The sequence below is a fragment of the Carex rostrata genome, chromosome 7 (assembly GCF_964058835.1).
Source record: "Carex rostrata chromosome 7, lpCarRost1.2, whole genome shotgun sequence".
NCBI classification, from domain to species: domain Eukaryota; kingdom Viridiplantae; phylum Streptophyta; class Magnoliopsida; order Poales; family Cyperaceae; genus Carex; species Carex rostrata.
The window spans coordinates 11845981-11963115 of NC_135924.1; the positions used below are offsets into that span (position 1 = coordinate 11845981).

At 34.2% G+C, this 117135-nt stretch overlaps 4 protein-coding genes, 2 long non-coding RNA genes and 1 pseudogene across 9 annotated transcripts; 6 read left to right on the plus strand and 1 right to left on the minus strand.

Annotated features, from left to right (window-relative positions):
- Positions 1-15390: 15390 nt before the first annotated feature.
- Positions 15391-19798, plus strand: LOC144557154 (subtilisin-like protease SBT5.4). The gene is made up of 6 exons (XM_078305683.1): positions 15391-15517; positions 15627-15742; positions 15861-15958; positions 16735-16824; positions 19612-19665; positions 19773-19798. The coding sequence occupies exons 1-6, from the start codon at positions 15440-15442 to the stop codon at positions 19796-19798; spliced, it is 462 nt and encodes a 153-aa protein (XP_078161809.1). The 5' UTR covers positions 15391-15439.
- Positions 19799-28409: 8611 nt separating this feature from the next.
- LOC144557155 (subtilisin-like protease SBT5.4) lies at positions 28410-32291 on the plus strand. Its single transcript, XM_078305684.1, has 7 exons — positions 28410-28461; positions 29357-29451; positions 29571-29873; positions 30088-30182; positions 30510-30755; positions 30980-31308; positions 31762-32291. Exons 1-7 carry the CDS (start codon positions 28410-28412, stop codon positions 32289-32291), a joined length of 1650 nt encoding a protein of 549 aa, XP_078161810.1.
- Positions 32292-42545: 10254 nt separating this feature from the next.
- On the minus strand, positions 42546-44271 carry LOC144557603 (uncharacterized). The gene is made up of 3 exons (XR_013512711.1): positions 43952-44271; positions 43755-43867; positions 42546-42887 (listed from the first exon to the last, which is right to left on the minus strand). It is a non-coding gene; the product is annotated as an uncharacterized LOC144557603 (long non-coding RNA).
- Positions 44272-47379: 3108 nt separating this feature from the next.
- On the plus strand, positions 47380-51117 carry LOC144557604 (uncharacterized). 3 transcript variants are annotated; one of them, XR_013512713.1, is made up of 6 exons: positions 47380-47455; positions 49158-49220; positions 49332-49412; positions 49594-49659; positions 50283-50357; positions 50888-51117. It is a non-coding gene; the product is annotated as an uncharacterized LOC144557604 (long non-coding RNA). The 3 variants fall into 3 exon arrangements; XR_013512712.1 differs by lacking the exon at positions 47380-47455 and having other exon boundaries at positions 49019-49220; XR_013512714.1 differs by lacking the exons at positions 47380-47455; positions 50283-50357 and having other exon boundaries at positions 49019-49220.
- Positions 51118-51968: 851 nt separating this feature from the next.
- Positions 51969-61447, plus strand: LOC144557602 (subtilisin-like protease SBT5.4; annotated as a pseudogene). The gene is made up of 11 exons (XR_013512710.1): positions 51969-52105; positions 52215-52330; positions 52449-52546; positions 53238-53402; positions 56166-56274; positions 58091-58304; positions 58427-58733; positions 58950-59044; positions 59366-59608; positions 59820-60148; positions 60606-61447. The product of XR_013512710.1 is annotated as a subtilisin-like protease SBT5.4 (transcript).
- Positions 61448-67535: 6088 nt separating this feature from the next.
- Positions 67536-88802, plus strand: LOC144557596 (subtilisin-like protease SBT5.3). The gene is made up of 12 exons (XM_078306192.1): positions 67536-67673; positions 67783-67898; positions 68021-68118; positions 68467-68631; positions 71606-71714; positions 75143-75356; positions 75477-75779; positions 75994-76088; positions 76432-76674; positions 76918-77246; positions 77691-78208; positions 88674-88802. Exons 1-12 carry the CDS (start codon positions 67596-67598, stop codon positions 88692-88694), a joined length of 2289 nt encoding a protein of 762 aa, XP_078162318.1. The 5' UTR covers positions 67536-67595; the 3' UTR covers positions 88695-88802.
- Positions 88803-100990: 12188 nt separating this feature from the next.
- On the plus strand, positions 100991-113366 carry LOC144557597 (subtilisin-like protease SBT5.3). The gene is made up of 11 exons (XM_078306193.1): positions 100991-101128; positions 101238-101353; positions 101475-101572; positions 101934-102098; positions 106739-106847; positions 110284-110497; positions 110621-110923; positions 111138-111232; positions 111576-111818; positions 112059-112387; positions 112832-113366. Exons 1-11 carry the CDS (start codon positions 101051-101053, stop codon positions 113359-113361), a joined length of 2280 nt encoding a protein of 759 aa, XP_078162319.1. The 5' UTR covers positions 100991-101050; the 3' UTR covers positions 113362-113366.
- Positions 113367-117135: the final 3769 nt, after the last annotated feature.

The following is a 117135-nucleotide window of genomic DNA, read 5'->3' on the forward strand; positions in this document are numbered from 1 at the left end:
CGTACATTCATGCAATTGCTTTTACAAAGGGAGAGAAAATAGAGGAGAGAGAGAGAGACAATGACAACCAATAGGAATTGAATATTTTGTGAGAGCATGAATCTGTGAAAGGATTTCATTTAGTAAAAATCTTTCAAAATTAGCAATTGTACTGCATCAGTGAAAGTGAAATTGAAAGTGCCAACATAGATTTTAAAATTATTATCGCCTTAGTTCAAACACTACACCTAAGGCCCAATCCATTTCTCCTTTCACGGGCCTTCGCTACCGCAAGAAAATATTTTTTGTTATAAGGAGGCATTCAATTACATTTTTTTTTTGGTAACACTGAATTACACTCTATATTTTCAAAGTTCAAATAATCGATCCAAATCGTTCAAAATGATGGATATGTTAAAATATAATTGCATATCAAATTTTATATTTTTTTAAAATTTTTGTACTATTTATTAAGATAGGTACAAAAATTCAATGGTCTAAATATAGCGATTTTGTTAAATACTTAATAAATAGTAAAACAAATTAAAAAAAAAATATAACATTTGATCTGCAAGCACATTTTAATATATCCATTATGTTGAACGGTTTGGATCGACTATTTGAACTTTGAAAATTTTAAAAATCGAGAGTGTAATTCGGTGTCACAAAAAAAAAATATAATTGGCTTCCTCGTCTACATATAATATATATGGTCAGAATATTTTTTGTCTACTAGATATGTCATGTAATTTTTTTTTTCCTTTTTTTTTGCTGGGGGAATAGATTGATGTTTGTTATTAAGTATTATTTTGCATTGCCGTACATGTCTTATAATTCCAGAGTTACCAATTAATCGAGAGAATCCAATTTCAAGTTTTCAACTATGGAACAAGGCACTTGTAGGTGTCTGTTCCGACCACTTTACATAACGATGCTTGACAAAAGGTTCCTCTGTCATTTATTTCATTTGCGATATCAAATCTTTGGTATCCAGAAAAAAAAAAAAAAATTATTTTATTCCTTAGATTATATATTTTGGAGACGGATAAAGCATCCCACTTGCATGCATAGTCACAAGATTCGTAAATTAAATCTGAATAATTTGTTTTTCTGGTGATGCCGAACCGAACGCGAAATTATTTGGATGACCGACCTTTGACCGAATTAAACCCGAATAATTTGTGAATTTTACGATTTTTTTCCGTTTACGAATTTTTTGCAAATTTTTTCCAGAACATTTTGAGTTTTTTTTTTTTTTGCTCTCTTGTAGGACTGAGATCTCTGGTTTGGATAATTCCGAATTATTCCCGAATCATGAATTTTTGACCTCACTGAACTGAATCCAAATAATTCATTTGTTACTATGCTTGCATGTACCGCTTGGGTACATTGGATTCATGAGAATAGTATTAATTTATTTCAAAATAATGTTGTTATTTTCATTTTAGAATGCAATTTGAATGTATATTTTTTAATCTATAAAATAATTTTGGGCTAGTGTTATTCTACTGATTCAACATTTTATGTATGTGTTTGAGTTTTGACAATACATGTAGTTAAGGGCAGATTTAAATGAAGATAATGGATCAATTGATTCCCTATTTGTTTAAGAAAATTAATGATATTTTTTTAATTTTTTTTAATGTAAATTGAAATGTTTTTTTTATATATAATATATAATATAAAATCGTAATACCATTAAATAATCTTAAAATTCTCAACTGAAGTGATTTAGGATGAAGTACAATTGAAGCACCTTATATGCGGTTTAAAGTGAACCCACAAACTAATTATATATAATATCAAGTTGTACATGTAATCGGCAAATTATCGTATCAACAAACTAATTATATATGATCCTGTATTAGGTTTGGATATGAGGCCACATTTAAGTCCGATGTTCATCGAATCTACTATATATGCTTTACACATTTAAATAGGTTTTCCCTGAGCCTTCACTTTTATAGAGTAGAACTAGAGTGTTTTAAGCTCACCAATTTTTTTGTGGGGTTAATTTCAAAGTCCGAGATTTCAAACGATGAATTCACTCGTGAAATCACGTTTGACTCTTGAGATTGCCAGAGAATGATGTGAGCACATATTGAAATTGATAGAGAAAGAATGCTTCTTATGATGACAAATAACTAACTAATTAATTTGATAGAAAACTAAATGTCTTAAGATAAATTTTTGGTCAAGTCATCTAGAATTTGATTGATACACATGCAATTTAAAAAAAACAAAAATGAAGAATACATCCATATATAATTTGTAATTTTCAATACAAAAGGTACTTTCTAAAAGAGAAAAGGTTTTTGTCCACCATGTTTTATCCACTGTCTGTCCACAACACTAATCTAATGAACTACCAACTATATCCAACTTTCCTTTTATAAAAGTTTCTCAATTAGCGCTTTCTGTTTTTGAAAATAATTACTAATCTCTCTTTCCGCTCTCTCTCTCTCTTCACAGAAACAAAACTTCTTTCTCTCTTTCTCTCTTCACAGAAACAAAAGTTCTAGCGGTGAGAAATCTATGATTGTCAGTGAGATGCTTCCCTCTTCTTTGGCGGTTCTCCTCTCCTCAACCCCTTCCCTCCGACAACCTCTCCTTTGGCGGTCTCCTCTTCGACGGGTTCTTGATCGTGCAGATCTGAACGGCCTCCTCTCCTACAGTTCATTTTTCAACAACAACACCACTACTCGCCGCTCGCCGGCGCCACTACTCGTCGGTGCTTTCTTCTCTCCGACGGACTTCTCCGGCATCTCTCTTAGATTCTAATGGAGAGAGACGATCTAAGAGAGGCGATCTGGAGGAGCGATCTGGTGGAGAGAGATGAGAGCGAGGCGATCTTGAGATGAAAGATAAGAGCGAGGCGATCTGGAATATAATCGGGTTATTTTACAGTATTCACTTTGTAGTTTTATAATATGCAACTTGTGATTTTACAGTATTCAAAACAACTTGTTTATTTACTAATCTATTTAAGTTTTGTTCTTTCTATTGATTTGAATTGATAATCATGATTTCATTGCTTCTATTGAAGTTTCATTTGAATTGATGTAGCCTCAGGCGTGTATACATTATATGAACATTGATTTGAATTTTAATTGTATCATTTACTGTTCAATAACGGATCTTGCATTATCTGATGGTCTGATTTGAAATGCATAGTTCATTTTCTTTATGTCGTTGTTTTGAATTGTTTGATGTACAAAATTACATGATTCTATATTTTGTTTTACAGTATTCGATTTCACCTTTGAAAGAAGAACACGACGGGATTTTGTCGTCTCTGAAGTAGTCAATTAACATATACCACTTCAGATCTGGTGAAATATGTAAAGTATTTTGACAGGATATAGTTCATCTTTCTACATGATATATGCACTATTTTATAGTATCTATTATTATTGATGTTTATAGGTTTACAATTTTACATGATATAGTTCATTGTTTTACATGATACATAGAGTGTTTTATAAGATATAGTTCACAGTTTTACAATACCTATGTAATAAATTCAATTTGTTTCATTGTTTATTTTATTTTTTATGCATGATGATATCTCAAAAGAACGTGTTGTTATTGTGATGAGGCTTTTTACTCATCCCAACAATAAATACATGAGGTTTTTAATGTAGAAGTTATTTTTCCATAGTTTTTTTGATGTTATTCTGAATGTTGAATGATATAATTAGGTTTGCTATTTTGTGGTGAATATTATGGTTTGTGTTGAACAGATATTGTGTGTGATGAATATTATGTTTTTGTTGAACATATGATGGATGTATGTATAGATTTAGAAATTTTATAGTATACATGAAATTGATTTATAGTTTAGATTTAGAAATTTTATAGTATTAATTCTTTGTAGGTTGTATGTTTTCTTTTTGTAGTTTAAGCTGAAATTTTGTATTTTTTTACATTTTATTTTATCCTTTTCATATGCTTATTTTATATTATTGAAATTTTATAGTTTTTACGTTTTGTTTTCATAGTTTAAATTAATAATTTTACAGTATTGAAAATTTATATTTTTTAAATTGTATTTAATCATTTTCATCTGCTAATTTTACATTGTTGTAAATTTATAGTTTTTACTTTTTATTTTCACATTTACAATTTTATAGTATTGAAAATTGACATTTTTAAAATTTTATTTAATATCCTAATTTTATAATTTTGTAATTTTATAGTTTTTACCTTTTGATTTCACAGTTTAACTTGATATTTTTACAGTATTGAAAATTGATATTTTTCAACATTTTATTTTATCGTTTTCATTTGTGAATTTTGTATGTCTGTAATTTTATAATTTGTACATTTTATTTTTAGAGTTAAAGTGGTCAATTTTATAGTATTCAATATTTTTAGGATTTATTTGTGTGTTTATTAAATTGAGAAAAAAGAATAAAAAAATTAATCGAAAATTTTAATTTTTCCTTTTTATCACTTTTTTGTCAAAATAACTGCTAATAACTAACACTAACTTCTAATAACTTCCTATAACTGCAATTTTCAAAAGTACAGTTTGAAAGTACATTTTTTTTGTCCTGTTGTGCAAGTTGCAATCTGTTTCTAACTATTATGGGACTACTTCAAATAGTTGCTGGATATTTGTGATTAACTGATATATTTTATGTGATATATTGTATAATTATAAGCATGTAGAAGTAGTTTTACAGTATTCATGCAAGTTAATTCTGTGGACAAATGGTGGACAAAAGTCTGTGGACAATTAGACGCTTCCTTTCTAAAATATCAAATTTATAGATATACATAAAAGTTGATGTGACATTCTCGTAAAATTTTTGGTATAAAATAAAAATATTTCTAAATTTGATATATATATAATTAAACATGTATATGTATATATTGGTTTTGAGTTTGGAAAGGTTTATATGCATTAAAAATATATGTAAGGTTGTATGTGTATAAATTAAGCCCTTATGTAATAATGGAAACTTAAAAGGACTAAATGGTAAAAGAACCCAATTCATGTCATACCTATCTCCCTTGTACCGTTTGGTACACCTTCTATACCGTAAATGAGAGAGGGAAAGTGGTGAGCTGTGCAAGAGAAAGGAAGGGAGAAAGGAAGAAAGTGAAACCCGCGCGATCGATCGAACCGTTCGTAGTCTCAAGATCAGAACGAGGTTCTCCACTTATTCGAACCATCAATTTGGTATATATTTATCTCTCATATTCTTTATTCGAAAACCTAATTTTCGATTCGATTCGTGTTTTCTTTCTTTTCTTTTGGTTGAAGTTCTAATTCGAGTTTCGATTGCTATTATATGCCTTCGATTCGATTTGTCTGAATAATTGAAGTTATTTCATGGAATAGTTTTTTTTGGAAATTGAACTAGGGTTTAGGGTTTTGAAAAATCTGATTAATGGTTTTAGAATTCTGAAGGTGATGGATTTGGTTTAGTTATCTCGATCGAAACCGGAATTGTTGGTTAACTCAAAATACCGAGCTTGAATCGACCAAAGTATCACTAACTTGACCAAATTGTGTGTTATGTAAATTTATATGAAACCATGTGTTTAGATATGGTATTAGATGTCCAAGATGGTATGGTATATGATTGAGTAATGCAGGGTAGTAACTGAATTAAAACGAGAAAGCCGAACGAACCAAAACCAGACTGAATACCAAAAACCTGATGGTGTTGCGGGCCGCAACCCATCCCTTACGGGCCGTAACAAGTTGAAAACAGAGCTGTAGAACAGAGTTGTGAAATCACTGGAAGTGTGTTGCGGGCCGTAGCCCTTTTATTGCGGGCCGTAAGAGCTGAAACAGAGGCGAATTCATAATGCCTTATTTGTTGCGGGCCGCAACAGAACCCCTTACAGGCCGTAACCAGGTAGCTTAAAATGGTAAAGTGAGTCTAAATTATGCCGAATCGAACGAGCATCGAACCGTAATCGTACTAATTTCATTTATATAGCTACTGTAACTAATTAAACCTTAATTGTGGTATATTTTAAATAGAGTCGGTAAGGCAACCGGGTACGGAATATCACGAGACGTAAGGTCGGTTTACGTGCAGCATAAACAGGTGCGGGATTTCTGGACTTGTTTGATAGTTTATATTCAGAATTAAACTGTGTTTCGGTTAACATGTTGATTATTGATTGAATTGCATTATCGGATTGTGTTGCATATGCATTGCATTGCCCAAATAAAGTGGAACTGGAATTGTTTTAACTGATGGACTTGCATGCTGGTATGGTTATAAATTGTGTTGATCGGAATGATCTGATTTTGGAATTAAAGTCACCGTGCTTTATATCACCATCAGTTGGTGGATATGGTATTATTGTCATCCGCCGTGATGATGTCACCCAGGGGGTGAAACCGGATTTGTCAGAGTCTCTGCAGGGACTTTGACGCCCAGTGTTCTAAAGCTTTAGATCGTCTGGCCCTCGGCAGTTCCCAGTACCGGTTGGGACGAGGGGTAAGTGACGTTGTACTATGATTGTGATTGTATGTGACTTGTGTATCGGAGGCATTACCCAGGGGGTAACGCGTTTGGATGGTCAATTCGCTTTATATGTATTTTCTGGATGTGAATTAGAACCAGACTTTTAATTAAACGGTTAGGCTTGTATCTACCAGAGATTCTGAAACCGAGTAAACCAAATATTGTGTGATTGAATTTCATCTTGGCAATTCCTAACTTGTGATTTCATTTGGATATATATATGTTGTTGGATTTCTGCATTCATGTTTACAAACAGTTATGAATTGATCTGGACTTTATTTGTGTTTCATTTTGAATATAATCTGTGATTGCAAGTCCAGGGATTATTTTGTGGCAATTATCGCACTGAGAATTCAATTCTCATCCCCTTTTTGGGTAATATTTTCAGGTTCCAGTTCGGTGGATCCGAGAGAGACACGAGGACGGTAGACCCTGGTTTCACCTCTACATAGCTTGTCTGGTATTGTGACACTAGAGATTATGTGTATAGTTATGTTTTGGTTGTATATATATATTCTCTGTGTCATTTGGTGATGCGTATCCATTGAGATACGGGTTTTGTATACTGAAACCTGACCAGATGGGATTTGAGATCTGTTTATGTTATTTATTTGCTTTGTTTGCGTGTTATGTTTTCTTTCTATCATATCGTAATTGCCTAGTAGGTATACGGGCAACCGTATGCCTACGGCAGGAGCACCTGTCGCGCCTCGTGGGGCACCGGGGTGTGACAGGTCCCCCTTCGGTGGTATCAGAGCATGGTTTAAAACCCGAACCAGACTTGTTTGGATACGAGAGTGGTATACGTATTAATTGGGGCCGGCACGACTATACGAATTTCGTATGATAAGTAAAGAATATAGAATGTTATAAACTAACTTTGTTTAAACAGAAATGGAAACACGCCGAGGTAGAGGCAGACCTCGGAGGAATCCGGAACCAAATCCGGAGTTGGTTATCGAGCCAGTTGTGGATCAGGCTGGGGCTGGTCCAGCTGGTGCTGGTGGCGCTGGAGGAGCTGGTAGAGACCGGGACTTGGATGACCGGTTGATTGCGGCCTATGAGAGAGGTCGCCAAGCACAGATGCGGGATGCAGCACCGGTAGCTCACGGGGGTGCACCCGAAGATTTTAGAAGGTTATATGATGCATTTCTGCGCTTGAATCCGCCGCGTTATGATGGAACCGGCGGGTATGCGGCAGCGGAAGAATGGCTGGTACAAATAAATGTGAAGTTGAAATTATGCCGTGCCCCTGAAGAAGATAAAGTGGAGTTAGTTGAGCAGCAGCTGGAGAGTGATGCTCGATTCTGGTGGGATGGAACCCGAGGAGGTTATGATGGAGAGGAAGCGAGGATTCCGTGGGAATGGTTCGAACAGCATTTCAATAGAAGGTTTCTGAGTAATATACAGCGTGAAGCGCTGCGGAGAAAATTCTTGGAGTTAAAGCAAAATGGTCATCCGGTAGCTGAATACAACGGTGAATTTTTGGCTTTGTCGCGTTATGCTACGGATATAAGAAATGATGTGGAAAGGTACCATAGGCAATACTTGGATGGGTTGGATGGGCATATCTCTATGATCGTGGATACTCCGATGGCAACAGAGTTGCAAGCAATGATGGATCACGCGGAACAGATTGAAATGCATGGAAAGCGAAGGAAAGAGCAAGTGGCCGAAAGAAATGTGAAACAGAAAGAAGCTCAGAGTGGGCAGATGTCAAGGTCGAGGGGAGGACCATCATTTGCTAGATCCGCTCGGCCGAGTATGGCGCCGAGACCCCCGTTCAGACAAACATCCATGCCGGGTTTTAGACCGGTGATGCCTTCGCAGTGGTGCCGATCGTGCAATCAAGCGCACGATGAGGTTGATTGTAGGCGCAAGGCTAATACATGTTTCGTGTGTGGTAGCGCGGGACATTGGGCAAAGGAGTGCCCGAATGCGCTTATGCGGATGCGAGGCGCTAGCAGCGGGGGAGGGTCCGCTGGTGTTGAGCGTGGCGCACTGACGTGGCGTGGACGGGGCGCATCTCATGCTAGCGGGGCTAACGCTAACCGGGCTAGCAGCATTGGTAGCGTCAGCAGGGTAAGCGGCGCTGGTAGCGTCGGCAGGAATGATGGCAGAGCAGCGGCGCATGCGCTTAACATTGCTGGAACTTCGAGCAACGCTGCAACTGCGCTGGGAGATGGCCAGACTAACGTTATGACAGGTATACTCTCTATATCTGATCATGATACGTATTGTTTGATTGATACGGGGTGCAGCCACTCCATTGTTTCGAGGAAATTGGTAGAAAAAGCGGGTTGGCTAGTTGAGAAAAGTAACCAGGTTTTAAATGTTCAAACTCCGTTTGGTTCAAATGATCAAGAAATCACCTTATGCCGAAACCGAAAGATTAAGATAAACGGGAGGGAATTCGAGGCGGACTTGTTGGTGATGGAGATTACCGGTTATGATGTGTTGTTGGGAATGGATTGGTTGACAAGACACGCGGCAACCATTGACTGTCCGCATCGACGGATTCATTTTGCGAATTCAAGAGGTATGTCATGTGTTCTAAATTGTAGAGAACCTGGGAAACTAACAACTTGTGTTTCAGCCGTAGAAATGAGGCGGCTAATAGAATCAGGGTGTGATGCGTATTTGGCGGCTGTGGTTTATGCGGCTGCGGCAGTTCCAGAGATCAGCAATATTCCGGTGGTTTCAGAGTTTGTGGATGTATTTCCAGATGAGATTGTAGGGTTGCCACCCGAACGAGAAGTGGAGTTCGGTATCGAATTGGTACCGGGTACAACACCGATTTCAAAAGCGCCGTATCGAATGGCACCGGCAGAACTGAAAGAACTCAAGGCGCAATTGGAAGATATGTTGGAAAGCGGGTTTATAAGACCTAGCACATCACCGTGGGGTGCACCAGTGCTGTTTGTCAAGAAGAAAGATGGAACATTGCGGTTATGCATTGATTACCGCGAGCTGAATAAGGTAACTGTGAAAAATAAATATCCGTTACCTCGGATTGATGATCTGTTTGATCAGTTGCAGGGATCTTCGATATATTCAAAGATTGATCTGAGAACAGGGTATCACCAATTGAGGATTAAGCCGAGCGATGTGGATAAGACAGCATTCCGTACGAGGTACGGGCATTATGAATACTTGGTCATGCCGTTTGGGCTGACGAATGCACCAGCAGCGTTCATGGATTTGATGCACCGCGTATTTCATGATTTGTTGGATTCGACGGTTGTGGTGTTCATTGATGATATACTGATATATTCGCGCTCGCGAGAGGAACATGAGGTACATTTAAGAATTGTTTTGCAAAGATTGCGTGAACATCAGTTATTCGCGAAGCTTTCGAAATGTGAGTTTTGGTTGAATGAAGTTGCTTTTTTGGGGCATGTTGTATCTGGAGAGGGGTTAGCGGTGGATCCCGAAAAGATTCGGGCTGTGACTGAATGGAAGAGGCCAGAGACAGTTACTGAAATTCGCAGCTTTCTGGGGTTAGCCGGGTACTACAGGAGATTTGTACTCGGATTTTCGCGATTAGCTGCGCCACTTACAAAATTGTTGCATAAAGGTGTGAAATTCGATTGGGGTACCACGCAAGATAAAAGTTTTGAGGAATTAAAGAGTCGGCTGGTATCCGCGCCAGTCCTTGCTATGCCGAATACTGATAAAGAGTACACGGTTTACACCGATGCATGTCAATCGGGTTTGGGTTGTGTACTAATGCAAGATGATCATGTAATTGCCTATGCATCTCGGCAATTGAGACCGCACGAGCAAAACTATCCGACTCATGACTTGGAGTTGGCGGCGGTGATATTTGCGCTAAAGATTTGGCGGCATTATCTGTATGGCGTGAGATGCCGTATATTTACAGATCACCAAAGTCTGAAATATATTTTCACGCAAAAGGAGTTGAATTTGAGACAAAGGCGGTGGTTAGAATTGATGAAAGACTATGACTTGGATATCCAGTATCATGCAGGAAAAGCGAACAGTGTAGCAGATGCGTTAAGCAGAAAGAGTCAGTTAAACCTGGCGTCAGTGATTACAAGTGAAGCACATCTTCTTGAGGAAATGCGCAGATTGGAAATACATGTTGGAGTATCCCGTGAATTCGCGTTAGATGTTGTGTCCAAGTGTATTGGAAGTGGAGTTGAGGCGGGTACACCCGCAATTACATCAGTTGTGCTAGCAGCAGTGGAGATCCGATCAGAGTTACACGAGCAAATTCGTGCAGAACAACAAAATGATCCGAAATGTCAGAAATTTAAATTGCACTACGAGTCAAATGCTGATTCACCATTTCAAGTTCAAAGAGACGGCATTTTGCGGTTTAACAACCGTATTTGTGTACCAAGTAATCCAGAATTGAAAGATCTGATTTTATCGGAGGCGCATGACTCGGGTTATGCTATTCATCCGGGAGAAGTAAAGATGTATCAAGATTTAAAGAAGTATTTCTGGTGGCCGAAAATGAAACGGGAAGTGCAAAGGTATGTTGAAAAATGTCAAGTATGTCAGCAGGTTAAAGTGGATCGGCAGAGAAAAGCAGGATTACTAAGACCGCTAGAGATACCTACAAGGAAGTTTGAATCAATTACGATGGATTTCGTAAGTGGATTTCCGAGGACGGTCGGAAGGTATAATACAGTTTGGGTAATTGTGGATCGGCTGACAAAGATAGCACATTTCATTCCGCTTCGAATTGAGACATCTGGGCAAGAATTGGCGGAGTTGTTCCTAAAATATCAGTTTAAATACCATGGTTGCTCACGCAATATCATTTCTGACCGAGATCCTCGATTTACTTCTCATTTTTGGGAAAGTTTTCAAGAGACAATGGGTACCAAGTTGAGATTCAGCACAGCGCATCATCCGCAGACTGACGGTCAGTCTGAGCGCACTATTCAGACCTTAGTAGACATGTTGCGTTCCTGCGCGTTAAGTTTCCAAGGTTCGTGGGTTGATCATTTGTATCTGGTGGAGTTTGCGTATAACAACAGTTATCATTCGAGTATTGGTATGTCACCACAAGAGGCGCTGACAGGACAGCAGTGCCGTACTCCGCTGTGGTGGGGACCAGCGGGTACATATCCACCTACGGGACCGCAAATGTTAGAAGAAGTTGCGGAGAAAACGAAAATGGTTCTAAGTCGGCTCAAGTCGGCTCAAGAAAGACAAAAGAAATACGCTGATATTCATCGAAGACCGTTGGAATTCCAAGAAAGTGATCATGTATGGCTTCGAGTTTCGCCTGTCAGAGGCGTGCATCGATTTGGTGTTTCGGGTAAGCTAAGTCCCCGATATATTGGGCCTTTTCAGATTTTGCGACGAGTTGGACCGGTAGCGTACGAGCTTGCGCTACCACCAGCATTAGACCGAGTTCATCCGGTGTTCCATGTATCACAGCTACGCAGATACGTGCGAGATCCGTCGCATTGCATTGATCAATCGGGTTTACACATACAAGATGATCTGACGTATCAGGAAGAACCAATGCAGATATTGGATCGAAAAGAGCAACGGCTTCGAAGTAAGGTAATCAGGCTTGTGTTGGTAAAATGGGGACGCCATTCCGATAAGGAAGCGACGTGGGAACTCGAGGAGAGCATCCGAGAAAAGTATCCGGAGTTGTTCGACAATTCAGGTACGTAATTAAGTTCAGCGGACTGAACTTTGTTTTAAGAGGGGGAGAAATGTGACATTCTCGTAAAATTTTTGGTATAAAATAAAAATATTTCTAAATTTGATATATATATAATTAAACATGTATATGTATATATTGGTTTTGAGTTTGGAAAGGTTTATATGCATTAAAAATATATGTAAGGTTGTATGTGTATAAATTAAGCCCTTATGTAATAATGGAAACTTAAAAGGACTAAATGGTAAAAGAACCCAATTCATGTCATACCTATCTCCCTTGTACCGTTTGGTACACCTTCTATACCGTAAATGAGAGAGGGAAAGTGGTGAGCTGTGCAAGAGAAAGGAAGGGAGAAAGGAAGAAAGTGAAACCCGCGCGATCGATCGAACCGTTCGTAGTCTCAAGATCAGAACGAGGTTCTCCACTTATTCGAACCATCAATTTGGTATATATTTATCTCTCATATTCTCTATTCGAAAACCTAATTTTCGATTCGATTCGTGTTTTCTTTCTTTTTTTTTGGTTGAAGTTCTAATTCGAGTTTCGATTGCTATTATATGCCTTCGATTCGATTTGTCTGAATAATTGAAGTTATTTCATGGAATAGTTTTTTTTGGAAATTGAACTAGGGTTTAGGGTTTTGAAAAATCTGATTAATGGTTTTAGAATTCTGAAGGTGATGGATTTGGTTTAGTTATCTCGATCGAAACCGGAATTGTTGGTTAACTCAAAATACCGAGCTTGAATCGACCAAAGTATCACTAACTTGACCAAATTGTGTGTTATGTAAATTTATATGAAACCATGTGTTTAGATATGGTATTAGATGTCCAAGATGGTATGGTATATGATTGAGTAATGCGGGGTAGTAACTGAATTAAAACGAGAAAGCCGAACGAACCAAAACCAGACTGAATACCAAAAACCTGATGGTGTTGCGGGCCGCAACCCATCCCTTACGGGCCGTAACAAGTTGAAAACAGAGCTGTAGAACAGAGTTGTGAAATCACTGGAAGTGTGTTGCGGGCCGTAGCCCTTTTATTGCGGGCCGTAAGAGCTGAAACAGAGGCGAATTCATAATGCCTTATTTGTTGCGGGCCGCAACAGAACCCCTTACAGGCCGTAACCAGGTAGCTTAAAATGGTAAAGTGAGTCTAAATTATGCCGAATCGAACGAGCATCGAACCGTAATCGTACTAATTTCATTTATATAGCTACTGTAACTAATTAAACCTTAATTGTGGTATATTTTAAATAGAGTCGGTAAGGCAACCGGGTACGGAATATCACGAGACGTAAGGTCGGTTTACGTGCAGCATAAACAGGTGCGGGATTTCTGGACTTGTTTGATAGTTTATATTCAGAATTAAACTGTGTTTCGGTTAACATGTTGATTATTGATTGAATTGCATTATCGGATTGTGTTGCATATGCATTGCATTGCCCAAATAAAGTGGAACTGGAATTGTTTTAACTGATGGACTTGCATGCTGGTATGGTTATAAATTGTGTTGATCGGAATGATCTGATTTTGGAATTAAAGTCACCGTGCTTTATATCACCATCAGTTGGTGGATATGGTATTATTGTCATCCGCCGTGATGATGTCACCCAGGGGGTGAAACCGGATTTGTCAGAGTCTCTGCAGGGACTTTGACGCCCAGTGTTCTAAAGCTTTAGATCGTCTGGCCCTCGGCAGTTCCCAGTACCGGTTGGGACGAGGGGTAAGTGACGTTGTACTATGATTGTGATTGTATGTGACTTGTGTATCGGAGGCATTACCCAGGGGGTAACGCGTTTGGATGGTCAATTCGCTTTATATGTATTTTCTGGATGTGAATTAGAACCAGACTTTTAATTAAACGGTTAGGCCTGTATCTACCAGAGATTCTGAAACCGAGTAAACCAAATATTGTGTGATTGAATTTCATCTTGGCAATTCCTAACTTGTGATTTCATTTGGATATATATATGTTGTTGGATTTCTGCATTCATGTTTACAAACAGTTATGAATTGATCTGGACTTTATTTGTGTTTCATTTTGAATATAATCTGTGATTGCAAGTCCAGGGATTATTTTGTGGCAATTATCGCACTGAGAATTCAATTCTCATCCCCTTTTTGGGTAATATTTTCAGGTTCCAGTTCGGTGGATCCGAGAGAGACACGAGGACGGTAGACCCTGGTTTCACCTCTACATAGCTTGTCTGGTATTGTGACACTAGAGATTATGTGTATAGTTATGTTTTGGTTGTATATATATATTCTCTGTGTCATTTGGTGATGCGTATCCATTGAGATACGGGTTTTGTATACTGAAACCTGACCAGATGGGATTTGAGATCTGTTTATGTTATTTATTTGCTTTGTTTGCGTGTTATGTTTTCTTTCTATCATATCGTAATTGCCTAGTAGGTATACGGGCAACCGTATGCCTACGACAGGAGCACCTGTCGCGCCTCGTGGGGCACCGGGGTGTGACAGTTGATGTATACTAGAACTAAACTTGGGTAAAAAAAATTGGGAGGAGAATTTGGTGCTCTTTTTCAATTCTCCTAATTAGAATTAATTAATAGTTCAGTTTTGTAAATATTAATGATCATTAAAATAACAGCTAGATACAACTTTCTGTTGGGACAAAATAGAGGTGAGCAAGTAAATGGATCACAAGAGAAATCAAGACAACAAGCAATCAAGCACAAGAAAATAGAGAAGACACAAGATTTTACGTGGAAACTCTTTTGAAAAAAAACCACAGGAGATACGGCACAAATTCACTAAATCAAATAGCCTTACAAGTACAAAGAAATTAAAATTCTCAATAGCACTCTCTTACAAGTTTCAAGGAGAAGAGAACAAAACCCTAAATGACTTAGTGAAGAGGCAATAGAGATCAGAGAGAAGCTTCTCTCAATCTAATTCAATTTGCGAAATGGGCTCACCAAGAAAAGTTGCGGCAGCTGCTTTAATTGAAATCAAGTAAATGCAAGCACCATCGGTCTCAACTTATACCGATGGGAAAAGGCAAAGTCACCTTTTAATTAAAGCAGCAGACCAACGGACCTGATTGTTTACCGATGGTAAATAAGTAAAACACCATCTGTTGACCATCTTACCGATGGCAAAAGGCATCAATGCCAACGGTTTGATTTTCTTGCCGATGGTAAATGCAAAACGGGGTGGACCCGTTAATTGTCTCCAAATCAACATACTAGGCTATAAAATGCAGGACCAAAAACAAAGCTCTGCAGTCCTGTTCAATCTCTCAACTAAAACACACAATCAAGGTGTAGAGAGAGGGAGAGAGAGATGGGTTACAAATTTGTCTGGTTTGCTGTGATCTCATTCTTCCTTTTGAAAGAAAATGCCATAGCTACTGATAAAGTGGTACAGAGTTTAAATCATCCTCTTCTTCATTAATCGCTCCATAATTTAAAAGAAAAATGTATATTATCAAACTTAACCATTTCATTTCACACGTTAATTTCTGATGTAGCCATACATTGTGTATCCTGGCGAACCGCCACGTCTTCTTGCTGGTAGCAACCAGGCATTACATTATGCAAGAGTAGCCAAATCTCACTGTAAGCTCTTAGGATCGATTTTGGGAAGGTAAGCAAATACATCCATACATTAAAATTTGAACAAAAAAATATGCATAATCTTTGTTAATATTAGAAAATGGGTTGCTTAATTTAGCAATTGATATTTACAAAATTTTAATATGCAGCCCGAAAGCAGCAAAAAATGCAATATTTTACTCGTATACACAGCACATTAATGGTTTTGCTGCGACAATTGACGAGGAAACTGCAAACAAGATATCAAGTATATATTTCTCCATCCTCATCACTTATTCCTTCATTTTAATAGCTAAACTGTTTAATTTGTTATTTTTTTCTTTGATGTGGAGGGTCCGAATTACATTCCTCTCAGTAATTCATTATTCTTTTTTCATCAAAATTTTCATCATTTTTGAGATAATCAATGTAAAAAAAAAGTAGTCCCTGGTTCAATTTACACTGGTAATGCATACCTGCATGAGGTAAGATACTTTACAATATTTTCATATTGTATAATACAGGATAGTATTTTGCCAAGTTTAGTATGAAGTCATTGAACCAAGGGAATGAGCAACTATTCAAAATTTAAAAGAGAAGTCAAAAATTCACATCTAGTATATTTTTTTTTAATCTCATACACAAGGAATATATTTGTATACAAAAGTATTAAGGCATAAAATGCCGTGTTAGGCACATTAAAGTAATACTTTCAGTTGAACTATTAATTATCAAAAAATGCCATCTGCTTTTTACTTTTCTATATGCCTAGATTTTTGAGTCATTTTGAAATTTTCCGTGACTTTAGAAAAAATAAAAAGTACTCAGAACAGTGATGCTAAATTCTATGTAAAGGATATCTCTTTTCAGGACACAAGATAAAACAGCCCCAGTAATATATTAAAATACAGTAATTACAGGAAAATAAATAAACAAAAAATAACACCAGAATTGCATAATTTGTTGTAGAGTTACCAGGGGTGGTATTAGTGTTTCCAAGCAGAGAATACGAGCTTCATACTACTAGATCCTGGCAATTTCTAGGTCTAGAAAGTGATGGAAATGTCAATTCAAATTCCCTCTGGAGCAAAGCAGGGTATGGTAAAGACACTATTATTGGAAATCTTGATACAGGTACCAGTTACATTACTTTTTCCTTTTTTGTGTAATTGTTTGGCAATATTAAATATAATTGGATAATGATATGCTCAGCAGTAATTACTCATTTTAAATTCTATATACTAATGAGCATAGTATTATTTAGGTTAATGTGTTAATGGGTGTCAATGGGTACGATGTGTATGATTCGGATCGGGTGGAAGTATTCTTATATCCATATCTATTAAGTTAATAATAAAAAAAAAAAGATCTTACTCATATCCTTAACTAACAAGCTAATTTTTTATTTTTTTTTACCAGTACCTGTCTTATATAATACAATATGAATAAGGTAAATAGATAAAATGGTGTTATTAATATCCCTTTTTGGGCTTTCAATAAAATATTTTTCAAAAGAAGAGAAAAGAAGAAAAAATGAATAATGATATGGAGTCATGGAATGATTAATTTTTGTATGGCTCTAATTAATATGGCTTATGAAAATTTGAGAAAGTACCAAACCATAAAGATGTTCAAGATGTCTCATGAAAATTTGGATCAACGGTTGGAAAATGAATAAAAAAAAACACATTTAGAATTATATCATATTTATATTTGGATCATGAATAATACTATACCATGTCACACCTCATCTCCATATGAAATATATATAGGTATGTATAATTTAATTTTTTATAATTACTCCATAGGAAATGGGTACGAAATAGTCTTTATCTGTAGTTTAATTTATCCGTTAAGCTAACAAAAAACTTACTCATATCCATCCTCATAAGCTAACAGAAAAGTTTATTATCCATATCATACAAATATAGAGCAACAAGTTTATTATCCATATCAGCCACCTAACTCTTCATGTACACATATAATATATATAAGCTCAAAACTAATGCATCAATAGTTGTATTTTCTTGTCTCTCTATCCCCCCGCCCCCTGTGATAGGGATCTTGTACCAGCAACAAGTTTACTTAGTCAATATCACAAACAACTGTTGTGCAGCAAACAGACCCGTACCTGTACTGGTACATGCAGAGGTCAACACCAATTTCAGCAAGAAATTAGATTAAAGGCAACGAAGAAAATAAGAAACAAATTGTTAAACCAGAGGCATCTTTATGCTTACAAACTATATACATACGTCTTAATCTTATACAAGTTGTAAAAGGAAGAGATTAAACCAAAAGAAGTAAACAAAGAGAGGTGACTCAATAAAAGCTTGTACCAGCCTATGTATTTCTCTCTTTTACTATCTCCCTCTATTCTCTTTTCATTATAGAGCTTGTTGAAGAAAATATCAAGAGTTTCATGTCGGATTTATTGCCAACTTCGTTAGATTTAATGCCAACATTGAATATATATGTAATCTAATTATGAATTGTTTACTGTCATATATGATTGTCAATCAAAGTGATCAAATAAGGTAATAGACAATTAATATATTCATTAGGATGTGGTCCATAAATGTGTAGAACAATTTAGACAAATATCAAATTATTAATGGACTGATTTAGAAATTTACAACTCAGAAATCTGCCTTTATAGAGGGTTGTGCTGTCCGCACGGATATCGATGCAGTCGCACAGTTTTTGATGCATCAGCACGGTTTTTGATGCACATCACATTATACCTTTTTCAATTTGGCAGATAACTATAAATGTTATTATATATAAGGATTGGTTCCCAAGGCACAATGTAACAAAAAAAAACACAGAAACTGAACATATGTTTTTCTCTTAAGAAAAATACAGTTTTGTGTGTCTTCTCTTCTTCTTCCACCATCAAAGAATAGAGAAGAGAAATCCATTAGAAAAATTTGGAGAGGATTTCTCAAGGGCCACACTTTGCTGTGTTGGAAGACTTATTCCTCGACCCGACAACAAAAGGCGAGAAAGACTTCTTGCCATCGAAGACTTGTCTCGTGCTCACGGAGACGACTTGCTCTGCTATGGTTTTGGTTATTCCATGACAAACGACATGGAATCAGGTATTATGTTCCGCACTTAAGATTTATGTTTTGGATCTCTTTGGCATAGGACGGTCCTTAGATTAAGGTGGAGAACTTTTTCTCCTTCCCCGGAGTGTAAGTGTTTGTCCCCTAGATGAGATATAATTGTTTGATCTCTAGATAAGGCGTAATTGTTTGGCCTTTATGATTCCCCAACATTCCAAATATCCCTCTTTTACATAATAGACCCAGTACTTTACAAAAACATTGATATTGCTCTCTCTACTCAAAATAACTCAAAAATACCCAAATAGATTAGATTGAAATGAGAAGAGATCCAACACCCTGAAATATTCTTCTATTCCTTTCTGTTCATAAACGCATAATAAAGCTGCCAACAAAGTTTGAACAAAAACTAATTGGTCACTTGGCAGAGATAGGCAAGCACTTTAGACAATATCTATATCCTGAGCATTAACTTTTATGTTATAACTATAATTATATGCATTAAAGTACCTTAATTATGTCACATAACTACATCAAGAAAATAGATGATTGACATTTTTGGCATCAGTACAGAAAATGCAATTTGGAGAACCTCTTCATTGCTCCTTTAGTAAATTATCCGTATATTCTATTATTGAGTGTAAGGCATAAAAAATGCTGAAGTTTCAAAGACACTTTTAAAATTCATCAATGTATCCTTGAAATCCAAATGCCAAATTGCACTGTCATATTCCACATTATCATCATCATCATCATCATCATCATCATCATCATCACCACCACCACCATCATCATTTTTCTAATTTTTGAAATCAGTGGACCATTTATTTTTTGTGCGATGATATATTTGTAGGTGTATGGCCAGAATCAAAAAGCTTTGCAAATGATGGAATGACTGATGTCCCAAGTGAGTGGAAAGGAATTTGCCATAATGAGTTTGATTCCACCTTCACTTGTAACAAGTCTCTCTCTCTTTCTCTCTCTGTATTTTTTTTTGTTTTTAAAACTTGACAGCAGCTGTCAACTGCTACATTGAATAAATAAAAGTTGTTTTACCACGTTTGAAACATACCTCACAATCAGTGGCGTAGTCAGGAATTTTGCCAGGGATAGGTGAATATATATGAAAGAATATATATAGTTGCAAAAAAAAAAAATTCAACATAACAAAAATTATAATATCAATCAAAATAAACAAGAAGTCAATATATATAATTGAACATCAAAAGTTGTATATCACTCAGAAGGTACGAACTAGCTCTTCCCGGGGTAGGCCACATATACATACTTAATTTAGAAACCACATATACATACTTAAAACATAGAAAAAATAAAACTAAACTGTTCAAAGTAGACGGTACGAACTTAGCTCTTCTCGGCATTTCTCATACTGGCACGGTTCGGGTGTGACCGGAAGTTGTATATCACTCTGTGAAATAGAGCAGGTTTGAATTAGAATTAAAAGGGCCTAGCAATTTGACGAAAACTTAATATAACAGCTGGTCAATTTAATTAGTGCCTAGCAATTTGATGAAAACTTAATATAACAGCTAAATTTTGTTTTCAATTTATATTCAACAGTTCTAGATATTACAGCTGGTCAATTCTGATTAGTGCCTAGCAATCAATTCATTTGAATATTAAAATGTACAAATAAATCAATCAATCAATTAAGAAACCCCAATACCCATTTCAAATAAATAAATCAATTAAGGCCAATATCAAAACCAGTACTGACATATGTAAAATTTAAGGCATTGACTGTACTGCCCAAAATTGCAGTTGGTAGCCTCAATTTGGGAAAACTCAGACCTCAATTTGTAAAAATACAATTCAATTTTTGGGCAGTCAAGCTCTCCAACTTGCTCTATTCTCTCTTAAACAACGAGATATGGCAAAAATACAGAAAACAGAGAGAACCAACCTGTCGAGTCAAATTGGAGAACGGAAACTCAATTTGTTGAAGGAGAGAGACGAAAGAGAGAAGCTGTTGCAGGGGATGAGGCGTGGTCAGAGCCAGGAGCGGAGGTTAGGCGGAGCCACGGAGGAGAGGCGTGGTTCAGTGGCAGAGCGACGCGGTTTCACTCAGGAGAGGCACGATTCCAGTCTCTAGACCTAACGGAGCGGAGCCAGGAGCCAGGCGCGACATCTCTTCACTTAGTGACGCGGGTTCTATTGGGCTGGGAATTGGGAAATAACTCGGGCCAGGGGTAGGCAAATCTTTCAAGGCTCATTAGAAAACTGGGTCCAAATTTTTTTTTTCAGGGGTAGGCAGCTGCCTACCCTGGTACACAGTAGCTCCGCCCCTGCTCACAATCTAGTGTATCAGAACTTAGAAAAGTAAATACATCAAAAAGCTGTCAAATAAGCTGAACTCTTAAACTACAAAAATTAATTTTGTACTACACTCATGCAACAGGCAAAGGAATAATAGATGCAGTACCGACTCCATTGGGCAATTGTCGCACATGATACTGTTGGAACCTTATTGTTACACATAAACAATTCAATTCTATATGCCACTATTGATCTACCTATGCCAAAATGGCCATCATGCAAAATTCATCAATTCTTAGGGAGCAGACACAATACCTGATTCCATTAGCGTATTTATGCAAAGCTTCTCTCAAAAGCGGTTGATGAACTTGTAAGACGGCGGCAAGAAAAACTTCGTGCCGATGTAGAGGTTGAAGCGTCGGTGGCCTCCTTAGTGGTAGGATAAAGCCTTCCAAAGCTACAAGACTGCCCTTGTGAGATCGTGTTCACAATTTCTTAATGATCTCACCTCTCTATTCTTTAATGAGAAGAAGTAGAGAAGGCTACAGAATTGACTAGATGACGGCTAGAAAATTCTGCAACTTTTCGTATATTCTTGTGCTTTGGGGACCAACCTATTTATAGAGAGGAGGAGTTGGCATATTGCCAAACCCTAACCCTAAACAGATTTTCTGGCCTTATGCCAACTTAAAAAAGGTATTTTGTGCTATTGCATCAAAAACCGTGCAGTCGCATCAAAATCCGTGCAGCTGCTAAAAAAATCTGTTTCCTTAATTGCAAATCTCAGAATCAGTCCATCAATGATTTGATTTTTGCCTAAATTGTTCTACACATTTGTGGACCACATCCTAATGAATATATTGATTGTCTATTTCTTTATTTGATCACTTTAATTGACAACCATATATGACAGTAAACAATGCATAATTAGATTACATATATGCTCAATGTTGGCATTAAATCCAACGAGGTTGGCAATAAATCCAACAATCTCCCACTTGAGCAATATGTTATGACTTTTTAATTCTGCATTGTGTTCCTTATGTGCGCACGTTTCTTTACTGTCTTCCTTATATATTCCCAAACCAATTCGGTCCATCAACTATATCAGTAAAGGACTAAAGTGGCATTCGTCGCATTTATTCGCAACTAAACCCTCAATAATCACATCACTAATACAGCTGAATGACATGAATCATGATGTGGATGTGTAGTATAGAAATTACATGCAATTGTGATCTTACATGCCTATTTCTAACTTGGTCTCCTACTTAAATCTTGAAACTAAATTTCATAAATTAACTTAATTAGAGGTCAAACATAAACGAGAAACAGAATGTCAAAACTTCATAATATATATAACACTTGTTACATGTCACAAGTTACATATCCAAAATTGCAATAATAAATAGAACATTAAATTATAAATCATAGACTCCCACTAAAACTGAATATCCTCAATAGAGATTACACCCATATGAGCAACATGCTCTACAAATTTTGCCGGTGTCAATCCCTTAGTAAGAGGATCTGCTAACATAGAGTCTGTTCCTACATGTTCTATTTTCAATTCACCATTCTGTACTCTTTCCTTTACAACTAAGAACTTGATGTCGATGTACTTGGACTTCGACGAACTTCGGTTGTTATTTGCGTACAGCACTGCCGAATTATTATCACAAAACAATTGTAGTGGTCTCTCTATAGAATCCACCACTCGAAGTCTCGTGACAAAATTCCGTAGCCATACACCATGATTTGATGCCTCATAGCATGCCACAAATTCTGCCGCCATGGTGGAAGATGCAACAAGGGATTGTTTTGCACTCTTCCATGAAACGGCTCCACCGGCTAACATGTAAATGTAGCCGGATGTCGATTTCATGCTATCCTGACATCCTCCAAAATCAGAGTCGGTATAGCCAATGACCTCTAGCTTCTCCGATTTCCGATACGTGAGTATATGGTCTTTTGTTCGCTTCAGGTACCTCAAGACTCGCTTGGCAGCTTTCCAATGATCTGGACCTGGATTTGACAAGTATCTCCTTAGCATGCCAGTGATGAACGCAATATCCGGACGCGTACACACTTGTGCATACATGATGCTCCCAACGACTGAGGCATATGGATACTGTAGCATTACTTCCTTTTCTGAATTGTTTTTCGGGCACTGGTTTAGACTGAACTTGTCTCCCTTTGCCACAGGGGTATTTCCTGGTTTACAATTTTGCTTGTCATACTTAAGGATAACCTTGGGATGAATTTAGAATACATTTGGATTTTATCCCTTAGTATTTTCATCCTTAGGCTAAATGATGCATCACTAAAATCTTTCATCTCTGAATTCTTTATCAGAAAGTTCTTAGTTACTTGCAACATATTTATATCAATATTGGCAATCCACATATAAAACCAGAAATACAAACTCACTCCCACAGAACATAAGGTATACAAAATCATTCAATAAATTTATCTCAAAACCAAACGAGATAATCTCAATATGATTTTACAATACCATTGTTGAGACACTTTCTTTAGTTCATAGATGGATTTCTTAAGTTTGCACACTATAGACTTTGCGTCTCCTGACACATAGTTTTATAGTTGCACCATATAGATTGTTTCATTAATGTCACAATTTAGAAATGCTGTCTTAATATCCATCTACTAAAGCTCCAAATTAAAATGCGTAATCAATGCCAATATGATATTTAAAGAGACTTTAAAAATAGAGTATTGATGATTCAAATAACATATCAATCAATATGCCTTCCTTTGGGCCGACAATATTGGTTATATGTAAACATAATAATCATCACTATACTCTATGTACACATAATTTTAACAATCATTAACCTTCCTTTGGGCCGGTTAATGCTTGCATTCATTAAATAAAATCAAATAGAAAGTCTCTTAAATCTTTAGAGACAAGACGAGCTTTATATTTCTTTATTGACATTTCTAAATTTTCTTGAGGGCTTCCAGTATTGTCTGAAACAATCTAGCCTATAACAACATCTTCCAAAACTTCATGCAGCCTTGAGTGGCCTGCACCCGTCTTTAGATTTTTTATTTTATGTTGTTTCATCTTGTTGAGTTTGAGTTTCAATAATGATTTCGTCCGTACAGGTGTTTTGAGTAAAACTCGGATCTATATCCACAAAACTCGCAATACCTAATGGAATATTTGTATATTCCTATTTGAAATCAATTATTTTCTCACCCCCCACAAACTCAACATCCTCCAAAATTTTTGCATTTTTTTTTTGTCTCAAATACATTATGTTCTATAGGATTATAAAATTTATAACCCCTTGAGTGGTCATTAATGCCTCTTCATGAACCTCTTCATTATCATAAGACACATGCGATTAGACCTGTTTCACTTTTTCTTTTGCTTCTTTTGATCAGAAGTACTTGTATCAGTAATAGTAGGACAAGTTTCTCTAAACGCAAGGTCCAGATCCATGACACTGAGAACTATTACTATGTTCTCATGTCAAAATTTGAAGTTGGTTCCATTCAACATAAAAAAAATGTTGTTTAGGCCTTTAACAATGCTAACTGAAAAATCATGAACTAAAAATTACAAAGAACAACATGAATAAAAAAAAAATCTGAATTTATAAATTACATTCAAATAAAGGCCCAACTTGCTCAAAATATATGAGATGATTTTTCCTTTGTTACGATACACATGAATTTCACAACCAGGTAAGTTCCCAGGTAAGTCAGGGATCCCTAAGGATACACTTCGAATTCCGACTTGCCTAGACAGAACTTTCCTCGACATTGTTACATTCATAGTATCGTAACTCATCTTAATAAATCACCAAATATTTTATGAGTCTTAATATCATCATAAAACCAAAGTATCGGTTTCCATTAAGCGGCTATCTTTGGGTAACGGGTCAATTTCTTATGATACTTTGGCGCAATAATAAAGTACTGATAACCTAGAACATACCGAACAACACGCCTTCCTTTGGGCCAACAATGTTGACATATGTGTAAAATTTTTGATCATCACTATACTTTATTATTACTCACTTGCACAAATAATTTTTATAACAATTACCTTCCTTTGGGCCGATAATGATTACATCCATTAATTGCACCTTAACTTCCTTCATAAAATGCATTTGAATTAACCTCATCAAAAGAGGTACCTTTGGGTACAATTAGGAATCAATTAATTCAAATCCAAATTACATATCCCTTTACCTTTAAAAGAACAATAATTTATATCCTAATTATATAATCTAAATGTGCAATCAAACTAACGCAAAAGAAAATTTTAATTGCTTTACAATAACATGCAGTTTTCGAAATTTAACTTAATCCTATAATCAAATTAAATATTGCATACTTGTTGTGGTCCAAAAAAATAGCAGCGGAATATTTAAAAAAAATAGTTTAACAAAATTACTTTACTATGTTATAATCAAAACATAAATTTTAACAGAGGAAGAAACCATGATTAATTTGACCCGAATAATACCAAAATTTTGATAAAACATTGACCATAATTCAATTTTGGAAAGTTTGATTTATTGATGATATAAGCGGCTTAATCAATTAAATTATAATAAGCCGAAATAATAAATTCAAAATATATTGCAAATATAAGTTGGATTTATTCAGATTTATAATAAGCCGAATCAGTAAATTCAAAATATGCCGAATCACATGGATCCAAAATATCTAATTTGTTTAATCAAATTAAATTATTTCTTCGAATCAGGTCAAATATTTACTCAAATATTATAGTAATCACAGCAGCAACAGAGAGGGTTGATTTCAAATTTTTATTTTACCCATTTTAAAACAGAGAATACCGTAGAAATAAACAATTTCAAAGCAATTGAAAAATCAACAATCAATTGCTTATTCTCTAGATCAATTCTAAACAAATAATCCAAATTGGCATAGGAGTGGCTCTGATACCACTTGTTGGAACCTTATTGTTACACATAAACAATTCAATTCTATATGCCACTATTGATCTACCTATGCCAAAATGGCCATCATGCAAAATTCATCAATTCTTAGGGAGCAGACACAATACCTGATTCCATTAGCGTATTTATGCAAAGCTTCTCTCAAAAGCGGTTGATGAACTTGTAAGACGGCGGCAAGAAAAACTTCGTGCCGATGTAGAGGTTGAAGCGTCGGTGGCCTCCTTAGTGGTAGGATAAAGCCTTTCAAAGCTACAAGACTGCCCTTGTGAGATCGTGTTCACAATTTCTTAATGATCTCACCTCTCTATTCTTTAATGGAAAAAAGTAGAGAAGGCTACAGAATTGACTAGATGACGGCTAGAAAATTCTGCAACTTTTCGTATATTCTTGTGCTTTGGAGACCAACCTATTTATAGAGAGGAGGAGTTGGCATATTGTCAAACCTTAACCCTAAACAGATTTTCTGGCCTTATGCCAACTTAAAAAAGGTATTTTGTGCTATTGCATCAAAAACCGTGCAGTCGCATCAAAATCCGTGCAGCTGCTAAAAAATCTGTTTCCTTAATTGCAAATCTCAGAATCAGTCCATCAATGATTTGATTTTTGCCTAAATTGTTCTACACATTTGTGGACCACATCTTAATGAATATATTGATTGTCTATTTTTTTATTTGATCACTTTAATTGACAACCATATATGACAGTAAACAATGCATAATTAGATTACATATATGCTCAATGTTGGCATTAAATCCAATGAGGTTGGCAATAAATCCAACAGATACACCTTGTCTGGCATCTAAAATTTCTTTTGTGCATAATATCATGGGTTAGCAACTGACCTTGTAGGAGACGGTACACAAAAACCTTGACAGTGGGGGGAATTTTTAGGCGCCAAATATATTTGAACTCCCATTTAATCATCCCTCCACTAATCAAAGCATTGTAAGCTGATTTGGCTGTGTAGCGGCCTGTTGCTTTCCACTTCCAAAGTATCTCATTCTTCTCTGTTGTGAACTCCATATTTAGAGATAGAGTTAGATCAAGAGCCGCTCAGTACTGGTGCCACATCTCTAAGTGAAATTGTTGGGTAATGCAGTTTGGTATCCAGAGATACCAAGGGTGTTTCTCCCCAAGATTCAAGCCAAAAAGACACAGAGATAACATCTCCCACTCGCCAATGAGTGTTCCTGTGAAAAACATGTTTTATTTTACTAATTCGCTCCAAAAAGACAAACCTTAAGATGTCCAAAGTTTAGGGCCATGCATGTAATGTCCCTTCCATCTGATTTTTTTAATCACCATGATCCAAAGCGCATGTGGCTCTGCGTAGGCCCTCCACCACCATCTTAGTACTTAAGCCACATTTCTAATCTCCAAGTCAGCTACCCCCATACCACCCCAAACTTTAGGCAAGGAAACCATCGGCAAAATTGCTAGTGAGACCCCCTTCCTTGATCTCTCATTTTACCCCGAAGGAAAGATCATCTAATTCGGTTCATTGTCACAATCACTCATTTCGGGAGCATAAAACACGCCATGTAATATATTGGGATTGTTGATAAAACTGAGTTTACCAATTGAAGCCAGCCGCCCCTTGAATTAGCTTCCTTTGCCACCCCTCTAACCTCCTCCCCATTCTTTCCAACAAGGGAATTAAATGTTGACGATTATGTCGCACCACCGTCAAAGGCATGCCGAGGTAACTCATCAGGAAACTTGTGGTCTTGTAACCCATGATGTCACTGATAATGGCTAACTCCTCTTGCGCAATGTTTAAATGCACCAAGGTACTTTTGTTGTAATTTATTTGAAGGCCCGAAATTGCACTAAAGAGCTGCAAAATGATCTTTAGTGTAATTATTGTCGTTCTATGCGCATTGACTATGATTTCCGTATCATTAGCATATTTAAAAGCCATTACCGAGTCCTCCAGCTTGCTTGAAATTGGCTCTTTCACCCCCTCGTTTACCACACCTATGAGCCGTTGTAATACATCCACAACTAAGTTGAAGAGCATTGGGGATAATGGATCCCGTTGTCTCAACCCCTTACGATGTTCGAAATATTCAGAAGCCTCCCCATTTATGACTACCCTTGAAGATGCCGTGTGCAACATTTCCATAATCCACTTAATGGTCCGGCTAGGGAATTCAAGAGTCTCTAAAACCCGTTGAAGAAAGGACCAACTCACCGAGTCGAAGGCTTTTGCAAAGTCTAGCTTCGCGAATATGTCCGAACCCACAGTGGATTTTATGTGGTGCTATATCCCCCTTGTAGCATTGAAATTTCAGCAATTTGCCGGCCTCCAATGAAGGCCGTTCGATGAGAAGAGATAAGGTCGGGTAGAACCAGTCTCATCCGATTTGCCACCACTTTAGAAATTAGCTTAGGGATCACATTAATTATGCTAATGGGTCTAGAGTCATTCACCATCTCAGAGGCTTCTTTTTTCGGAATCCAAGGTATTGTGAAAGACCCACTGTACAATCGCACATGCCTCCATATTTTGCAGCCAAAATAGCTCAAATCTGTGGCCTAGGTTTCTCTCTCTCTCTCTCTCTATCTCTTTCAAAATATTCAAATTGTCCGTGAAATTTCTCATATTTGGGGATCCATTTAAAATTTCCACATTTTGTTCCAAGTTGGGTATGTTTTGTCTTGGCATCTTGTTCTGTAAGCAAAAGTTTTATGCCCTCAAACTGTTCAAATTAAAAAAAGAAAAAAAAAATGTTCAAATGAAAAAAAAAACAGAGAAAAAATAAATCAACATCAAGGGCACAACATCTTTCGTTCAGTTGTAAAAAATGGGGCTGACTTCATCATGCACATCTTGCTACAATGACATCAATTTTTTAGTCTAGATCAGGTTCACTTGGGATTTGAATAGGACATGAAAAAGAATCATTCGAAGACCATTTTAGTTCAGGTATCCATTGTATGTAGCCAGGGGCGGCGGAGCTAGACTTTCAAGTTATGAGGGTCAAACAAAAATGAGGATCAATCATATAAAATTTTCATGCTACGTATGGAGGTCAATTTTACAGTACCAACAACAGGTTACTCTGAATTATGTAGAAAGTCATGTATAATTACAAAAAAATTGAAAATGAATGGGGTCAATTGACCCCCATTAACTTTAACTTGTATTCGCCTATGTATGTAACGGCTTGCTAGCTGTATATGTACAATTGTACATGGTACAACCTTGACGAGGGTTTATCATGCATATTTTTTTGCAGGAAGTTGATTGGTGCGAGATACTTTAATAAGGGATATGAGGCATCTGTGGGGCCACTAAACATATCATTTCAGACACCTCGCGACAATGATGGCATGGGACTCATACTCTTTCAACAGCTGGTGGAACATTTGTGGCCAATGCGAGTTTCTTTGGCTATGGCAATGGCACGGCTAAAGGGGGCTCGCCCCATGCTCGTGTTGCAGCTTACAAGGTTTGTTAATTTTATTTCATTGTTCACATCATACTTGGACAAAGATAAAAAAAAAAAAAAAAAAAAAAATGGAAAAATGCATATCTTCCTAATGCTTCTATCTGTTCTTACCAATATAGGTATGCTGGCCTGGATGTGTTGATGCTGATATCCTTGCAGCTTTTGAGGCAGCAATCTCTGATGGTGTTCATGTCATCTCTGTGTCGCTGGGTGGGAGACCAAGGGATTATTTCAATGACGGGATTGCCATTGGGTCATTTCATGCAGTCAAGAACGGCATTAATATTGTCTGCTCGGCTGGTAACTCAGGCCCTACAGCTGGAACGGTTTTGAATTTTGCACCATGGATATTCACAGTGGCAGCTAGCACAATGGATCGGGAGTTCCCTGCCTATCTGTATTTTGCTAACACAACCCAGAAGGTAAATGGAAATGTGTATGTTTATTCAGATTTTAATTCCATTATGGATATGCTAGTTAAGATACCATAAAAAAGATCTGTCCTTGTGCATTATTACTTGCAATCAATTAAGTCATTGTGATGATAAATTATTTGATTTCAATTTGGTTTCATAATAGCTTATAATAAATTTAACATTTGTTACTCTTAACCTGGATGCCTTTTTAAAAATTCAGGGTCTGAGTCTCTCATCAACAAATTTAGCACACAGAAAATACCCAATTATCATGTCAACAGATGCTCGTGCGGCCAATTCAACAGAATTTGAGGCGTAAGACTTTTTATTGTTACAGTAATAAATTTTATTAATATAAAGTACTACATAAAAATTCCAACAAAGCTACTGACAAGCAATACCACCATTCTCCAAAATCAGGAAACATGAATACAAAAGGTTTATACAAAATCAAACAAATAGAAACAAAAATGAGACTACCAATCATGACATCAGAAGTTGAGATACACATATATATTACGTGGCAAAATTTTATAAACAGTTATTAACTTGACATATAACTTGAGCATGCAGCTGTTCTCAGTATAGTCTTGATTAACATTATATATTAACATTATGCTATGTATGAATATTATATGGCAGTCAGGTATGCTTCAATGGTTCGTTAGATTCTGCTAAGGTTAACGGTTCAATAGTGATTTGTACAAGAGGATATATTCCTTCGATTAATAAAGGAGAAGTTGTTTTGGAAGCTGGTGGAGTGGGTATGGTCCTGATTAATACTAACATCTCCGGCAATGATATCATTCCTAATGAACACGTTCTTCCGGCCGTTGCAATTACCTACTCTGACAGTCAAACTTTGTCATCTTACCTCAAATCAAACAGGTTTGTACATATCATATGAGTTGAATGTTGTTAGATTTTACTTGGTACTTTTGAGGTATAGCACAAAGCATATAACCTCAAATCAATACATACTATATATGCATAGTGATCAGATGTCATCTTGTGTTAATTTTTCTTTACTGAACTAGATTTTTTTTTTTTTTTTTTTTTTTACGGATGGATAAAATAACCATAAAGCTAACATCAGGCTCACTAAATTACAGTGAGGTACTTGGTTATGTAACAAAACCAGAAACTGTACTCAACACAATGCCGGCACCGTATATGGCTTCATTTTCGTCTCAAGGGCCAAATTCAATTACCCCTGGAATCTTGAAGCCTGATATAACGGCCCCAGGTGTCACTGTTCTAGCAGCATACACTGAGGCAACTTCACCAACTAATCGGGACTTTGATAAACGCCGTGTAAAATTCAACTTTGTGTCTGGTACGTCCATGTCATGCCCCCACATATCAGGGATTGTTGGTCTTCTCCACACTCTCTACCCTCATTGGTCCCCAGCAGCCATCCGATCAGCTATTATGACCACTGGTAATACAAAAATTCTGCTATTTTTTTGTTGGACGCAATATGCATTGAGTTATTAGTCTGGTGGATTTTGCATGAAAATTCCTTTTCTCACCAAATGGATCATGCCATGCAATGTAGGCATCTATCATTTTTACGATAGTTCTGAAATAAAATTCCTTTGAAATAATAATTTTATTTGAGGTCCTGAGCTATGCTCGAAGCACCAAACAATCATCCTCGTCAGAAATAATAGATATGTACTTTTGTTATCTTCATTTATATTCAAGTGTTTATTTTATAAATTTTATATGGTGGTTTAACTTTCTGCAAAAAACCCTATTTCCTGTTCTTTTTTCCCCATTGCTGAAATTGTTATGCTAAGCGAAAAATTACATTGATAACTTTTTCCCTTTAGGTGCTTCAATTTATATTACTTACAAAGGGTTATTTTTCTTTAAAAACAAAATATTGCAGCATCAATCAAAGATAATCAGGGAAAGAATATCTTAAACTCATCGTTTATAACTGCCACACCATTCAGCTACGGGTCGGGTCATGTGAACCCAAATGCAGCAGCAGATCCAGGATTGATTTACGACCTCAACTCGACTGACTATTTGAACTTTTTTTGCTCTCTTGGCTACAACTCAACCCAACTATCATTATTCGAGCCGGGCTATCAATGCCCTTCAAATAGTCAAGATATTAAGGACTTCAACTACCCCTCATTTACAATTTATAACCTCACAGGCTCAGTAACAGTAGCCCGCACAGTTAAAAACGTCGGTCCCGCAGGTACATACACTGTAACAGTTGAGGAACCGAGTGGTATTCAAGTCAAGGTGGAGCCTGATTGTTTAAAGTTAGGCGCCGGTGAAGAGATGAAATTTAAGGTAACTTTTCATGTGGATACCCCTAGCTCTGACTATGTATTCGGAAGCATTACTTGGTCAGATGGAATACGGCATGTAAGAAGTCCTGTGGCTGTACTTATTAAAGATTAAACTCAAATCTGAGACAGATTTTAAGGCTATATGAAATGTGAAGTTGAAGGGGAAAATGGAGCTCATTCTGGACAAATAAATTATGTATTTTATGGCTTTTCGAGTTTAGATTCAGATGGTTCAAGTTTCAAGTCGTTTGGAGTTACCAACAATAAGTTATGACAGTTTTAGTACCAAAGGCTCAGAATTTACTGTGCTGCTATGTATCCTGTTTTGAGTTGTTTTGAATTCTGTTTTTGTTTTAATTACTGTATGAATTTTAAGAGTCATGTCTAAGACTATAAATAAATAATTGTATCTCAGTTGCAAAGTAAGAGAAGAAAAATTGTTTAAGAGTTTATAAAAAGATAATTGTGTTCTTGTTTTTCTCTTCCTCCAAAAGCTCTCTGTTTTTATCAGTACTGACCAGTTCCTAGAGAAACCAAAATTAAATATTTAAGTCTTCTGGTCGATTTTTTTTTCGGACTATTCAAAAAGTTTCTTGAATGTTTCATTCATCTACCATTGATCATTGAAGGCATAATTACATCAATTGTTTGTGCCTAAAATAATTTATTTTTGTAAATTTGATTGGCACTGTGCATAATTGAAATAACAAAATAATTAACACTATCAATTTAAGGAGGTCTATGTAAATCCAGCTACACCCTTGTAATTAAGATATATAACAAGGTGAGATGAGGCACACGCTCATATCCATCTTGTTCTCCTTCCAGTCAGATTATGATCTCTTTGATTCCATTCTATCTATGAGACTATGAATTTTCTCTCTAAAGCTTCACTTGGAAATTTAAAGGAAATACTAAAATATTAAATGAATAGAACAGTGAAATTATTACAAATGTTGTAATAATTTCACAACCCGTACATTCATGCAACTGCTTTTACAAAGGGAGAGAAAATAGAGAGAGAGAGAGAGAGAGACAATGACAATCAAGGAATTGAATATTTTGTGAGAGCGTGAATCTGTGAAAGTATTTCATTTAGTAAAATCTTTCAAACTTAGCAATTGTACTGCATCAGTGAAAGTGAAATTGAAAGTGCCAACATAGATTTTAAAATTATTATCGCCTTAGTTCAAACACTACACCGAAGGCCCAATCCATTTCTCCTTTCACGGGCCTTCGCTACCGCAAGAAAATATTTTTTGTTATACATATATTATTGGAGGGATCCAATTACATATTTTTTTGGTCACACCGAATTATAATTTATATTTTCAAAGTTCAAACAGTTGATTCAAACTGTTCAAAATAATGGATATGTTAAAATGTGATTGCATATCAAATTTTTTTTTTTTTTTTTGAAAATTTTGTACTATTTATTAAGATAGGGTTGGATCGACTATTTGAACTTTGAAAACTTTAAAAATCAAAAGTGTAATTCGGTGTCACAAAAAAAAGTGTAATTGGCTTCCTCCTCTACATATAATATGGTCAGAATATTTTTTGTCTACTAGATATGTCATGTAATTTTTTTTTCCTTTTTTTGCTGGGGGAATACATTGATGTTTGTTATTAAGTATTATTTTGCATTGGCGTGCATGTCTTATAATTCCAGAGTTACCAATTAATTGAGAGAATCCAATTTCGGGTGATGCTGAATCGAACGCGAAATTATTTGGATGACCGAACTTTGACCGAATTAAACCCAAATAATTTGTGAATCTTACGATTTTTTTCCGTTTACGAATTTTTCGCAATTTTTTTCCAGAACATTTTTTTTTTTTTGCTCTCTTGTAGGACTGAGATCTCTGGTTCGGAAATTCCGAATCATTCCTAAATTATTCATGAATCACGAATTTTTGACCTCGCTGAACCGAATCCAAATAATTCATTTGTTATTATGCTTGCATGTACCGCTTGGGTACATTGGATTCATGAGAATAATATTAATTTATTTCAAAATAATGTTGTTATTTTCATTTTAGAAAGCAATTTGAATGTATATTTTTTAATCTATAAAATAATTTTGGGGTAGTGTTATTCTACTGATTCAACATTTTATGTATGTGTTTGAGTTTTGACAATAGATGTAGTTAAGGGCAGATTTAAATGAAAATAATGGATCAATTGATTCCCTATTTGTTTAAGAAAATTGATGATTTTTTTAATGTAAATTGAAATGTTTTTTATATATATAATATATAATATAAAATCGTAATACCATTAAATAATCTTAAAATTCTCAACTGAAGTGATTTAGGATGAAGTACAATTAAAGCACCTTATGCGGTTTAAAGTGAACCCACAAAATCTCTTAACTTTTGACATTGTTACACTCACTATTCTATTGCACTGTTAATATCTTATATGAGAATATGAATATATGATTGTCTTTTATTCAACACTTCATCATTTTACTAATTTTATTACTAACAAACACAATGTTTTAAAGTGATTTACTATCAAACACATTCTTTTCTCTCTCCCTTTTTATTTAAATACTTCCAAATTTTGATTGACATATGTACCCCTACATACTATTACCCAACCATTGGAGATATCCATTGATTTGTCAAATGCAGATCATACGTCATCTCCTCAACTCCTTTAATAAACTCAAGTAGATTAATTTGTTATAAGTGCAGTTAATTGTAAACCTTAGTTAAATATCTCATTTAGATTTCTTCATGGGGACTTCAAGTACTTCTCATTGGTTACACTTTTCTTTTTTATTAATTCGTTAACAATGAGAAGAATGAGAGTCAATTTTACAGTACCGCGACAATATTTTACTCTAAATTATATAAAAACTCGTACCTAAAAAAAATTTAAGAAAAAAATAGAGGTCAATTGACCCCATTCTCTCTCTTTGACTCCACCCTTTAATCTCGTAGATTAATTTGTTAATCATATTTTAAATTAGTACACAAAGAAATCTAAATGGATGTCTCCAGTGGTTGTGTAACTATATGCTAGGGCATATTTATCAATTTTACTTTTAAAATAATTGAATAAAAGATTAAACAAATAAAAAGGATAAATAAAAGATGTTAAAGTTTTATGAGGATATTGAATGTTACAATGTTTTCGTGGAAAGTTGACAACACACTATATTTTGTTTCAAAAAAAAAATATTAATGTATTATATTAAGAAAAGAAAAACAATTTTGAATTTATACAATAAAAACAAACCGAACCGAATTAGTTTGGATCAAACGGTTCGGTTTTTTCGGTATAATGGTTCGGTTCGGTTTGTTTTTTAGAACTGAATTATAACTTAAGTTTGGTTCGGTTTGAAAATTTTCAAAACCGAAATAACTGAACCGATATATTATGAATTTGATCTAGACCATTCCGGTTTATTTCTTAATCAATTGCTTTAAATACTTTGATTTATTTATTAATATTCCGGTTTATTTCTCAATAACCCCTTTGTAGGCTGAGAAAATAAACGATTGAGAAAAGAAGTGGCGAATCAAATAACTGAGGCTGTAGATGAGGCCACAAGAACATTCACCCAAATGATGCTGACTGGTTTTCAGGAACTCGTGCAAATCCTAGGAGAGTATGACAGCAGCCGTGTGCAAGTGGTACAACATGAAGCTCAGAAAGCAGGGCAACAACAACAACAACAAAAACTAGACATAGAAAGATAGCTTAGGGGTGAGTAAATTGTTCATAACTCGTAAGCCGCTCATAACTCGCTCACTAAATGTTCACTTGAACTCGCTCATTTATCCGCTCACTTAAACTCGCTCATTAACAACTCGCTCATTTAAAATTTGCCACATCTAATCCCGCCGCCACATTCAATCCCAAATATTCATAGTTTATACATTTATTTATTTTTTTAAACAGACGCCTCAAAACAGTGTGCTGTTGTTAGTTTATGTTTTTGGATTTATGTTGGATTTTTATTAGTGCTGCTTTAGTTTTTGTTGATTGTTGTTTGTTGATGCTATTGTTAGTTTATGTTGTTATTATTTTTATTTTTGTAATACCGTTGATTTTTTTGTTATTATTCTATTTAATTGAATTATGACAATTTATTAAATTTTAGTACTCATAACTCGTGAGCCGCTCATAACTCGCTCATTTCCGACTCGCTCATTTATTCGCTCGCTTGAACTCGCTCATTTATTAAATAAGCGAGCACGAGCATACCCTAACTCGCTCATGCTCGCTCATTACTCACCCCTACTGGTAGCTGCAACAGTATCAGGAGGCACAAGATACTAATAGAGGTAGCAGCTCTAGTGAAGCAGAGCTTTCTTTGGGCGAAAGACTGAGAGGTAGACAAAATGTTCAAATCTTCATCTCTGTGAGAAAAAGTAGTATTTTCTAAATATTATTGATGTAATATTTGTAAATGTTTCTATGCTTTGGATTTAATCGTAGGTCACACATTGTTTCTGATGTGATATTGTGTCACACATTGTTTCTGATGTGATATTGTATCAGTATATGTACTTTTTGCTGGGTGTGCATTAATTCCATTTGGATTTAGTATTTAATCATCTTTTCTTTATTGTTTGGTATTTTTAGAATTTAGCAAGTAGTTCGTACTAATTTTTATCTGATTTTTATTTAAATCTTTTTATTATAAATGGGTAGATTAGTGCCTGTTATTTGTCACCTGATCAAGCTTTAAAAAAAATGCAATTGAACTTGTCATTAAACCGTTTAACTATTTTATTGACACCTATTGTTAGTCTTTAATGATACATCAAATGGCATTTAAATAGCATTTCTACTGATTTAACCCATTCATATAAAATCAAGTTGTACATGTAATCGGCAAATTATCCTATCAACAAACTAATTATATATGCTCCTGTATTAGGTTTGGATATGAGGCCACATTTAAGTCCGATGTTCAACGAATCTACTATGCTTTACACATTTAAATAGGTTTTCCCTGAGCCTTCACTTTTCACTTTTATAGAGTAGAACTAGAGTGTTTTAAGCTCACCAAATTTTTTTTTGGGGTTAATTTCAAAGTCCGAGATTTCAAACGATGAATTCACTCGTGGAATCACGTTTGACTCTTGAGATTGCCAGAGAATGAGGTGAGCACATATTGAAATTGATAGAGAAAGAATGCTTCTTATGATGACAAATAACTAACTAATTAATTTGATAGAAAACTAAATGTCTTAAGATAAATTTTTGGTCAAGTCATCTAGAATTTGATTGATACACATGCAATTTAAAAAAAAAAATGAAGAATACATCCATATATAATTTGTAATTTTCAATTCAAAAGGTACTTTCTAAAAGAGAAAAGGTTCATGTCCACCATGTTTTGTCCACTGTCTGTCCACAACACTAATCTAACGAACTACCAACTGTATCCAACTTTCCTTTTATAAAAGTTTCTCAATTAGCGCTTTCTGTTTTTGAAAATAATTACTAATGTCTCTTTCCGCTCTCTCTCTCTCTTCACAGAAACAAAACTTCTTTCTCTCTTTCCGATCTCTCTTTCTCTCTTCACAGAAACAAAAGTTATAGCGGTGAGAAATCTATGATTGTCGATGAGATGCTTCCCTCTTCTTTGGCGGTTCTCCTCTCCTCAACCCCTTCCCTCCGACAACCTCTCCTTTGGCTGTCTCCTATTCGACGGGTTCTTGATCGTGCGGATCTGAACGGCCTCCTCTCCTACAGTTCATTTTTCAACAGCAACACCACTACTCGCCGCTCGCCGGCGCCACTACTCGTCGGCGCTTTCTTCTCTCCGACGGACTTCTCCGGCATCTCTCTTAGATTCTAATGGAGAGAGACGATCTAAGAGAGGCGATGATAAGCTGAAATTGTATCTATTGAAACCTAGGGTTAGTTATGTAAATTAAGCCAAGTTTTGATTAAATTAGGTTTAATTAGGTAAAAATGTCCGAAAGTTCAAGTTACTGCCCTAGTTATGTTTATTTTACAGGTAATCAAATGTTTGGAGCTTAACGGAGCAAAACGGGTGATTTGTAGCAAGTCAGCACGAAGATTGGAGCAACTGTTAATGTTATTGCGACCCGAAATGAAGCCCATTGCGGCCCACAACAAAACAAGTCAGAGCCCCTTCATTCCTGCACATTCATTGCGGCCCGTAACCATACCTATTGCGGCCCGTAATGACTTCTACAGTTTTTGCGCGACAAGTTGTCAACTGCCTCCATTTATTGCGGCCCGCAATGGGTATCTTACGACCCGCAATAAGGCGGTTCCAGAGCCCGAATTTGCTATTTTTAGGGATTTATTTCTGGGCTTCGGTGGGCCATATAAAAGGAGACCTGTAGAATAGATTAAGGAGGGTTTTTAGAGAGAGAATTCTAGTTTTTTTACAAGTAGAAAGGCAGGAGAGAAGAAGGAAGAAGGGAACATCATTTTCATCGATCGATTTTATTATTTTCTTTCCTTTGGAACTCCTTTACTTGTTTATTCCATTTGTGCTTTATCCATGAACGGCTAAAAGTCTTTCTAAGGTTAATTAGGGCTGTACTTGAAACTTTTGTTATGATTTAGTTGGTTTTATCTCATATCTTCTTCTTCTTTGTTATGACCAATTCTTTATTTTATTTGAGTGTGAACACTTAATCGAAATCGCATGAAATCTTAGGATTTGGTATTTGCAATTGAGAAATTGAGTATTAAGTCTAGACCATAAAGAATTGGGTATTTGATAGGCTAAGTACCGAGAGGTGACGCTTGTCTCATACGGGCTTCACCTAATAGTATAGAAAATTGTGCCAAGTACCGAGAGGTGAAAGATAGCTTTCTAGATCAATTGGGACAGTAAAGAACTTAATGACTTTAGATTAGCGTAGCTAAGTACCGAGAGGTGACGTTTATTCTAATTTAAAGATGGTATTAATATAGAGATATCACTTTGTACCTACAACATCCAACTGTGCCTTCATAAATATAAGAACAAATTTAACAAACCAATTAATCATAACACTAGTGGATAGGAACCCTAAAAAACCCTAATTTCTCATACTTGTTAAAAATCAGATTTCGCTTTCAGATTTTAGTTTAATTCAGTTTAATCGCAATCAAACCAACCTTTTGAACAAACAAAAACCTTTTTATTTTCTTTTACTAAATTAAATTGTTAGGTTAAATTTGATATTCCAACTTGTCCCTGTGGAGACGATCCCTAAGTACTACTCGATAAGGTTGTATACTTGCAACCGGATTGAGCGCAATTTATGATTTATTACTTGTATTGCAAACAACACATCAGGCGATCTAGAGGAGAGATCTGGTGGAGAGAGATGAGAGCGAGGCGATCTTGAGATGAAAGATAAGAGCGAGGTGATCTGGAACATAATCGGGTTATTTTACAGTATTCACTTTGTAGTTTTATAATATGCAACTTGTGGTTTTACAGTATTCAAAACAACTTGTTTATTTACTAATCTATTTAAGTTTTGTTCCTTCTATTGATTTGAATTGATAATCATGATTTCCTTGCTTCTATTGAAGTTTCATTTGAATTGATGTAGTCTCAGGCGTGTATACATTATATGAACATTGATTTGAATTTTAATTGTATCATTTACTGTTCAATAACGGATCTCGCATTTTCTGATGGTCTGATTTGAAATGCATAGTTCATTTTCTTTATGTCGTTGTTTTGAATTGTCTGATGTACGAAATTACATGATTCTATATTTTGTTTTACAGTATTCGATTTCACCTTCGAAAGAAGAACACGACCGGATTTTGTCGTCTCTGAAGTAGTCAATTAACATATACCACTTCAGATCTGGTGAAATATGTAGAGTATTTTTACAGGATATAGTTCACCTTTTTACATGATATATGTACTATTTTATAGTATCTATTATTATTGATGTTTATAGGTTTACAGTATATAGTTTACAATTTTACATGATATAGTTAACTGTTTTACATGATACATATAGTGTTTTATAAGATATAGTTCACAGTTTTACAGTACCTACATGTAATAAATTCAATTTGTTTCATTGTTTATTTTATTTTTTATGTAGAATGATATCTCAAAAGAACGTGTGATTATTGTGATGAGGTTTCTTACTCATCCCAACAATAAATACATGAGGTTTTTAATGTAGAAATTATTTTTCCATAGTTTTTTGATGCTATTCTGAATGTTGAATGGTATAATTAGGTTTGCTATTTTGTGGTGAATATTATGGTTTGTGTTGAACAGATATTGTGTGTGATGAATATTATGTTTTTGTTGAACATATGATGGATGTATGTATAGTTTTAGAAATTTTATAGTATACATGAAATTGATTTATAATTTAGATTTAGAAATTTTATAGTATTGATTCTTTGTAGGTTGTATGTTTTCTTTTTGTAGTTTAAGCTGAAATTTTGTATTTTTTTACATTTTATTTTATCCTTTTCATATGCTTATTTTATATTATTGAAATTTTATAGTTTTTACGTTTCGTTTTCATATTTTAAATTAATAATTTTACAGTATTGAAAATTTATATTTTTTAAATTGTATTTAATCATTTTCATCTGCTAATTTTACATTGTTGTAAATTTATAGTTTTTACTTTTTATTTTCACATTTACAATTTTATAGTATTGAAAATTGACATTTTTTAAATTTTATTTAATATCCTAATTTTATAATTTTGTAATTTTATAGTTTTTACCTTTTGATTTCACAGTTTAACTTGATATTTTTACAGTATTGAAAATTGATATTTTTCAACATTTTATTTTATCGTTTTCATTTGTGAATTTTGTATGTCTGTAATTTTATAATTTGTACATTTTATTTTTAGAGTTAAATTGGTCAATTTTACAGTATTCAATATTTTTTGGATTTATTTGTGTGTTTATTAAATTGAGAAAAAAGAATAAAAAAAATTAATCGAAAAATTTAATTTTTCCTTTTTATCACTTTTTTGTCAAAATAACTGCTAATAACTAACACTAACTGCTAATAACTTCCTATAACTGCAATATTCAAAAGTACAGTTTGAAAGTACATTTTTTTTGTCATGTTGTGCAAGTTGCAATATGTTTCTAACTATTATGGGACCACTTCAAATAGTTGCTAGATATTTGTGATTAACTGATATATTTTATGTGATATATTGTATAATTATAAGCATGTAGAAGTAGTTTTACAGTATTCATGCAAGTTAATTCTGTGGACAAATGGTGGACAAAAGTCTGTGGATAATTAGACGCTTCCTTTCTAAAATATCAAATTTATAGATATACATAAAAGTTGATGTATACTAGAATTAAACTTGGGTAAAAAAAATTGGGAGGAGAATTTGGTGCTCTTTTTCAATTCTCCTAATTAGAATTAATTAATAGTTTAGTTTTGTAAGTATTAATGATCATTAAAATAACAGCTAGATACAACTTTCTGTTGGGACAAAATAGAGGTGAGCAAATAAATGGATCACAAGAGAAACCAAGACAACAAGCAATCAAGTACAAAAAAATAGAGAAGACACAAGATTTTACGTGGAAACTCTTTCGAAAAAAAACCACAGGAGATACGGCACAAATCTACTAAATGAAATAGCCTTACAAGTACAAAGAAATTAAAATTCTCAATAGTACTCTCTCACACACTCTCTTACAAGTTTCAAGGAGAAGAGAACAAACACTACTAGAATCTGCACTTTTTCTGAATGTAAGTTTAGCTTTTTCTAAGGGTAAGAGAGGCCGTCAGAAATAAAATGGTGTTTTCTGACGCACTTCTGACACACTTAAAATTTCCAACGGTAGGCCGACGGAAATTGTTGCCGATGGAAAAGCCCTGTTGTCCGCCCTTGGAAATGTCTCATGTCTGCCCTCAGAAATACTTTTGGATGAGCCATTAACCGCCAAACGAATCAAATACTATTTTTTATTGATGGCCCTTGGAAATAGTTGACCCCATGCCCTTGGAAATGTTTTGGAAGTTGTAACACATTATTTCCATGAGCTACCCTTGGAAATGTTTTGGTTATTATATTTATATCATTTTATAAGGAAGGTTCACGAAAATACTTAAGTACTATGCCCTTAGAAATGTTTTATTGATACAGTTAATATTATTTTATAGTTATACTAACTATTTTCATGAGGCTACCGTTGGAAATGTTTAGCTTCCGGAGACAGAAAATTTTCATTTATTGAGATCTCCATTTGAATGTTCAACATTCAATTAACATAAAATATAATTCCAAAATGACAGACAGTAATTAATAAAACAAAATAATTTATATAACACATCCTAATTAATAAGAATCATAACTATCATAACTAACAACAAAATTGTAAAGATTTATATAACACCTCCTAACAACCATAACTAACAACTCGTAAAAAAATTGTAAAAGCATACAAGGCCATGAGATCCACAATTTTACATGGAATTAAGTATCAATTAATGCTCCAAATATATTACATTATATTATACACCTCAACAACAAAATAAAATATATGCATGCATGCTTTCAGACCACATCTAAGTAGCAGTGCGTTTTTGAGATCCTTGGCAAGAAGCAATGCATAGCTCATCATTCAACATCATGCAGCTTGTAACCGCAACAGTAGGTCTCGATCGCGCATTATGCGACCTAGCTCGTCAGTCAATATCACTATTCAGTAGTGCTTCACTTCCCTTCCCTTCCAATCTTGGCTAATGCTATACAAATCCCATATCATGTATTACAAAAACTTTTTATCAAACAGACCAGAGGTTTCAAAATTACCAAAATTAATTAGATGTTTCAGTAAAAACTAATTCAACTTCGCCAAAAGAAGTTTTAACAGGGGCAATTTAGTCATTTTCTTTGATTTGGCCATGCTTTTACTTCCGGTGTTAAAATTACAAAATCTCAAAGCACAAAATAATACTGACCCACTGCATTTGGAATAGGTGCCGACAAAATTATATTATAAAGAAATAAAATGTACCATCTTTGTCCTTAGTTTTTCCTCTTCATTAAAAGATAACTCCAACAATCATATTCCAGCAAAAAAAAAATGCCAACAAAATCACTACTTTTGAATTCATAAAATTACCCTTTATATCAACTAAATAGCTTATTATCAATAATAGGAGATGAATCTCCACACCAGTATAGATCTAGAACCAGACAACTATATAAGCAATTTTTAAAGTATTCATAACATGGAACATAGAAAATCAGACTACTTCACTATGCTCACAGAATATCCAGCAGTACTGACAACCATATAATATTGATTGGTTCAGTGAACTTAGTGTAAAATAGCACGTAAAGTTTCTGGGAATTAAACAAAAATAAGTATGTGTTTTGCAAAGTAACATGCAACCTGCAAAGCAACAATTTACAAAAAACACCCTGCAACCAACAAAATTGTAACATGAAGAAACAAACAAAATGCTTCTCAGCTCATGACTATGATAATATTTAAATAAATCTTACCATTCTCAGGTACACAACAGATAACACTAGATACTATCATACACAACTTAATGGAACTGATTGTAATATCATGTTTTCAAATAGTAAGAAAAAGTGCTTACCTTCTACTCCATTTTCATGAATTGATAATACTCTTGATATCTGAATAAGCCGTGAAAGCATCACACTTGGCAGTGTGCTTGCACCAAGAAGAATTCCAGATGAAGCACCAGGCCTACAACATGCAATGGCTTACATTCAATATTTTAGATGTGATATCATATTGTTCAGGTCAAAATTAAAGACTGGTTTCTACTACCTTTGCTAGAACTTCAACCCAGACAAATCCGATCTTCCTGGGCAACCTTCTATTTAATTATTTACAATTAATATTATGAAAGCTCCTTTAATCCGGTAGCAAACAAGCATGGTATTGTACCAGTAAGGTCATGTACAAGCCGACAATACTGGTATGAATTGATAGCACAAGGAAAAAGTTAAACTTTGCATGGCTGTTTTTATCTATAAGGAAAAAGTTAAACTAATATTAAACTTTGCATGCAGGACCTAATGCTTTTGTCACAAAGTCATACCAGTTGAATATTTTCTTCATTTTAAATGATAAAAAATTTACCAACCATTCAATCCACAATACACATCAAAGAAAAGTAAACAAATTTGTACAACTAAAACTGAAAAATTAGAAAATTTATACAACTTTGCATGGAGTAACCTTACATTTAATTTATATCTAATGGGCATTATCTTTTTAGACAAGCTATTATACAAATATATTTGTGTTAGTAACAAGAAATCATAGAAAGCGTGCATAACACAATCACCTTATAACCATAGATAAAAAAAAACTGAGCAACAAATGAGAGAGAGATCAAACTTCTAAAACAATCTTACAACTTTTTTCAGCCTCTGCAATTCGTTTTTGGGCTTCAACTCTTATTCTCTCAATGTCACCTTCAAAATACTTGTGTTGCCTCTTGTTCTCAGCAATTAATTTGTCTAACTATGATAAACATCAAAATTGAGGTACATGTCAGCATGGTACTGTCTACTATTATAATTCTAGGGTCAATTTGTCTAAGCACCGAAAACTCCTAAATAGCCTCAAACAATTTCAGTTGATTGCAATGCATAACTGTTGCAATTAATTTTATGTTCTGGTTGAAATTAATTGAAACCAACACCTCAGTGGCATAACTGTTGTACCACTACCACTTAACCAGGTTCACAAATGCAATGTAATATTTCTCTACAAAACAGTGCCCTTATGAAGTGGAAATTGGTACAGAAACAAGAAAAAGCATTAGGATTTCAGTTGAAATTGGTACATAAAGAAGGAAACAAAGAATTAAATAGAGAGAAATTTGGAATAGAAATCTCAACTCGATTTTAAGCCTAAATTACTAACCTGAAGTGAAAAGGCAGAGGTGAGGACAGGGAACGAAGAAGAGTGGAGGCGGTAGCGATGCGGAGGAGGGGAACGGGGAGGGGAAGACCGGAGGCAGTGGCGACGGAGCTCAGATCTGCCGAGGTATGAACAAGAAGGGGCGAGAGGAAATCCTCGGAGGCGAATGGATCGCCTGTGAATTTTAGCTGAGAGAGAGGAAGAGGGGAGATGAAAGATACGCTGGATGGAGCGATGAAGCGAAATTCAATAAGCTCCAGCACTGTCCGATCTGTATTAAGATATGGGAACACGAAAATTGAAGCATTTACGCACGGATAATTAAGCAGAGCCCATGCATCTTAATTTGGATCGGACGGTCACTGAGTACATCGAACCAAAGGACCATCCGGACCTCTCTGAATTTAGAGAAAAAAAACCAAAAAGTTAGGAGGAGAGTCAATTTTTACAGAGAGGGCTGAGACAAAATTTGGTACACCCAAGTGGGTCCCCCTAGTCTGTGACACAATATTGATTAATTGGAGGTATCCATTGGTAATTAGAACAGCACATCTTCCATCAAACGGTTCAGATTTACATAGGTTTATAGCCATTTGATATTTCGATATTCCGTCGACTTGATGGATAGGTAAATAAAAATAAAATTTCATCAAAATTTGCTGCAGGAATAAATATGCAGTGCTCTTTAATTTCAACGGTTCCGATCGACCAACGGACGACGCGTTTACGTGCGCCTTCATTAACTCACAAAGCAAGAGTATATGTTTTATGAAACATATACTCTTGCTTTGTGAGTTAATGAAGGCGCACGTAAACGCGTCGTCCGTTGGTCGATCGGAACCGTTGAAATTAAAGAGCACTGCATATTTATTCCTGCAGCAAATTTTGATGAAATTTTATTTTTATTTACCTATCCATCAAGTCGACGGAATATCGAAACATCGAAGGGTTATGAACACTTCACATTGGATCGAAGCTCAAACATAATAAAACTTCAGAATTTTTATGTTGGTTACGTTCAATATTCTCCATTGATCATTTTAAAATAAATTTGAAATCATTTCATCACAAATCGACCGTTGATTGCTCATGTGAAAATGAACGGTTCACAGTTTTTTGTTAAATATGAAGTGACAAATAATGGTAAAAGTCTATAAAATGGACAATTATAAGTATGATTTTTCTATAGAATATATAAATAATTTAATTTAATTTTTTAGAATTTTTTTCAAATTATTTGTTGTACATACATTATCTAATTAGTAAATATCAAATTCAGAGCCGTTGGATAGGTCATGAGCAGTCTTGATGCCTTCATTTTAGATGTTGTGAGTAGGGAGTCTCTATTCTCCGAGGTAACATAACATTTCTGTTTAGATCCGACCCTATGTGATGTGAAAGATCCTTTAATATTCGTGCGTAATAATGATCAGACGGTTCCGATCTAAACACAAAATTCATGTTACCTCAGAGTTCATCAATTCTCCCAGTGCAATACAAACAAACCTCTTCTATTTTCTCTCTGGATCGATTTTCTCCATTGCTAGTCTCCTCCATGTACACTCCGTAAAAAACCAAAGTTGAGCGGCAAAACCCTAAATTTTTCGCTTCCCTCCAACTCCCTCTCAAAATTTCACTTATACCCTCTCCTACTTATGAAAATTTCAGTTCCTTCCCCAGCAATGAACCCAAAAACCCTCACTCCCAAATCGTCTCGCTTCCTTTCTTCTCCTCTCAGATCCGATCCTCCCAAGCCCGCTCACCCAAATCGTCTCGCTTTTTCGGCGAAAGAAAAAGAAGAGATTTCGCTACTTCTGACTTCCGAGTCGGAGAGAAGAATAAAAAAAAGAATCTTTCCTTCGTCAAAGACTAGAGAGAAACCCATTCGACTCAGAGAGAGAATCGCATCGCCCACTCGCGCATAGAAACGCACCAGATAAGCAAAGGTGAAATTTTTAACATGCTCTTTATTTCCTGGCCCCTTAGATGATAAAGATGAAATTGAGAAATGTAGAAAGGGGCAGGTGCGATGCCTTTAGAAATTGATAATAGAAATGTGAAATTGAGAAATTACAGTATCAGGCTGGTCTCTTTAGAAATCATGTCATGTAGAATTTCATTGACTTCTCAATTTCACACTTTTCTTGCACAGGCCATGTCATGTAGAAAATCCATTATTTTTGAATTGTGAATTGCTAGCTTAGTTCCTATTTTTTTTTTTTGTAAAATAGGAACTGGTACAATGCCTAAATGAAAAGTACTGGTACTGTCTGTTTAGTCTTGCGTTGTAAGTTGAACTGGTGCCAGTAAGCTGAAGTACACTCCTCTGGTTGGAGAGGATGTGATGAGGCTGTCCCTGTTGAGGAATGACATGGTGCAGAGGCTCGACGTAATGGTTCAGTTAAGTCCAATTAAGTCAAATTTAGTCTTAATTTATTAGTAATAGGCAAACATTTATGATATCTCCATATTATACCTTAATTACGGCCCTGATTTACACTAAAACCTGTGTTTTAAAGCCTATAAGTGTGGACTTTTACTTATATTTCGATAAAATGTGGTACTGCTATGCTTTGTTTGGTATTTTGCAGGAAAAATGGCGAAAAACTGGATCTGACAATTTTTCATACGGCCCGTATGACATTCCCTACGGGCCGTACAAGATCTGCCCAACCACACAGAAGGTTTCCACAACAAAGGCACAAAATCTCCAAGAAAAATCACAGGCATACGGCCCGTACGGGGTCTCATACGGCCCGTACGGGGTCCCATACGGCCCGTACGGGGTCCCCTACGGCCCGTACGACGCTAAATTGGAAAATCCAGCTGGAATCTGAAATCAGCTGAAATTAAGGAGGCCGAAAAGGAAGCCTCTTGGGGCGTGATCCAGGGCATTAAATGAGATATTTCCTCACCAAAAAAGGGGGATTGACAACTGGAACTTGGACAAGCTTTCTTGGAGCAAAAGACAAGGGGGGAGAAGGAGAAGAGAAGTGAAAAACGCGAGTTTGCAACGGATCTTCAGATTTCTCCACTGTTTTGTCATGAACTATTTTATTTTCTGTTATTTTTGTTATCTTATGAACATGAGTAGCTAATTTACTTTGTTTCTAGGGGTAAGATGTAGTTTCTAGTTTGGTTTTATTTGCATGCTACTTGGATTTTGTGTTGAATGCTTTGTTTTTACTTTGTTGAGTAGTATTTTGATTGCTTTATTTGTGCTTGCTTGAATTGATTAGTCATCCCGTTAGATGAATGCGCACATCTAAGTGTTAGGAGCCAAGTTTATGACATTTAATCCAACCGAATAAAGTATATGAAGTAGGGTTAAACCAAGGAGTACCCGAAAGGTGAAACTTTCCTTGAGGCGAAAGTCCTTGGATACTTTTAGTAAACCAACAAGTAACTTAGATAAATTAGGCCAAAATGCGAAAGTTGAGGTTTAATGCATCTAAGAGGGAAGTATTTGAGTCCGGTAATCGGGTACTAGGCCAAAATGCGAAAGTTGAGGTTAGGTATCTAGATCTGGTCGATAGAAACCCTAAACATTAGTATCAACACAGAAAACAGTAGCTGCAGCATTAACTCGGGGTCCCCTACGGGCCGTATGGGAAGCCATACGGGCCGTATGCCTCGGGGCTGAACAGAAATGAAATCTGAACCCTGGAAACGCCTTTTTATTAATTGAAAACAACTTTAATTCTTTTTATTGCCTTTTAAACTTGTCATAAATCATTAGAATTGTTAGAACTAAACCAAATCAATTTCTCTCACTTCTAGAATTTTAAGTAACTTTAGGATAAGTCCGGTTATTTTCTTCCGTCCCTGTGGATCGATACCTGAGCATACTCATCGATAGGATAGTACACTTGCTATCTGATTTGACAGAGTGTAACAAAGGTTTAAAATGTATAGCTTGCTATACTGAAACTTTGTAGCATATATTCTGTGCGAACAATTTATTTATAATTTAAATTAAATAAATGAAAAGTGATAGGTAGTAGTTAGAAGTGTAAAAAAACGTTTTACAATACACAAAACGTTGAAGAAAAATAGCAATTACAATTGCTTCATTGTTGATAATAGATTTTTTTACCTGAAGGTGAGGGAGTGTACTTCAGCCTTACTTAGATTCGCAAAGGACACAAATATCCCCATCTTTTTGGTAAGTTTATTTTATTATTTTTTGTAATTCATGATTTCCATTTTGACATTTTACAAGAATATTGTTACTGTAGTTGATGGAATGGTGGCATGGTTTGAATGCCTATTTCAGATTGGTCACGTCACGAAGTCTGGTGACATTGCCGGTCCCCGCCTTTTGGAGCATATAGTTGATGTTGTTCTGTACATGGAGGTGTCTTGCCTCTCTCTCTCTCTCTCTCTCTCTGCTGTACATTATGCACAAACCAAAAACTGTTTTAGTGACAATTAGAAAGAGAAAAGTAGCAGATAGGCATACATAAACAAATTTTTTTTGATATCTACCTTCTCATTGAATATTTCATTAATTAAATAGGAATATATAATCTGTGTAGGGAGAGAGGTACTCGTCCTTTAGATTACTACGATCTGTGAAGAATCGGTTCGGTTCGACTCATGAGGTAAATTTATCCATTCTGTATTCGTTTACCTCTTTATCATATCACATATTAGAATGCTTTGTTTTAGTTTTATGATTACAATGGCAAACTTGGCTGGTGTAATCTTAACAAGTTGGTATAAAGTCTTTTTCTTGCATCTATTTGTGTTTAGTGTATCTTTTTTGCTGGTTTATTGACATGCTGTTTACTTGTCTTATTTTTATTTATTTATTTTTTGCTGGTTTATTGGTCTATTTTTTTTTTATTAAAATGTCCTTTTGTTTGAGAATATTTTTTTGTTATCTTATAAAATGTCCCTGTTTCAAGGACTCGAGACTGCCATTAGGTAAAAATGACTGCCATTAAGTAACATTTTTGGAAGTCCCAATATGCCCTTTGGTCTTTTCTATTAAGTACTCTAAGCCCCTATGGGTTGTATTGCTATAATTTATATGAAAAAGTCATAGACATTACTCCAAATTCTATATCAGTGCTTGGGTTCATGGTCAACTGCATCCATCTTAGGATCAATACTGGTATACCAGTGAGACGTGCTGGTACGGCATCTCAACCATATATGTATGTACTTTTGGTCAACATTTTGTACAACATATATAACATCATCCATGTAATTAATTTAGCAGGATGATTTACTGGGAGAGGATCTATGGTTTCGGTGCATGCCTTGGTGCTGGAATGTTCTTTATGCTCTTGCTATGGTAATTCCTTCTTTGATGTTTTACTATAGATAAATATATTTGCTAATTGTAATTGTAGAACTCATTATAGGGTTTATATATGTTGTACTGTCTCAGTAACAGGCTGGATAATTCGAGTTACCACTCTGTATGTGTAAAGCAAAAAAAAATTTGTATACAATTGTACCAGTTTATACAATTGTGCGGGCAAAATTATTGCCAAAAAAGCCGCAAAATTGTTGATATTTCAATTTTATGAAATTTACTTCTGTACTAAAGATGCCACAAATTAAAAAAGAATATGTCCAATTTAGAGCAGTATTTTTTTTTTCCTTTTATTACTTCTATGATTTGGTTACTTCTAAGGTTTGAGACAGGAATCCAAGATTGTATTGCCACTGTATTTTTTGTTGTATATTACTTTTTTTTTCCATTATTGCTTATATACATGTACTTTTTCTTGTACAACAATGCTTGAAAAATTGAAATATCAAATAATCAACGATACTCTGCTATTTAAAACAAACTAACTCATTTTTTCATTTTTACAGCAGTGACAACATAGCAAGATAAAAGGAAGAGTGATTGCATTGTTCCTGTAAAAACATTTTTGCAAATTTAGTTGATTCTAAATATAGTTTTGTTAGTCGTCTTGAATTAGGGTATATATAGAACTTTCTTTTAGAACTTCTATTGTAATTTTTTTGGTATTTTGATACAATGTACTATGATTATACAGTGTCAATTAATGTTAATTACATGTTTTTACTTTATATTTTAATGCGTTTGTTAATTTGGTTGAATGGAATTGGGGAATTTGGCTGAATGGGAAATTGGAGAATTGGCTGAATTGGAATTGGGGAATTGGCAGAAAGGGAATTGGAAATACCACAATGGGTCCCACAAACTTTGCCTTTGGAAATAACCTGTTGGGACCCACACACTTTGCCCTCAGAAATAATAAAGTCACGGGCTTGATGCCAAAGTATTTCTGACGGGGCTCACGGAAAAAGTAAGAAAGTAGTATTTCCAAAGGTATGGGGATGGAAAAAGTCTGAAAAATGGTATTTCCATCGAGGCTATTTTTGACGGTAGTATTTCTGAGGGTAACGCACGGAAATGACACTTTTTGGGCTTTTTCCATGAGTACGCCGATGGAAAAAGCCATATTTTGACCCTCAAAAAAAGTACAGATTCTAGTAGTGAAAACCCTAAATGACCTAGTGAAGAGGCAATAGAGATCAGAGAGAAGCTTCTCTCAATCTAATTCAATTTGCGAAATGGGCTCACCAAGAAAAGTTGCGGCAGCTGCTTTAATTGAAATCAAGTAAATGCAAGCACCATCGGTCTCAATAAGTAGACCCGTTAATTGTCTTCAAACCAATGACTTATACCGATGGGAAAAGGCAAAGTCACCTTTTAATTAAAGCAGCAGACCAACGGACCTGATTGTTTACCGATGGTAAATAAGTAAAACACCATCTGTTGACCATCTTACCGATGGCAAAAGGCATCAATGCCAACGGTTTGATTTTCTTGCCGATGGTAAATGCAAAACGGGGTGGACCCGTTAATTGTCTTCAAATCAACATACTAGGCTATAAAATGCAGGACCAAAAACAAAGCTCTGCAGTCCTGTTCAATCTCCCAACTAAAACACACAATCAAGGTGTACAGAGAGGGAGAGAGAGATGGGTTACAAATTTGTCTGGTTTGCTGTGATCTCATTCTTCCTTTTGAAAGAAAATGCCATAGCTACTGATAAAGTGGTACAGAGTTTAAATCATCCTCTTCTTCATTAATCTCTCCATAATTTAAAAGAAAAATGTATATTATCAAACTTAACCATTTCATTTCACACGTTAATTTCTGATGTAGCCATACATTGTGTATCTTGGCGAACCGCCACGTCTTCTTGCTGGTAGCAATCAGGCTTTACATTATGCAAGAGTAGCCAAATCTCACTGTAAGCTCTTAGGATCGATTTTGGGAAGGTAAGCAAATACATCCGTACATTAAAATTTGAACAAAAAAATATGCATAATCTTTGTTAATATTAGAAAATGGGTGGCTTAATTTAGCAATTGATATTTACAAAATTTTAATATGCAGCCCGAAAGCAGCAAAAAATGCAATATTTTACTCATATACACAGCACATTAATGGTTTTGCTGCGACAATTGATGAGGAAACAGCACACAAGATATCAAGTATATATTTCTCCATCCTCATCACTTATTCCTTCATTTTAATAGCTAAACTGTTTAATTTGTTAGTTTTTTCTTTGATGTGGAGGGTCCGAATTACATTCCTCTCAGTAATTCATTATTCTTTTTTCATCATTTTGGAGATAATCAATGTAAAAAAAAAAGTAGTCCCTGGTTCACCTTACACTGGTAATGCATACCTGCATGAGTTAAGATACTTTACAATATTTTCATATTGTATAATACAGGATAGTATTTTGCTAAGTTTAGTATGAGGTCATTGAACGAAGGGAATGAGCAACTATTCAAAATTTAAAAGAGAAATCAAAAATTCACATCTAGTATATATTTTTTTAATCTCATACACAAGGAATATATTTGTATACAAAAGTATTAAGGCATAAAATGCCGTGTTAGGCACATTAAAGTAATACTTTCAGTTGAACTATTAATTATCAAAAAATGCCATCTGCTTTTTACTTTTCTATATGCCTAGATTTTTGAGTCATTTTGAAATTTTCCTTGACTTTAGAAAAAATAAAAAGTACTCAGAACAGTGATGCTAAATTCTATGTAAAGGATATCTCTTTTCAGGACACAAGATAAAACAGCCCCAGTAATATATTAAAATACAGTAATTTACAGGAAAATAAATAAACAAAAAATAACACCAGAATTGCATAATTTGTTGCAGAGTTACCAGGGGTGGTATCAGTGTTTCCAAGCAGAGAATACGAGCTTCATACTACTAGATCCTGGCAATTTCTAGGTCTAGAAAGTGATGGAAATGTCAATTCAAATTCCCTCTGGAGCAAAGCAGGGTATGGTAAAGACACTATTATTGGAAATCTTGATACAGGTACCAGTTACATTACTTTTTCCTTTTTTGTGTAATTGTCTGGCAATATTAAATATAATTGGATAATGATATGCTCAGCAGTAATTACTCATTTTAAATTCTATATACTAATGAGCATTGTATTATTTAGGTTAATGTGTTAATTGGTGTCAATGGGTACGATGTGTATGATTTGGATCGGGTGGAAGTATTCTTATATCCATATCTATTAAGTTAATAATAATAAAAAAGATCTTACTCATATCCTTAACTAACAAGCTAATTTTTTATTTTTTTTTACCGGTACTTGTCTTATAGAATACAATATGAATCAGGTAAATAGATAAAATGGTGTTATTGATATCCCTTTTTGGGCTCTCAATAAAATATTTTTCAAGACAAGAGAAAAGAAGAAAATATGAACAATGATATGGAGTCATGGAATGATTAATTTTTGTATGGCTCTAATAAATATGGCTTATGAAAATTTGAGAAAGTACCAAACCATAAAGATGTTTAAGATGTCTCATGAAAATTTGGATCAACAGTTGGAAAATGAATAAAAAAAAAACACATTTAGAATTATATCATATTTATATTTGGATCATGAATAATACTATACCATGTCACACCTCATCTCCATATGAAATATATATAGGTATGTATAATTTAATTTTTTATAATTACTCCATAGGAAATGAGTACGAAATAGTCTTAATCTGTAGTTTAATTTACCCGTTAAGCTAACGAAAAACTTACTCATATCCATCCTCATAAGCTAACAGAAAAGTTTATTATCCATATCATACAAATATAGAGCCACAAGTTTATTATCCATATCAGCCACCTAACTCTTCATGTACACATATAATATATATAAGCTCAAAACTAATGCATCAATAGTTGTATTTTCTTGTCTCTCTATCCCCCCGCCCCCTGTGATAGGGATCTTGTACCAGCAACAAGTTTACTTAGTCAATATCACAAACAACTGTTGTGCAGCAAACAACCCGTACCTGTACTGGTACATGCAGAGGTCAACACCAATTTCAGCAAGAAATTAGATTAAAGGCAACGAAGAAAATAAGAAACAAATTCTTAAACCAGATGCATCTTTATGCTTACAAACTATATACATACGTCTTAATCTTATACAAGTTGTAAAAGGAAGAGATTAAACCAAAAGAAGTAAACAAAGAGAGGTGACTCAATAAAAGCTTGTACCAGCCTATGTATTTCTCTCTTTTACTATCTCTCTCTACTCTCTTTTCATTATAGAGCTTGCTGAAAAAATATCAAGAATTCCATGTCGGATTTATTGTCAACTTCGTTGGATTTAATGTCAATGTTGAGCATATATGTAATCTAATTATGGATTGTTTACTGTCATATATGATTGTTAATCAAAGTCATCAAATAAGGTAATAGACAATTAATATATTTATTAGGATGTGGTTCATAAATGTGTATAACAATTTAGGAAAATATTAAATCATTGATGGACTGATTTAGAAATTTGCAACTCAGAAATCTGCCTTTATAGAGGGTTGTGCTGTCCGCACGGATATCGATCCAGTTGCACAGTTTTTGATGCGCCAACACGGTTTTTGATGCACAGCACATTATACCTTTTGCAATTTGGCAGATAACCATAAAGGTTATTATACATAAGGATTGGTCCCCAAGGCACAAGGTAACTAACAAAAACACAGAAACTGAACATATGTTTTTCTCTTAAGAAAAATACAGTTCAGTGTGTCTTCTCTTCTTCTTCCACCATCAAAGAATAGAGAAGAGAAATCCATTAAAAAAATTTGGAGAGGATTTCTCAAGGGCCACACCTTGCTATTTTGGAAGACTTATTTCTCGACCCGACGACAAAAGGCGAGAATGACTTCTTGCCATTGAAGACTTGTCTCGTGCTTACGGAGACGGCTTGCTCTGCTATGGTTTTGGTTATTCCATGACAAACGATATGGAATCAGATATTATATTCCGCACTTAAGATTTATGTTTTGGGTCTCTTTGATATAGGACGGTCCTTAGGTTAAGGTGGATAATTGTTTCTCCTTTCCCGGAGTGTAAGTGTTTGACCTCTAGATGAGATGTAATTGTTTGATCTCTAGTAAGGCGTAATTGTTTGGCCTTTATGATTCCCCAACATTCCAAATATCCCTCTTTTACATAATAGACCCAGTACTTAACAAAAACATTGATATTGCTCTCTCTACTCAAAATAACTCAAAAATAGCCCAAATAGATTAGGCTGAAATGAGAAGAGATCCAACACCCTGAAATATTCTTCTATTCCTTTCTGTTCATAAACGCATAATAAAGCTGCCAACAAAGTTTGAACAAAAACTAATTGGTCACTTGGCAGAGATAAGCAAGCACTTTAGACAATATCTATATCCTGAGCATTAACTTTTATGTTATAACTATAATTATATGCATTAAAGTACCTTAATTATGTCACATAACTACATCAAGAAAATAGATGATTGACATTTTTGGCATCAGTACAGAAAATGCAATTTGGAGAACCTCTTCATTGCTCCTTTAGTAAATTATCCGTATATTCTATTATTGAGTGTAAGGCATAAAAAATGCTGAAGTTTCAAAGACACTTTTAAAATTCATCAATGTATCCTTGAAATCCAAATGCCAAATTGCACTGTCATATTCCACATTATTATTATCATCATCATCACCACCACCATCATCATTTTTCTAACTTTTGAAATCAGTGGACCATTTATTTTTTGTGCGATGATATATTTGTAGGTGTATGGCCAGAATCAAAAAGCTTTGCAGATGATGGAATGGCTGATGTCCCAAGTGAGTGGAAAGGAATTTGCCAGAATGAGTTTGATTCCACCTTCACTTGTAACAAGTCTCTCTCTCTCTCTCTGTATTTTTTTTGTTTTTAAAACTTGACAGCAGCTGTCAAGTGCTACATTGAATAAATAAAAGTTGTTTTACCGCGTTTGAAACATACCTCACAATCTAGTGTATCAGAACTTAGAAAAATAAATACATCAAAAAGTTGTCAGATAAGCTGAACTCTTAAATTACCAAAATTAATTTTGTACTACACTCATGCATACTGAATCCATAACCTCGCATCTTGCACCACTCGTTGTGCCAGCACTTCAGGACACACTTTCCTTCCCCCAAAAACGACTTCATTGTGGTGTTTCCACAATACCCAGCACGTTGAAGCACCGAGTACCAAGTATGTGTGGCAAACAGGCAAAGGAATAATAGATGCAGTACCGACTCCATTGGGCAATTGTCGCACATGATACACCTTGTCTGACATCTAAAATTTCTTTTGCGCATAATATCATGGGTTAGCAACTGACCTTGTAGGAAATGTACACAAAAACCTTGACAGTGGGGGGAATTTTTAGGCGCCAAATATATTTGAACTCCCATTTAATCATCCCTCCACTAATCAAAGCATTGTAAGCTGATTTGGCTGTGTAGTGGCCTGTTGCTTTCCACTTCCAAAATATCTCATTCTTCTCTGTTGTGAACTCCATATGTAGAGATAGAGTTAGATCAAGAGCCACCATGCTCAGTACTGGTGCCACATCTCTAAGTGAAATTGTTGGGTAATGCGGTTTGGTATCCAGAGATACCAAGGGTGTTTCTCCCCAAGATTCAAGCCAAAAAGACACAGCGATAACATCTCCCACTCGCCAATGAGTGTTCCTGTGGAAAACATGTTTTATTTTAACTAATTCGCTCCAAAAAGACAAACCTTAAGATGTCCAAAGTTTAGGGCCATGCATGTAATGTCCCTTCCATCTGATTTTTGTAATCACCATGATCCAAAGTGCATGTGGCTCTGCGTAGGCCCTCCATCACCATCTTAGTACTTAAGCCACATTTCTAATCTCCAAGTCGGCTACCCCCATACCACCCCAAACTTTAGGCAAGGAAACCATCGGCAAAATTGTTAGTGAGACCCCCTTCCTTGATCTCTCATTTTACCCCAAAGGAAAGATCTTCTAATTCGGTTCTCACAATCACTCATTTCGGGAGCATAAAACACGCCATGTAATATATTTGGGGATCCATTTAAAATTTCCACATTTTGTTCCAAGTTGGGCATGTTTTGTCTTGGCATCTTGTTCTGTAAGCAAAAGTTTTAGGCCCTCAAACTGTTCAAATGAAAAAAAAGAAAAAAAAATGTTCAAATGAAAAAAAAAACAGAGAAAAAATAAATCAACATCAAGGGCACAACATCTTTCGTTCAGTTGTAAAAAATGGGGCTGACTTCATCATGCACATCTTGCTACAATGACATCAATTTTTTAGACTAGATCAGGTTCACTTGGGATTTGAATAGGACATGAAAAAGAATCATTCGAAGAATATTTTAGTTCAGGTATCCAATGTATGTACCCAGGGGCGGCAGAGCTAGACTTTCAAGTTATGAGGGTCAAACAAAAATGAGGATCAATCATATAAAATTTTCATGCTACGTATGGAGGTCAATTTTACAGTACCAACAACAGGTTACACTGAATTACGTAGAAAGTAATGTATTATTACAAAAAATTGAAAATGAATGGGGTCAATTGACCCCCATTAACTTTAACTTGTATTCGCCTCTGTATGTAACGGCTTGCTAGCTGTATATGTACAATTGTACATGGTACAACCTTGACGAGGGTTTATCATACATATTTTTTTTGCAGGAAGTTGATTGGTGCGAGATACTTTAATAAGGGATATGAGGCATATGTGGGGCCACTAAACATATCATTTCAGACACCTCGCGACAATGATGGCCATGGGACTCATACTCTTTCAACAGCTGGCGGAACATTTGTGGCCAATGCGAGTTTCTTTGGCTATGGCAATGGCACGGCTAAAGGGGGCTCGCCCCATGCTCGTGTTGCAGCTTACAAGGTTTGTTAATTTTGTTTCATTGTTCACATCATACTTGGACAAAGATAAAAAAAAAAAAAATGGAAAAATGCATATCTTCCTAATGCTTCTGTATATGCTTATGTCTGCACTTACCAATATAGGTATGCTGGCCTGGATGTGTTGATGCCGACATCCTTGCAGCTTTTGATGCATGCAGCAATCTCTGATGGTGTTCATGTCATCTCTGTGTCGCTGGGTGGGAGACCAAGGGATTATTTCAATGACGGGATTGCCATTGGGTCATTTCATGCAGTCAAGAACGGCATAAAAGTTGTCTGCTCGGCCGGTAACTCAGGCCCTACAGCTGGATTTGTTTCGAATTTGGCACCATGGATATTCACTGTGGCAGCTAGCACAATGGATCGGGAGTTCCCTGCCTATCTGTCTTTTGGTAACACAACCCTGAAGGTAATTCAAAATATGTATGTTTATTCAGATTTTAATTCCATTATGGATATGCTAGTTAAGCTACCATAAAAAAGATCTGTCCTTGTGCATTATTATTTGCAATCAAATAAGTCAGTGTGATAATAAATTATTTTACTTCAATTTGGTTTCATAATAGCTTATAATAAATTTAACATTTGTTAACTCTTAACCTGGATGCCTTTTTTAAAAATTTAGGGTCTGAGTCTCTCATCAAAAAGTCTAGCACAAGGAAAATACCCAATTATCATGTCAACAGATGCTCATGCGGCCAATTCAACAGAAATTGAGGCGTAAGACATTTTATTGTTACAGTAATACATTTTATTAATATAAAGTACTACATAAAATTTCCAGCAAAACTCCCCAACATACTATAGCAAACGCACAAAATCAACAAACATGAATAAAAAAGGTTTATACAAAATCAAGCAAATAGAAACAAAAATGAGACTACCAATCATGACATCAGAAGTTGAGATATAGATATATATTACGTGGCAAAAAAATTTAAACAGTTTTTAACTTGACATATAACTTGAGCATGCAGCTGTTCTCAGTATAGAAATCTGCTATATATTAACATTATGCTATGTATGAATATTATATGGCAGTCGGCTGTGCCTCAATGGTTCGTTAGATTCTGCTAAGGTTAACGGTTCAATAGTGATTTGCACAAGAGGATTGAATCCGATTACTAAAGGAGAAGTTGTTTTGGAAGCTGGTGGAGTGGGTATGGTCCTGATTAATACTAACATCTCCGGCGACGATATCATTCCTGATGAACACGTTCTTCCGGCCGTTGCAATTACCTACTCTGACAGTCAAACTTTGTCATCTTACCTCAAATCAAACAGGTTTGTACATATCATATGAGTTGAATGTTGTTAGATTTTACTTGGTACTTTTGAGGTATAGCACAAAGCATATAACCTCAAATCAATACATACTATATATGCATAGTGATCAGATGTCATCTTGTATTAATTTTTCCTTAATGAACTATAATGTTTTTTTACGGACGGATGAAATAACCATAAAGCTAACATCAGGCTCACTAAATTACAGTGAGGTACTTGGTTATGTATCGAAACCAGAAACTGTACTCAACACAATGCCGGCACCGTATATGGCTTCATTTTCGTCTCAAGGGCCAAATTCAATTACCCCTGGAATCTTGAAGCCTGATATAACGGCCCCAGGTGTCACTGTTCTAGCAGCATACACTGAGGCAACTTCACCAACTAATCAGGACTTTGATAAACGCCGTGTAAGATTCAACTTTGTATCTGGTACGTCCATGTCATGCCCCCACATATCAGGGATTGTTGGTCTTCTCGACACTCTCTACCCCCATTGGTCCCCAGCAGCCATCCGATCAGCTATTATGACCACTGGTAATACAAAAATTCTGCTATTTTTTTTGTTGGACACAATATGCATTGAGTTATTAGTCTGGTGGATTTTCCATGAAAATTCCTTTTCTCACCAAATGGATCATGCCATGCAATGTAGGCATCTATCATTTTTACGATAGTTCTGAAATAAAATTCCTTTGAAATAATAATTTTATTTGAGGTCCTGAGCTATGCTCGAAAGGACCAAACAATCATCCTTGTCAGAAATAATAGATATATACTTTTGTTATCTTCATTTATATTCAAGTGTTTATTTTATAAATTTTATATGGTGGTTTAACTTTCTGCAAAAAACCCTACTTTCCTGTTCTTTTTTTCCCCATTGCTGAAATTGTTATGCTAACCGAAAAATTATATTGATAATTTTTTCCCTTTAGGTGCTTCAATTTATATTACTTACAAATGGTTATTTTTCTTTAAAAACAAAATATTGCAGCATCAATCAAAGATAATCAGGGAAAGAATATCTTAAACTCATCGTTTATAACTGCCACACCATTCAGCTACGGGTCGGGTCATGTGAACCCAAATGCAGCAGCAGATCCGGGATTGATTTACGACCTCAACTCGACTGACTATTTGAACTTTTTTTGCTCTCTTGGCTACAACTCAACCCAACTATCATTATTCGAGCCGGGGTATCAATGCCCTTCAAATAGTCAAGATATTAAGGACTTCAACTACCCCTCATTTACAATTTATAACCTCACAGGCTCAGTGACAGTAGCCCGCACAGTTAAAAATGTCAGTCCCGCGGGTACATACACTGTAACAGTTGAGGAACCAAGTGGTATTCAAGTCAAGGTGGAGCCTGATAGTTTAAAGTTAGGCGTCGGTGAAGAGATGAAATTTAAGGTAACTTTTCATGTGGATACCCCTAGCTCTGACTATGTATTCGGAAGCATTACTTGGTCAGATGGAATACGGCATGTAAGAAGTCCTGTGGCTGTACTTGTTAAAGATTAAACTCAAATCTGAGACAGATTTTAAGGCTATATGAAATGCGAAGTTGAAGGGGAAAATGGAGGTCATTATGGACAAATAAATTATGCATTTTATGTGTTTTCGAGTTTAGATTCAGATGGTTCAAGTTTCAAGTCGTTTGGATTTTCCAACAATAAGTTATGGCAGTTTTAGTACCAAAGGGTCAGAATTTACTATGCTACTATGTATTCTGTTTTGAGTTGTTTTGAATTCTGTTTTTGTTTTAATTATTGTACGAATTTTAAGAGTCATGTCTAAGGCTATAAATAAATAATTGTATCTCAGTTGCAAAGTAAGAGAAGAAAAATTGTTTAAGAGTTTATAAAAAGATAATTGTGTTCTTGTTTTTCTCTTCCTCCAAAAGCTCTCTGTTTTTATCAGTACTGACCAGTTCCTAGAGAAACCAAAATTAAATATTTAAGTCTTCTGGTCGATTTTTTTTTTGGACTATTAAAAAAGTTTCTTGAATGTTTCATTCATCAACCATTGATCATTGAAGGCATAATTACATCAATTGTTTGTGCCTAAAATAATTTCTTTTTGTAAATTTGATTGGCACTGTGCATAATTGAAATAACAAAATAATGAACACTGTATCAATTTAAGGAGGTCTATGTAAATCCAACTACACCCTTGTAAGATATATAACAAGGTGAGATGAGGCACACGCTCATATCCACCTTGTTCTCCTTCCAGTCAGATTATGATCTCTTTGATTGCATTCTATCTATGAGACTATGAATTTTCTCTCTAAAGCTTCACTTGGAAATTTAAAGGAAATACTAAAAAAATTAAATGAATAAAACAGTGAAATTATTACAAATGTTGTAATAATTTCACAACCCGTACATTCATGCAATTGCTTTTACAAAGGGAGAGAAAATAGAGGAGAGAGAGAGAGACAATGACAACCAATAGGAATTGAATATTTTGTGAGAGCATGAATCTGTGAAAGGATTTCATTTAGTAAAAATCTTTCAAAATTAGCAATTGTACTGCATCAGTGAAAGTGAAATTGAAAGTGCCAACATAGATTTTAAAATTATTATCGCCTTAGTTCAAACACTACACCTAAGGCCCAATCCATTTCTCCTTTCACGGGCCTTCGCTACCGCAAGAAAATATTTTTTGTTATAAGGAGGGATTCAATTACATTTTTTTTTTTTTTTTTTGGTAACACTGAATTACACTCTATATTTTCAAAGTTCAAATAATCGATCCAAATCGTTCAAAATGATGGATATGTTAAAATATAATTGCATATCAAATTTTATATTTTTTTTAAATTTTTGTACTATTTATTAAGATAGGTACAAAAATTCAATGCTCTAAATATAGCGATTTTGTTAAATACTTAATAAATAGTAAAACAAATTCAAAAAAAAATATAACATTTAATCTGCAAGCACATTTTAATATATCCATTATGTTGAACGGTTTGGATCGACTATTTGAACTTTGAAAATTTTAAAAATCGAGAGTGTAATTCGGTGTCACAAAAAAAAAATATAATTGGCTTCCTCGTCTACATATAATATATATGGTCAGAATATTTTTTGTCTACTAGATATGTCTTGTAATTTTTTTTTTTCCTTTTTTTTTGCTGGGGTAATAGATTGTTGTTTGTTATTAAGTATTATTTTGCATTGCCGTACATGTCTTATAATTCCAGAGTTACCAATTAATCGAGAGAATCCAATTTCAAGTTTTCAACTATGGAACAAGGCACTTGTAGGTGTCTGTTCCGACCACTTTACATAACGATGCTTGACAAAAGGTTCCTCTGTCATTTATTTCATTTGCGATATCAAATCTTTGGTATCCAGAAAAAAAAAAAATTTATTTTATTCCTTTGATTATATATTTTGGAGACGGATAAAGCATCCCACTTGCATGCATAGTCACAAGATTCGTAAATTAAATCTGAATAATTTGTTTTTCTGGTGATTCCGAACCGAACGCGAAATTATTTGGATGACCGACCTTTGACCGAATTAAACCCGAATAATTTGTGAATTTTACGATTTTTTTCCGTTTATGAATTTTTTGCAAATTTTTTCCAGAACATTTTGAGTTTTTTTTTTTTTTGCTCTCTTGTAGGACTGAGATCTCTGGTTTGGATAATTCCGAATTATTCCCGAATCATGAATTTTTGACCTCACTGAACTGAATCCAAATAATTCATTTGTTACTATGCTTGCATGTACCGCTTGGGTACATTGGATTCATGAGAATAGTATTAATTTATTTCAAAATAATGTTGTTATTTTCATTTTAGAATGCAATTTGAATGTATATTTTTTAATCTATAAAATAATTTTGGGCTAGTGTTATTCTACTGATTCAACATTTTATGTATGTGTTTGAGTTTTGACAATACATGTAGTTAAGGGCAGATTTAAATGAAGATAATGGATCAATTGATTCCCTATTTGTTTAAGAAAATTGATGATTTTTTTTTAATTTTTTTTAATGTAAATTGAAATGTTTTTTTTATATATAATATATAATATAAAATCGTAATACCATTAAATAATCTTAAAATTCTCAACTGAAGTGATTTAGGATGAAGTACAATTGAAGCACCTTATATGCGGTTTAAAGTGAACCCACAAACTAATTATATATAATATCAAGTTGTACATGTAATCGGCAAATTATCGTATCAACAAACTAATTATATATGCTCCTGTATTAGGTTTGGATATGAGGCCACATTTAAGTCCGATGTTCATCGAATCTACTATATATGCTTTACACATTTAAATAGGTTTTCCCTGAGCCTTCAATTTTATAGAGTAGAACTAGAGTGTTTTAAGCTCACCAATTTTTTTGTGGGGTTAATTTCAAAGTCCGAGATTTTAAACGATGAATTCACTCGTGAAATCACGTTTGACTCTTGAGATTGCCAGAGAATGATGTGAGCACATATTGAAATTGATAGAGAAAGAATGCTTCTTATGATGACAAATAACTAACTAATTAATTTGATAGAAAACTAAATGTCTTAAGATAAATTTTTGGTCAAGTCATCTAGAATTTGATTGATACACATGCAATTTAAAAAAAAAAAAATGAAGAATACATCCATATATAATTTGTAATTTTCAATACAAAAGGTACTTTCTAAAAGAGAAAAGGTTTTTGTCCACCATGTTTTGTCCACTGTCTGTCCACAACACTAATCTAATGAACTACCAACTATATCCAACTTTCCTTTTATAAAAGTTTCTCAATTAGCGCTTTCTGTTTTTGAAAATAATTACTAATCTCTCTTTCCGCTCTCTCTCTCTCTTCACAGAAACAAAACTTCTTTCTCTCTTTCTCTCTTCACAGAAACAAAAGTTCTAGCGGTGAGAAATCTATGATTGTCAGTGAGATGCTTCCCTCTTCTTTGGCGGTTCTCCTCTCCTCAACCCCTTCCCTCCGACAACCTCTCCTTTGGCGGTCTCCTCTTCGACGGGTTCTTGATCGTGCAGATCTGAACGGCCTCCTCTCCTACAGTTCATTTTTCAACAGCAACACCACTACTCGCCGCTCGCCGGCGCCACTACTCGTCGGTGCTTTCTTCTCTCTGACGGACTTCTCCGGCATCTCTCTTAGATTCTAATGGAGAGAGACGATCTAAGAGAGGCGATCTGGAGGAGCGATCTGGTGGAGAGAGATGAGAGCGAGGCGATCTTGAGATGAAAGATAAGAGCGAGGCGATCTGGAATATAATCGGGTTATTTTACAGTATTCACTTTGTAGTTTTATAATATGCAACTTGTGATTTTACAGTATTCAAAACAACTTGTTTATTTACTAATCTATTTAAGTTTTGTTCTTTCTATTGATTTGAATTGATAATCATGATTTCATTGCTTCTATTGAAGTTTCATTTGAATTGATGTAGCCTCAGGCGTGTATACATTATATGAACATTGATTTGAATTTTAATTGTATCATTTACTGTTCAATAACAGATCTTGCATTATCTGATGGTCTGATTTGAAATGCATAGTTCATTTTCTTTATGTCGTTGTTTTGAATTGTTTGATGTACAAAATTACATGATTCTATATTTTGTTTTACAGTATTCGATTTCACCTTCGAAAGAAGAACACGACGGGATTTTGTCGTCTCTGAAGTAGTCAATTAACATATACCACTTCAGATCTGGTGAAATATGTAAAGTATTTTTACAGGATATAGTTCACCTTTCTACATGATATATGCACTATTTTATAGTATCTATTATTATTGATGTTTATAGGTTTACAATTTTACATGATATAGTTCATTGTTTTACATGATACATAGAGTGTTTTATAAGATATAGTTCACAGTTTTACAATACCTATGTAATAAATTCAATTTGTTTCATTGTTTATTTTATTTTTTATGCATGATGATATCTCAAAAGAACGTGTTGTTATTGTGATGAGGCTTTTTACTCATCCCAACAATAAATACATGAGGTTTTTAATGTAGAAGTTATTTTTCCATAGTTTTTTTGATGTTATTCTGAATGTTGAATGATATAATTAGGTTTGCTATTTTGTGGTGAATATTATGGTTTGTGTTGAACAGATATTGTGTGTGGTGAATATTATGTTTTTGTTGAATATATGATGGATGTATGTATAGATTTAGAAATTTTATAGTATACATGAAATTGATTTATAGTTTAGATTTAGAAATTTTATAGTATTGATTCTTTGTAGGTTGTATGTTTTCTTTTTGTAGTTTAAGCTGAAATTTTGTATTTTTTTACATTTTATTTTATCCTTTTCATATGCTTATTTTATATTATTGAAATTTTATAGTTTTTACGTTTTGTTTTCATAGTTTAAATTAATAATTTTACAGTATTGAAAATTTATATTTTTTAAATTGTATTTAATCATTTTCATCTGCTAATTTTACATTGTTGTAAATTTATAGTTTTTACTTTTTATTTTCACATTTACAATTTTATAGTATTGAAAATTGACATTTTTAAAATTTTATTTAATATCCTAATTTATAATTTTGTAATTTTATAGTTTTTACCTTTTGATTTCACAGTTTAACTTGATATTTTTACAGTATTGAAAATTGATATTTTTCAACATTTTATTTTATCGTTTTCATTTGTGAATTTTGTATGTCTGTAATTTTATAATTTGTACTTTTTATTTTTAGAGTTAAAGTGGTCAATTTTATAGTATTCAATATTTTTAGGATTTATTTGTGTGTTTATTAAATTGAGAAAAAAGAATAAAAAAATTAATCAAAAATTTTAATTTTGTCTTTTTATTACTTTTTTGTCAAAATAACTGCTAATAACTAACACTAACTGCTAATAACTTCCTATAACTGCAATTTTCAAAAGTACAGTTTGAAAGTACATTTTTTTTGTCCTGTTGTGCAAGTTGCAATTTGTTTCTAACTATTATGGGACCACTTAAAATAGTTGCTGGATATTTGTGATTAACTGATATATTTTATGTGATATATTGTATAATTATAAGCATGTAGAAGTAGTTTTACAATATTGATGCAAGTTAATTCTGTGGACAAATGGTGGACAAAAGTCTGTGAACAATTAGACGCTTCCTTTCTAAAATATCAAATTTATAGATATACATAAAAGTTGATGTATACTAGAACTAAACTTAGGTAAAAAAAATTGGGAGGAGAATTTGGTGCTCTTTTTCAATTCTCCTAATTAGAATTAATTAATAGTTCAGTTTTGTAAGTATTAATGATCATTAAAATAACAGCTAGATACAACTGTCTGTTGGGACTAAATAGAGGTTAGCAAATAAATGGATCACAAGAGAAACCAAGACAACAAGCAATCGAGCACAAGAAAATAGAGAAGACACAAGATTTTACGTGAAAACTCTTTTGAAAAAAAACCACAAGAGATACAGCACAAATCTACTAAATCAAATAGCCTTACAAGTACAAAGAAATTAAAATTCTCAATAGCACTCTCTTACAAGTTTCAAGGAGAAGAGAACAAAACCCTAAATGACTTAGTGAAGAGGCAATAGAGATCAGAGAGAAGCTTCTCTCAATCTAATTCAATTTGCGAAATGGGCTCACCAAGAAAAGTTGCGGCAGCTGCTTTAATTGAAATCAAGTAAATGCAAGCACCATCGGTCTCAACTTATACCGATGGGAAAAGGCAAAGTCACCTTTTAATTAAAGCAGCAGACCAACGGACCTGATTGTTTACCGATGGTAAATAAGTAAAACACCATCTGTTGACCATCTTACCGATGGCAAAAGGCATCAATGCCAACGGTTTGATTTTCTTGCCGATGGTAAATGCAAAACGGGGTGGACCCGTTAATTGTCTTCAAATCAACATACTAGGCTATAAAATGCAGGACCAAAAACAAAGCTCTGCAGTCCTGTTCAATCTCTCAACTAAAACACACAATCAAGGTGTAGAGAGAGGGAGAGAGAGATGGGTTACAAATTTGTCTGGTTTGCTGTGATCTCATTCTTCCTTTTGAAAGAAAATGCCATAGCTACTGATAAAGTGGTACAGAGTTTAAATCATCCTCTTCTTCATTAATCGCTCCATAATTTAAAAGAAAAATGTATATTATCAAACTTAACCATTTCATTTCACACGTTAATTTCTGATGTAGCCATACATTGTGTATCTTGGCGAACCGCCACGTCTTCTTGCTGGTAGCAACCAGGCATTACATTATGCAAGAGTAGCCAAATCTCACTGTAAGCTCTTAGGATCGATTTTGGGAAGGTAAGCAAATACATCCATACGTTAAAATTTGAACAAAAAAAAAATGCATAATCTTTGTTAATATTAGAAAATGGGTTGCTTAATTTAGCAGTTGTTGATGTTTGTAAAATTTTAATATGCAGCCCGAAAGCAGCAAAAAAGGCAATATTTTACTCGTATACACAGCACATTAATGGTTTTGCTGCGACAATTGACAAGGAAACAGCAAACAAGATATCAAGTATATATTTCTCCATCTTCATCACTTATTCCTTCATTTTAATAGCTAAACTGTTTAATTTGTTATTTTTTCTTTTTTTGTGGAGGGTCCGAAGCACATTCCTCTCAGTAAATCATTATTTATTTTTCATCATTTTGGAGATATTCAATGTAAAAAAAATTTCATCAAAATTTTCCGCGACTTTAGAAAAAATAAAAAGTACTCAGAACAGTGATACTAAATTCTATGTAAAGGATATCTCTTTTCAGGACACAAGATAAAACAGCGCCAGTAATATATTAAAATACAGTAATTTACAGGAAAATAAATAAACAAAAAATAACACCAGAATTGCATAATTTGTTGCAGAGTTACCAGGGGTGGTATCAGTGTTTCCAAGTAGAGAATACGAGCTTCATACTACTAGATCCTGGCAATTTCTAGGTCTAGAAAGTGATGAAAATGTCAATTCAAATTCCCTCTGGAGCAAAGCAGGGTATGGTAAAGACACTATTATTGGAAATCTTGATACAGGTACCAGTTACATTCCTTTTTCCTTTTTTGTGTAATTGTTTGGCAATATTAAATATAATTGGATAATGATATGCTCAGTAGTAATTACTCATTTTAAATTCTATATACTAATGAGCATAGTATTATTTAGGTTAATGTGTTAATGGGTGTCAATTGGTGCGATGGGTATGATTCGGATCGGGTGGAAATATTTTTATATCCATATCTATTAAGTTAATAAAAAAAAGATCTTACTCATATCCTTACCTAATAAGCTATTTTTTTTTTACTAGTACCTGTCTTATAGAATACAATATGAGTCAGATAAAATGGTGCTATTGTCTATTGATATCCCTTTCTGGGCTTTCAATAAAATATTTTTTCAAAACAAGAGAAAAGAAGAAAAAATGAATAATGATATGGAGTCATGGAATGATTAATTTTTGTATGGCTCTAAAGCGATAAATGAATGAATATAATTAATATGGCTAATGAAAATTTGAGAAAGAATCAAACCATAAAGATGTTTAAGATGTCTCATGAAAATTTGGATCAACGGTTGGAAAATGAATTAAAAAAAAAACACATTTAGAATTTTCATATTTATATTTGGATCTTGAATAATACTATACCATGTCAAGCCTCATCTCCATATAAATATATGTAGATATGTATAATTTAATTTTCTACAATTACTTCATAGAAAACGGGTAAGAAATAGTCTTTCTCCGTAGTTTAATTTACCCGTTAAGCTAACAAAAAAATTTACTCATATCCATCCCAATAAGCTAACAGAAAAGTTTATTATCCATATGTATCTTATCAATCGAATATGATACAAATAGAATAAACAGACAAAAGGGTGCTATGATACCCCTGTACAACATGCATAATAGAAATCCCAACTACATCATGCTACTCAGTAATTGCCATCCTAACTGCATCCATATACAACCAAACTAAAAAACCATGAAACAGCAAATTCAAAAAAGACAATTCAGCCACCTAACTCTTCATGTACACACATAATATATATAAGCTCAAAACTAATGCATCAATAGTTGTATTTTCTTCTCTCTATCCCCCCCCTGTGATAGGGATCTTCTACCAGCAACAATTTTACTTAGACAATATCACAAACAACTGTTGTGCAGCAAACAGATCCGTACCTGTACTCTCTTTTCATTATAGAGCTTGTGGAGAAAATATCAAAAGAGTTCCAAATATCTCTCTTTTACATAATAGACCCAGTACTTAACAAAAACATTGGTATTGCTCTCTCTACTAAAATAACTCAAAAATAGGGCAAATTGATTAGGCTGAAATGAGAAGAGCACCCAACAACCTGTTGGCAACTAATGATTAAGGTTCGGCTCAAACTCGGTTCGGCTCAATGAGAGAAGCAAAATGATTCGGCTCTAACTCGGCTCACTTTTAATAAAAAAAAGTTCAGCTCGGCTCGGTTCATGTAAGCACTTGGCTCAACTCGACTCGTGAGCCGTCTCATATTACATGTTGAAATAATGATTATTTAACTATTTTAAAGAAATGCTCGAAGTGGAATAGAGATATTCTTGTGACTTTAAATTACCTGTTGAAAAACTTTGATTATTTATTTAAAGAAATGATCTAAAAAATTTGAAAAAAATGATCATTTCTTTAAAATAATTTCAAAATGCCAGCTCATATTACATGTTGAAAAACATTGAAAAAGAAAAATTTTGAAATCTGAAAAAATTTGAAATTTAAAAAAAAAATTTGAAATTTGGAAAAAGTTCAAATTCCAAATTTTTTCAGATTTCAAATTTTTCAGATCAAATTTTTTCATATTTCAAATTTTCCAGATTTCAAATTTTTCAGATTTCAAAATTTTTCATATTTCAAATTTTTCAAATTTCAAGTTTTTCATATTTCAAATTTTTCAGTTTTCAATTTTTTTCAGATTTCAAAATTTTTCAGATTTCAAATTTTTTCAGATTTCAAATTTTTTCAGATTTCAAATTTTTTCAGATTTCAAATTTTTTCAGATTTCAAATTTTTCAGATTTCAAAATTTTTCAGATTTCAAATTTGTTCAAATTTCAAATTTTTCCTTTTTCAAATTTCAAAGTTTTCAACATGTAATATGAGCCGGCATTTTTCAACATGTAATTTAAAGTCACAAGAATACCTCTATCTCACTTCAATCATTTCTTAAAAATAATTAAATGATCATTTTTTTAACATGTAATATGAGCCGACTCGTGAGTCGAGCCAAATGTTTACATGAGTCGAGCCGAGCTTTTTTCTTTCAAACGTGAGCCGAGTCTAGTTGGAGCATTTTTTAGTTTTGAGTCCGATTCGTTATGAAATATTGAGCCGCTCAACTCATTGATTCGCGAGCCGGCTCGACTCATTAGCAGCCCTACCAACAGGCCACACCCTGAAATATTCTTCTATTCCTTTCTGTTCATAAACGCATAATAAATCTGCCAACAAAGTTTGAACAAAAAAACTAATTGGTCACTTGGCAAAGATAAACAGGCACTTTAGACAATATCTATATCCTGAGCATTAATTAACTTTTATGTTATAACTATAATTATATGCATTAAAGTACCTTAATTATGTCACATAACTATATCAAGAAAATAGATGATTAACATTTTTGCCATCAGTACAGAAAATGCAATTTGGAGAACCTCTTCATTATTGCTCCTTTAATAAATTATCCCTATATTCTATTATTGAGTGTAAGGCATAAAAAATGCTGAAGTTTCAAAGACACTTTTAAAATTCATCAATTCCTTGAAATCCAAATGCCAAATTGCACTGTCATCTTCCATATTATTGTTATTGTTACTGTTACTGTTATTATTGTTACTGTTATTATTATTATTGTTATTATTATCATCATCATCTTTTACATCAATGTAATTAGTTTTTATATAAATCATTTTTTTCTAACTTTTGAAATTAGTGGACCATTTTATTTTTGTGCGATGATTTATTTGTAGGTGTATGGCCAGAATCAAAAAGCTTTGCAGATGATGGAATGGCTGATGTCCCAAGTGAGTGGAAAGGAATTTGCCAGAATGAGTTTGATGCCACCTTCACTTGTAACAAGTCTCTCTCTCTCTCTCTTTTAAACTTGACAGCACCTGTCAAGTTCTACATTGAATAAATAAAAGTTGTTTTACAACATTTGAAACATACCTCACAATCTAGTGTATCAGAACTTAGAAAAATAAATACATCAAAAAGCTGTTAGATAAGCTGAACTCTTAAACTATCAAATTAAATTTTGTACCACACTCATGCATACTGAATCCATAACCTCGCATCTTGCACCACTCGTTGTGCCAGCACTTCAGGACGCGTTTTCCTTCCCCCAAAAACGACTTCATTGTGGTGTTTCCACAAATACCCAGCACGTTGAAGCAAAAAAAGTGGCCCAATTTTTCTTTACATACGTATCAGTTCCCTGCCATGCCATATCAGACGACAGTTCCCAAACCTGCTACATCATGATCGCCTGGTGCATAATTCCGCATCTTAGGATTGATAGCACCGAGTACCAAGTATATGTGGCAAATGGGCAAATGAATAATAGATGTAGTGCCGACTATGTTGTGAACTCTATATTTAGAGATAGAGTTAGATCAGGAGCACCATGCTCAGAACTGGTGCCGCATCTCTAAGTGAAATTGTTGGGTAATGCGGTTTGGTATCTTGAGATACCAAGAGTGTTTCTCCCCAAGAATCAAGCCAAAAAGACACGGCCATACTATCTCCCACTTGCCAATGTGTTCCAGTGAAAAACATGTTTTATTTTAACTAATAGGCCCCAAAAAGACGGACCTTGAGATGTCCAAAGTTTAGGGCCCTGCATGTAATGTCTCTTCCATTTGATTTTTGTAATCACCACGGTCCAAAGCGCATGTGGCTCCGCGTAGGCCCTCCACCACCATCTTAGTACTAAAGCCACATTTCTAATCTCCAAGCCGGCTACCCTCATACCGCCCCAAACTTTAGGCAAGGAAACTATTGCCCAATTTGTTAGTGAGACCCCCTTCCTTGATCCCTCATTTTTACCCCAAAGGAAAGATCTTCTAATTAGGTTCATTCTCACAATCACCCATTTCGGGAGCATAAAACACGCCATGTAATATATTGGGATTGTTGGTAAAACTGAGTGTACCAATTGTAGCCGGCTGCCCTTGAATTAGCTTCCTTTGCCACCCCTCTAACCTCTTCTCCATTCTTTCCAACAAGGGCATTAAATGTTGACGATTCGGTCGCACTACCGTCAAAGGCATGCCGAGGTAACTCACCAGGAAACTTGTGGTCTTGTAACCCATGATGTCACTGATAATGGCTAGCTCCTCTTGTGCAATATTTAAAGGCACCAAGGTACTTTTGTTGTAATTTATTTGAAGGCCCGAAATTGCACTAAAAGCCTCAAAATGATCTTTAGTGTAATTATTGTTGTTCTATGAACATTGGCTATGATTGCCATATCATCGGCATATTGAAAAACCATTACCGAGTCCTCCAACTTGCTTGAAATTGGCTCTTTCACCCCCTCATTTACCACACCTATGAGCTGTTGTAACACATCCACAACTAAGTTGAAGAGCATTGGGGATAATGGATCCCCTTGTCTCAACCCCTTACGATACTCGAAATATTCAGAAGCCTCTCCATTTATGACTACCCTCGAAGATGTCATCTGTAGCATTTCCATAATCCACTTAATGGTCCGGCTAGGGAATTCACGACTCTCTAAAACCCGTTGAAGAAAAGACCAACTCACTGAGTCGAAGGATTTTGCAAAGTCTAGCTTTGCGAATATGTCCGAATCTGTAGTGGATTTTATGTGGTGCAATATCCCCCTTGTAGCATTTAAATTTCAGCAATTTGCTGGCCTCCAATGAAGGCTGTTTGATGAGAAGAGATAAGGTCGGGTAGAACCTGTCTTATCCGATTTGCCACCACTTTAGAAATTAGCTTAGGGATCACATTAATTATGCTAGTGGGTCTAAAATCATTCACCATCTCAGAGGCTTCTTTTTTCGGAATCATCACTATGTTTGCCTTATTTATTTCCCTCAAATGCAAGGTAATGTGAAAGAATCGGTCAAAGATGTTCATCACCCAAAGTTTTAGATCCGGCCAATGTGCTTGTAAAAATTCATTAGGCAACCTATCCGGCCCCGATGTCATATGCTTAGCCAAACTCAAAACTGCACCATACACCTCTTCAGGTGTGAACTGTTCTTGCATGAAAGAAAGATCCACAGGTGCTATCGGGTTGAATCCAATACCTGATTGCTTGAGCCAAGGAGACCTTCCATGTGTTGCTTAAATAGGCTCCTGATTGTCTCCTCATTTGTTATTTGTGCATGTTCATGAATTATTTGAGTAATGGCATTTTTTGTGCTTCTAGCTGACGCAAAAGCGTGAAAAAACTTTGTGTTTTTGTCCCCGCTTTTCAACCAATTGCAATTGCAAGTGGATCTTTGCTTCCACTTAGTTTCAATAAAATTGGCCAACATATAGATCCGTTCTCTATTTTTATTGCGCAACAAAAACTCATGCTGTGCCAAATTTTGATGTTCCTCAATTTGATTAAATAATAACAGAGCCTTTTTACAATAAACGAATTGAGCTTCTATCTCACTGAAATTTCCTGTATGCCAATCGTGCAACTCCATCAAGCATGTTTGTAACTATCTGATCAAACTGTTGGATCGAATCTCCACCCCCCACCTGTTGTGTCCAACCCCGCTGTAAAATTGCATGGGCCTCCACATTTTGCAGCCAAAATAGCTCAAATCTGTGTGGCGTAGTTTTTTTTTTCCCTCTCTCTCTCTCTCTCTTTCAAAATATTCAAATTGTCCATGAAGTTTCTCATATTTGCGGGTCAATTTAAATTTCCACATTTTGTTCCAAGTTGGCATGTTTTGTCTTGGCATCTTGTTCTGTAAGCATAAGTTTTATGCCCTCAAACTGTTCAAATGAAAAAAAAGAACAAAAATGTTCAAATTAAAAAAAATAGAGAAAAAATAAATCAGCATCAAGAACACAACATCTTTTGTTCGGTTGTAAAAAATGGGGCTGACTTCGTCATGCACATCTTGCTACAATGACATCAATTTTTAGAGTATAGACCCGGTTCACTTGGGATTTGAATTAGGCATGAAAAATAATCATTCGGAGACTACTTTAGTTCCTGCATCCATTGTATGTAATTAGGGGCGGCGGAGCTAGACTCTCAAGTTATGAGAGTCAAACATAAATGAGGATCAATTATATAAAATTTTCACGCTACGTATGGATGTCAATTTTACAGTACCAACAACAGGTTACTCTGAATTACGTAGAAAGTCATGTATAATTACAAAAAATTGAAAATGAATGGGGGTCAATTGACCCCCATTAACTTTAACTTGTATCCGCCTCTGTATGTAATGGCTTGCTAGCTGTATATGTACAATTAATTGTACATGGTACAACCTTGAAGAGGGTTTATCATACATATTTTTTTGCAGAAAGTTGATTGGTGCGAGATATTTTAATAAGGGATATGAGGCATATGTGGGGCCACTAAACATATCATTTCAGACACCTCGCGACATTGATGGCCATGGGACTCATACTCTTTCAACGGCTGGTGGAACATTTGTGGCCAATGCGAGTTTCTTTGGCTATGGTAGTGGCACGGCTAAAGGGGGTTCGCCCCATGCTCGTGTCGCAGCTTACAAGGTTTGTTAATTTTGTTTCATTGTTCACATCATACTTGGGCAAAGATAAAAAAAAAAATGGAAACAGGGTATATCTTCCTAATGCTTCTGTATATGCTTATGTCTGCTCTTACCAATATAGGTATGCTGGCCTGGATGTTTTGGGGCCGACATCCTTGCAGCTTTTGAGGCAGCTATCTCTGATGGTGTTCATGTCGTGTCTGTGTCGCTGGGTGGGAGACCAAGGGATTATTTCAATGACGTGATTGCCATTGGGTCATTTCATGCAGTCAAGAACGGCATAAAAGTTGTCTGCTCGGCCGGTAACTCAGGCCCTACAGCTGGAACGGTTACTAATCTGGCACCATGGATATTCACAGTGGCAGCTAGCACAATGGATCGGGAGTTCCCTGCCTATCTTTATTTTGGTAACACAACCCTGAAGGTAAATGGAAATATGTATGTTTATTCAGATTTTAATTCCATTATGGATATGCTAGTTAAGCTACCATAAAAAAGATCTGTCCTTGTGCACTATTACTTGCAATCAATTAAGTCAGTGTGATAATAAATTATTTGATTTCAATTTGGTTTCATAATAGCTTATAATAAATTTAACATTTGTTACTCTTAACCTGGATGCCTTTTTAAAAATTTAGGGTCTGAGTCTCTCATCAACAAATTTAGCACACGGAAAATACCCAATTATCATGTCAACAGATGCTCGTGCGGCCAATTCAACAGAATTTGAGGCGTAAGACTTTTTATTGTTACAGTAATAAATTTTATTAATATAAAGTAGTACATAAAAATTCCAACAAAGCTACTGACAAGCAATACCACCATTCTCCAAAATACTGTAGCAAACGCACAAAATCAGCAAACATGAATACAAAAGGTTTATACAAAATCAAGCAAATAGAAACAAAAATGAGACTACCAATCATGACATCAGAAGTTGAGATACAGATATATATTACGTGGCAAAATTTTATAGACAGTTCTTAACTCGACATATAACTTGAGCATGCAGCTGTTCTCAGTATAGAAATCTACTATATATTAACATTATGCTATGTATGAATATTATATGGCAGTCGGCTATGCCTCAATGGTTCGTTAGATTCTGCTAAGGTTAACGGTTCAATAGTGATTTGCACAAGAGGATTGAATCCGATTACTAAAGGAGAAGTTGTTTTGGAAGCTGGTGGAGTGGGTATGGTCCTGATTAATACTAACATCTCCGGCAATGATATCATTCCTAATGAACACGTTCTTCCGGCCGTTGCAATTACCTACTCTGACAGTCAAACTTTGTCATCTTACCTCAAATCAAACAGGTTTGTACATATCATATGAGTTGAATGTTGTTAGATTTTACTTGGTACTTTTGAGGTATAGCACAAAGCATATAACCTCAAATCAATACATACTATATATGCATAGTGATCAGATGTCATCTTGTGTTAATTTTTCTTTACTGAACTAGATTTTTTTTTTTTTTTTTTTTTTTTTTTTTTTTTTTTTTTTTTACGGATGGATAAAATAACCATAAAGCTAACATCAGGCTCACTAAATTACAGTGAGGTACTTGGTTATGTAACAAAACCAGAAACTGTACTCAACACAATGCCGGCACCGTATATGGCTTCATTTTCGTCTCAAGGGCCAAATTCAATTACCCCTGGAATCTTGAAGCCTGATATAACGGCCCCAGGTGTCACTGTTCTAGCAGCATACACTGAGGCAACTTCACCAACTAATCGGGACTTTGATAAACGCCGTGTAAAATTCAACTTTGTGTCTGGTACGTCCATGTCATGCCCCCACATATCAGGGATTGTTGGTCTTCTCCACACTCTCTACCCTCATTGGTCCCCAGCAGCCATCCGATCAGCTATTATGACCACTGGTAATACAAAAATTCTGCTATTTTTTTGTTGGACGCAATATGCATTGAGTTATTAGTCTGGTGGATTTTGCATGAAAATTCCTTTTCTCACCAAATGGATCATGCCATGCAATGTAGGCATCTATCATTTTTACGATAGTTCTGAAATAAAATTCCTTTGAAATAATAATTTTATTTGAGGTCCTGAGCTATGCTCGAAGGACCAAACAATCATCCTCGTCAGAAATAATAGATATGTACTTTTGTTATCTTCAAGTGTTTATTTTATAAATTTTATATGGTGGTTTAACTTTCTGCAAAAAACCCTATTTCCTGTTCTTTTTTTCCCCATTGCTGAAATTGTTATGCTAAGCGAAAAATTATATTGATAACTTTTTCCCTTTAGGTGCTTCAATTTATATTACTTACAAAGGGTTATTTTTCTTTAAAAACAAAATATTGCAGCATCAATCAAAGATAATCAGGGAAAGAATATCTTAAACTCATCGTTTATAACTGCCACACCATTCAGCTACGGGTCGGGCCATGTGAACCCAAATGCAGCAGCAGATCCGGGATTGATTTATGACCTCAACTCGACCGACTATTTGAACTTTTTTTGCTCTCTTGGCTACAACTCAACCCAACTATCATTATTCGAGCCGGGCTATCAATGCCCTTCAAATAGTCAAGATATTAAGGACTTCAACTACCCCTCATTTACAATTTATAACCTCACAGGCTCAGTAACAGTAGCCCGCACAGTTAAAAATGTCGGTCCCGCGGGTACATACACTGTAACAGTTGAGGAACCGAGTGGTATTCAAGTCAAGGTGGAGCCTGATTGTTTAAAGTTAGGCGCCGGTGAAGAGATGAAATTTAAGGTAACTTTTCATGTGGATACCCCTAGCTCTGACTATGTATTCGGAAGCATTACTTGGTCAGATGGAATACGGCATGTAAGAAGTCCTGTGGCTGTACTTGTTAAAGATTAAACTCAAATCTGAGACAGATTTTAAGGCTATATGAAATGCGAAGTTGAAGGGGAAAATGGAGGTCATTATGGACAAATAAATTATGCATTTTATGTGTTTTCGAGTTTAGATTCAGATGGTTCAAGTTTCAAGTCGTTTGGATTTTCCAACAATAAGTTATGGCAGTTTTAGTACCAAAGGGTCAGAATTTACTATGCTACTATGTATTCTGTTTTGAGTTGTTTTGAATTCTGTTTTTGTTTTAATTATTGTACGAATTTTAAGAGTCATGTCTAAGGCTATAAATAAATAATTGTATCTCAGTTGCAAAGTAAGAGAAGAAAAATTGTTTAAGAGTTTATAAAAAGATAATTGTGTTCTTGTTTTTCTCTTCCTCCAAAAGCTCTCTGTTTTTATCAGTACTGACCAGTTCCTAGAGAAACCAAAATTAAATATTTAAGTCTTCTGGTCGATTTTTTTTTCGGACTATTCAAAAAGTTTCTTGAATGTTTCATTCATCAACCATTGATCATTGAAGGCATAATTACATCAATTGTTTATGCCTAAAATAATTTCTTTTTGTAAATTTGATTGGCACTGTGCATAATTGAAATAACAAAATAATGAACACTGTATCAATTTAAGGAGGTCTATGTAAATCCAACTACACCCTTGTAAGATATATAACAAGGTGAGATGAGGCACACGCTCATATCCACCTTGTTCTCCTTCCAGTCAGATTATGATCTCGTTGATTCCATTCTATCTATGAGACTATGAATTTTCTCTCTAAAGCTTCACTTGGAAATTTAAAGGAAATACTAAAATATTAAATGAATAAAACAGTGAAATTATTACAAATGTTGTAATAATTTCACAACCCGTACATTCATGCAATTGCTTTTACAAAGGGAGAGAAAATAGAGGAGAGAGAGAGAGAGAGACAATGACAACCAATAGGAATTGAATATTTTGTGAGAGCATGAATCTGTGAAAGGATTTCATTTGGTAAAAATCTTTCAAAATTAGCAATTGTTCTGCATCAGTGGAAGTGAAATTGAAAGTGCCAACATAGATTTTAAAATTATTATCGCCTTAGTTCAAACACTACACCTAAGGCCCAATCCATTTCTCCTTTCACGGGCCTTCGCTACCGCAAGAAAATATTTTTTGTTATACATATATTAGAGGAGGGATCAAATTACATTTTTTTTTGGTGATACTGAATTACACTCTATATTTTCGAAGTTTATACAGTCAATTCAAATCGTTCAAAATGATGGATATGTTAAAATGTGATTGAATATCAAATTTTATATTTTTTTGAATTTTTGTCCTATTTATTAAGATAGGTAAAAACACTCAATAGTCTAAATATAGCGATTTTGTTAAATACTTAATAGATAGTAAAACAAATTCAAAAAAATATAAAATTTGATCTGCAAGCACATTTTAATATATCAATTATGTTGAACGGTTTGGATCGACTATTTGAACTTTAAAAACTTTAAAAATCTAGAGTGTAATTCGGTGTCACAAAAAAAAAGTGTGATTAGCATCCTCCTCTACATATAATATGGTCAGAATATTTTTTTGTCTACTAGATATGTCATGCAATTTTTTTTCCTTTTTTTGCTGGGGGAATACATTGATGTTTGTTATTAAGTATTATTTTGCATTGGCGTGCATGTCTTATAATTCCAGAGTTACCAATTAATCGAGAGAATCCAATTTCTGGTGATACTGAACTGAACGCGAAATTATTTGGATGACTGAATTTTGACCGAATTAAACCCAAATAATTTGCAAATCTTACGATTTTTTCACAAAATTTTTCTAGAACATTTTGGTTTTTTTTTTTTTTTTTTTTTTTTTTTTTTTGGCTCTCTTGTAGGACTGAGATCTCTGGTTTGGATAATTCCGAATCATTTATGAATTATTCACGAATCACAAATTTTTGACCTCGCTGAACCAAATCCAAATAATTCATTTGTTATTATGCTTGCATGTACCGCTTGGGTACATTGGATTCATGAGAATAGTATTAATTTATTTCAAAATAATGTTGTTATTTTCATTTTAGAAAGCAATTTGAATGTATATTTTTTAATCTATAAAATAATTTTGGGCTAGTGTTGATTCAACATTTTATGTATGTGTTTGAGTTTTGACAATAGATGTAGTTAAGGGCAGATTTAAATGAAGATAATGGATCAATTGATTCCCTATTTGTTTAAGAAAATTGATGATTTTTTTAAATTTTTTTTAATGTAAATTGAAATGTTTTATATATATATATATATATAATATAAAATTGTAATACCATTAAATAATCTTAAAATTCTCAACTGAAGTGATTTAGGATGAAGTACAATTAAAGCACCTTATATGCGGTTTAAAGTGAACCCACAAAATCTCTTAACTTTTGACATTGTTACACTCACTATTCTATTTCACTGTTAATATCTTATATGAGAATATGAATATATGATTGTCTTTTATTCAACACTTCATCATTTTACTAATTTTATTACTAACAAACACAATGTTTTAAAGTGATTTACTATCAAACACATTCTTTTCTCTATCCCTTTTTATTTAAATACTTCCAAATGTTGATTGACATATGTACCCCTACATACTATTACCCAACCATTGGAGATATCCATTGATTTGTCAAATGGAGATCATACGTCATCTCCTCAACACCTTTAATAAACTCAAGTAGATTAATTTGTTATAAGTGCAGTTAATTGTAAACCTTAGTTAAATATCTCATTTAGATTTCTTCATGGGGACTTCAAGTACTTCTCATTGGTTACACTTTTCTTTTTTTATTAATTCGTTAACAATGAGAAGAATGAGAGTCAATTTTACAGTACCGCGACAATATTTTACTCTAAATTATATAAAAACTCGTACCTAAAAAAAAAATTAAGAAAAAAATAGAGGTCAATTGACCCCCACTCTCTCTCTCTGACTCCGCCCTTTAATCTCGTAGATTAATTTGTTAATCATATTTTAAATTAGTACACAGAGAAATCTAAATGGATGTCTCCAGTGGTTGTGTAACTATATGCTAGGGCATATTTATCAATTTTATTTTTAAAATAACTGAATAAAAGATTAAACAAATAAAAAGGATAAATAAAATTAAGATGTTAAAGTTTTATGAGGATATTGAATGTTACAATGTTTTCGTGGAAAGTTGACAACACACTATATTTTGTTTCAAAAAAAATATTAATGTATTATATTAAGAAAAGAAAAACAATTTTGAATTTATACAATAAAAAAAAACCAAACCGAATTAGTTTGGATCAAACGGTTCGGTTTTTTAGGTTTAATGGTTCGGTTCGGTTTGTTTTTTAGAACTGAATTATAACTTCAGTTTGATTCGGTTTGGAAATTTTCAAAACCGAAATAACTGAGCCGACCGAACTTTTATATATTATGAATTTGATCTGGACCACCCCGGTTTATTTCTTAATCAATTGCTTTAAATACTTCAATTTATTTATTAATATTCCGGTTTATTTCTTAATTGCTTTAAATAGTTCGATTTAACCTATTCATATACAATCAAGTTGTACATGTGTGATTTAAGCGGCAAATTTCCCTATCAACAAACTAATTATATATGCTCCTGTATTAGGTTTGGATATGAGGCCACATTTAAGTCCGATGTCCACCGAATCTACTATGCTTTACACATTTAAATAGGTTTTCCCTGAGCCTTCACTTTTATAGAGTAGAACTAGAGTGTTTTAAGCTCACCAAATTTTTTGTGAGGTTAATTTCAAAGTCCGAGATTTCAAACGACGAATTCAATCGTGAAATCAGATGTTGACTCTTGAGATTGCCTAAGAATGACGTGAGCACATATTGAAATTGATAGAGAAAGAATGCTTTTTATGATGACAGATAACTAACTAATTAATTTGATAGAAACTAGATGTCTTTAGATAATTTTTTGGTCAAGTCATCTAGAATTTGATTGATACACATGCAATTTTAGAAAAAATGAAGAATACATCTATAATTTAAAATTTTCAATTCAAAAGGTACTTTCTAAAATATCAAATTTATAGATATACATAAAAGTTGATGTATACTAGAACTAAACTTTGGTAAAAAAATTTGGGAGGAGAATTTGGTGCTCTTTTCCAATTCTCCTAATTAGAATTAATTAATAGTTTAGTTTTGTAAGTATTAAAGATCGTTAAAATAACTGCTAGATACAACTGTCTTCGTTTGGTAATACTCCTTCAAACAAGGAGAGAAAAATCCAAATAGATAAGATTTTTGCACCCAATACTAGGCTATAAAATACAGGACCAAAAACAGAGCTCTGCACTCCTGTTCAATTCTCCTTTCTAAAATACACAATCAAGGTGTAGAGAGAGAGAGAGAGAGAGAGATGGGTTACAAATTTTTCTGGTTTGCTGTGATCTCATTGTTCCTTTTGAAAGAAAATGCCATAGCTACTGATAAAGTGGTACAGAGTTTAAATCATCCTCTTCTTCATTAGTCTCTCCATAATTTAAAAGAGAAATGTATATTATCAAACTTAACCATTTCATTTTACACGTTAATTTCTGATGTAGCCATACATTGTGTATCTTGGCGAACCGCCACGTCTTCTTGCTGCTAGCAACCAGGCATTACATTATGCAAGAGTAGCCAAATCTCACTGTAAGCTCTTAGGATCGATTTTGGGAAGGTAAGCAAATACATCCATACGTTAAAATTTGAACAAAAAAAAAATGCAAAATCTTTTGCTTAATTTAGCAGTTGATGATGTTTGCAAAATTTTAATATGCAGCCCGAAAGCAGCAAAAAAGGCAATATTTTACTCGTATACACAGCACATTAATGGTTTTGCTGCGACAATTGACGAGGAAACTGCAAACAAGATATCAAGTATATATTTCTCCATCCTCATCACTTATTCCTTCATTTTAATAGCTAAACTGTTTAATTTGTTATTTTTTTCTTTGATGTGGAGGGTCCAAAGCACATTCCTCTCAGTAAATCATTATTTGTTTTTCATCAAAATTTTCATCATTTTGGAGATATTCAATGTAAAAAAAATTTCATCAAAATTTTCCGCGACTTTAGAAAAAATAAAAAGTACTCAAAAACAGTGATACTAAATTCTATGTAAAGGATATCTCTTTTCAGGACACAAGATAAAACAGCCCCAGTAATATATTAAAATACAGTAATTTACAGGAAAATAAATAAACAAAAAATAACACCAGAATTGCATAATTTGTTGCAGAGTTACCAGGGGTGGTATCAGTGTTTCCAAGCAGAGAATACGAGCTTCATACTACTAGATCCTGGCAATTTCTAGGTCTAGAAAGTGATGGAAATGTCAATTCAAATTCCCTCTGGAGCAAAGCAGGGTATGGTAAAAACACTATTATTGGAAATCTTGATACAGGTACCAGTTACATTACTTTTTCCTTTTTTGTGTAATTGTTTGGCAATATTAAATATAATTGGATAATGATATGCTCAGTAGTAATTACTCATTTTAAATTCTATATACTAATGAGCATAGTATTATTTAGGTTAATGTGTTAATGGGTGTCAATTGGTGCGATGGGTATGATTCAGATCGGGTGGAAATATTTTTATATCCATATCTATTAAGTTAATAAAAAAAAGATCTTACTCATATCCTTACCTAACAAGCTAATTTTTTTTTACTAGTACCTGTCTTATAGAATACAATATGAGTCAGATAAAATGGTGCTATTGTCTATTGATATCCCTTTCTGGGCTTTCAATAAAATATTTTTTCAAAACAAGAGAAAAGAAGAAAAAATGAATAATGATATGGAGTCATGGAATGATTAATTTTTGTATGGCTCTAAAGCGATAAATGAATGAATATAATTAATATGGCTAATGAAAATTTGAGAAAGAACCAAACCATAAAGATGTTTAAGATGTCTCATGAAAATTTGGATCAACGATTGGAAAATGAATTAAAAAAAAAACACATTTAGAATTTTCATATTTATATTTGGATCTTGAATAATACTATACCATGTCACGCCTCATCTCCATATAAATATATGTAGATATGTATAATTTAATTTTCTATAATTACTTCATAGAAAATGGGTAAAAAATAGTCTTTCTCCGTAGTTTAATTTACCCGTTAAGCTAACAAAAAAATTTACTCATATCCATCCCAATAAACTAACAGAAAAGTTTATTATCCATATGTATCTTATCAATCGAATATGATACAAATCGAATAAACAGACAAAAGGGTGCTATGACACCCCTGTACATAGGGGTGAAAACGGAGCGGATACGGAGCGGATAATGCTAATACCATATCCGCATCTGTCGGATAATGAGCGGATACGGATACGGATAGTAAACGGATATCAAAATTCAATACCAAATCCGCCTTAAACGGATACGGATACGGAACGGATAGTCCACGGATACGGATTCGAATACGGATATAAAACGAATAATGGTCGGATAATTAAGATATATGAACTTCTAAAATACAAATATTAATTAAAACATTAAATATAAATATTAATGAACTTATAAGAGATGAAAGATAATCTATTCATATAATATATATATATCAAATAAGTGTATGGTAACAAAAGATGTTGTGGTGTAGTGGTTTGAAGCTTGGTCTTAAGGCATTGAGATGGGAGGACATGGGTTCAAATCCCACCTATAGCAAATATTTATTCCTCTTTTATATGGGTTTGGCCAAATTATCCGAATCCGGATAATCCGGATATCCGCTCCGTTTAGGACTCCGAATCCGTATCCGTATCCGGATCTTTTATGGATTTCCGAAAATTATCCGAATCCGTATCCGGGAATTATCCGAATCCGGATTATCCGGATTCGGATTATATCCGGATACGGAGCGGATATCCGCCGGATAATCCGGCTCCGTTTTCACCCCTACCTGTACAACATGCATAATAGAAAACCCAACTACATGCTACTCAGCAATTGGCCAATTGCCATCCTAACTGCATCCATATACAACCAAACTAAAAAACCATAAAACAGCAAATTCAAAAAAAGACAATTCAGCCACCTAACTCTTCATGTACACATATAATATATATAAGCTCAAAACTAATGCATCAATAGTTGTATTTTCTTGTCTCTCTATCCCCCCCCTGTGATAGGGATCTTGTACCAGCAACAATTTTACTTAGATAATATCACAAACAACTGTTGTGCAGCAAACAGATCCGTACCTGTACTCTCTTTTCATTATAGAGCTTGCTGGAGAAAATATCAAAAAAGTTCCAAATATCTCTCTTTTACATAATAGACCCAGTACTTAACAAAAACATTGATATTGCTCTCTCTACTAAAATAACTCAAAAATAGGGCAAATTGATTAGGCAGAAATGAGAAAGAGCACCCAACAGCCTGTTGGCAACTAATGATTAAGGTTCGGCTCAAATTCGGCTCGGCTCAATGAGAGAAGCAAAATGATTCGGCTCTAACTCGGCTCACTTTTAATAGAAAAAAGTTCAGCTCGGCTCGGCTCATGTAAGCACTTGGCTCGTGAACTCGCGAGCCGTCTCATATTATATGTTGAAAAAATAATCATTTAACTATTTTAAAGAAATGATCGAAGTGGAATAGAGATATTCTTGTGACTTTAAATTACATGTTGAAAAACTTTGATTATTTTTTAAAGAAAATGATCTAAACAATTTGAAAAAATGATAATTTCTTTAAAATAATTTCAAAATGCCAGCTCATATTACATGTTGAAAATCATTGAAATTTGAAAAAGAAAAAATTTGAAATTTGAAATTAAAAAAAAAATTGAAAATTGGAAAAAGTTCAAATTCCAAATTTCAAATTTTTCAGATCAAATTTTTTCAGATTTCAAATTTTTCAGATTTCAAATTTTTCAGATTTCAAAATTTTTCAGATTTCAAATTTTCCAGATTTCAAATATTTCAGATTTCAAATTTTTCAGTTTTCAAATTTTTTCAGATTTCAAAATTTTTCAGATTTCAAATTTTTTTCAGATTTCAAATTTTTTCAGATTTCAAATTTTTCAGATTTCAAATTTGTTCAAATTTCAAATTTTCCCTTTTTCTAATTTCAAAGTTTTCAACATGTAATATGAGCCTGCATTTCGAAATTATTTTGAAAAAATGATTTTTTTTTCAAATTTCTTTAGATCATTTTCTTTAAAAAATAATCAAAGTTTTTCAACATGTAATTTAAAGTCACAAGAATACCTCTATCCCACTTCAATCATTTCTTTAAAATAATTAAATAATCATTTTTTTTAACATGTAATATGAGCCGACTCGCGAGTCGAGCCAAGTGTTTACATGAGTCGAGCCGAGCCGAGCCGAGCTTTTTTCTTTCAAAAGTGAGCCGAGTTGAGTTAGGACATTTTTTAGTTTCGAGTCCGATTCGTTATGAAATATTGAGCCGCTCAACTCATTGATTCGCGAGCCGGCTTGACTCATTAGCAGCCCTACCAACAGGCCAACACCCTGAAATATTCTTCTATTCCTTTCTGTTCATAAGCGCATAATAAATCTGCCAACAAAAGTTTGAACAAAAAAAACTAATTGGTCACTTGGCAGAGATAAACAAGCACTTTAGACAATATCTATATCCTGAGCATTAATTAACTTTTATGTTATAACTATAATTATATCCATTAAAGTACCTTAATTATGTCACATAACTACATCAAGAAAATAGATGATTAACATTTTTGGCATCAGTACAGAAAATGCAATTTGGGGAACCTCTTCATTGCTCCTTTAGTAAATTATCCCTATATTCTATTATTGAGTGTAAGGCAAAAAAAAAAAATGCTGAAATTTGAAAGACACTTTTAAAATTCATCAATGTATCCTTGAAATCCAAATGCCAAATTGCACTGTCATCTTCCATATTATTATTATTATTTAATAATATTATTATTATTGTTACTGTTGTTATTATTATTATTATTATTATTATTATTATTATTATTATTATCATTATCATTATCATCATCACCATCATCGTCTTTTACATCAATATTAGTTTCTATATAAATCATTTTTTTTCTAACTTTTGAAATCAGTGGACCATTTTATTTTTTGTGCGTTGATATATTTGTAGGTGTATGGCCAGAATCAAAAAGCTTTGCAGATGATGGAATGGCTGATGTCCCAAGCGAGTGGAAAGGAATTTGCCAGAATGAGTTTGATGCCACCTTCACTTGTAACAAGTCTCTCTCTTTCTCTCTCTTTTAAACTTGACAGCAGCTGTCAAGTTCTACAATGAATAAATAAAAGTTGTTTTACAGCATTTGAAACATACCTCACAATCTAGTGTATCAGAACTTAGAAAAATAAATACATCAAAAAGCTGTTAGATAATCTAAACTCTTAAACTATACCAAAATAAATTTTGTACTACACTCATGCATACAACACACTGAATCCTTAAAATTTTTGTACTACACTCTTAAAAGAATCATTCAAAGACCGTTTTAGTTCCTATATCCATTATATGTAACCCGGGGATTGATTTACGACCTCAACTCGACCGACTATTTGAACTTTTTTTGCTCTCTTGGCTACAACTCAACCCAACTATCATTATTCGAACCGGGCTATCAATGCCCTTCAAATAGTCAAGATATTAAAGACTTCAACTACCCCTCATTTACAATTTATAACCTCACAGGCTCAGTAACAGTAGCCCGCACAATTAAAAATGTCGGTCCCGCGGGTATATACACTGTAACAGTTGAGGAACCGAGTGGTATTCAAGTCAAGGTGGAGCCTGATTGTTTAAAGTTAGGCGCCGGTGAAGAGATGAAATTTAAGGTAACTTTTCATGTGGATACCGCTAGCTCTGACTATGTATTCGGAAGCATTACTTGGTCAGATGGAATACGGCATGTAAGAAGTCCTGTGGCTGTACTTGTTAAAGTTTAAACTCAAAACTGAGACAGATTTTAAGGCTATATGAAATGCAAAGTTGAAGGGGAAAATGGAGGTCATTATGGACAAATAAATTATGTATTTTATGTCTTTTCGAGTTTAGATTCAGATGGTTCAAGTTTCAAGTCGTTTGGAGTTTTCAACAATAAGTTATGGCAGTTTTAGTACCAAAGGGTCAGAATTTACTGTGCTGCTATGTATTCTGTTTTGAGTTGTTTTGAATTCTGTTTTTGTTTAAATTACTGTACGAATTTTAAGAGTCATGTCTAAGGCTATAAATAAATAATTGTATCTCAGTTGCAAAGTAAGAGAAGAAAAATTGTTTAAGAGTTTATAAAAAGATAATTGTGTTCTTGTTTTTCTCTTCCTCCAAAAGCTCTCTGTTTTTATCAGTACTGACCAGTTCCTAGAGAAACCAAAATTAAATATTTAAGTCTTCTGGTCGATTTCTTTTTCGGACTATTCAAAAAGTTTCTTGAATGTTTCAGTCATCTACCATTGATCATTGAAGGCATAATTACATCAATTGTTTGTGCCTAAAATAATTTATTTTTGTAAATTTGATTGGCACTGTGCATAATTGAAATAACAAAATAATTAACACTGTATCAATTTAAGGAGGTCTATGTAAATCCAGCTACACCCTTGTAATTAAGATATATAACAAGGTGAGATGAGGCACACGCTCATATCCATCTTGTTCTCCTTCCAGTCAGATTATGATCTCTTTGATTCCATTCTATCTATGAGACTATGAATTTTCTCTCTAAAGCTTCACTTGGAAATTTAAAGGAAATACTAAAATATTAAATGAATAGAACAGTGAAATTATTACAAATGTTGTAATAATTTCACAACCCGTACATTCATGCAACTGCTTTTACAAAGGGAGAGAAAATAGAGGAGAGAGAGAGAGAGAGAGACAATGACAATCAAGGAATTGAATATTTTGTGAGAGCGTGAATCTGTGAAAGTATTTCATTTAGTAAAATCTTTCAAACTTAGCAATTGTACTGCATCAGTGAAAGTGAAATTGAAAGTGCCAACATAGATTTTAAAATTATTATCGCCTTAGTTCAAACACTACACCGAAGGCCCAATCCATTTCTCCTTTCACGGGCCTTCGCTACCGCAAGAAAATATTTTTTGTTATACATATATTATTGGAGGGATCCAATTACATATTTTTTTGGTCACACCGAATTATAATTTATATTTTCAAAGTTCAAACAGTTGATTCAAACTGTTCAAAATAATGGATATGTTAAAATGTGATTACATATCAAATTTTTTTTTTTTTTTTGAAAATTTTGTACTATTTATTAAGATAGGGTTGGATCGACTATTTGAACTTTGAAAACTTTAAAAATCAAAAGTGTAATTCGGTGTCACAAAAAAAAGTGTAATTGGCTTCCTCCTCTACATATAATATGGTCAGAATATTTTTTGTCTACTAGATATGTCATGTAATTTTTTTTTCCTTTTTTTGCTGGGGGAATACATTGATGTTTGTTATTAAGTATTATTTTGCATTGGCGTGCATGTCTTATAATTCCAGAGTTACCAATTAATTGAGAGAATCCAATTTCGGGTGATGCTGAATCGAACGCGAAATTATTTGGATGACCGAACTTTGACCGAATTAAACCCAAATAATTTGTGAATCTTACGATTTTTTTCCGTTTACGAATTTTTCGCAATTTTTTTCCAGAACATTTTTTTTTTTTTTGCTCTCTTGTAGGACTGAGATCTCTGGTTCGGAAATTCCGAATCATTCCTAAATTATTCATGAATCACGAATTTTTGACCTCGCTGAACCGAATCCAAATAATTCATTTGTTATTATGCTTGCATGTACCGCTTGGGTACATTGGATTCATGAGAATAATATTAATTTATTTCAAAATAATGTTGTTATTTTCATTTTAGAAAGCAATTTGAATGTATATTTTTTAATCTATAAAATAATTTTGGGGTAGTGTTATTCTACTGATTCAACATTTTATGTATGTGTTTGAGTTTTGACAATAGATATAGTTAAGGGCAGATTTAAATGAAAATAATGGATCAATTGATTCCCTATTTGTTTAAGAAAATTGATGATTTTTTTAATGTAAATTGAAATGTTTTTTATATATATAATATATAAAATAAAATCGTAATACCATTAAATAATCTTAAAATTCTCAACTGAAGTGATTTAGGATGAAGTACAATTAAAGCACCTTATGCGGTTTAAAGTGAACCCACAAAATCTCTTAACTTTTGACATTGTTACACTCACTATTCTATTGCACTGTTAATATCTTATATGAGAATATGAATATATGATTGTCTTTTATTCAACACTTCATCATTTTACTAATTTTATTACTAACAAACACAATGTTTTAAAGTGATTTACTATCAAACACATTCTTTTCTCTCTCCCTTTTTATTTAAATACTTCCAAATTTTGATTGACATATGTACCCCTACATACTATTACCCAACCATTGGAGATATCCATTGATTTGTCAAATGCAGATCATACGTCATCTCCTCAACTCCTTTAATAAACTCAAGTAGATTAATTTGTTATAAGTGCAGTTAATTGTAAACCTTAGTTAAATATCTCATTTAGATTTCTTCATGGGGACTTCAAGTACTTCTCATTGGTTACACTTTTCTTTTTTTATTAATTCGTTAACAATGAGAAGAATGAGAGTCAATTTTACAGTACCGCAATAATATTTTACTCTAAATTATATAAAAACTCTACCTAAAAAAAAAATTTAAGAAAAAAAGAGAGGTCAATTGACTCCCATTTTCTCTCTTTGACTCCGCCCTTTAATCTCGTAGATTAATTTGTTAATCATATTTTAAATTAGTACACAAAGAAATCTAAATGGATGTCTCCAGTGGTTGTGTAACTATATGCTAGGGCATATTTATCAATTTTATTTTTAAAATAACTGAATAAAAGATTAAACAAATAAAAAGGATAAATAAAATTAAGATGTTTAAGTTTTATGAGGATGGTGAATGTTACAATGTTTTCGTGGAAAGTTGAAAACACACTATATTTTGTTTCAAAAAAAATATTAATGTATTATATTAAGAAAAGAAAAACAATTTTGAATTTATACAATAAAAACAAACCGAACCGAATTAGTTTGGATCAAACAGTTCGGTTTTTTCGTTTTAATGGTTCGGTTCGGTTTGTTTTTTAGAACTGAATTGTAACTTCAGTTTGGTTCGGTTTGAAAATTTTTAAAATCGAAATAACTGAACCGACCGAACTTTTATATATTATGAATTTGATCTGGACCACCCCGGTTTATTTCTTAATCAATTGCTTTAAATACGTCGATTTATTTATTAATATTCCGGTTTATTTCTCAATAACCCCTTTGTAGGCTGAGAAAATAAAAGATTGAGAAAAGAATTGGCGAAGCAAATAACTGAGGCTGTAGATGAGGTCATAAGAACATTCACCCAAATGATGCTAACTGGTTTTAAGGAACTCGTGCAAATCCTAGGAGAGTATGACAGCAGCCGTGTGCAAGCGGTACAACATGAAGCTCAGAAAGCAGGGCAACAACAACAACAACAACTAGACATAGAAAGGTAGCTGCAACAGTATCAAGAGGCACAAGATACTAATAGAGGTAGCAGCTCTAGTGAAGCAGAGCTTTCTTTGGGCGAAAGACTGAGAGGTAGACAAAATGTTCAAATCTTCATCTCTGTGAGAAAAAGTAGTATTTTCTAAATATTATTGATGTAATATTTGTAAATGTTTCTATGCTTTGGATTTAATCGTAGGTCAAACATTGTTTCTGATGTGATATTGTATCAGTATATGTACTTTTTGCTGAGTGTGCATTAATTCCATTTGGATTTAGTACTTAATCATCTTTTCTTTATTGTCTGGTATTTTTAGAATTTAGCAAGTAGTTCGTACTAATTTTTATCTGATTTTTATTTAAATCTTTTTATTATAAATGGGTAGATTAGTGCCTGTCATTTGTCACCTGATCAAGCTTTTAAAAAAAATGCAATTGAACTTGTCATTAAACCGTTTAACTATTTTATTGACACCTATCGTTAGTCTTTAATGATACATCAAATGGCATTTAAAATCAAGTTGTACATGTAATCGGCAAATTATCCTATCAACAAACTAATTATATATGCTCCTGTATTAGGTTTGGATATGAGGCCACATTTAAGTCCGATGTTCATCGAATCTACTGTGCTTTACACATTTAAATAGGTTTTCCCTGAGCCTTCACTTTTATAGAGTAGAACTAGAGTGTTTTAAGCTCACCAATTTTTTTGTGGGATTAATTTCAAAGTCCGAGATTTCAAACGATGAATTCACTCGTGAAATCACGTTTGACTCTTGAGATTGCCAGAGAATGATGTGAGCACATATTGAAATTGATAGAGAAAGAATGCTTCTTATGATGACAAATAACTAACTAATTAATTTGATAGAAAACTAAATGTCTTAAGATAAATTTTTGGTCAAGTCATCTAGAATTTGATTGATACACATGCAATTTAAAAAAAAAAAAATGAAGAATACATCCATATATAATTTGTAATTTTCAATTCAAAAGGTACTTTTTAAAAGAAAAAAAAAGTTATTGTCCACTGTCTGTCCACAACACTAATCTAACGAACTACCAACTGTATCCAACTTTCCTTTTATAAAAGTTTATCGATTAGCGCTTTCTGTTTTTGAATATAATTACTAATCTCTCTCTCCGCTCTCTCTCTCTCTCTTCACAGAAACAAAACTTCTTTCTCTCTTTCCGATCTCTCTTTCTCTCTTCACAGAAACAAAAGTTCTAGCGGTGAGAACTCTATGATTGTCAGTGAGATGCTTCCCTCTTCTTTGGCGGTTCTCCTCTCCTCAACCCCTTCCCTTCGACGACCTCTCCTTTGGCGGTCTCCTCTTCGACGGGTTCTTGATCGTGCAGATCTGAACGGTCTCCTCTCCTACAGTTCATTTTTCAACAGCAACACCACTACTCGCCGCTCTCCGGCGCCGCTACTCGTCGGCGCTTTCTTCTCTCCGACGGACTTCTCCGGCATCTCTCTTAGATTCTAATGGAGAGAAACGATCTAAGAGAGGCGATCTGGAGGAGCGATCTGGTGGAGAGAGATGAAAGCGAGGCGATCTTGAGATGAAAGATAAGAGCGAGGCGATCTAGAACATAATCAGGTTATTTTACAGTATTCACTTTGTAGTTTTATAATATGCAACTTGTGGTTTTACAGTATTCAAAACAACTTGTTTATTTACTAATCTATTTAAGTTTAGTTCCTTCTATTGATTTGAATTGTTAATCATGATTTCCTTGCTTCTATTGAAGTTTCATTTGAATTGATGTAGTCTCAGGCGTGTATACATTATATGAACATTGATTTGAATTTTAATTGTATCATTTACTGTTCAATAACAGATCTCACATTATTTGATGGTCTGATTTGAAATGCATAGTTCATTTTCTTGATGTCGTTGTTTTGAATTGTCTGATGTACGGAATTACATGATTCTATATTTTGTTTTACAGTATTCGATTTCACCTTCGAAAGAAGAACACGACGGGATTTTGTCGTCTTTGAAGTAGTCAATTAACATATACCACTTCAGATCTGGTGAAATATGTAGAGTATTTTTACAGGATATAGTTCATATTTTTACATGATATATGCACTATTTTATAGTATCTATTATTATTGATGTTTATAGGTTTACAGTATATAGTTTACAATTTTACATGATATAATTCACTGTTTTACATGATACATAGAGTGTTTTATAAGATATAGCTCACAGTTTTACAGTACCTATATGTAATAAATTCAATTTGTTTCATTGTTTATTTTATTTTTTTATGCAGGATGATATCTCAAAAGAACGTGTGGTTATTGTGATGAGGCTTCTTACTCATCCCAACAATAAATACATAAGGGTTTTAATGTAGAAGTTATTTTTCCATAGTTTTTTTGATGCTATTCTGAATGTTGAATGGTATAATTAGGTTTGCTATTTTGTGGTGAATATTATGGTTTGTGTTGAACAGATATTGTGTGTGGTGAATATTATGTTTTTGTTGAACATATGATGAATGTATGTATAGATTTAGAAATTTTATAGTACACATGAAATTGATTTATAGTTTAGATTTGGAAATTTTATAGTATTGATTCTTTGTAGGTTGTATGTTTTCTTTTTGTAGTTTAAGCTGAAATTTTGTATTTTTTTTTACATTTTATTTTATCCTTTTCATATGCTTATTTTATATTATTGAAATTTTATAGTTTTTACGTTTTTTTTTCATAGTTTAAATTAATAATTTTACAGTATTGAAAATTTATATTTTTTAAATTGTATTTAATCATTTTCATCAGCTAATTTTACATTGTTGTAAATTTATAGTTTTTACTTTTTATTTTCACATTTACAATTTTATAGTATTGAAATTTGATATTTTTAAAATTTTATTTAATATCCTAATTTTATAATTTTTGTAATTTTATAGTTTTTACCTTTTGATTTCACAGTTTAACTTGATATTTTTACAGTATTGAAAATTGATATTTTTCAACATTTTATTTTATCGTTTTCATTTGTGAATTTTGTATGTCTGTAATTTTATAATTTGTACATTTTATTTTTAGAGTTAAAGTGGTCAATTTTACAGTATTCAATATTTTTAGGATTTATTTGTGTGTTTATTAAATTGAGAAAAAAGAATAAAAGAAATTAATCGAAAAATTTAATTTTGCCTTTTTATCACTTTTTTGTCAAAATAACTGCTAATAACTAACACTAACTGCTAATAACTTCATATAACTGCAATTTTCGAAAGTACAGTTTGAAAGTACATTTTTTTTGTCCTGTTGTGCAAGTTGCAATCTGTTTCTAACTATTATGGGACCACTTTAAATAGTTGTTGAATGTTTGTGATTAATTGATATATTTTATGTGATATATTGTATAATATATGAGCATGTAGAAGTAGTTTTACAGTATTCATGCAAGTTAATTATGTGGACAAATGGTGGACGAAAGTCTGTGGACAATTAGACACTTCCTTTCTAAAATATCAAATTTATAGATATACATAAAAGTTGATGTATACTAGAACTAAACTTGGGTAAAAAAAATTGGGAGGAGACACTACAGCAGAAATACCCATCTGCGACCGGCCAAATGGGTCGCAGATGGGTAAGGCGCCGGTCGCAGAAGGGGGGAGCCGGTCCCAGATGACTAAAATGGGTTGCAGATGACCCGGTCGCAGTTGCTCCGTCACAGATGATTGCCCTGCTGACGTCACCGGTCTCTGAAGGCTATGGCGCCGGTCGCAGATGACCCCTTCAGCGACCGATTATATTCGTCCCTGGTGCGACATGCTGACGTCACTAGAACCTATCAGAGACCAACTGAACGGTCGCAGAAGCTTTTTTTTTTTTTTGGTTATTTTTTGTTGTTTTTTTTCCCAATTTGTACAAAATGTATCAAACAAATATAATATTAAACCCATTCTGTTCATATATTTTTCTCCTACCTCAATTGGTACGAAACATAATATTCACAAACATTTAACATCAAATATCATTCGATTCACAAGCAATTTAATTGGTATATACGTACCAAGCATTTAACATCAAATATCAAACAATTCACAAGCAATGTAATTGATACATACCAAAAATTTAATATCAAATATCAAATAATTCACAAGCAATTTAATTAATACGTACCAAACAATTCACAAAACAACATATACATGATACATCTAAATGGGTAAAGTTAAGAAAAAAAAATACTTGTGGACTTCTGAATTGCCTCTTCGTTTTGTCATTTGCCATGTGAGCCCTTGGTTTGGCTCCAAGCCGGGTTGTGATATTTCCAAACCATGCTTCTTTACCAATTTTATGTACCTGCCCATTTATTAATATTCAAAATGTGATGATAGATTAGTTATCTACTGGCTATTTGTACTAAATTCAACTTCCAGTGCACCTACTGGCAATTATTTTATGCTTACCGTCAGAAAAAAGTTAAGCTTGGAAATAGGGGTGTACAAAGATTGGGGTAATAGGTTTTGTCAAAAAACTTAAAACCCAACCCAATTATACTGAGTTGGAAACTTTTTCAAGTCAGCACACCCGTAAACCCACCCTACCTATCTAATTTTTAATATACATATTTTATAGGCTAAGATCACTACAATATATATCAAATGGATCGCGAGTACATACGGATATCTCCAGCCGCACAAAGGTGAAGCGGAACTAATACTGCCATTAAAAATCTGATATGACACACTTAAATACAAGAGAGAAAATGAGAACCATACTTTTCAGCATTGAAGTGTTCTACCCCAAGATCTTCATCCCATATAAAAATGTACTCAAACGGGGCCACTATATCCGGGTGCAAGAATCTTTTCGCAAACCACCTGACATATATGGAAAGTAAAGTAATTAACAAATCAACGTTTTGTGAAAACCACACAAATAGCTTCTTTTTATTTCTCGTTTTTTTGTAAAAACTATAGTACTAACACTGCTGAAAATGATATTATGATAATTCGTTATATGCAATACCTCACTAGGGTCACCCCACAACCTGCGTAGATATAAATCTGATTCCTGTACCACTATACCAGGTGCAAGTTTCTCTGCCCCCCTTGGATTTGTCGGAACATATATCTGCATAGCAAACACATCAAAGTTTAGTTTCAGTTAGTATCAACACTAGCTTAAATGATGTAACTCATCGCTACGACATACAAAAGAACTTTTAGTATAAGGGTACCTGATTACAAGCAATTACTCCCTTAAAGATCGAGTTTTCTCCTCTCTTTCTTTCTTCCCAAGATTAACCTAACTTCTACAACTCCTAAAACCAATTAACCAATCAATTAATATACTTAGTTTATTTTAATCTCAGTACAACAAAGAGGAGAAAGGACAACAAAGAGGAGTTTTCAGATTCCAATGTAAGAACATTATCTTTCTCAGTAAAACAAATTTAGAAATGTTCTTGTAAAGAATTGGTGTCACTATTACTTGTTCAGGAGTTATCTATATTGGTCAGCAAGTATTTGAATTTGTAGTGAAAAAAATATGATTAGTAAAAAGTAGGTGTTATATCACATGAAGCTACAATTCTACTTCTTTTTCCACAAAATTGCCTTATGATAAAAATGTTAAAAGTTATAATATTTAATTTCAAAGTTGGATAATCCGAAACATTTACGAACAGAATGGCAACTCGTGGTACTTTCATGTAAAGCTTCTGTTATGTACTTCTCTTTTTTCCCTAGTATAATTTAATCATCATTTTGTGCAAAATTACTTTCATTGTGTCCAGGAGGAGCTGATAATGAATGAAATACCAGTAGAGGTTTTAAGTAGACCGCCTTCAGTGTACAAAGATAGGTTAATTAGAGAGCTAAAGAGGCCATTTGACAAGTGTGAGTATAGAGAGTTGATGTAGAAGGCAGCTTTCAGGAGTAAAAAGATTATAATAAAGGAGTTACGTACCGTGAAAAATGCCGTAGAGACAAAGTCAGCTGGTAAGGTCAGGGAAAGAGCCATAGAGACAGAAGATGCGAGCAATTCCTTCTTCAATTGGTACCCTGGTAAATCTTGTAGTTTTCAATTTAATTTTCTGAAATGTATACAACTATGCAATTTTAAAATTTTGGCTTGGTTCAATTTATGCTAAACCTCCACTGAGTTTATTGATTCACTCCAAATCCCCGAGCAAAGCAGATTACTGGGGTAATGTTTTAAACAAAAAAAAAAGATTCTTGTCAAAATTCAATGAAAGTATCTAATCAAATTTTCATTCTCTACATTTCAGGTTCACACTAGTGGAGAACTTAGAATTAGTGTCGGCTGTTTATGGGTATTAGTGTCGGACATTGGGCGACACTAATGGAGCTGATACTAATACTTTGTAAATGACCGACACTAAAAGTAAGACATTAGTGTCGGCTCTTTAATAAAAAGCCGACACTAATAAGTATTAGTGTCGGTTATTTATAAACAGCCGACACTAATTCCTTACTTTTAGTGTCGGCTATTTATAAAAAGCCCATACTAAATGTTTTTTTTTTAAAAAAAAAATAAAAAAAAAATATTTTGCCAGCATCTCCACTAAGCTTTTTATCTCTGATTTCTTTGCAGATTTAATCAGAATACAAATGAGCTAATAAACAAACTATCAAAAATTCTTAAATTATCTTAACAAATCTCTGGAACTGTACCAGTATAGTTTTTACAAACCAAATATACTTGACACTACGCAAATCAGCCCCTAAACTTTACCAAACCAGCTCGCAAATTTTGTACCACCTAGAAACAGACCATTGCATCATTACACAGCAATCAAACCTCTTAATAATAACAATTTGAACACAAACCTTATTTCTCTCCCACTGTGCCTTCTTGGGGCAGATCTTGGTGTCGCCAGATAGAGGGGCGGAGGTGCAATGCGCCTGGTGTCGCGAGAGAGAGGGACTGAGGTGCAATGCGCCTGGTGCAATGCCTGGTGTAGTCACTCGGAGTGGGCACGAGAGAGAGACAGAGATGGTACCCTAAGTGAGCGGCACAAAATGAGAGAGAGAGAGATGGAGAGGTAATTTATTCGCGTAGGAATGGAGGGAAGGGAATTTGACTTATTAGTGTCGGCTGTTTAAAAGAGCTGACACTAATAACTGACAATTAGTATGGGCTGTTTATAAATAGCCGACACTAATACTTTAGTATGGGCTGTTTATAAAGAGCCGACACTAATTGTCTGTTATTAGTGTCGGTTGTTTATAAACAGCCGACACTAAAGTATTAGTGTCGGCTATTTATAAACAGCCCATACTAATTGTCAGTTATTAGTGTCAGCTCTTTATTTTGACCGACACTAATAGTATTAGTATCGCATTTTTAAGATGTCCGATACTAATGAAGCGACACTAATTGTACATTCTCCACTAGGATCACTAGAGTATGTTTGGTTGCTACTTGCTACTTAAAATTCAGGAGGATTAAATTTGCATATTCAGAGTTAGGATGGCTTAAACTGTTCTTGTTTGGTTGAAACTTGTTATATAAATCATGGCTTCATTTATTCTAGTTTTAAGTTGTCAAAATTTGCAAGACAGCCCTTACAATTTACAAAATTTGCAGAACAGCCCTCATAATTTGCATAATTTATAGAATAAATCCCTAATATTGCTATTAGTATACTAGTACACAAGCTAGAACTGGTACCGACTGGTACCAGTATCCAGAGATGTACAGAGAGCCTCAGCATACTGCTCAAGCACACCAGAATAGGAAACCACTACGGTACTGACTGGTACTAGTAAAGTTAAAAACCCTGACCTCACACCTCAGGAGTTGAATGGACTATGTAAGAAACAAAAATCTCTTGCCCAAGAGACCTGACAATATTAAATTTTAATATATAATCATATCTGGGTGAGCTGAAGCTAATCAATCAATTTCATGTTCACAATTTGTTGCCTGGAATCGAGCTAAGAAGGATGAAAGAAAGAAGAAAGAGGGGGGTGAATCGAACTTGAGGAGCAGCAATAGAGGTCAGGCTTTGAGGGGCGCACAGGCACAGGCTTAGAGGTCAGGCTTTGAGAGTTGAATCGGTGGCCTAGCGCGCGGAGAGGAGATGATCGGTGGTCGAACGGAGAGGGAAGAGAGGAGGCGATCGGTGGTCGAGCGGAGAGAAGGTGGCCGGTGGTCGAGCGGAGAGGCGTGCGTCGATGGTCGAACTGAGAGGAGGCGGCGCCAATCTTTCCATCTTTTTTATTTTTTTGTTTTTGTTTTTTTTTCGGAAAATCTATCACAAAACGCGGGAGAGGGGGTGCGTTTTTCAGGACCCTTATGGGACCGGGCCAAAATCGGTCCGAGAAGGTGAGGGCGCCGGTCCCAGAAGGATCTGGATCAAATCCGTCCCTGCTTTCTTTCTTTTTTAATATTTTTTGAGGATTTTCTGCATCCGGCGACTGGACCAGTCCCAACTATCGGTCACAGATGATTCATTTTGCTGTAGTGAGAATTTGGTGCTCTTTTTCAATTCTCCTAATTAGAATTAATTAATTGTAAGTATTAATGATCATTAAAATAACTGCTAGATACAACTTTCTGTTGGGACAAAATAGAGGTGAGCAAATAAATGGATCACAAGAGAAATCAAGACAACAAGCAATCAAGCACAAGCAAATAGAGAAGACACAAGATTTTACGTGGAAACTTTTTCGAAAAAAAACCACAGGAGATACGGCACAAATCCACTAAATCAAATAGCCTTACAAGTACAAAGAAATTAAAATTCTCAATAGCACTCTCTCACACACTCTCTTACAAATTTCAAGGAGAAGAGAACAAAACCCTAAATGACTTAGTGAAGAGGCAATAGAGATCAGAGAGAAGCTTCTCTCAATCTAATTCAATTTGCGAAATGGGCTCACCAAGAAAAGTTGCGCGCGGCAGCTGCTTTAATTGAAATCAAGTAAATGCAAGCACCATCGGTCTCAACTTATACCGATGGGAAAAGGCAAAGTCACCTTTTAATTAAAGCAGCAGACCAACGGACCTGATTGTTTACCGATGGTAAATAAGTAAAACACCATCTGTTGACCATCTTACCGATGGCAAAAGGCATCAATGCCAACGGTTTGATTTTCTTGCCGATTGTAAATGCAAAACGGGGTGGACCCGTTAATTGTCTTCAAATCAACATACTAGGCTATAAAATGCAGGACCAAAAACAAAGCTCTGCAGTCCTGTTCAATCTCTCAACTAAAACACACAATCAAGGTGTAGAGAGAGGGAGAGAGAGATGGGTTACAAATTTGTCTGGTTTGCTGTGATCTCATTCTTCCTTTTGAAAGAAAATGCCATAGCTACTGATAAAGTGGTACAGAGTTTAAATCATCCTCTTCTTCATTAATCTCTCCATAATTTAAAAGAAAAATGTATATTATCAAACTTAACCATTTCATTTCACACGTTAATTTCTGATGTAGCCATACATTGTGTATCTTGGCGAACCGCCACGTCTTCTTGCTGGTAGCAACCAGGCATTACATTATGCAAGAGTAGCCAAATCTCACTGTAAGCTCTTAGGATCGATTTTGGGAAGGTAAGCAAATACATCCATACGTTAAAATTTGAACAAAAAAAAATGCATAATCTTTGTTAATATTAGAAAATGGGTTGCTTAATTTAGCAGTTGGTGATGTTTGCAAAATTTTAATATGCAGCCCGAAAGCAGCAAAAAAGGCAATATTTTACTCGTATACACAACACATTAATGGTTTTGCTGCGACAATTGACGAGGAAACAGCAAACAAGATATCAAGTATATATTTCTCCATCTTCATCACTTATTCCTTCATTTTAATAGCTAAACTGTTTAATTTGTTATTTTTTTCTTTGATGTGGAGGGTCCGAAGCACATTCCTCTCAGTAAATCATTATTTATTTTTCATCAAAATTTTCATCATTTTGGAGATATTCAATGTAAAAAAAATTTCATCAAAATTTTCCGCGACTTTAGAAAAAATAAAAAGTACTCAAAAACAGTGATACTAAATTCTATGTAAAGGATATCTCTTTTCAGGACACAAGATAAAACAGCCCCAGTAATATATTAAAATACAGTAATTTACAGGAAAATAAATAAACAAAAAATAACACCAGAATTGCATAATTTGTTGCAGAGTTACCAGGGGTGGTATCAGTGTTTCCAAGCAGAGAATACGAGCTTCATACTACTAGATCCTGGCAATTTCTAGGTCTAGAAAGTGATGGAAATGTCAATTCAAATTCCCTCTGGAGCAAAGCAGGGTATGGTAAAGACACTATTATTGGAAATCTTGATTCAGGTACCAGTTACATTCCTTTTTCCTTTTTTTTTTGTAATTGTTCGGCAATATTAAATATAATTGGATAATGATATGCTCAGCAGTAATTACTCATTTTAAATTCTATATACTAATGAGCATAGTATTCTTTACGTTAATGTGTTAATGGGCGTCAATGGGTACAATGGGTATGATTCGAATCGGGTGGAAGTATTTTTATATCCATATCTATTAATTAGTTAATAAAAAAAATTCTAACAAGCTAAATTTTTTTTTACCAGTACCTATCTTATAGAATACAATATGAGTCAGGTAAATGGATAAAATGGTGCTATTGATATTCCTTTTTGGGCTTTCAATAAAATATTTTTCAAAACAAGATAAAAGAAGAAAAAATGAATAATGATATGGTGTCATGGAATGATTAATTTTTGTATGGCTCTAATTAATATGGCTTATGAAAATTTGAGAAAGTACCAAATCATAAAGATGTTTAAGATGTCTCATGAAAATTTGGATCAACGGTTGGAAAATGAATAAAAAAAAACACATTTAGAATTATATCATACTTATATTTGGATCATGAATAATACTATACCATGCATGTCACGTCTCATCTCCATATGAAATATATATAGATATGTATAATTTATTTTTTTATAATTACTCCATAGAAAATAGAAAATGAATACGAAATAGTCTTTATCTGTAGTTTAATTTACCCGTTAAGCTAACGAAAAATTTACTCATATCCATCGTGAAAAGCTAACAGAAAAGTTTATTATCCACATGTCTTATCAATTAAATATGATACAAATAGAATAGACAGACAAAAGGGTGCTATTCAGCAATTACCATCCTAACTGCATCCATATACAACCAAACTAAATAACCATGAAACAGCAAATTCAATAAAGACAGTTCAGCCACCTAACTCTTCATGTACACATATAATATATATAAGCTCAAAACTAATGCATCAATAGTTGTATTTTCTTCTCTCTACTCCCCTGTGATAGGGATCTTGTACCAGCAACAATTTTACGTAGACAATATCACAAACAACTGTTGTGCAGCAAACAGATCCGTACCTGTACTATTGGCACATGCAGAGCTCAACACCAATTTCAGCAAGAAATTCAATTAAAGGCAACGAAGAAAATAAGAAAAAATTCTTAAACCAGAGGCATCTTTATGCTTACAAAAAAATTCTATATAGTATGTACTAATGAGCATAGTATTATTTAGGTTCATGTGTTAATGGGTACGATGGGTATGATTCGGATCAGGTGGAAGTATTTTTATATTCATATCTATTAAGTTAATAAAAAAAAATCTTACCAGTATCTGTCTTATAGAATACAATATGAGTTAGGTAAATGGATAAAATGGTGCTATTGATATCTCTTTTTGGGCTTTCAATAAAATATTAACAAGAGAAAAGAAGAAAAAAATGAATAATGATATGGAGTCATGGAATGATTAATTTTTGTATGGCTCTAAAGCGATAAATGAATGAATATAATTAATATGGCTTATGAAAATTTGAGAAATTACCAAACCATAAAGATGTTTAAGTTGTCTCGTGAAAATTTGGATCAACGGTTGGAAAATGAATAAAAAAAAACACATTTAGAATTATATCATATTTATATTTGGATCTTGAATAAAACTATACCATGTCATTGTTAGTAATAATAAATATATATTTCAGTGGAGGGAAGAGAGACAATTCTCAAATAACTCTTTTATTATTCAAACTATCTTTTGTATTTTTTCTCTTACCTTCTTACAACAGAATACAAGTCTATTTATAGCCTTAAACATGACTCTTAAAACTCGTGCAGTAATTAAAACAAAACATAATTCAAAACAACTCAAAACAGAAAACAGTGCAGCACAGTAAATTCTAACCCTTTGGTACTAAAACTGCCATAACTTATTTTAAGGAACTCCAAACGACTTGAGACTTGAACTATCAGAAACTAGACTCCAAGACACGTCAGATAGACTTCTTATTTGTCCATAATGATGTAGAATTGCCCTTTCAAATTATCATTTAAAACAGCCTTAAATCTGTCCACTGTGCAGTCACGAATTTAATGACAAATTAAGTTTATTCATCAACAGTCATGCCTCATCTCCATATGAAATATATATAGATATGTATAATTAAAATTTTTATAATTAATTTTCATAGAAAATGGATACAAAATAGTCTTTATCCGTAGTTTAATTTACCCGTTAAGCTAACGAAAAACTTACTCATATCCATCCCAATAAGCTAACAGAAAAGTTTACTATCCATATGTATCTTATCAATCGAATATGATACAAATCGAATAAACAGACAAAAGGTTGGTAGGCACCCTATACAACACGCATAATAGAAAACCCAACTACATCATGCTACTCAGGAATTGGCCAATTGCCATCCTAACTGCATCCATATACAACCAAACTAAATAACCATGAAACAGCAAATTCAAAAAAAGACAATTCAGCCACCTAACTCTTCATGTACACATATAATATATATAAACTAAAAACTAATGCATCAATAGTTGTATTTTCTTCTCTCTATCCCCCCCCTGTGATAGGGATCTTGTACCAGCAACAATTTTACGTAGACAATATCACAAACAACTGTTGTGCAGCAAACATATCCGTACCTGTACTCTCTTTTCATTATAGAGCTTGCTGGAGAAAATATCAAAAGAGTTCCAAATATCTCTCTTTTACATAATAGACCCAGTACTTAACAAAAACATTGGTATTGCTCTCTCTACTAAAATAACTCAGAAATAGGGCAAATTGATTAGGCTGAAATGAGAAGAGCACCCAACAGCCTGTTGGCAACTAATGATTAAGGTTCGGCTCAAACTCGGCTCGGCTCAATGACAGAAGCAAAATGATTCGGCTCTAACTCGGCTCACTTTTAATAGAAAAAAGTTCAGCTCGGCTCGGCTCATGTAAGCACTTGGCTCGACTCGGCTCGTGAGCCGTCTCATATTACATGTTGAAAAAATGATCATTTAACTATTTTAAAGAAATGATCGAAGTGGAATAGAGATATTCTTGTGACTTTAAATTACATGTTGAAAAACTTTGATTATTTTTATAAAGAAATGATCTAAAAAATTTGAAAACATGATCATTTTTTTAAAATAATTTCAAAATGCCAACTCATATTACATGTTGAAAAACATTGAAATTTGAAAAAGAAAAAAAATTAGAAATCTGAAAAAATTTCAAATTTAAAAAAAAAATGAAATTTGGAAAAAGTTCAAATTCCAAATTTCAAATTTTTTCAGATTTCAAATTTTTCAGATCAAATTTTTTCATATTTCAAATTTTTCAGATTTCAAAATTTTCAGATTTCAAAATTTTTCAGATTTCAATTTTTTCAGATTTCAAATTTTTCAGTTTTCAAATTTTTTCAGATTTCAAATTTTTTCAGATTTCAAAATTTTTCAGATTTCAAAATTTTTTCAGATTTCAAATTTTTTCATATTTCAATTTTTTTCAGATTTCAAATTTTTTCATATTTCAAATTTTTCAGATTTCAAAATTTTTCAGATTTCAAATTTGTTCAAATTTCAAAATTTTCAGATTTCAAAATTTTTCAGATTTCAAATTTTTTTCTTTTTCAAATTTCAAAGTTTTCAACATATAATATGAGCCGGCATTTTGAAATTATTTAAAAAAAATGATTTTTTTTCAAATTTCTTTAGATCATATCTTTAAAAAATAATCAAAGCTTTTCAACATGTAATTTAAAGTCACTAGAATACCTCTATCTCACTTCAATCATTTCTTTAAAATAATTAAATGATCATTTTTTTAACATGTAATATGAGCCGACTCGTGAGTCGAGCCAAAGGTTTACATGAGTCGAGCCGAGCCGAGCCGAGCTGAGCCGAGCTTTTTTCTTTCAAACGTGAGCCGAGTCTAGTGGGGGCATTTTTTAGTTTTGAGTCCGATTTGTTATGATATATTGAGCCGCTCACCTCATTGATTCGCGAGCCGGCTCGACTCATTAGCAGCCCTACCAACAGGCCAACACCCTGAAATATTCTTCTATTCCTTTCTGTTCATAAACGCATAATAAATCTGCCAACAAAGTTTGAACAAAAAAACTAATTGGTCACTTGGCAAAGATAAACAAGCACTTTAGACAATATCTATATCCTGAGCATTAATTAACTTTTATGTTATAACTATAATTATATGCATTAAAGTACCTTAATTATGTCACATAACTATATCAAGAAAATAGATGATTAATATTTTTGCCATCAGTACAGAAAATGCAATTTGGAGAACCTCTTCATATTATTGCTCCTTTAATAAATTATCCCTATATTCTATTATTGAGTGTAAGGCATAAAAAATGCTGAAGTTTCAAAGACACTTTTAAAATTCATCAATTCCTTGAAATCCAAATGCCAAATTGCACTGTCATCTTCCATATTATTGTTACTGTTACTGTTACTGTTATTGTTATTATTGTTATTGTTATTATTATTATTGTTATTATCATCATCATCATCATCATCATCATCTTTTACATCAATGTAATTAGTTTTTATATAAATCATTTTTTTCTAACTTTTGAAATTAGAGGACCATTTTATTTTTGTGCGATGATTTATTTGTAGGTGTATGGCCAGAATCAAAAAGCTTTGCAGATGATGGAATGGCTGATGTCCCAAGTGAGTGGAAAGGAATTTGCCAGAATGAGTTTGATGCCACCTTCACTTGTAACAAGTCTCTCTCTCTCTCTCTTTTAAACTTGACAGCACCTGTCAAGTTCTACATTGAATAAATAAAAGTTGTTTTACAACATTTGAAACATACCTCACAATCTAGTGTATCAGAACTTAGAAAAATAAATACATCAAAAAGCTGTTAGATAAGCTGAACTCTTAAACTATCAAATTAAATTTTGTACCACACTCATGCATACTGAATCCATAACCTCGCATCTTGCACCACTCGTTGTGCCAGCACTTCAGGACGCGTTTTCCTTCCCCCAAAAACGACTTCATTGTGGTGTTTCCACAAATACCCAGCACGTTGAAGCAAAAAAAGTGGCCCAATTTTTCTTTACATACGTATCAGTTCCCTGCCATGCCATATCAGACGACAGTTCCCAAACCTGCTACATCATGATCGCCTGGTGCATAATTCCGCATCTTAGGATTGATAGCACCGAGTACCAAGTATATGTGGCAAATGGGCAAATGAATAATAGATGTAGTGCCGACTATGTTGTGAACTCTATATTTAGAGATAGAGTTAGATCAGGAGCACCATGCTCAGAACTGGTGCCGCATCTCTAAGTGAAATTGTTGGGTAATGCGGTTTGGTATCTTGAGATACCAAGAGTGTTTCTCCCCAAGAATCAAGCCAAAAAGACACGGCCATACTATCTCCCACTTGCCAATGTGTTCCAGTGAAAAACATGTTTTATTTTAACTAATAGGCCCCAAAAAGACGGACCTTGAGATGTCCAAAGTTTAGGGCCCTGCATGTAATGTCTCTTCCATTTGATTTTTGTAATCACCACGGTCCAAAGCGCATGTGGCTCCGCGTAGGCCCTCCACCACCATCTTAGTACTAAAGCCACATTTCTAATCTCCAAGCCGGCTACCCTCATACCGCCCCAAACTTTAGGCAAGGAAACTATTGCCCAATTTGTTAGTGAGACCCCCTTCCTTGATCCCTCATTTTTACCCCAAAGGAAAGATCTTCTAATTAGGTTCATTCTCACAATCACCCATTTCGGGAGCATAAAACACGCCATGTAATATATTGGGATTGTTGGTAAAACTGAGTGTACCAATTGTAGCCGGCTGCCCTTGAATTAGCTTCCTTTGCCACCCCTCTAACCTCTTCTCCATTCTTTCCAACAAGGGCATTAAATGTTGACGATTCGGTCGCACTACCGTCAAAGGCATGCCGAGGTAACTCACCGGGAAACTTGTGGTCTTGTAACCCATGATGTCACTGATAATGGCTAGCTCCTCTTGTGCAATATTTAAAGGCACCAAGGTACTTTTGTTGTAATTTATTTGAAGGCCCGAAATTGCACTAAAAGCCTCAAAATGATCTTTAGTGTAATTATTGTTGTTCTATGAACATTGGCTATGATTGCCATATCATCGGCATATTGAAAAACCATTACCGAGTCCTCCAACTTGCTTGAAATTGGCTCTTTCACCCCCTCATTTACCACACCTATGAGCTGTTGTAACACATCCACAACTAAGTTGAAGAGCATTGGGGATAATGGATCCCCTTGTCTCAACCCCTTACGATACTCGAAATATTCAGAAGCCTCTCCATTTATGACTACCCTCGAAGATGTCATCTGTAGCATTTCCATAATCCACTTAATGGTCCGGCTAGGGAATTCATGACTCTCTAAAACCCGTTGAAGAAAAGACCAACTCACTGAGTCGAAGGATTTTGCAAAGTCTAGCTTTGCGAATATGTCCGAATCTGTAGTGGATTTTATGTGGTGCAATATCCCCCTTGTAGCATTTAAATTTCAGCAATTTGCTGGCCTCCAATGAAGGCTGTTTGATGAGAAGAGATAAGGTCGGGTAGAACCTGTCTTATCCGATTTGCCACCACTTTAGAAATTAGCTTAGGGATCACATTAATTATGCTAGTGGGTCTAAAATCATTCACCATCTCAGAGGCTTCTTTTTTCGGAATCATCACTATGTTTGCCTTATTTATTTCCCTCAAATGCAAGGTAATGTGAAAGAATCGGTCAAAGATGTTCATCACCCAAAGTTTTAGATCCGGCCAATGTGCTTGTAAAAATTCATTAGGCAACCTATCCGGCCCCGATGTCATATGCTTAGCCAAACTCAAAACTGCACCATACACCTCTTCAGGTGTGAACTGTTCTTGCATGAAAGAAAGATCCACAGGTGCTATCGGGTTGAATCCAATACCTGATTGCTTGAGCCAAGGAGACCTTCCATGTGTTGCTTAAATAGGCTCCTGATTGTCTCCTCATTTGTTATTTGTGCATGTTCATGAATTATTTGAGTAATGGCATTTTTTGTGCTTCTAGCTGACGCAAAAGCGTGAAAAAACTTTGTGTTTTTGTCCCCGCTTTTCAACCAATTGCAATTGCAAGTGGATCTTTGCTTCCACTTAGTTTCAATAAAATTGGCCAACATATAGATCCGTTCTCTATTTTTATTGCGCAACAAAAACTCATGCTGTGCCAAATTTTGATGTTCCTCAATTTGATTAAATAATAACAGAGCCTTTTTACAATAAATGAATTGAGCTTCTATCTCACTGAAATTTCCTGTATGCCAATCGTGCAACTCCATCAAGCATGTTTGTAACTATCTGATCAAACTGTTGGATCGAATCTCCACCCCCCACCTGTTGTGTCAAACCCCGCTGTAAAATTGCATGGGCCTCCATATTTTGCAGCCAAAATAGCTCAAATCTGTGTGGCGTAGTTTTTTTTTTTTTTCCCTCTCTCTCTCTCTCTCTCTCTTTCAAAATATTCAAATTGTCCATGAAGTTTCTCATATTTGCAGGTCAATTTAAATTTCCACATTTTGTTCCAAGTTGGCATGTTTTGTCTTGGCATCTTGTTCTGTAAGCATAAGTTTTATGCCCTCAAACTGTTCAAATGAAAAAAAAGAACAAAAATGTTCAAATTAAAAAAAATAGAGAAAAAATAAATCAGCATCAAGAACACAACATCTTTTGTTCGGTTGTAAAAAATGGGGCTGACTTCGTCATGCACATCTTGCTACAATGACATCAATTTTTAGAGTATAGACCCGGTTCACTTGGGATTTGAATTAGGCATGAAAAATAATCATTCGAAGACTATTTTAGTTCCTGCATCCATGGTATGTAATTAGGGGCGGCGGAGCTAGACTCTTAAGTTATGAGAGTCAAACATAAATGAGGATCAATTATATAAAATTTTCACGCTACGTATGGATGTCAATTTTACAGTACCAACAACAGGTTACTCTGAATTACGTAGAAAGTCATGTATAATTACAAAAAATTGAAAATGAATGGGGGTCAATTGACCCCCATTAACTTTAACTTGTATCCGCCTCTGTATGTAATGGCTTGCTAGCTGTATATGTACAATTAATTGTACATGGTACAACCTTGAAGAGGGTTTATCATACATATTTTTTTGCAGAAAGTTGATTGGTGCGAGATATTTTAATAAGGGATATGAGGCATATGTGGGGCCACTAAACATATCATTTCAGACACCTCGCGACATTGATGGCCATGGGACTCATACTCTTTCAACGGCTGGTGGAACATTTGTGGCCAATGCGAGTTTCTTTGGCTATGGTAGTGGCACGGCTAAAGGGGGTTCGCCCCATGCTCGTGTCGCAGCTTACAAGGTTTGTTAATTTTGTTTCATTGTTCACATCATACTTGGGCAAAGATAAAAAAAAAAAAAATGGAAACAGGGTATATCTTCCTAATGCTTCTGTATATGCTTATGTCTGCTCTTACCAATATAGGTATGCTGGCCTGGATGTTTTGGGGCCGACATCCTTGCAGCTTTTGAGGCAGCTATCTCTGATGGTGTTCATGTCGTGTCTGTGTCGCTGGGTGGGAGACCAAGGGATTATTTCAATGACGTGATTGCCATTGGGTCATTTCATGCAGTCAAGAACGGCATAAAAGTTGTCTGCTCGGCCGGTAACTCAGGCCCTACAGCTGGAACGGTTACTAATCTGGCACCATGGATATTCACAGTGGCAGCTAGCACAATGGATCGGGAGTTCCCTGCCTATCTTTATTTTGGTAACACAACCCTGAAGGTAAATGGAAATATGTATGTTTATTCAGATTTTAATTCCATTATGGATATGCTAGTTAAGCTACCATAAAAAAGATCTGTCCTTGTGCACTATTACTTGCAATCAATTAAGTCAGTGTGATAATAAATTATTTGATTTCAATTTGGTTTCATAATAGCTTATAATAAATTTAACATTTGTTACTCTTAACCTGGATGCCTTTTTAAAAATTTAGGGTCTGAGTCTCTCATCAACAAATTTAGCACACGGAAAATACCCAATTATCATGTCAACAGATGCTCGTGCGGCCAATTCAACAGAATTTGAGGCGTAAGACTTTTTATTGTTACAGTAATAAATTTTATTAATATAAAGTAGTACATAAAAATTCCAACAAAGCTACTGACAAGCAATACCACCATTCTCCAAAATACTGTAGCAAACGCACAAAATCAGCAAACATGAATACAAAAGGTTTATACAAAATCAAGCAAATAGAAACAAAAATGAGACTACCAATCATGACATCAGAAGTTGAGATACAGATATATATTACGTGGCAAAATTTTATAGACAGTTCTTAACTCGACATATAACTTGAGCATGCAGCTGTTCTCAGTATAGAAATCTACTATATATTAACATTATGCTATGTATGAATATTATATGGCAGTCGGCTATGCCTCAATGGTTCGTTAGATTCTGCTAAGGTTAACGGTTCAATAGTGATTTGCACAAGAGGATTGAATCCGATTACTAAAGGAGAAGTTGTTTTGGAAGCTGGTGGAGTGGGTATGGTCCTGATTAATACTAACATCTCCGGCAATGATATCATTCCTAATGAACACGTTCTTCCGGCCGTTGCAATTACCTACTCTGACAGTCAAACTTTGTCATCTTACCTCAAATCAAACAGGTTTGTACATATCATATGAGTTGAATGTTGTTAGATTTTACTTGGTACTTTTGAGGTATAGCACAAAGCATATAACCTCAAATCAATACATACTATATATGCATAGTGATCAGATGTCATCTTGTGTTAATTTTTCTTTACTGAACTAGATTTTTTTTTTTTTTTTTTTTTTTTTTTTTTTTTTTTTTTACGGATGGATAAAATAACCATAAAGCTAACATCAGGCTCACTAAATTACAGTGAGGTACTTGGTTATGTAACAAAACCAGAAACTGTACTCAACACAATGCCGGCACCGTATATGGCTTCATTTTCGTCTCAAGGGCCAAATTCAATTACCCCTGGAATCTTGAAGCCTGATATAACGGCCCCAGGTGTCACTGTTCTAGCAGCATACACTGAGGCAACTTCACCAACTAATCGGGACTTTGATAAACGCCGTGTAAAATTCAACTTTGTGTCTGGTACGTCCATGTCATGCCCCCACATATCAGGGATTGTTGGTCTTCTCCACACTCTCTACCCTCATTGGTCCCCAGCAGCCATCCGATCAGCTATTATGACCACTGGTAATACAAAAATTCTGCTATTTTTTTGTTGGACGCAATATGCATTGAGTTATTAGTCTGGTGGATTTTGCATGAAAATTCCTTTTCTCACCAAATGGATCATGCCATGCAATGTACGCATCTATCATTTTTACGATAGTTCTGAAATAAAATTCCTTTGAAATAATAATTTTATTTGAGGTCCTGAGCTATGCTCGAAGGACCAAACAATCATCCTCGTCAGAAATAATAGATATGTACTTTTGTTATCTTCAAGTGTTTATTTTATAAATTTTATATGGTGGTTTAACTTTCTGCAAAAAACCCTATTTCCTGTTCTTTTTTTCCCCATTGCTGAAATTGTTATGCTAACCGAAAAATTATATTGATAACTTTTTCCCTTTAGGTGCTTCAATTTATATTACTTACAAAGGGTTATTTTTCTTTAAAAACAAAATATTGCAGCATCAATCAAAGATAATCAGGGAAAGAATATCTTAAACTCATCGTTTATAACTGCCACACCATTCAGCTACGGGTCGGGCCATGTGAACCCAAATGCAGCAGCAGATCCGGGATTGATTTATGACCTCAACTCGACCGACTATTTGAACTTTTTTTGCTCTCTTGGCTACAACTCAACCCAACTATCATTATTCGAGCCGGGCTATCAATGCCCTTCAAATAGTCAAGATATTAAGGACTTCAACTACCCCTCATTTACAATTTATAACCTCACAGGCTCAGTAACAGTAGCCCGCACAGTTAAAAATGTCGGTCCCGCGGGTACATACACTGTAACAGTTGAGGAACCGAGTGGTATTCAAGTCAAGGTGGAGCCTGATTGTTTAAAGTTAGGCGCCGGTAAAGAGATGAAATTTAAGGTAACTTTTCATGTGGATACCCCTAGCTCTGACTATGTATTCGGAAGCATTACTTGGTCAGATGGAATACGGCATGTAAGAAGTCCTGTGGCTGTACTTGTTAAAGATTAAACTCAAAACTGAGACAGATTTTAAGGCTATATGAAATGTGGAGTTGAAGGGGAAAATTTAGGTCATTATGGACAAATAAATTATGTATTTTATGTGTTTTCGAGTTTAGATTCAGATGGTTCAAGTTTCAAGTCGTTTGGAGTTCCCACAATAAGTTATGGCAGTTTTAGTACCAAAGGGTCAGAATTTACTATGCTACTATGTATTCTGTTTTGAGTTGTTTTGAATTCTATTTTTGTTTTAATTACTGTACGAATTTTAAGAGTCATGTCTAAGGCTATAAATAAATAATTGTATCTCAGTTGCAAAGTAAGAGAAGAAAAATTGTTTAAGAGTTTATAAAAAGATAATTGTGTTCTTGTTTTTCTCTTCCTCCAAAAGCTCTCTGTTTTTATCAGTACTGACCAGTTCCTAGAGAAACCAAAATTAAATATTTAAATCTTCTGGTCGATTTTTTTTTCGGACTATTCAAAAAGTTTCTTGAATGTTTCTTTCATCTACCATTGATCATTGAAGGCATAATTACATCAATTGTTTGTGCCTAAAATAATTTATTTTTGTAAATTTGATTGGCACTGTGCATAATTGAAATAACAAAATAATGAACACTGTATCAAATTAATTAAGGAGGTCTATGTAAATCCAGCTACACCCTTGTAATTAAGATATATAACAAGGTGAGATGAGGCACACGCTCATATCCACCTTGTTCTCCTTCCAGTCAGATTATGATCTCTTTGATTGCATTCTATCTATGAGACTATGAATTTTCTCTCTAAAGCTTCACTTGGAAATTTAAAGGAAATACTAAAATATTAAATGAATAAAACAGTGAAATTATTACAAATGTTGTAATAATTTCACAACCCGTACATTCATGCAATTGCTTTTACAAAGGGAGAGAAAATAGAGGAGAGAGAGAGAGAGAGAGAGACAATGACAATCAAGGAATTGAATATTTTGTGAGAGCGTGAATCTGTGAAAGGATTTCATTTTGTAAAATCTTTCAAACTTAGCAATTGTATGTATCAGTGAAAGTGAAATTGAAAGTGCCAACATACTAGTTCAAACTAGGGGTGCAAACGGATCGGATACGGATACGGATCGGATATTAGACAGATACGAATACGAATCGGATATTAACCGGATAAGGATACGGATATCCGCTTCTTATAATGGTAAATAACATAAATTTTTTCATAATATATATTAAACTATATAGTATATATCTACTATTATGATACGGATAATTAAAATTTAAAACCGTACCCGTATCCGCACGGATATTCGGATATCCGTATCAAATTGTCGGATATGAATTCAGATACGGTCGGATAATATCGGATCCGTTTGCACCCCTAGTTCAAACACTACACCAAAGGGCTAAGGCCCAATCCATTTCTCCTTTCACGGGCCTTCGCTACCGCAAGAAAATATTTTTTGTTATACATATTAATATGGTCAGAATATGTTTTGTCTACTCGATATGTTATGTAACATTTTTTTGTTCTTTCTTTTTGCTGAGGGAATAAATTGATGTTTGTTATTAAGTATTATTTTGCATTGGCGAGCATGTCTTATAATTCCAGAGTTATCAATTATACTTATTTGTAATAAAAATTAATTTAGGGTTATCGGCGATTAAACTTTCAAGGTTTTCGATAAAAATAACCACAAAATAAAATAATATATATCTACAAATTTGATTGGTCTAAAAAGAAAATTCCCAAATCACATTCTAATTATACGGGTTGGATTAAAAATTCCAAACCGCATAATTAGGATGCGGTTTGAATATTTTTAATAAAAATTGATAAGCCAAAATTGTATCTATTTAAACCTAGGGTTAGGTATATAAATTAAGCCAAGTTTTGGTTAAATTAGTTTAAATTAGGTTTAATTAGGTTAGAAATGTCCAAAAGTTCAAGTTACTGCCCTAGTTATGTTTGTTTTACAGGTAATCAAGTGTTTGGACCTTAACAAAGCAAAACGGGTGAGTTAGCACGAAGAAATGAGCTTCTGCCAACATTTATTGCGGCCCGAAATGGAGTTATTGCGGCCCGCAATGCACTGTAGCAGTCAGCCAAAAATAGAGTCTGAACTTAAAACGGCCATAACTTTTGACTCGTAACTCCGATTTAGGCTTGTGACCACTTTTTGGAAAGCTAACGAGAAGATCTACAACCTGAGAATATAAAAGGAATGTATTGCGACCCGCAAGGACTTTTATTGCGGCCCGCAAGGACCTCTTCAGAATTTTTCTGCGCAGTCTGTTAACTGCTACAGTACATTGCGGCCCGCAATTAAGTCGGTTCAGAGTCCGAATTTGCTATTTTTGGTTGGTTATTTCTAGGTTTTAGAGGGGGCTATAAATAGGGACCTGTAGAACAGATTAGGGACGTTTTTTAGGCAGAATTTCTAGGGTTTTAACAAGGAAAAGCAAGGAATAGCAAGAGGAGAGAAGAAGGGAGGAGAGATCATTGATCAACCGGTTTTATTATTTTCTTTTCTTCCTTTGGAACTCTTTTATTCTTTTCTAGGATTGATTAGGGTTCTACTTGAAACTTTTGTTATGATTTAATTGGTTTTATTCTATATATTCTTGTTATTTGTTATGATCTATTCTTTATTTTAATTGATTGTGAGGACTTAATCGAAATCACATGAAACCCTAGGATTTGGTATTTGCAATTGAGAAATTGAATATTAGGTCCAGACCATAAGGAATAGGGTATTTGATAGGCTAAGTACCGAGAGGTGACGCGTGTCTTATACGGGCTTTACCTAATAGTTTAGAGAATTGTGCCAAGTACCGAGAGGTGAAAGATAGTTTTCTAGATTTATTGGGACAGTAAGAACTTAATGACTTTAGATTAGAGTAGCCAAGTACCGAGAGGTGACGTTTATTCTAATCGAAAGATGATATTAATATAGAGATATCCCTTTGTACCTACAACACCCAACTGTGCCTTCATAAATAAAAGAACAAATTTAATAAACCAATTAGTCGTAACACTAGTGGATAGGAACCCTAAGAAACCCTAATTTCTCATTCTTGTTAAAAACCGAATTTCGCCTTAAGACTTTAGTTTAATTTAATTTAATCGCAATCAAATTAACCAATTGAACAAACAAAAACCTCTTTACTTTCTTTTACTTTCTTTTACTACATTAAATTGTTAGGTTAGAGTTAATATTCCGACTTGTCCCTGTGGAGACGATCCCTAAGTACTCCTCGATAAGGTTGTACACTTGCAACCAAATTGAGTGCAATTTAGGATTTATTACTTGTGTAGTAAAAATCACATCAAAAATATTGGAAGTTGGATAGATTTGAAATTTGAAATTTTAAGTTGGATATTAATAAAAATGTCGGCACTTGCATGTATCGCTTGGGAACATTGGATGCATGAGAATAGTATTAATTTATTTCAAAATAATGTTGTTATTTTCATTATAGAATGCAATTTAAAGTATATTTTTTAATCTATAAAATAATTTTGGGCTAGTGTTATTATACTGATTCAACATTTTATGTGTGTGTTAGAGTTTTGACAATAGATGTAGTTAAGGGCAGATTTAAATGAAGATAATGGATCAATTGATTATCTATTTATTTAAAAAATTGATGATTTGCTTGTTAATTTTTTTTAATGTAAATTGAAATGTTTTTATATATCACTACTAGCATTTACAGTATTTTCCACGGTATGAAATGTGATTTTCAAGGGAAGGGTCCATGTGAATGATTTTGCGGGACATACTCCATTATTT

What these genes read in the sequence shown, in the direction of transcription:
- LOC144557597 (XM_078306193.1), top strand. Translation starts at nt 101,051, where the DNA reads ATGGGTTACAAATTTGTCTGGTTTGCTGTGATCTCATTCTTCCTTTTG. An exon ending in TATTGGAAATCTTGATTCAG is followed by an intron (nt 102,099 to 106,738) that starts GTACCAGTTACA and finishes ATTTATTTGTAG; the next exon opens with GTGTATGGCCAGAATCAAAA. An exon ending in AATTCAACAGAATTTGAGGC is followed by an intron (nt 111,233 to 111,575) that starts GTAAGACTTTTT and finishes ATTATATGGCAG; the next exon opens with TCGGCTATGCCTCAATGGTT.
- LOC144557154 (XM_078305683.1), top strand. Translation starts at nt 15,440, where the DNA reads ATGGGTTACAAATTTGTCTGGTTTGCTGTGATCTCATTCTTCCTTTTG. An exon ending in TATTGGAAATCTTGATACAG is followed by an intron (nt 16,825 to 19,611) that starts GTACCAGTTACA and finishes ATATATTTGTAG; the next exon opens with GTGTATGGCCAGAATCAAAA. An exon ending in TGGAATGACTGATGTCCCAA is followed by an intron (nt 19,666 to 19,772) that starts GTGAGTGGAAAG and finishes AAAACTTGACAG; the next exon opens with CAGCTGTCAACTGCTACATT.
- LOC144557155 (XM_078305684.1), top strand. Translation starts at nt 28,410, where the DNA reads ATGGGTCTAGAGTCATTCACCATCTCAGAGGCTTCTTTTTTCGGAATC. An exon ending in AATTCAACAGAATTTGAGGC is followed by an intron (nt 30,183 to 30,509) that starts GTAAGACTTTTT and finishes ATTATATGGCAG; the next exon opens with TCAGGTATGCTTCAATGGTT. An exon ending in ATCAGCTATTATGACCACTG is followed by an intron (nt 31,309 to 31,761) that starts GTAATACAAAAA and finishes AAAATATTGCAG; the next exon opens with CATCAATCAAAGATAATCAG.
- LOC144557596 (XM_078306192.1), top strand. Translation starts at nt 67,596, where the DNA reads ATGGGTTACAAATTTGTCTGGTTTGCTGTGATCTCATTCTTCCTTTTG. An exon ending in GCCACCTTCACTTGTAACAA is followed by an intron (nt 71,715 to 75,142) that starts GTCTCTCTCTCT and finishes ATTTTTTTGCAG; the next exon opens with AAAGTTGATTGGTGCGAGAT. An exon ending in TTGGTAACACAACCCTGAAG is followed by an intron (nt 75,780 to 75,993) that starts GTAAATGGAAAT and finishes TTAAAAATTTAG; the next exon opens with GGTCTGAGTCTCTCATCAAC.